Source organism: Saccoglossus kowalevskii, chromosome 5 (assembly GCF_978046115.1).
Source record: "Saccoglossus kowalevskii chromosome 5, keSacKowa6.1, whole genome shotgun sequence".
NCBI lineage: Eukaryota > Metazoa > Hemichordata > Enteropneusta > Harrimaniidae > Saccoglossus > Saccoglossus kowalevskii.
The window spans coordinates 326,381-450,137 of NC_140645.1; the positions used below are offsets into that span (position 1 = coordinate 326,381).

Genomic DNA, 123,757 nt, shown 5'->3' on the forward strand with positions numbered 1-123,757 from the left:
ACTTTGCCACTACTTTGCCGTACTTTTCCACTACTTAGCATTACTTTGCTTCTACTTTGCCACTACTTTGTCACTACTTTGCCACTACTTTGCCACTACATTGCCACTACTTTGCCACTGCTTTGCAGTACTTTGCCACTAATTTGCCGTACTTTGCCACTACTTTCCCGAATTTTGCAACTACTTTTCTGTACTTTGCCACTACTTTGCCATACTTTTCCACTACTTAGCAGTACTTTGCTACTACGTTGCCACTAATTTGCCACTACTTTGTCACTACTTTGCCACTACATTGCCACTACTTTGCCACTAATTTGCCACTACTTTGCCACTACTTTGCCACTACTTTGCCACTAATTCACCTCTACGTTGCCACTAATTTTCCACTACTTTGCCACTACCTTGCCGTTTTTGCCACTACTTTCCCGTACTTTGCCACTACTGTCCCGTACTTTGCCACACTTTACCACTACTTTGCAGTACTTTGCGACTACTTTGCCGTACTTAGCCACTACATTGCGACTACTTTGCCACTATGTTGCCACTGCTGCCGTATTTTACCACTACTTTGCCACTACTTTGCCGTACTTTGCCACTAATTTGCCACTACTTTGCCACTACTTTGCCGTACTTTGCAGTATTTTGCCACTGCTTGGCCACTACTTTGCCACTAATTTGCCGTACTTTGCCACTACTTTGCCATAATTTTCCACTACTTAGCAGTACTTTGCAACTTCATTGCCACTACTTTGCCATACTTTGCCACTATTTTGCCGTACTTCGCCACTACATTGCCACTACTTTGCCGTACTTTGCCACTACTTTGCCACTACTTTGCCACTACTTTGCCACTACCTTGCCACTGCTTTGCCACTACTTTGCCGTACTTTGCAGTATTTTGCCACTGCTTGGCCACTACTTTGCCACTAACTTGCCGTATTTTGCCACTACTTTGCCGTACTTTTCCACTACTTAGCATTACTTTGCTACTACTTTGCCACTACTTTGTCACTACTTTGCCACTACTTTGCCACTACATTGCCACTACTTTGCCGTACTTTGCCACTGCTTTGCAGTACTTTGCCACTAATTTGCCGTACTTTGCCACTACTTTCCCGAATTTTGCAACTACTTTTCTGTACTTTGCCACTACTTTGCCATACTTTGCCACTGCTTTGCCGTACTTTGCCAATACATTGCCTCTACTTTGCCGTACTTTGCCATTATTTTGCCATACTTTGCCACTATTTTGCATGTACTTCGCCACTACATTGCCACTACTTTGCCGTACTTTGCCACTACTTTGCCACTACTTTGCCACTACCTTGCCACTGCTTTGCCACTACTTTGCCGTACTTTGCAGTATTTTGCCACTGCTTGGCCACTACTTTGCCACTAACTTGCCGTATTTTGCCACTACTTTGCCGTACTTTTCCACTACTTAGCATTACTTTGCTACTACTTTGCCACTACTTTGTCACTACTTTGCCACTACTTTGCCACTACATTGCCACTACTTTGCCGTACTTTGCCACTGCTTTGCAGTACTTTGCCACTAATTTGCCGTACTTTGCCACTACTTTCCCGAATTTTGCAACTACTTTTCTGTACTTTGCCACTACTTTGCCATACTTTGCCACTGCTTTGCCGTACTTTGCCAATACATTGCCTCTACTTTGCCGTACTTTGCCATTATTTTGCCATACTTTGCCACTATTTTGCATGTACTTCGCCACTACATTGCCACTACTTTGCCGTACTTTGCCACTACTTTGCCACTACTTTGCCACTACTTTGCCACTACCTTGCCACTGCTTTGCCACTACTTTGCCGTACTTTGCAGTATTTTGCCACTGCTTGGCCACTACTTTGCCACTAACTTGCCGTACTTTGCCTCTACTTTGCCGTACTTTTCCACTACTTAGCATTACTTTGCTAGTACGTTGCCACTAATTTGCCACTACTTTGACACAACTTTGCCACTACATTGCCACTACTTTGCCACTACTTTGCCACTAATTTGCCACTACTTTGCCACTACTTTGCCACTACTTTGCCACTACTTTGCCACTAATTCGCCTCTACTTTGCCACTACTTTGCCACTACTATGCCATTACTTTGCCGTACTTTTACACAACTATGCCACTACTTTGCCACTACTTTGCCACTACTTTGCCACTATCTTGCCACTACTTTGCCACTACTTTGCCGTACTTTGCAGTATTTTGCCACTGCTTGGCCACTACTTTGCCACTAACTTGCCGTACTTTGCCACTACTTTGCCATACTTTTCCACTACTTAGCAGTACTTTGCTATTACGTTGCCACTAATTTGCCACTACTTTGTCACTACTTTGCCACTACATTACCACTACTTTGCCACTAATTTGCCACTACTTTGCCACTACTTTGCCACTACTTTGCCACTAATTCACCTCTACTTTGCCACTACTTTGCCACTACTTTGCCATTTCTATGCCGTACTTTGCCACAACTTTGCCACTACTTTGCCACTACGTTGCCAATACTTTGCCACTACTTTGCCACTACTTTGAAACTACTTTGCCACTAATTTGCCACGATTTTGCCATACTTTGTCACTATTTTGCCGTACTTTGCCATTAATTTGCCGTACTTTGCCACTACTTTGCCATACTTTTCAACTACTTAGCAGTACTTTGCTAATACATTGCCACTACATTGCCACTACTTTGCCACTACTTTGCCACTACTTTGCCACTATCTTGGCATACTTTGCCACTATTTTGCCGTACTTTGCCACTACTTTGCAGTACTTTGCCAGTACTTTGCCGGTACATTGCCAGTACTTCGCCAGTACTTTGCCACTACTTTGTCGTATTTTGCCATTATGTTGCCATACTTTGCCACTATTTTGCCGTACATTGCCACTACATTGCCACTACTTTGCCGTACTTTGCCACTACTTTGCCACTACTTTGCCACTACTTTGCCACTACTTTGCCACTACCTTGCCACTAGTTTGCCACTACTTTGCCGTACTTTTCCACTACTTAGCAGTACTTTGCTACTACATTGCCACTACTTTGCCACCACTTTGTCACTACATTGCCACTACTTTGCCACTACATTGCCACTACTTTTCCATACTTTGCCACTAATTTGCCACTATTTTGGCATACTTTGCCACTATTTTGCCGTACTTTGCCACTAATTTGCCAATACTTTGCCACTGCTTTGAAACAACTTTGCCACTACTTTGCCACTGCTTTACCACTACTTTGCCGTACTTTTCCACTACTTAGCAGTACTTTACCACTACTTTGCCACTACTTAGCCAGTTCTTTGCCAGTATATTGCAATACATTGCCACTACTTTGCTGTATTTTGCCACTACTTTGCCTAATTTTGCAACTACTTTTCTGTACTTTGCCACTACTTTGCCGTACTTTGCCACTGCTTTGCCACTACTTTGCAGTAATTTGCCTCTACTTTGCCAATAGTTTCACACTTTGTGCTACTTTGCCACTACTTTGCCACTACTTTGCCACTACCTTGCCACTAATTTGCCACTACTTTGCCGTACTTTGCAGTATTTTGCCACTGCTTGGCCACTACTTTGCCACTAACTTGCCATACTTTGCCACTACTTTGCCGTACTTTTCCACTACTTAGCAGTACTTTGCTACTACGTTGCCACTAATTTGCCACTGCTTTGTCACAACTTTGCCACTACATTGCCACTACTTTGCCACTACTTTGCCACTAATTTGCCACTACTTTGCCACTACTTTGCCACTACTTTGCCACTACTTTGCCACTAATTCCCCTCTACTTTGCCACTACTTTGCCACTACGTTGCCATTACTATGCCGTACTTTGCCACTACTTTGCCACTACTTTGCCACTAATTCGCCTCTACTTTGCCACTACTTTGCCACAACTTTGCCATTACTATGCCGTACTTTGCCACAACTTTGCCACTACTTTGCCATTACGTTGCCACTACTTTGCCACTACTTTGAAACTACTTTGCCACTAATTTGCCACTATTTTGTCATTCTTTGTCTCTATTTTGCCATACTTTGCCACTACTTTGCCACTACTTTGCCACTACTTTGCCGTACTTAGCCACTACTTTGCGACTACGTTGCCACTAATTGTCCACTACTTTGCCACAACCTTGCCGTTTTTGCCACTACATTCCCGTACTTTGCCACTACATTGCCGTACTTTACCACTACTTTGCAGTAATTTGACACTTCTTTGCTGTATTTTGCAACTACTTTGCCGTACTTTGCCACTACTTTGCCATACTTCGCCACTGCTGCCGTACTTTGCCACTATTTTGCCACTACTTTGCCACTAATTTGCCGTACTTTGCCACTACTTTGCCACTACATTGACACTACTTTGCCGTACTTTTCCACTACTTAGCAGTACTTTGCTTACTACATTGCCACTACTTTGCCACCACTTTGTCACTACATTGCCACTACTTTGCGACTACATTGCCACTACTTTGCCGTACTTTTTTGGCATACTTTGCCACTATTTTGCCGTACTTTGTCACTACATTGCCACTACTTTGCCACTACATTGCCACTACTTTGCCGTACTTTGCCACTAATTTGCCACTATTTTGGCATACTTTGCCACTATTGTGCCGTACTTTGCCACTACTTTGCCAATACTTTGCCACTGCTTTGAAACAACTTTGCCACTACTTTGCCACTGCTTTACCACTACTTTGCCGTACTTTTCCACTACTTAGCAGTACTTAGCAGTACTTTACCACTACTTTTCCACTACTTAGCCAGTTCTTTGCCAGTATATTGCAGTACATTGCCACTACTTTGCCGTACTTTGCCACTACATTGCCTAATTTTGCAACTACTTTTCTGTACTTTGCCACGACTTTGCCGTACTTTGCCACTTCTTTGCCAAACTTTGCCACTACTTTGCAGTAATTTGCTACTACTTTGCCAATAGTTTCACACTTTGTGCTACTTTGCCACTACATTGCCACTACTTTGCCACTACCTTGCCACTACTTTGCCACTACTTTGCCGTACTTTGCAGTATTTTGCCACTGCTTGGCCACTACTTTGCCACTAACTTGCCGTACTTTGCCACTACTTTGCCGTACTTTTCCACTACTTAGCAGTACTTTGCTACTACGTTGCCACTAATTTGCCACTACTTTGTCACAACTTTGCCACTACTTTGCCACTACTTTGCCACTAATTTGCCACCACTTTGCCACTACTTTGCCACTAATTCGCCTCTACTTTGCCACTACTTTGCCACTACTTTGCCATTACTATGCCGTACTTTGCCACAACTTTGCCACTACTTTGCACTACTTTGCCACTACTTTGCCACTAATTCGCCTCTACTTTGCCACTACTATGCCGTACTTTGCCACAACTTTGCCACTACGTTGCCACTACGTTGCCACTACTTTGCCACTACTTTGAAACTCCTTTGCCGTACTTAGCCACTACTTTGCGACTACGTTGCCACTAATTGTCCACTACTTTGCCACAACCTTGCCGTTTTTGCCACTACATTCCCGTACTTTGCCACTACATTCCCGTACTTTGCCGTACTTTACCACTACTTTGCAGTAATTTGACACTTCTTTGCTGTATTTTGCCACTACTTTGCCGTACTTTGCCACTACTTTACCATACTTCGCCACTGCTGCCGTACTTTGCCACTATTTTGCCACTACTTTGCCACTAATTTGCCTTACTTTACCACTAGTTTGCCATACTTTTCCACTACTTAGCAGTACTTTGCTACTACATTGCCACTACATTGCCACTACTTTGCCACTACTTTGCCACTACTTTGCCACTACATTGCCACTACTTTGCCGTACTTTGCCACTATTTTGGCATACTTTGCCACTATTTTGCCGTACTTTGCCACTACTTTGCAGTACTTTGCCAGTACTTTGCCGGTACATTGCCAGTACTTCGCCAGTACTTTGCCACTACTTTGCCACTACTTTGCCAATACATTGCCTCTACTTTGCCGTACGTTGCCATTATTTTGCCATACTTTGCCACTATTTTGCCGTACATCGCCACTACATTGCCACTACTTTGCCGTACTTTGCCACTACTTTGCCACTACTTTGCCACTACCTTGCGACTACTTTGCCACTACTTCGCCATTACTTTGCCGTACTTTGCCACAACTTTGCCACTACTTTGCCACTACTTTGCCACTAGTTTGCCACTACTTTGCTACTAGTTTGCCACTACTTTGCCACTACTTTGCCAATACTTTGCCAATACTTTGTCGGTATTTATCCACTACTTTGCGACTACTTTGCCACTACTTCGCCACTACTTTGCCACTACCTTGCCACTACTTTGCAACTACTTTGCCGTACTTTATAGTATGTTGCCACTGCATGGGCACTACTTTGCCACTACTTTGCCACTACTTCGCCACTACTTTGCCACTACCTTGCCACTACTTTGCAACTACTTTGCCGTACTTTATAGTATGTTGCCACTACTTTGCCACTAATTTGCCACTACTTTGCCACTAATTTGCCACTACTTTGCTACTAGATTGCCACTACTTTGCCAATACTTTCTCGTACTTAGCCACTACTTTGCCACTACTTTGCCACTACTTTGCCACTACCTTGCCGTTTTTGCCACTACTTTCCCGTACTTTGCCACTACTTTGCCGTACTCTGCCGTACTTTACCACTTCTTTGCAGTACTTTGACACTTCTTTGCCGTACTTTGCCACTACTTTGCCGTACTTTGCCACTACTTTGCCGAACTTTTCCACTGCTGCCATACTTTGCCACTACCTTGCCACTACTTTGCCACTACTTTGCCGTACTTTGCGATACTTTTTCACTACTTAGCAGTACTTTGCTACTACATTGCCACTACTTTGCCACCACTTTGTCACTACTTTGCCACTACTTTGCCACTACAATGCCACTATTTTGGCATACTTTGCCACTATTTTGCCGTACTTTGCCACTACTTTGCCACTACTTTGCCACTACTTTGCCACTGCTTTGAAACAACTTTGCCACTACTTTGCCACTGCTTTGCCACTACTTTGCCGTACTTTTCCACTACTTAGCCGTACTTTACCACTACTTTGCCACTACTTAGCCAGTTCTTTCCCTGTACTTTGCATTACTTGCCACTACTTTGCCGTACTTTGCCACTACATTGTCTAATTTTGCCACTACTTTTCTCTACTTTGCCACTGCTTTGCCGTACTTTGCCACTACTTTGCAGTAATTTGCCAGTAATTTGCCACTACTTTGCCAATAGTTTCACACTTTGTGCTACTTTGCCACTACTTTGTTACTAGTTTGTCACTAGTTTCACACTTTGCACGACTTTGCCACTACTGTCACCGTTTTCACCACTATGCCACTACTTTTTCACTAGTTTCAGAGTTTGAACCTTTTGTCATACTTTGCAACTACTTTTCAGTACTTTGCCACTACTTTGCCACTAATTTGCCACTACTTTGCCACTAATTTGCCACTACTTTGCCGTAATTTGCTACTACTTTGCAGAACTTTGCCACTACTTTGCCGCACTTTTCCACTACCTTGCACTACTTTGACACAACTTTGCCGTACTTTGCATTACTTTGCAGTACTTTGCGACTACTTTGCCACTACTTTGCAGTGCTTTGCCACTATTTTGCCGTACTTTGCGACTACTTTGCAGTACTTTTCCATACTTTGCAACTACGTTGCCTTACTTTGCCACAACTCTGCCGTACTTTGCCACTATCTTGCCGTACTTTGCTACTCCTTTGCCGTACTTTGCCACTACTTTGCAACTACTCTGCCACAACTTTGCCGTACTTCGCCACTATTTTGCCGTACTTTGCCACTACTTTGCCACTCCTTTGCAGTACTCCTTCACTAGTTTGCAGTACTTTGCCTCTACTTTGCCGCACTTTGCCACTACTTTGCAGTACTTTGCCACTATTTTCCCGTACTTTCCACTACTTTGCCGTACTTTGCCACTACTTTGCAGTACTTTGCCACTACTTTGCAGTACTTTGCCACTACTTTGACGTACTTTGCAAATACGTTGCCGTACTTTGCAACTACTCTGTCGTACTTTGCTACTACCTTGACGTACTTTGCCACTCTTTTGCCGTACTTTGCCACTACTTTGCAGTACTTTGCCACTACTTTGCCGCACTTTGCCACTACTTTGCAGTACTTTGCCACTATTTTTCCGTACTTTGCAGTACTTTGCGACTACTTTGTCACTACTCTGCATAACTTTGCCTCTACTTTGCCATACTTTGCCACTACTTTCACCGTTTTCACCACTTTGCCACTACTTTGTCACTAGTTTCAGAGTTTGAACCTTTTGTCATACTTTGCCACTACTTTGCAGTACTTTGCCACTACTTTGCCGTACTTTGCTACTATTTGCCACTACTTTGCCACTACTTTGCCACTACCTTGCCGTTTTTGCCACTACTTTCCCGTTCTTTGCCACTACTTTGCCGTACTCTGCCGTACTTTACCACTACTTTGCAGTACTTTGACACTTCTTTGCCGTACTTTTCCACTACTTTGCAGTACTTTGACACTACGTTGCCGTACATTTCCACTGCTGCCGTACTTTGCCACTACCTTGCCACTACTTTGCCACTACTTTGCCGTACTTTGCCACTATTTTGCCACTACTTTGCCACTACTTTGCCGTACTTTGCAGTCTTTTGCCACTGCTTGGCCACTACATTGCCACTAATTTGCCGTACTTTGCGACACTTTTCCACTACTTAGCAGTACTTTGCTACTACATTGCCACTACTTTGCCACCACTTTGTCACTACTTTGCCACTACTTTGCCACTACTTTGCCACTACTTTGCCACTGCTTTGAAACAACTTTGCCACTACTTTGCCACTGCTTTGCCACAACTTTGCCACTACTTTGCCGTACATTTCCACTACTTAGCAGTACTTAGCAGTACTGTACCACTACTTTGCCACAACTTAGCCAGTTCTTTCCCAGTACTTTGCATTACTTGCCACTACTTTGCCGTACTTTGCCACTACATTGTCTAATTTTGCCACTACTTTTCTCTACTTTTCCACTACTTTGCCGTACTTTGCCACTGCTTTGCCGTACTTTGCCACTACTTTGCAGTAATTTGCCAGTAAGTTGCCACTACTTTGCCAATACTTTGCCACTACTTTGCCAATAGTTTCACACTTTGTGCTACTTCGCCACTACTTTGTTACTACTTTGCCACTACTGTCACCGTTTTCACCACTTTGCCACTACTTTGTCACTAGTTTCAGAGTTTGAACCTTTTGTCATACTTTGCAACTACTTTGCAGTACTTTGCCACTACTTTGCCACTATTTGCCACTACTTTGCCACTAATTTGCCACTACTTTGCCGTACTTTGCTACTACTTTGCAGTACTTTGCCACTACTTTGCCACTACATTGCCGCACTTTTCCACTACTTTGACACTACTTTGCCGTACTTTGCATTACTTTGCAGTACTTTGCGACTACTTTGCCACTACTTTGCAGTGCTTTGCCACTACTTTGCAGTACTTTGCCACTACTTTGTAGTACTTTGCCACTACTTTTCCATACTTTGCAACTACGTTGCCTTACTTTGCCACAACTCTGCCGTACTTTGCCACTACTTTGCCGTACTTTGCTACTCCTTTGCCGTACTTTGCCACTACTTTGCAACTACTCTGCCACAACTTTGCCGTACTTCGCCACTATTTTGCCGTACTTGCCACTACTTTGCCGTATTTTGCCACTACCTTGCCACTACTTTGCTGTACTTTGCCACTATTTTGCCGTACTTTGCCACTACTTTGCCACTACTTTGCCGCACTTTGCCACTACTTTGCAGTACTTTGCCACTATTTTCCCGTACTTTCCACTACTTTCCCGTACTTTGCCACTACTTTGCAGTACTTTGCCACTACTTTGCAGTACTTTGCCACTACGTTGCCGTACTTTGCCACTACTCTGCTGTACTTTGCCACTACCTTGACGTACTTTGCCACTCCTTTGCCGTAATTTGCCACTACTTTGCCAATAGTTTCACACTTTGTGCTACTTCGCCACTACTTTGTTACTACTTTGCCACTACTGTCACCGTTTTCACCACTTTGCCACTACTTTGTCACTAGTTTCAGAGTTTGAACCTTTTGTCATACTTTGCAACTACTTTGCAGTACTTTGCCACTACTTTGCCACTATTTGCCACTACTTTGCCACTAATTTGCCACTACTTTGCCGTACTTTGCTACTACTTTGCAGTACTTTGCCACTACTTTGCCACTACATTGCCGCACTTTTCCACTACTTTGACACTACTTTGCCGTACTTTGCATTACTTTGCAGTACTTTGCGACTACTTTGCCACTACTTTGCAGTGCTTTGCCACTACTTTGCAGTACTTTGCCACTACTTTGTAGTACTTTGCCACTACTTTTCCATACTTTGCAACTACGTTGCCTTACTTTGCCACAACTCTGCCGTACTTTGCCACTACTTTGCCGTACTTTGCTACTCCTTTGCCGTACTTTGCCACTACTTTGCAACTACTCTGCCACAACTTTGCCGTACTTCGCCACTATTTTGCCGTACTTGCCACTACTTTGCCGTATTTTGCCACTACCTTGCCACTACTTTGCTGTACTTTGCCACTATTTTGCCGTACTTTGCCACTACTTTGCCACTACTTTGCCGCACTTTGCCACTACTTTGCAGTACTTTGCCACTATTTTCCCGTACTTTCCACTACTTTCCCGTACTTTGCCACTACTTTGCAGTACTTTGCCACTACTTTGCAGTACTTTGCCACTACGTTGCCGTACTTTGCCACTACTTTGCAGTAATTTGCCAGTAAGTTGCCACTACTTTGCCAATACTTTGCCACTACTTTGCCAATAGTTTCACACTTTGTGCTACTTCGCCACTACTTTGTTACTACTTTGCCACTACTGTCACCGTTTTCACCACTTTGCCACTACTTTGTCACTAGTTTCAGAGTTTGAACCTTTTGTCATACTTTGCAACTACTTTGCAGTACTTTGCCACTACTTTGCCACTATTTGCCACTACTTTGCCACTAATTTGCCACTACTTTGCCGTACTTTGCTACTACTTTGCAGTACTTTGCCACTACTTTGCCACTACATTGCCGCACTTTTCCACTACTTTGACACTACTTTGCCGTACTTTGCATTACTTTGCAGTACTTTGCGACTACTTTGCCACTACTTTGCAGTGCTTTGCCACTACTTTGCAGTACTTTGCCACTACTTTGTAGTACTTTGCCACTACTTTTCCATACTTTGCAACTACGTTGCCTTACTTTGCCACAACTCTGCCGTACTTTGCCACTACTTTGCCGTACTTTGCTACTCCTTTGCCGTACTTTGCCACTACTTTGCAACTACTCTGCCACAACTTTGCCGTACTTCGCCACTATTTTGCCGTACTTGCCACTACTTTGCCGTATTTTGCCACTACCTTGCCACTACTTTGCTGTACTTTGCCACTATTTTGCCGTACTTTGCCACTACTTTGCCACTACTTTGCCGCACTTTGCCACTACTTTGCAGTACTTTGCCACTATTTTCCCGTACTTTCCACTACTTTCCCGTACTTTGCCACTACTTTGCAGTACTTTGCCACTACTTTGCAGTACTTTGCCACTACGTTGCCGTACTTTGCCACTACTCTGCTGTACTTTGCCACTACCTTGACGTACTTTGCCACTCCTTTGCCGTAATTTGCCACTACTTTGCAGTACTTTGCCACTACTTTGCCACACTTTGCCACTACTTTGCAGTATTTTGCCACTATTTTCCCGTACTTTGCAGTAGTTTGCGACTACTTTGTCACTACTTTGCATAACTTTGCCTCTACTTTGCCGTACTTTACCACAGCTTTGCGGTACTTTGCCACTACTTTGCTGTACTTTGCCAGTACTTTACCACTACTTTGCCGTACTTTGCCACTTCTTTCACCGTTTTCACCACTTTGCCACTACTTTGTCACTAATTTCAGAGTTTGAACCTTTTGTCATACTTTGCCACTACTTTGCAGTACTTTGCCGCACTTTTCCACTACCTTGCACTACTTTGACACTACTTTGCCGTACTTTGCACTACATTGCGACTGCTTTGCCACTACTTTGCAGTGCTTTGCCACTATTTTGCAGTACTTTGCCACTACTTTGTAGTACTTTGCCACTACTTTTCCATACTTTGCAACTACGTTGCCTTACTTTGCCACAACTCTGCCGTACTTTGCCACTACCTTGCCGTACTTTGCTACTCCTTTTCCGTACTTTGCCTCTACTTTGCAACTACTCTGCCACAACTTTGCCACTATTTTGCCACTACTTTGCCACTACTTTGCCACTCCTTTGCCGTACTTTGCCACTACTTTGCCACTACTTTGCCGCACTTTGCCACTACTTTGCAGTACTTTGCCACTATTTTCCCGTACTTTCCACTACTTTCCCGTACTTTGCCACTACTTTGCAGTACTTTGCCACTACTTTGCAGTACTTTGCCACTACGTTGCCGTACTTTGCCACTACTCTGCTGTACTTTGCCACTACCTTGACGTACTTTGCCACTCCTTTGCCGTAATTTGCCACTACTTTGCAGTACTTTGCCACTACTTTGCCACACTTTGCCACTACTTTGCAGTATTTTGCCACTATTTTCCCGTACTTTGCAGTAGTTTGCGACTACTTTGTCACTACTTTGCATAACTTTGCCTCTACTTTGCCGTACTTTACCACAGCTTTGCGGTACTTTGCCACTACTTTGCTGTACTTTGCCAGTACTTTACCACTACTTTGCCGTACTTTGCCAGTACTTTCACCGTTTTCACCACTTTGCCACTACTTTGTCACTAATTTCAGAGTTTGAACCTTTTGTCATACTTTGCCACTACTTTGCAGTACTTTGCCGCACTTTTCCACTACCTTGCACTACTTTGACACTACTTTGCCGTACTTTGCACTACTTTGCGACTGCTTTGCCACTACTTTGCAGTGCTTTGCCACTACTTTGTAGTACTTTGCCACTACTTTTCCATACTTTGCAACTACGTTGCCTTACTTTGCCACAACTCTGCCGTACTTTGCCACTACCTTGCTGTACTTTGCTACTCCTTTTCCGTACTTTGCCACTACTTTGCAACTACTCTGCCACAACTTTGCCACTATTTTCCCACTACTTTACCACTACTTTGCCACTCCTTTGCAGTACTTTGTCACTAGTTTGCAGTACTTTGCCACTACTTTGCCGCACTTTCCACTACTTTGCCACTACTTTGCAGTACTTTGCGACTACTTTGCAGTACTTTGCCACTACTTTGCCGTACTTTGCAAATACGTTGTCTAATTTTGCCACTACTTTTCTATACTTTGCCACTACTTTGCCGTACTTTGCCACTGCTTTGCCGTACTTTGCCACTACTTTGCAGTAATTTGCCAGTAATTTGCCTCTACTATGCCAATACTTTGCCACTACTTTGCCAATAGTTTCACACTTTGTGCTACTTTGCCACTACTTTGTTACTACTTTCTCACTCGTTTCACGCTTTGCACTACTTTGCCACTACTGTCACCTTTTTCACCACTTTGCCACTACTTTTTCACTAGTTTCAGAGTTTGAACCTTTTGTCATACTTTGCAACTACTTTGCAGTACTTTGCAACTACTTTGCCACTATTTGCCACTACTTTGCCACTAATTTGCCACTACTTTGCCGTACTTTGCTACTACTTTGCAGTACTATGCCACTACTTTGCCACTACTTTGCCGCACTTTTCCACTACCTTGCACTACTTTGACACTACTTTGCCGTACTTTGCATTACTTTGCCGTACTTTACGACTACTTTGCCACTACTTTGCAGTGCTTTGCCACTACTTTGCAGTACATTGCCACTACTTTGCAGTACTTTGCCACTACTTTTCCATACTTTGCAACTACATTGCCTTACTTTGCACAACTCTGCCGTACTTTGCCACTACCTTGCCGTACTTTGCTACTCCTTTGCCGTACTATGCCACTACTTTGCAACTACTCTGCCACAACGTTGCCGTACTTCGCCACTATTTTGCCGGACTTGCCACTACTTTGCCGTATTTTGCCACTACATTGCCTCTACTTTGCCGTACTTTGCCATTACTTTGCCACTACTTTGCCACTACTTTGCCACTACTTTGCCACTATTTTGCCGTACTTTGCCACTACTTTGCCACTCCTTTGCAGTACTTTGTCACTAGTTTGCAGTTCTTTGCCACTACTTTGCCGTACTTTGCCACTACTTTGCCACTCCTTTGCAGTACTTTGTCACTAGTTTGCAGTACTTTGCCACTACTTTGCCGCACTTTGCCTCTACTTTGCAGTACTTTGCCACTATTTTCCCGTACTTTCCACTACTTTCCCGTACTTTGCCACTACTTTGCAGTACTTTGCCACTACTTTGCAGTACTTTGCCACTACGTTGCCGTACTTTGCCACTACTCTGCTGTACTTTGCCACTACCTTGACGTACTTTGCCACTCCTTTGCCGTAATTTGCCACTACTTTGCAGTACTTTGCCACTACTTTGCCACACTTTGCCACTACTTTGCAGTATTTTGCCACTATTTTCCCGTACTTTGCAGTAGTTTGCGACTACTTTGTCACTACTTTGCATAACTTTGCCTCTACTTTGCCGTACTTTACCACAGCTTTGCGGTACTTTGCCACTACTTTGGTGTACTTTGCCAGTACTTTACCACTAATTTGCCGTACTTTGCCACTACTTTCACCGTTTTCACCACTTTGCCACTACTTTGTCACTAGTTTCAGAGTTTGAACCTTTTGTCATACTTTGCCACTACTTTGCAGTACTTTGCCGCACTTTTCCACTACCTTGCACTACTTTGACACTACTTTGCCGTACTTTGCACTACTTTGCGACTGCTTTGCCACTACTTTGCAGTGCTTTGCCATTACTTTGCAGTACTTTGCCACTACTTTGTAGTACTTTGCCACTACTTTTCCATACTTTGCAACTACGTTGCCTTACTTTGCCACAACTCTGCCGTACTTTGCAACTACTCTGCCACAACTTTGCCACTATTTTGCCACTACTTTGCCACTACTTTGCCACTCCTTTGCAGTACTTTGTCACTAGTTTGCAGTACTTTGCCACTACTTTGCCGCACTTTCCACTACTTTGCCACTACTTTGCAGTACTTTGCCACTACTTTGCAGTACTTTGCCACTACTTTGCCGTACTTTGCAAATACGTTGTCTAATTTTGCCACTACTTTTCTATACTTTGCCACTACTTTGCCGTACTTTGCCACTGCTTTGCCGTACTTTGCCACTACTTTGCAGTAATTTGCCAGTAATTTGCCTCTACTATGCCAATACTTTGCCACTACTTTGCCAATAGTTTCACACTTTGTGCTACTTTGCCACTACTTTGTTACTACTTTCTCACTAGTTTCACACTTTGCACTACTTTGCCACTACTGTCACCTTTTTCACCACTTTGCCACTACTTTTTCACTAGTTTCAGAGTTTGAACCTTTTGTCATACTTTGCCACTACTTTGCAGTACTTTGCCACTACTTTGCCACTATTTGCCACTACTTTGCCACTAATTTGCCACTACTTTGCCGTACTTTGCTACTACTTTGCAGTACTATGCCACTACTTTGCCGCACTTTTCCACTACCTTGCACTACTTTGACACTACTTTGCCGTACTTTGCATTACTTTGCCGTACTTTGCGACTACTTTGCGACTACTTTGCAGTGCTTTGCCACTACTTTGCAGTACATTGCCACTACTTTGCAGTACTTTGCCACTACTTTTCCATACTTTGCAACTACATTGCCTTACTTTGCCACAACTCTGCCGTACTTTGCCACTACCTTTCCGTACTTTGCTACTCCTTTGCCGTACTTTGCCACTACTTTGCAACTACTCTGCCACAACTTTGCCGTACTTCGCCACTATTTTGCCGGACTTGCCACTACTTTGCCGTATTTTGCCACTACATTGCCTCTACTTTGCCGTACTTTGCCATTACTTTGCCACTACTTTGCCACTACTTTGCCACTACTTTGCCACTACTTTGCCACTCTTTTGCCGTACTTTGCCACTACTTTGCCACTCCTTTGCAGTGCTTTGTCACTAGTTTGCAGTTCTTTGCCACTACTTTGCCGTACTTTGCCACTACTTTGCCACTCCTTTGCAGTACTTTGTCACTAGTTTGCAGTACTTTGCCACTACTTTGCCGCACTTTGCCACTACTTTGCAGTACTTTGCCACTATTTTCCCGTACTTTCCACTACTTTCCCGTACTTTGCCACTACTTTGCAGTACTTTGCCACTACTTTGCAGTACTTTGCCACTACGTTGCCGTACTTTGCCACTACTCTGCTGTACTTTGCCACTACCTTGACGTACTTTGCCACTCCTTTGCCGTAATTTGCCACTACTTTGCAGTACTTTGCCACTACTTTGCCACACTTTGCCACTACTTTGCAGTATTTTGCCACTATTTTCCCGTACTTTGCAGTAGTTTGCGACTACTTTGTCACTACTTTGCATAACTTTGCCTCTACTTTGCCGTACTTTACCACAGCTTTGCGGTACTTTGCCACTACTTTGCTGTACTTTGCCAGTACTTTACCACTACTTTGCCGTACTTTGCCACTACTTTCACCGTTTTCACCACTTTGCCACTACTTTGTCACTAGTTTCAGAGTTTGAACCTTTTGTCATACTTTGCCACTACTTTGCAGTACTTTGCCGCACTTTTCCACTACCTTGCACTACTTTGACACTACTTTGCCGTACTTTGCACTACTTTGCGACTGCTTTGCCACTACTTTGCAGTGCTTTGCCACTACTTTGCAGTACTTTGCCACTACTTTGTAGTACTTTGCCACTACTTTTCCATACTTTGCAACTACGTTGCCTTACTTTGCCACAACTCTGTCGTACTTTGCCACTACCTTGTTGTACTTTGCTACTCCTTTTCCGTACTTTGCCACTACTTTGCAACTACTCTGCCACAACTTTGCCACTATTTTGCCACTACTTTGCCACTACTTTGCCACTCCTTTGCAGTACTTTGTCACTAGTTTGCAGTACTTTGCCACTACTTTGCCGCACTTTCCACTACTTTGCCACTACTTTGCAGTACTTTGCCACTACTTTGCAGTACTTTGCCGTACTTTGCAAATACGTTGTCTAATTTTGCCACCAGTTTTCTATACTTTGCCACTACTTTGCCGTACTTTGCCACTGCTTTGCCGTACTTTGCCACTACTTTGCAGTAATTTGCCAGTAATTTGCCTATACTATGCCAATACTTTGCCACTACTTTGCCAATAGTTTCACACTTTGTGCTACTTTGTCACTACTTTGTTACTACTTTCTCACTAGTTTCACACTTTGCACTACTTTGCCACTACTGTCACCTTTTTCACCACTTTGCCACTACTTTGTCACTAGTTTCAGAGTTAGAACCTTTTGTCATACTTTGCCACTACTTTGCAGTACTTTGCCGCACTTTTCCACTACCTTGCACTACTTTGACACTACTTTGCCGTACTTTGCACTACTTTGCGACTACTTTGCCACTACTTTGCAGTGCTTTGCCACTACTTTGCAGTACTTTGCCACTACTTTGTAGTAATTTGCCACTACTTTTCCATACTTTGCAACTACGTTGCCTTACTTTGCCACTACTTTGCTGTACTTTCCACTACTTTGCCGAAATTTGCAACTACTTTCACCGTTTTCACGACTTTGTCACTACTTTGTCACTAGTTTCAGAGTTTGAACCTTTTGTCATACTTTGCCCTACTTTGCAGTAGTTTGCCACTACTTTGCCGTACTTTGCTACTATTTGCCACTACTTTACCACTACTTTGCCACTACTTTGCCGTACTTTTCAACTACTTTACAGTACTTTGCCCCTACTTTGCCACTGCTTTGCCGCACTTTTCCACTACCTTGCACTACTTTGACACTACTTTGCCGTACTTTGCCACTACTTTGCAGTGCTTTGCCACTACTTTTTCGTACGTTGCCACTACTTTGCCGCACTTTGCCACTACTTTGCAGTAGTTTGCGACTACTTTGTCACTACTTTGCCTCTACTTTGCTGTACTTTACCACTGCTTTGCGGTACTTTGCCACTACTTTGCTGTACTTTGCCAGTACTTTACCACTACTTTGCCGTACTTTGCCACTACTGTCACCTTTTTCACCACTTTGCCACTACTTTGTCACTAGTTTCAGAGTTAGAACCTTTTGTCATACTTTGCCACTACTTTGCAGTACTTTGCCGCACTTTTCCACTACCTTGCACTACTTTGACACTACTTTGCCGTACTTTGCACTACTTTGCGACTACTTTGCCACTACTTTGCAGTGCTTTGCCACTACTTTGCAGTACTTTGCCACTACTTTGTAGTAATTTGCCACTACTTTTCCATACTTTGCAACTACGTTGCCTTACTTTGCCACTACTTTGCTGTACTTTCCACTACTTTGCCGAAATTTGCAACTACTTTCACCGTTTTCACGACTTTGTCACTACTTTGTCACTAGTTTCAGAGTTTGAACCTTTTGTCATACTTTGCCCTACTTTGCAGTAGTTTGCCACTACTTTGCCGTACTTTGCTACTATTTGCCACTACTTTACCACTACTTTGCCACTACTTTGCCGTACTTTTCTACTACTTTACAGTACTTTGCCCCTACTTTGCCACTGCTTTGCCGCACTTTTCCACTACCTTGCACTACTTTGACACTACTTTGCCGTACTTTGCCACTACTTTGCAGTGCTTTGCCACTACTTTTTCGTACGTTGCCACTACTTTGCCGCACTTTACCACTACTTTGCAGTACTTTGCCACTATTTTCCCGTACTTTGCAGTAGTTTGCGACTACTTTGTCACTACTTTGCCTCTACTTTGCTGTACTTTACCACTGCTTTGCGGTACTTTGCCACTACTTTGCTGTACTTTGCCAGTACTTTACCACTACTTTGCCGTACTTTGCCACTACTTTCACCGTTTTCACCACTTTGCCCTACTTTGTCCCTAGTTTCAGAGTTTGAACCTTTTGTCATACTTTGCCACTACTTTGCAGTACTTTGCCGCACTTTTCCACTACCTTGCACTACTTTGACACTACTTTGCCGTACTTTGCACTACTTTGCGACTACTTTGCCACTACTTTGCAGTGCTTTGCCACTACTTTGCAGTACTTTGCCACTACTTTGTAGTAATTTGCCACTACTTTTCCATACTTTGCAACTACGTTGCCTTACTTTGCCACAACTCTGCCGTACTTTGCCACTACCTTGCCGTACTTTGCTACTCCTTTTCCGTACTTTGCCACTACTTTGCAACTACTCTGCCACAACTTTGCCACTATTTTGCCACTACTTTGCCACTACTTTGCCACTCCTTTGCAGTACTTTGTAACTAGTTTGCAGTACTTTGCCACTACTTTGCCGCACTTTGCCACTACTTTGCAGTACTTTGCCACTATTTTCCCGTACTTTCCACTACTTTGCCACTACTTTGCAGTACTTTGCCACTACTTTGCAGTACTTTGCCACTACTTTGCCGTACTTTGCAAATACGTTGTCTAATTTTGCCACTACTTTTCTATACTTTGCCACTACTTTGCCGTACTTTGCCACTGCTTTGCCGTACTTTGCCACTACTTTGCAGTAATTTGCCAGTAATTTGCCACTACTATGCCAATACTTTGCCACTACTTTGCCAATAGTTTCACTCTTTGTGCTATTTTGCCACTACTTTGTTACTACTTTGTCACTAGTTTCACACTTTGCACTACTTTGCCACTACTATCACCTTTTTCACAACTTTGCCACTACTTTTTCACTAGTTTCAGAGTTTGAACCTTTTGTCATACTTTGCAACTACTTTGCAGTACTATGCCACTACTTTGCCACTACTTTGCCGCACTTTTCCACTACCTTGCACTACTTTGACACTACTTTGCCGTACTTTGCATTACTTTGCAGTACTTTGCGACTACTTTGCCACTACTTTGCAGTGCTTTGCCACTACTTTGCAGTACTTTGCCACTACTTTGCAGTACTTTGCCACTACTTTTCCATACTTTGCAACTACATTGCCTTACTTTGCCACAACTCTGCCGTACTTTGCCACTACCTTGCTGTACTTTGCTACTCCTTTGCCGTACTTTGCCACTACTTTGCAACTACTCCGCCACAACTTTGCCGTACTTCGCCACTATTTTGCCGGACTTGCCACTACTTTGCCGTATTTTGCCACTACATTGCCTCTACTTTGCCGTACTTTGCCATTACTTTGCCACTACTTTGCCACTACTTTGCCACTACTTTGCCACTATTTTGCCGTACTTTGCCACTACTTTGCCACTCCTTTGCAGTACTTTGTCACTAGTTTACAGTACTTTGCCACTACTTTGCAGTACTTTGCCACTACTTTGCAGTACTTTGCCACTACTTTGCCGTACTTTGCAAATACGTTTCCGTACTTTGCCACTACTCTGCTGTACTTTGCCACTACCTTGACGTACTTTGCCACTCCTTTGCCGTACTTTGCCACTACTTTGCAGTACTTTGCCACTACTTTGCCGCAATTTGCCACTACTTTGCAGTACTTTGCCACTATTTTCCCGTACTTTGCAGTACTTTGCGACTACTTTGTCACTACTTTGCATAACTTTGCCACTACTTTGCCGTACTTTACCACTGCTTTGCCGTACTTTGCCACTACTTTGCTGTACTTTGCCACTACTTTGCCACTACTTTGCCGAACTCTGAAACTACTTTCACCGTTTTCACCACTTTGTCACTACTTTGTCACTAGTTTCAGAGTTTGAACCTTTTGTCATACTTTGCCACTACTTTGCAGTACTTTGCCACTACTTTGCCGTACTTTGCTACTATTTGCCACTATTTTGCCACTACTTTGCCGTAATTTGCCACTATTTGCCACTACTTTGCCACTACTTTGCCACTACTTTGCCGTACTTTTCACTATTTGCCACTACTTTGCCACTACTTTGTCGTACTTTGCTACTATTTGCCACTACTTTGCCACTACTTTGCCGTACTTTGCTACTACTTTACAGTACTTTGCCCCTACTTTGCCGCACTTTTCCACTACATTGCACTACTTTGACACTACTTTGCCATACTTTGACACTACTTTGCCACTACTTTGCCGCTACTGTGCCACCGTTTGCCACTACTTTGCCACTACTTTGCCGTACTTTGCTACTACTTTACAGTACTTTGCCCCTACTTTGCCACTACTTTGCCGCACTTTTCCACTACCTTGCACTACTTTGGCACTACTTTGCCGTACTTTGCCACTACTTTGCAGTGCTTTGCCACTACTTTTCCGCACGTTGCCACTACTTTACAGTACTTTGCCACTACTTTGCAGTGCTTTGCCACTACTTTTCCATACTTTGTCACTATTTTGCCGTAATTTGCCACTGCTTGGCCACTACTTTGCCAATAATTTGCGACTACTTTGCCTCTACTTTGCCACTAATTTCCACTACTTTACCACTACCTTGCCGTTTTTGCCACTACTTTCCCGTACTTTGCCACTACTTTGCCGTACTTTGCCGTAATTTACCACTACTTTGCAGTACTTTGCCACTACTTTGCCACAACTTTGCCGTACTTTGCCACTACTTTGCCGTACTTTGCCACTGCTGCCGTACTTTGCCACTACTTTGCCTAATTTTGCAACTACTTTTCTGTACTTTGCCACTACTTTGCCGTACTTTGCCACTATTTTGCCACTACTTTGCCACTACTTTGCCGTACTTTGCCACTACTTTGCAGCACTTTGCCACTACTTTGCCGTACTTTGCCACTACTTTGCCTAATTTGCAAATACTTTTCTGTACTTTGCCACTACTTTGCCGTACTTTGCCACTGCTTTGCCGTACTTTGCCACTACTTTGCAGTACTTTGCCAGTACTTTGCCGGTACTTTGCCAGTACTTCGCCAGTACTTTGCCAGTACTTCGCCAGTACTTCGTCACTAATTTGCCACTACTTTGCCGTACTTTGCTACTACTTTGCAGTACTATGCCACTACTTTGCCACTACTTTGCCGCACTTTTCCACTACCTTGCACTACTTTGACACTACTTTGGCGTACTTTGCATTACTTTGCAGTACTTTGCGACTACTTTGCCACTACTTTGCAGTGCTTTGCCACTACTTTGCAGTACTTTGCCATTACTTTGCAGTACTTTGCCACTGCTTTTCCATACTTTGCAACTTCATTGCCTTACTTTGCCACAACTCTGCCGTACTTTGCCACTACCTTGCCGTACTTTGCTACTCCTTTGCCGTACTTTGCCACTACTTTGCAACTACTCTGCCACAACTTTGCCGTCCTTCGCCACTATTTTGCCGGACTTGCCACTACTTTGCCGTATTTTGCCACTACATTGCCTCTACTTTGCCGTACTTTGCCATTACTTTGCCACTACTTTCCCACTACTTTGCCACTACTTTGCCACTATTTTGCCGTACTTTACCACTACTTTGCCACTCCTTTGCAGTACTTTGTCTCTAGTTTGCAGTACTTTGCCACTCTTTTGCCGTACTTTGCCACTACTTTGCAGTACTTTGCCACTACTTTGCCGCACTTTGCCACTACTTTGCAGTACTTTGCCACTATTTTCCCGTACGTTGCAGTACTTTGCGACTACTTTGTCACTACTTTGCATAACTTTGCCACTACTTTGCCGTACTTTACCACTGCTTTGCCGTACTTTGCCACTACTTTGCTGTACTTTGCCACTACTTTGCCACTACTTTGCAGAACTTTGCAACTACTTTCACCGTTTTTACCACTTTATCACTACTTTGTCACTAGTTTCAGAGTTTGAACCTTTTGTCATACTTTGCCACTACTTTGCAATACTTTGCCACTACTTTGCCGTACTTTGCTACTATTTGCCACTACTTTGCCACTACTTTGCCACTACTTTGCCACATTTTGTCAATACTTTGCTACTACTTTTTAGCACTTTGCCACTAGTTTGCCACTACATTGCAACTAGTTTCACACTTTGCCCCTTTGCTACTACTTTGCCCTTTTTTCCACTACTTTGCTACTATTTTGCCACTAATTTACTCTTTTCAGCACTTTGCCACTACTTTCCCGTACTTTGCCACTATTTTGCCGTACTTTGCCACAACTCTGCCGTACTTTGCCACTACCTTGCCGTACTTTGCTACTCCTTTTCCGTACTTTGCCACTACTTTGCAACTACTCTGCCACAACTTTTTAGCACTTTGCCACTAGTTTGCCACTACATTGCAACTAGTTTCACACTTTGCCCCTTTGCTACTACTTTGCCCCTATTTCGCAACACTTTGCCACTACTTTCCCGTACTTTGCCACTATTTTGCCGTACTTTGCTACTACTTGGCAGTATTTTGCCACCACTTTGCTTTTACTTTGCCACTACTTTGCCGTATTTTGCCACTACTTTGCTGTACTTTGCCACTACTTTAAAACTACTTTGCCACGACTTTGCCGTACTTTGCCACTACTTGGCCACTACTTGGCCGTATTTTGCCACTTTTTTGCCGAACTTTGCCACTACTTTGCCGTATTTTGCCCCCACTTTGCCACTACTTTGCCACTAGTTTCACACTTTGCACTACTTTGCCACTACTTTGCAACTACTTTGCCAATTGTTTCACACTTTGCACTACTTTGCCGCTACTTTGTTACTAGTTTGTCACTAGTTTCACACTTTGTCACTAGTTTCAGACTTTCACCTTTCTGCACTACTTTGCCACTATATTGCCACTACTTTGCCACTAGTTTGCCACTATTTTGCCACTACTTTACCGTACTTTCCCGTACTTTGCCACTACTTTGCCGTATTTTGCCACTACTTTGCAAGACTTTGCCACTACTTTGAAGTACTTTGCCACTACTTTGCCACTACTTTGCAGTACTTTGCCACTACTTTGTCATACTTTGCCACTACTTTGCAGTACTTTACCACTACTTTGCAGTACTTTGCCACTTCTTTGCCGTACTTTACCACTACTTTGCAGTACTTTGCCACTACTTTGCAGTACTTTGCCACTACTTTGCCATTATTTTGCCATACTTTGCCACATCTTTGTCATACTTTGCCACTACTTTGCAGTACTTTGCCACTACTTTGCCACTATTTGCCACTACTTTGCCACTATTTGCCACTACTTTGCCACTACTTTGCCGTACTTTGCCGCACTTTGTCACTACTTTGCACTACTTTGACACTACTTTGCCGTATTTTGCATTACTTTGCAGTACTTTGCGACTACTTTGCCACTACTTTGCAGCACATTGCCGCTACTTTGCAGTGCTTTTCCACAACTTTGCCACTACTTTGCAGTACATTGCCACTACTTTGCAGTACTTTGCCACTACTTTATAGTACATTGCCACTACTTCGAAGTACTTTGCCACTACTTTGCCGTACTTTGCCACTATGTTGCGTTACTTTGCCACTGCGTTGCAACTACTCTGCCACAACTTTGCCGTACTTCGCCACTATTTTGCCGTACTTTGCCACTACTTTGCCGTATTTTGCCAATATATTGCCGTACTTTGCCACTATTTTGCCGTACTTTGCCACTACTTTGCCACTCCTTTGCAGTACTTTGCCACTACTTTCCCACTACTTTGCCGCACTTTGCCACTACTTTGCAGTACTTGGCCACTATTTTCCCGTATTTTGCAGTACTTTGTGACTACTTTTCGACTATTTTGCAGTACTTTGCCAGTACTTTGCCACTATGCAGTACTTTGCCACTACTTTGCCACTACTTTGCAGTACTTTGCCACTACTTTGCAGTACTTTGCCACTACTTTGCCACTATTTGCCACTACTTTGCCACTATTTGCCACGACTTTGCCACTACTTTGCCGTACTTTGCCGCACTTTGTCACTACTTTGCACTACTTTGACACTACTTTGCCGTATTTTGCATTACTTTGCAGTACTTTGCGACTACTTTGCCACTACTTTGCAGCACATTGCCGCTACTTTGCAGTGCTTTTCCACAACTTTGCCACTACTTTGCAGTACATTGCCACTACTTTGCAGTACTTTGCCACTACTTTATAGTACATTGCCACTACTTCGAAGTACTTTGCCACTACTTTGCCGTACTTTGCCACTATGTTACGTTACTTTGCCACTGCGTTGCAACTACTCTGCCACAACTTTGCCGTACTTCGCCACTATTTTGCCGTACTTTGCCACTACTTTGCCGTATTTTGCCAATATATTGCCGTACTTTGCCACTATTTTGCCGTACTTTGCCACTACTTTGCCACTCCTTTGCAGTACTTTGCCACTACTTTACCACTACTTTGCCGCACTTTGCCACTACTTTGCAGTACTTGGCCACTATTTTCCCGTATTTTGCAGTACTTTGCGACTACTTTGCGACTATTTTGCAGTACTTTGCCAGTACTTTGCCACTATGCAGTATTTTGCCACTACTTTGCCACTACTTTGCCGTACTTTGTCACTACTTTGCCGTACTTTGCCACTACGTTGCCGTACTTTGCCACGACTATGCAACTACTCTGCCGTACTTTGCCGTATTTTGCCACTACTTTGCCTCTACTTTGCCGTACTTTGCAACTATTTTGTCGTAATTTGCCACTACTTTGCCACTACTTTGCCAATACTTTGCCGTACTTAGCCACTACTTTGCAGTACTTTGCCACTAATTTGCCGTACTTTTCCACTGATTTGCCACTATTTTGCAGAACTTTGCCACTACTTTGCAGTACTTTGCCACTATTTTGCCTTTATTTTGCGACTACTTTGCAGCATTTTGCCACTAGTTTCACACTTTGCACCCCCACTGCCACTACTTTGCTACTACTTTGCCACTACATTGCCACTAATTTCATATTTTGTCCTACTTTGCCACTACACTGCCGTATATTGCCACTACTTTTCCACTATTGTGCCATACTTTGCCACTACTTTGCCGTACTTTGCCACTACTTTGCCATATTTTCCCAATAATTTGCCATACTTTGCAGTACTTTGCCAATATTTTGCCGTACTTTGCCACTACTTTGTCACTACTTTGCCGTATTTTGCCACTACTTTGCAGTAGTTTGCCACTACTCTGCAGTACTTTGCCACTACTTTTTCACTATTTTGCCACTACTTTGCAGTACTTTGCCACTATTTTGCCGTACTTTGTCACTACTTTGCCATATTTTACCACTAAATTGCCATACTTTGCCACTACTTTGCAGTACTTTGCCACTACTTTGCAGTATTTTGCCACTACTTTGCCGTACTTTGCCACTACTTTGCCACTCCTTTGCTGTACTTTGCTACTCCTTTGCAGTACTTTCCCACTACTTTGCAGTACTTTGCCGCACTTTGCCACTACTTTGCAGTACTTTGCCACTATTTTTCCGGATTTGCGACTACTTTGCATAACTTTGCCACTACTTTGACACTACTTTGCCGTACTTTGCCACTGCTTTGCCGTACCTTGCCACTACTTTGCAGTACTTTGCCACTACTTTGCCATACTTTGCACTACTTTGCAGTACTTTTCCACTACTTAGTAGTACTTCGCCACTACTTTGAAGTACTTTGCCACTACTTTGCCGTACTTTGCCAATATGTTGCAGTACTTTGCCACTACGTTGCAACTACTCTGCCACAACTTTGCCATACTTCGCCACTATTTTGCAGTAATTTGCCACTACTTTGCCGTATTTTTCCACTACGTTGCCGTACTTTGCCACTATTTTGCCGTACTTTGCCACTACATTGCTACTCTTTTGCAGTACTTTGCCACTACTTTGCCGTACATTGCCACTGCTTTGCCGTACTTTGCCACTGCTTTGCCGTACTTTGCCAGGACTTTGCCACTATGCAGTACTTTGCCTCTACTTTGCAGTACTTTGCCACTACTTTGCCACTACTTTGCCGTACTTTGCCACGATGTTGCCGTACTTTGCCACTACTATGCAACTACTCTGCCGTACATTGCCGTATTTTGCCACTACTTCGCCACAACTTTCCCACTATTTTGCCACTACTTTGCAAGATTTTGCCACTACTTTGCAGTAATTTGCCACTACTTTGCCGTACTTTGCCACTACTTTGCAACTACTTTGCAGTACTTTGCCACTACTTTGTCGTACTTTGCCACTACTTTGTGCAGTACTTTGCCACTTCTTTGCCGTACTTTGCCACTACTTTGCAGTACTTTGCCACTACTTTGCAGTACTTTACCACTACTTTGCCGTACTTTGTCAATACTTTGCCGTACTCTGTCACTTCTTTGTCATACTTTGCCACTACCTTGCAGTACTTTGCCACTACGTTGCCATTACTTGCCACTACTTTGCAACCATTTACACACATTGCCCCTTTTGCCACTACTTTGCTACTATTTTGCCACTACTTTGCCACTAGTTTCACACTTTGCAGCACTTTGCCACTAGTTTGCCACTACTTTTCCACTATTTGCCGTACTTTGCCATATTTTGCCACTACTTTGCAGTACTTTGCCACTACTTTGCAGTATTTTGCCACTACTTGCCGTACTTTGCCACTACTTTGCCACTCCTATGCAGTACTTTGCCGCACTTTGCCACTACTTTGCAGTACTTTGCCACTATTTTCCCGTACTTTGCGACTACTTTGCATAACTTTGCCACTACTTTGCCATACTTTGCCACTACTTTGCAGTACTTTGCCACTACTTAGTAGTACTTTGCCACTACTTTGAAGTACTTTGCCACTACTTTGCCAATATGTTGCAGTACTTTGCCACTACGTTGCAACTACTCTGCCACAACTTTGCCATACTTCGCCACTATTTTGCCGTAATTTGCCACTACTTTGCCATATTTTGCCACTGCATTGCAGTACTTTGCCACTATTTTGCCGTACTTTGCCACTACATTGCCAATCCTTTGCCGCGCTTTGCCACTACTTCGCAGTACTTAGCCACTATTTTCCCGTACTTTGCGACTAGTTTGCCTCTACTTTGCATCACTTTGCCACTACTTTGCCGTACTTTGCCACTGCTTTGCCATAGTTTTCCACTACTTTTCCACTACTTTTCCACTACTTTGCCACTACTTTGCCACTACTTTGCATAACTTTGCCACTACTTTGCCGTACTTTGCCACTGCTTTGCCGTACTTTGCCACTACTTTGCAGTACTTTGCCACTACTTTGCCATAGTTTTCCACTACTTTTCCACTACTTTTCCACTACTTTGCCACTACTTTGCCACTACTTTGCATAACTTTGCCACTACTTTGCCGTACTTTGCCACTGCTTTGCCGTACTTTGCCACTACTTTGCAGTACTTTGCCACTACTTTTCCGCGCTTTGCCACTACTTCGCAGTACTTAGCCACTATTTTCCCGTACTTTGTGACTAGTTTGCCTCTACTTTGCATAACTTTGCCACAACTTTGCCGCACTTTGCCACTGCTTTGCCATAGTTTTCCACTACTTTGCCACTACTTTGCCACTACTTTGCCATACTTTGCCACTGCTTTGCCGTACTTTGCCACTGCTTTGCCGTACTTTGCCAGGACTTTGCCACTATGCAGTACTTTGCCTCTACTTTGCAGTACTTTGCCACTACTTTGCAGTACTTTGCCACAACTTTGCCGTACTTTGCCACGATGTTGCCGTACTTTGACACTACTATGCAACTACTCTGCCGTACATTGCCGTATTTTGCCACTACTTCGCCACAACTTTCCCACTATTTTGCCACTACTTTGCAAGATTTTGCCACTACTTTGCAGTACTTTGCCACTACTTTTCCGCGCTTTGCCACTACTTCGCAGTACTTAGCCACTATTTTCCCGTACTTTGCGACTAGTTTGCCTCTACTTTGCATAACTTTGCCACAACTTTGCCGTACTTTGCCACTGCTTTGCCATAGTTTTCCACTACTTTGCCACTACTTTGCCACTACTTTGCCCTACTTTGCCACTGCTTTGCCGTACTTTGCCACTGCTTTGCCGTACCTTGCCAGGACTTTGCCACTATGCAGTACTTTGCCTCTACTTTGCAGTACTTTGCCACTACTTTGCAGTACTTTGCACAACTTTGCCGTACTTTGCCACGATGTTGCCGTACTTTGACACTACTATGCAACTACTCTGCCGTACATTGCCGTATTTTGCCACTACTTCGCCACAACTTTCCCACTATTTTGCCACTACTTTGCAAGATTTTGCCACTACTTTGCAGTAATTTGCCACTACTTTGTCGTACTTTGCCACTACTTTGTGCAGTACTTTGCCACTACTTTGCCACTACTTTGCAGTACTTTGCCACTTATTTGCCGTACTTTGCCACTACTTTGCAGTACTTTGCCACTACTTTGCAGTACTTTACCACTACTTTGCCGTACTTTTCAATACTTTGCCGTACTCTGTCACTTCTTTGTCATACTTTGCCACTACCTTGCAGTACTTTGCCACTACGTTGCCATTACTTGGCACTACTTTGCAACCATTTACACACATTGCCCCTTTTGCCACTACTTTGCTACTATTTTGCCACTACTTTGCCACTAGTTTCACACTTTGCAGCACTTTGCCACTAGTTTGCCACTACTTTTCCACTATTTGCCGTACTTTGCCACTACTTTGCCATACTTTGCCACTACTTTGTCATACTTTGACACTACTTTGCCATATTTTACCACTAATTTGCCATACTTTGCAGTACTTTGCCAATATTTTGTCGTAATTTGCCACTACTTTGCCACTACTTTGCCACTACTTTGCAGTACTTTGCCACTACTCTGCAGTACTTTGCCACTACTTTGCCGTACTTTGCCACTATTTTGCCGTACTTTACCACTACATTGCCGTATTTTGCCACTTCTTTGCCTCTACTTTGCCGTACTTTGCCACTACTTTGCTGTATTTTGCCACTATTTTGCAGTAGTTTGCCACTACTCTGCAGTTCTTTGCCACTACTTTTTCACTATTTTGCCACTACTTTGCAGTAGTTTGCCACTAATTTGCCGTACTTTGTCACTACTTTGCCATATTTTACCACTAATTTGCCATACTTTGCCACTACTTTGCAGTACTTTGCCACTACTTTGCAGTATTTTGCCACTACTTTGCCGTACTTTGCCACTACTTTGCCACTCCTATGCAGTACTTTGCCGCACTTTGCCACTACTTTGCAGTACTTTGCCACTATTTTCCCGTACTTTGCGACTACTTTGCATAACTTTGCCACTACTTTGCCACTACTTTGCCGAACTTTGCCACTGCTTTACCGTACCTTGCCACTACTTTGCAGTACTTTGCCACTACTTTGCCATACTTTGCCACTACTTTGCAGTACTTTGCCACTACTTAGTAGTACTTTGCCACTACTTTGAAGTACTTTGCCACTACTTTGCCAATATGTTGCAGTACTTTGCCACTACGTTGCAACTACTCTGCCACAACTTTGCCATACTTCGCCACTATTTTGCCGTAATTTGCCACTACTTTGCCGTATTTTGCCACTGCATTGCAGTACTTTGCCACTATTTTGCCGTACTTTGCCACTACATTGCCAATCCTTTGCAGTACTTTGCCACTACTTTGCAGTACTTCGCCACTACTTTGTCGCGCTTTGCCACTACTTCGCAGTACTTAGCCACTATTTTCCCGTACTTTGCGACTAGTTTGCCTCTACTTTGCATCACTTTGCCACTACTTTGCCGTACTTTGCCACTGCTTTGCCATAGTTTTCCACTACTTTTCCACTACTTTGCCACTACTTTGCCACTACTTTGCATAACTTTGCCACTACTTTGTCATACTTTGCCACTACCTTGCAGTACTTTGCCACTACGTTGCCATTACTTGCCACTACTTTGCAACCATTTACACACATTGCCCCTTTTGCCACTACTTTGCTACTATTTTGCCACTACTTTGCCACTAGTTTCACACTTTGCAGCACTTTGCCACTAGTTTGCCACTACTTTTCCACTATTTGCCGTACTTTGCCACTACTTTGCCATACTTTGCCACTACTTTGCCGTACTTTGACACTACTTTGCCATATTTTACCACTAATTTGCCATACTTTGCAGTACTTTGCCAATATTTTGTCGTAATTTGCCACTACTTTGCCACTACTTTGCCACTACTTTGCAGTACTTTGCCACTACTCTGCAGTACTTTCCCACTACTTTGCCGTACTTTGCCACTATTTTGCCGTACTCTACCACTACATTGCCGTATTTTGCCACTTCTTTGCCTCTACTTTGCCGTACTTTGCCACTACTTTGCCGTATTTTGCCACTACTTTGCAGTAGTTTGCTACTACTCTGCAGTTCTCTGCCACAACTTTTTCACTATTTTGCCACTACTTTGCAGTACTTTGCCACTAATTTGCCGTACTTTGTCACTACTTTGCCATATTTTACCACTAATTTGCCATACTTTGCCACTACTTTGCAGTACTTTGCCACTACTTTGCCGTATTTTGCCACTACTTTGCCGTACTTTGCCACTACTTTTCCACTCCTATGCAGTACTTTGCCGCACTTTGCCACTACTTTGCCACTATTTTCCCGTACTTTGCGACTACTTTGCATATCTTTGCCACTACTTTGCCACTACTTTGCCGTACTTTGCCACTGCTTTACCGTACCTTGCCACTACTTTGCAGTACTTTGCCACTACTTTGCCATACTTTGCCACTACTTTGCAGTACTTTGCCACTACTTAGTAGTACTTTGCCACTGCTTTGAAGTACTTTGCCACTACTTTGCCAATATGTTGCAGTACTTTGCCACTACGTTGCAACTACTCTGCCACAACTTTGCCATACTTCGCCACTATTTTGCCGTAATTTGCCACTACTTTGCCGTATTTTGCCACTACATTGCCAATCCTTTGCAGTACTTTGCCACTACTTTGCAGTACTTCGCCACTACTTTGCCGCGCTTTGCCACTACTTCGCAGTACTTAGCCACTATTTTCCCGTACCTTGCGACTAGTTTGCCTCTACTTTGCATCACTTTGCCACTACTTTGCCGTACTTTGCCACTGCTTTGCCATAGTTTTCCACTACTTTTCCACTACTTTGCCACTACTTTGCCACTACTTTGAATAACTTTGCCACTACTTTGCCGTACTTTGCCACTGCTTTGCCGTACTTTGCCACCGCTTTGCCGTACTTTGCCACTATGCAGTACTTTGCCACTACTTTGCAGTACTTTGCCACTACTTTGCAGTACTTTGCCACTACTTTGCCATACTTTGCCACGATGTTGCCGTACTTTGCCACTACTATGCAACTACTCTGCCGTACATTGCCGTATTTTGCTACAACTTCGCCACTACTTTGCCTCTACTTTGCCACTATTTTGCCGTACTTTGCCACTAGTTTGCCACTACTTTGTTACTAGTCTGGCACTTTGAACTACTTTGCCACTACGTTGCCACTACTTTGAACTACTTTGTCACTACTGTGCCACTATTTTACAACTAATTTCACACTATGCACTACTTTGCCACTAGTTTCACACTTTGCAGCACTTTGCCACTAGTTTGCCACTACTTTTCCACTATTTTGCCGTACTTTGCAACTACTTTGCCATACTTTGCCGTACTTTGCCACTACTTTGCCATATTTTCCCACTAATTTGTCATATTTTGCCACTACTTTGCAGTACTTTGCCACTACTTTGCAGTATTTTGCCACTACTTTGCAGTACTTTGCCACAACTTTTTCACTATTTTGCCACTACTTTGCAGTACTTTGCCACTAATTTGCCGTACTTTGCCACTAATTTGCCATATTTTACCACTAATTTGTCATATTTTGCCACTACTTTGCAGTACTTTGCCACTACTTTGCAGTATTTTGCCACTACTTTGCCGTACTTTGCCACTCCTTTGCTGTACTTTGCCACTCCTTTGCAGTACTTTCCCACTACTTTGCAGTACTTTTCCACTACTTTGTGCAGTACTTTGCCACTACTTTGCAGTACTTTGCCACTTCTTTGCCGTACTTTGCCACTACTTTGCAGTACTTTGCCACTACTTTGCAGTACTTTACCACTACTTTGCCGTACTTTGTCAATACTTTGCCGTACTCTGTCACTTCTTTGTCATACTTTGCCACTACTTTGCAGTACTTTGCCACTACTTTGCAGTATTTTGCCACTACTTTGCCGTACTTTGCCACTCCTTTGCTGTACTTTGCCACTCCTTTGCAGTACTTTCCCACTACTTTGCAGTACTTTACCGCACTTTGCCACTACTTTGCAGTACTTTGCCACTATTTTCCCGTACTTTGCGACTACTTTGCATAACTTTGCCACTACTTTGCCACTACTTTGCCGTACTTTGCCACTACTTTGCCACTAGTTTCACACTTTGCCACTATTTTGCAACCAGTTTCACACTATGCACTACTTTGTTACTAGTTTGTCACTAGTTTCACACTTTGCACTACTTTGCCACTACTTTCACCGTTTTGACCACTTTGCCACTAGTTTCAGAATTTGAACCTTTTTGCTACTACTTTGCAACTATTTTGCACTACTTTGCCACTGTATTGCCACTAGTTTCCCACTATTTTGCCACTACTTTGCAAGATTTTGCCACTACTTTGCAGTAATTTGCCACTACTTTGCCGTACTTTGCCACTACTTTGCAACTACTTTGCAGTACTTTGCCACTACTTTGTCGTACTTTGCCACTACTTTGTGCAGTACTTTGCCACTACTTTGCAGTACTTTGCCACTTCTTTGCCGTACTTTGCCACTACTTTGCAGTACTTTGCCACTACTTTGCAGTACTTTACCACTACTTTGCCGTACTTTGTCAATACTTTGCCGTACTGTCACTTCTTTGTCATACTTTGCCACTACCTTGCAGTACTTTGCCACTACATTGCCATTACTTGCCACTACTTTGCAACCATTTACACACATTGCCCCTTTTGCCACTATTTGCTACTATTTTGCCACTACTTTTCCACTATTTTGCCGTACTTTGCCACTACTTTGCCATACTTTGCCACTACTTTGCCGTACTTTGACACTACTTTGTCATATTTTACCACTAATTTGCCATACTTTGCAGTACTTTGCCAATATTTTGTCGTAATTTGCCACTACTTTGCCACTACTTTGCCACTACTTTGCAGTACTTTGCCACTACTCTGCAGTACTTTCCCACTACTTTGCCGTACTTTGCCACTATTTTGCCGTACTCTACCACTACATTGCCGTATTTTGCCACTTCTTTGCCTCTACTTTGCCGTACTTTGCCACTACTTTGCCGTATTTTGCCACTACTTTGCAGTAGTTTGCCACTACTCTGCAGTTCTCTGCCACAACTTCTTCACTATTTTGCCACTACTTTGCAGTACTTTGCCACTAATTTGCCGTACTTTGTCACTACTTTGCCATATTTTACCACTAATTTGCCATACTTTGCCACTACTTTGCAGTACTTTGCCACTACTTTGCCGTATTTTGCCACTACTTTGCCGTACTTTGCCACTATTTTCCACTCCTATGCAGTACTTTGCCGCACTTTGCCACTACTTTGCCACTATTTTCCCGTACTTTGCGACTACTTTGCATATCTTTGCCACTACTTTGCCACTACTTTGCCGTACTTTGCCACTGCTTTACCGTACCTTGCCACTACTTTGCAGTACTTTGCCACTACTTTGCCATACTTTGCCACTACTTTGCAGTACTTTGCCACTACTTAGTAGTACTTTGCCACTACTTTGAAGTACTTTGCCACTACTTTGCCAATATGTTGCAGTACTTTGCCACTACGTTGCAACTACTCTGCCACAACTTTGCCATACTTCGCCACTATTTTGCCGTAATTTGCCACTACTTTGCCGTATTTTGCCACTACATTGCCAATCCTTTGCAGTACTTTGCCACTACTTTGCAGTACTTCGCCACTACTTTGCCGCGCTTTGCCACTACTTCGCAGTACTTAGCCACTATTTTCCCGTACTTTGCGACTAGTTTGCCTCTACTTTGCATCACTTTGCCATTACTTTGCCGTACTTTGCCACTGCTTTGCCATAGTTTTCCACTACTTTTCCACTACTTTTCCACTACTTTGCCACTACTTTGAAGAACTTTGCCACTACTTTGCCGTACTTTGCCACTGCTTTGCCGTACTTTGCCACCGCTTTGCCGTACTTTGCCACTATGCAGTACTTTGCCACTACTTTGCAGTACTTTGCCACTACTTTGCAGTACTTTGCCACTACTTTGCCATACTTTGCCACGATGTTGCCGTACTTTGCCACTACTATGCAACTACTCTGCCGTACATTGCCGTATTTTGCTACAACTTCGCCACTACTTTGCCTCTACTTTGCCACTATTTTGCCGTACTTTGCCACTAGTTTGCCACTACTTTGTTACTAGTCTGGCACTTTGAACTACTTTGCCACTACGTTGCCACTACTTTGAACTACTTTGTCACTACTGTGCCACTATTTTACAACTAATTTCACACTATGCACTACTTTGCCACTAGTTTCACACTTTGCAGCACTTTGCCACTAGTTTGCCACTACTTTTCCACTATTTTGCCGTACTTTGCAACTACTTTGCCATACTTTGCCGTACTTTGCCACTACTTTGCCATATTTTCCCACTAATATGCCATACTTTGCAGTACTTTGCCAATATTTTGTCGTACTTTGCCACTACTTTGTCACTACTTTGCCGTATTTTGCCACTACTTTGCAGTACTTTGCCACAACTTTTTCACTATTTTGCCACTACTTTGCAGTACTTTGCCACTAATTTGCCGTACTTTGCCACTACTTTGCCATATTTTACCACTAATTTGTCATATTTTGCCACTACTTTGCAGTACTTTGCCACTACTTTGCAGTATTTTGCCACTACTTTGCCGTACTTTGCCACTCCTTTGCTGTACTTTGCCACTCCTTTGCAGTACTTTCCCACTACTTTGCAGTACTTTTCCACTACTTTGTGCAGTACTTTGCCACTACTTTGCAGTACTTTGCCACTTCTTTGCCGTACTTTGCCACTACTTTGCAGTACTTTGCCACTACTTTGCAGTACTTTACCACTACTTTGCCGTACTTTGTCAATACTTTGCCGTACTCTGTCACTTCTTTGTCATACTTTGCCACTACTTTGCAGTACTTTGCCACTACTTTGCAGTATTTTGCCACTACTTTGCCGTACTTTGCCACTCCTTTGCTGTACTTTGCCACTCCTTTGCAGTACTTTCCCACTACTTTGCAGTACTTTACCGCACTTTGCCACTACTTTGCAGTACTTTGCCACTATTTTCCCGTACTTTGCGACTACTTTGCATAACTTTGCCACTACTTTGCCACTACTTTGCCGTACTTTGCCACTACTTTGCCACTAGTTTCACACTTTGCCACTATTTTGCAACCAGTTTCACACTATGCACTACTTTGTTACTAGTTTGTCACTAGTTTCACACTTTGCACTACTTTGCCACTACTTTCACCGTTTTGACCACTTTGCCACTAGTTTCAGAATTTGAACCTTTTTGCTACTACTTTGCAACTATTTTGCACTACTTTGCCACTGTATTGCCACTAGTTTCCCACTATTTTGCCACTACTTTGCAAGATTTTGCCACTACTTTGCAGTAATTTGCCACTACTTTGCCGTACTTTGCCACTACTTTGCAACTACTTTGCAGTACTTTGCCACTACTTTGTCGTACTTTGCCACTACTTTGTGCAGTACTTTGCCACTACTTTGCAGCACTTTGCCACTTCTTTGCCGTACTTTGCCACTACTTTGCAGTACTTTGCCACTACTTTGCAGTACTTTACCACTACTTTGCCGTACTTTGTCAATACTTTGCCGTACTGTCACTTCTTTGTCATACTTTGCCACTACCTTGCAGTACTTTGCCACTACATTGCCATTACTTGCCACTACTTTGCAACCATTTACACACATTGCCCCTTTTGCCACTATTTGCTACTATTTTGCCACTACTTTTCCACTATTTTGCCGTACTTTGCCACTACTTTGCCATACTTTGCCACTACTTTGCCGTACTTTGACACTACTTTGCCATATTTTACCACTAATTTGCCATACTTTGCAGTACTTTGCCAATATTTTGTCGTAATTTGCCACTACTTTGCCACTACTTTGCAGTACTTTGCCACTACTCTGCAGTACTTTGCCACTACTTTGCCGTACTTTGCCACTATTTTGCCGTACTTTACCACTACATTGCCGTATTTTGCCACTACTTTTCCACTATTTTGCCGTACTTTGCCATACTTTGCCACTACTTTGTCGTACTTTGCCACTACTTTGCCATATTTTCCCACTAATTTGCCATACTTTGCAGTACTTTGCCAATATTTTGTCGTACTTTGCCACTACTTTGTCACTACTTTGCCGTATTTTGCAACTACTTTGCAGTACTTTGCCACTACTTTTTCACTATTTTGCCACTACTTTGCAGTACTTTGCCACTAATTTGCCGTAATTTGCCACTACTTTGCCATATTTTACCACTAATTTGTCATACTTTGCCACTACTTTGCAGTACTTTGCCACTACTTTGCCATATTTTCCCACTAATTTGCCATACTTTGCAGTACTTTGCCACTATTTTCCCGTACTTTGCAACTAGTTTGCCTCTACTTTGCATCACTTTGCCATTAATTTGCCGTACTTTGCCACTGCTTTGCCATAGTTTTCCACTACTTTTCCACTACTTTGCCACTACTTTGCCACTACTTTGAAGAACTTTGCCACTACTTTGCCGTACTTTGCCACTGCTTTGCCGTACTTTGCCACCGCTTTGCCGTACTTTGCCACTATGCAGTACTTTGCCACTACTTTGCAGTACTTTGCCACTACTTTGCAGTACTTTGCCACTACTTTGCCATACTTTGCCACGATGTTGCCGTACTTTGCCACTACTATGCAACTACTCTGCCGTACATTGCCGTATTTTGCTACAACTTCGCCACTTCTTTGCCTCTACTTTGCCACTATTTTGCCGTACTTTGCCACTAGTTTGCCACTACTTTGTTACTAGTCTGGCACTTTGAACTACTTTGCCACTACGTTGCCACTACTTTGAACTACTTTGTCACTACTGTGCCACTATTTTACAACTAATTTCACACTATGCACTACTTTGCCACTAGTTTCACACTTTGCAGCACTTTGCCACTAGTTTGCCACTACTTTTCCACTATTTTGCCGTACTTTGCAACTACTTTGCCATACTTTGCCGTACTTTGCCACTACTTTGCCATATTTTCCCACTAATATGCCATACTTTGCAGTACTTTGCCAATATTTTGTCGTACTTTGCCACTACTTTGTCACTACTTTGCCGTATTTTGCCACTACTTTGCAGTACTTTGCCACAACTTTTTCACTATTTTGCCACTACTTTGCAGTACTTTGCCACTAATTTGCCGTACTTTGCCACTACTTTGCCATATTTTACCACTAATTTGTCATATTTTGCCACTACTTTGCAGTACTTTGCCACTACTTTGCAGTATTTTGCCACTACTTTGCCGTACTTTGCCACTCCTTTGCTGTACTTTGCCACTCCTTTGCAGTACTTTCCCACTACTTTGCAGTACTTTTCCACTACTTTGTGCAGTACTTTGCCACTACTTTGCAGTACTTTGCCACTTCTTTGCCGTACTTTGCCACTACTTTGCAGTACTTTGCCACTACTTTGCAGTACTTTACCACTACTTTGCCGTACTTTGTCAATACTTTGCCGTACTCTGTCACTTCTTTGTCATACTTTGCCACTACTTTGCAGTACTTTGCCACTACTTTGCAGTATTTTGCCACTACTTTGCCGTACTTTGCCACTCCTTTGCTGTACTTTGCCACTCCTTTGCAGTACTTTCCCACTACTTTGCAGTACTTTACCGCACTTTGCCACTACTTTGCAGTACTTTGCCACTATTTTCCCGTACTTTGCGACTACTTTGCATAACTTTGCCACTACTTTGCCACTACTTTGCCGTACTTTGCCACTACTTTGCCACTAGTTTCACACTTTGCCACTATTTTGCAACCAGTTTCACACTATGCACTACTTTGTTACTAGTTTGTCACTAGTTTCACACTTTGCACTACTTTGCCACTACTTTCACCGTTTTGACCACTTTGCCACTAGTTTCAGAATTTGAACCTTTTTGCTACTACTTTGCAACTATTTTGCACTACTTTGCCACTGTATTGCCACTAGTTTCCCACTATTTTGCCACTACTTTGCAAGATTTTGCCACTACTTTGCAGTAATTTGCCACTACTTTGCCGTACTTTGCCACTACTTTGCAACTACTTTGCAGTACTTTGCCACTACTTTGTCGTACTTTGCCACTACTTTGTGCAGTACTTTGCCACTACTTTGCAGCACTTTGCCACTTCTTTGCCGTACTTTGCCACTACTTTGCAGTACTTTGCCACTACTTTGCAGTACTTTACCACTACTTTGCCGTACTTTGTCAATACTTTGCCGTACTGTCACTTCTTTGTCATACTTTGCCACTACCTTGCAGTACTTTGCCACTACATTGCCATTACTTGCCACTACTTTGCAACCATTTACACACATTGCCCCTTTTGCCACTATTTGCTACTATTTTGCCACTACTTTTCCACTATTTTGCCGTACTTTGCCACTACTTTGCCATACTTTGCCACTACTTTGCCGTACTTTGACACTACTTTGCCATATTTTACCACTAATTTGCCATACTTTGCAGTACTTTGCCAATATTTTGTCGTAATTTGCCACTACTTTGCCACTACTTTGCAGTACTTTGCCACTACTCTGCAGTACTTTGCCACTACTTTGCCGTACTTTGCCACTATTTTGCCGTACTTTACCACTACATTGCCGTATTTTGCCACTACTTTTCCACTATTTTGCCGTACTTTGCCATACTTTGCCACTACTTTGTCGTACTTTGCCACTACTTTGCCATATTTTCCCACTAATTTGCCATACTTTGCAGTACTTTGCCAATATTTTGTCGTACTTTGCCACTACTTTGTCACTACTTTGCCGTATTTTGCAACTACTTTGCAGTACTTTGCCACTACTTTTTCACTATTTTGCCACTACTTTGCAGTACTTTGCCACTAATTTGCCGTAATTTGCCACTACTTTGCCATATTTTACCACTAATTTGTCATACTTTGCCACTACTTTGCAGTACTTTGCCACTACTTTGCCATATTTTCCCACTAATTTGCCATACTTTGCAGTACTTTGCCAATATTTTGTCGTACTTTGCCACTACTTTGTCACTACTTTGCCGTATTTTGCAACTACTTTGCAGTACTTTGCCACTACTTTTTCACTATTTTGCCACTACTTTGCAGTACTTTGCCACTAATTTGCCGTAATTTGCCACTACTTTGCCATATTTTACCACTAATTTGTCATACTTTGCCACTACTTTGCAGTACTTTGCCACTACTTTGCAGTATTTTGCCACTACTTTGCCGTACTTTGCCACTACTTTGCCACTCCTTTGCCGCACTTTGCCACTACTTTGCAGTACTTTGCCACTATTTTCCCGTACTTTGCGACTACTTTGCATAACTTTGCCACTACTTTGCCACTACTTTGCCGTACTTTGCCACTACTTTGCCACTAGTTTCAAACTTTGCCACTATTTTGCAACTAGTTTCACACTATGCGCTACTTTGTCACTATTTTGTCACTAGTTTCCCACTTTGCACTACATTGCCACTACTTTGCCACTATGCACTACTTTGCCACCATTTTGACGTACTTTGCCACTACTTTGCAGTACTTTGCCACTACTTTGCCGTGCTTTGCTACTACTTTGCCGTATTTTGCCACTACTTGCCACTACTTTGCAACTATTTTCACACTTTACCCCTTTTTCCACTACTTTGCTACTATTTTGCCACTAGTTTACTCTTTGCAGCACTTTGCCACTACTTTACCACTACTTTGTCACTAGTTTGGCACTTTGCACTACTTTGCCATTACTCTGCCACTCTTTTGCACTACTTTGCCACTACTTTGCCACTATTTTGTCAATACTTTGCCACTACTTTTTAGCACTTTGCCACTAGTTTGCCACTACATTGCAACTAGTTTCACACTTTGCCCCTTTGCTACTACTTTGCCCCTATTTCGCAACACTTTGCCACTACTTTCCCGTACTTTGCCACTATTTTGCCGTACTTTGCTACTACTTTGCAGTATTTTGCCACCACTTTGCTTTTACTTTGCCACTACTTTGCCGTATTTTGCCACTACTTTGCTGTACTTTGCCACTACTTTAAAACTACTTTGCCACGACTTTGCCGTACTTTGCCACTACTTGGCCACTACTTGGCCGTATTTTGCCACTTTTTTGCCGAACTTTGCCACTACTTTGCTGTATTTTGCTCCCACTTTGCCACTACTTTGCCACTAGTTTCACACTTTGCACTACTTTGCCACTACTTTGCAACTACTTTGCCAATTGTTTCACACTTTGCACTACTTTGCCACTACTTTGTTACTAGTTTGTCACTAGTTTCACACTTTGTCACTAGTTTCAGAGTTTCACCTTTTTGCACTACTTTGCCACTATATTGCCACTACTTTGCCACTAGTTTGCCACTATTTTGCCACTACTTTACCGTACTTTCCCGTACTTTGTCACTACTTTGCCATATTTTGCCACTACTTTGCAAGACTTTGCCACTACTTTGAAGTACTTTGCCACTACTTTGCCACTACTTTGCAGTACTTTGCCACTACTTTGTCATACTTTGCCACTACTTTGCAGTACTTTACCACTACTTTGCAGTACTTTGCCACTTCTTTGCCGTACTTTACCACTACTTTGCAGTACTTTGCCACTACTTTGCAGTACTTTGCCACTACTTTGCCACTATTTGCCACTACTTTGCCACTATTTGCCACTACTTTGCCACTACTTTGCCGTACTTTGCCGCACTTTGTCACTACTTTGCACTACTTTGACACTACTTTGCCGTATTTTGCATTACTTTGCAGTACTTTGCGACTACTTTGCCACTACTTTGCAGCACATTGCCGCTACTTTGCAGTGCTTTTCCACAACTTTGCCACTACTTCGAAGTACTTTGCCACTACTTTGCCGTAATTTGCCACTATGTTGCCGTACTTTGCCACTGCGTTGCAACTACTCTGCCACAACTTTGCCATACTTCGCCACTATTTTGCCGTACTTTGCCACTACTTTGCCGTATTTTGCCAATACTTTGCCGCACTTTGCCACTATTTTACCGTACTTTGCCACTACTTTGCCACTCCTTTGCAGTACTTTGCCACTACTTTACCACTACTTTGCCGCACTTTGCCACTACTTTGCAGTACTTGGCCACTATTTTCCCGTATTTTGCAGTACTTTGCGACTACTTTGCGACTATTTTGCAGTGCTTTGCCAGTACTTTGCCACTATGCAGTACTTTGCCACTACTTTGCCACTACTTTGCAGTACTTTGACACAACTTTGCCGTACTTTGCCACTACGTTGCCGTACTTTGCCACGACTATGCAACTACTCTGCCGTACTTTGCCGTATTTTGCCACTACTTTGCCTCTACTTTGCCATACTTTGCGACTATTTTGCCGTACTTTGCCACTACTTTGCAGTATTTTGCCGTACTTTGCCGTATTTTGCCAACACTTTGCCGTACTTAGCCACTACTTTGCAGTACTTTGCCACTAATTTGCCGTACTTTTCCACTGATTTGCCACTATTTTGCAGAACTTTGCCACTACTTTGCAGTACTTTGCCACTATTTTGCCTTTATTTTGCGACTACTTTGCAGCATTTTGCCACTAGTTTCACACTTTGCACCCCCACTGCCACTACTTTGCTACTACTTTGCCACTCCATTGCCACTAATTTCACATTTTGCCCTACTTTGCCACTACACTGCCGTATTTTGCCACTACTTTTCCACTATTGTGCCATACTTTGCCACTACTTTGCCATACTTTGCCACTACTTTGCCGTACTTTGCCACTACTTTTTCACTACTTTGCCACTACTTTGCCGTACTTTGCCACTATTTTGCCGTACTTTACCACTACATTGCCGTATTTTGCCACTACTTTTCCACTATTTTGCCGTACTTTGCCACTACTTTGCCGTACTTTGCCACTACTTTGCCATATTTTCCCACTAATTTGCCATACTTTGCAGTACTTTGCCACTACTTTGAAGTACTTTGCCACTACTTTGCCACTACTTTGCAGTACTTTGCCACTACTTTGTCATACTTTGCCACTACTTTGCAGTACTTTACCACTACTTTGCAGTACTTTGCCACTTCTTTGCCGTACTTTACCACTACTTTGCAGTACTTTGCCACTACTTTGCAGTACTTTGCCACTACTTTGCCACTATTTGCCACTACTTTGCCACTATTTGCCACTACTTTGCCACTACTTTGCCGTACTTTGCCGCACTTTGTCACTACTTTGCACTACTTTGACACTACTTTGCCGTATTTTGCATTACTTTGCAGTACTTTGCGACTACTTTGCCACTACTTTGCAGCACATTGCCGCTACTTTGCAGTGCTTTTCCACAACTTTGCCACTACTTTGCAGTACATTGCCACTACTTTGCAGTACTTTGCCACTACTTTATAGTACATTGCCACTACTTCGAAGTACTTTGCCACTACTTTGCCGTACTTTGCCACTATGTTGCCTTACTTTGCCACTGCGTTGCAACTACTCTGCCACAACTTTGCCATACTTCGCCACTATTTTGCCGTACTTTGCCACTACTTTGCCGTATTTTGCCAATACTTTGCCGTACTTTGCCACTATTTTGCCGTACTTTGCCACTACTTTGCCACTCCTTTGCAGTACTTTGCCACTACTTTACCACTACTTTGCCGCACTTTGCCACTACTTTGCAGTACTTGGCCACTATTTTCCCGTATTTTGCAGTACTTTGCGACTACTTTGCGACTATTTTGCAGTGCTTTGCCAGTACTTTGCCACTATGCAGTACTTTGCCACTACTTTGCCACTACTTTGCAGTACTTTGACACAACTTTGCCGTACTTTGCCACTACGTTGCCGTACTTTGCCACGACTATGCAACTACTCTGCCGTACTTTAATAATAATAATAATAACTCTATTTAATTAAGCGCAACAATTCCAACATATGAAGATCAAAGGCGCTGATACAATAAACAATCAGTCAAATATTAAAAGCACATTTAAATAAGTGCGTTTTCAGTCTGGATTTAAAAATGTCTACTGAAGGACTAGAACGAACAGACAGAGGTAATTCATTAAAAAGTTTAGGACCTAAATTTTCAAAAGCACGGTCTTTGTATAACACCTTGGACTTTTTACTACACATCTGACGAGTTTTAATAAGAAACTTCGATTCAGATCTTAAACTACGACTCGGTACATAAAATTCGATTAATTCACATAGATAATTTGGGGCAAAACCATACAAAGATTTATACACTAGTAAAAGTAATTTGAAATTGATTCTTTGTACAACTGGTAACCAATGAAGTTTAATAAAAATGTCTGTAATGTGGTCATATTTTCGAGCACGAGTGACAAGGCGGGCTGCTGCATTTTGTACACGAATAAGAGGTTTTATCTTAGTTACAGGGAGACCAGACAATAATGAATTACAGCTGTCTAAGCGAGAAGATATGAAAGCATGTACCAACTTTTCAGTATCAGATTGGGATAATGATTTACGAATACGATTAATATTTCTTAGATGGGAATATCCAGATCTACAAATAGTAGAAATGTGTGTTTCCATAGATAGCTGCGAATCAAACAAGACACCTAAGTTTCTAGCACTTGACGAAGCACTAACCAATTCTTCACCAATTGCGATACTAGACAAAGGACACGAGTCTTGTGAGAATCTCCGAGACGACATGCACACAAATTCAGTTTTCGACACATTCAAAAGTAGGAAATTACAAGACATCCAATCGCTAACATCTTGAATACATGTCTGAAGTATCACCCGGGCGCGAATTTGATCATCTTCAGAAACCGATAAATAAATCTGTGTGTCATCGGGGTAAAAATGATATTTTACGCCGTGACGTCGCAATAACTCGCCCAATGGACGCATGTACATTGAGAACAATAATGGCCCTAAGACGGAGCCCTGTGGAACACCGGTTACTAATATAGACGTCATATCAGAAAATACATTTCCAATTTTCACTTTTTGAATGCGGTTACTCAAATACGACTCAAACCATTTGATGATGAGACCATTTAAACCAAAATTTGATCTCAACCTATCGATGAGAATCCTGTGATTCACAGTATCAAAAGCGGCTGAAAGATCCAAAAGTACGAGAGCAACTGAATTCTTAGAATTATCAATACTGCATAGTACATCGTTAGCGACCCGCAAAAGAGCCGTTTCAGTGCTATGTGCGGTCCGATACGATGATTGAAACTCTTCATACAACGAATAATTCTCTAAATGTTGTTTCACTCTGGATGCAACGACACGTTCAAGGACTTTAGATATAAAAGACAAATTAGAAATCGGTCGATAATTTTTCAGCATGTTTGAATCCAACGATGCTTTCTTGAGCAGAGGTTTAATCAGCGCACATTTCATTTTCTCAGGAACACTTCCAGTGCGAAGTGATTCATTTATGATATCTGTTATAGGTGAAAGCAGGATAGAAAGGATCTTTTCATCTTTTAATATATTAGTGGGTAAACAGTCCAAATCGCACGAAGCCGACGACGATTTTTTTATAATTTTAATTATTTCATCCTCCGTGGCTGGTTCAAAACATTTCAATTCATCACCAGAGAACTTGTGCAGTTCGTTAAAACGGTTTCCATTCAATAAATTTAGATTTAGTCCTTGATTGATTTTCTTAATCTTATCCACGAAAAACATGCTAAAACGATTCGCTAAATTTATTTTGTTATCGTGAATCGGCAACGCATTCAAATTATTTGTCGAGCCTAGAAGACCATTTACGATGGAAAACAGTTTTCTTTGGTCACCATTACAATCCGCGATCTTATCAGCGAAATAACTCCTACGTGATACATCAATAAGATCATTAACTTTATTTCGTTTAGATTTGTATATTTGGCGATGGACAGTTAAACCAGTTCGCCGCCACGTCCGTTCAGCTTTACGGCGTTCAGTGCGGGCGTGGTAAATATCAACATTTATCCACGGCTCGGCCACACGAACGTGAACAGTCTTCTCCTTCATGGGGGCATGTTTGTCAAGCGTTTCCGATACAGCAGTGTTGAAAATACGTAACTTAGCTGTAGAATCTACCTACTTTGCCGTATTTTGCCACTACTTTGCCTCTACTTTGCCATACTTTGCGACTATTTTGCCATACTTTGCCACTACTTTGCAGTATTTTGCCGTACTTTGCCGTATTTTGCCAACACTTTGCCGTACTTAGCCACTACTTTGCAGTACTTTGCCACTAATTTGCCGTACTTTTCCACTGATTTGCCACTATTTTGCAGAACTTTGCCACTACTTTGCAGTACTTTGCCACTATTTTGCCTTTATTTTGCGACTACTTTGCAGCATTTTGCCACTAGTTTCACACTTTGCACCCCCACTACCACTACTTTGCTACTACTTTGCCACTACATTGCCACTAATTTCACATTTTGCCCTACTTTGCCACTACACTGCCGTATTTTGCCACTACTTTTCCACTATTGTGCCATACTTTGCCACTACTTTGCCATACTTTGCCACTACTTTGCCGTACTTTGCCACTACTTTTTCACTACTTTGCCACTACTTTGCCGTACTTTGCCACTATTTTGCCGTACTTTACCACTACATTGCCGTATTTTGCCACTACTTTTCCACTATTTTGCCGTACTTTGCCACTACTTTGCCGTACTTTGCCACTACTTTGCCATATTTTCCCACTAATTTGCCATACTTTGCAGTACTTTGCCAATATTTTGCCGTACTTTGCCACTACTTTGTCACTACTTTGCCGTATTTTGCCACTACTTTACAGTAGTTTGCCACTACTCTGCAGTACTTTGCCACTACTTTTTCACTATTTTGCCACTACTTTGCAGTACTTTGCCACAATTTTGACGTACTTTGTCACTACTTTGCCATATTTTACCACTAATTTGCCATACTTTGCCACTACTTTGCGGTACTTTGCCACTACTTTGCAGTATTTTGCCACTACTTTGCCGTACTTTGCCACTACTTTGCCACTCCTTTGCTGTACTTTGCTACTCCTTTGCAGTACTTTCCCACTACTTTGCAGTACTTTGCCGCACTTTGCCACTACTTTGCAGTACTTTGCCACTATTTTTCCGGATTTGCGACTACTTTGCATAACTTTGCCACTACTTTGACACTACTTTGCCGTACTTTGCCACTGCTTTGCCGTACCTTGCCACTACTTTGCAGTACTTTGCCACTACTTTGCCATACTTTGCCACTACTTTGCAGTACTTTGCCACTACTTAGTAGTACTTTGCTACTACTTTGAAGTACTTTGCCACTACTTTGCCGTACTTTGCCAATATGTTGCAGTACTTTGCCACTACGTTGCAACTACTCTGCCACAACTTTGCCATACTTCGCCACTATTTTGCAGTAATTTGCCACTTCTTTGCCGTATTTTGCCACTACGTTGCCGTACTTTGCCACTATTTTGCCGTACTTTGCCACTACATTGCCACTCTTTTGCAGTACTTTGCCACTACTTTGCAGTACTTTGCCACTACTTTTCCGCGCTTTGCCACTACTTCGCAGTACTTAGCCACTATTTTCCCGTACTTTGCGACTAGTTTGCCTCTACTTTGCATAACTTTGCCACAACTTTGCCGTACTTTGCCACTGCTTTGCCATAGTTTTCCACTACTTTGCCACTACTTTGCATAACTTTGCCACTACTTTGCCGTACTTTGCCACTGCTTTGCCGTACTTTGCCACTGCTTTGCCGTACTTTGTCAGGACTTTGCCACTATGCAGTACTTTGCCTCTACTTTGCAGTACTTTGCCACTACTTTGCAGTACTTTGCCACTACTTTGCCGTACTTTGCCACGATGTTGCCGTACTTTGCCACTACTATGCAACTACTCTGCCGTACATTGCCGTATTTTGCCACTACTTCACCACAACTTTGCCACTATTTTGCCGTACTTTGCTACTACGTTGCCACTACTTTGAACTACTTTGTCACTACTTTACAACTAATTTCACACTATGCACTACTTTGTCACTAGTTTGTCACTGGCTTCCCACTTTGCACTACTTTGCCACTACTTTGCCACTATGCACTACTTTGCCGTACTTTGCCACAATTTTGCCGTACTTTGCCACTATTTTGCAGTACTTTGCCACTACTTTGCCGTGCTTTGCCACTACTTCGCCATATTTTACCACTACTTTTCCACTACATTGCCGTACTTTGCCACTACTTTGCCGTACTTTGCCACGACTTTGCCGTACTTTGCCACTATTTAGCAGCACTTTGCCACTAGTTTGCCACTACTTTGCAACTACTTGCCACTACTTTGCAGCACTTTGCCACCAGTTTGCCACTACTGTGCAACTATTTTCACACTTTGCCCCCCTTTGCCACTACTTTGCTACTACTTTGCCACTAGTTTCACACTTTGACACTATTTTGCAACTAGTTTCACACTACGCACTACTTTGTCACTAGTTTGTCACTAGTTTCCCACTTTGCACTACGTTGCCACTATGCACTACTTTGCCGTACTTTGCCACTATTTTGACGTACTTTGCCACTACTTTGCAGTACTTTGCCGTGCTTTGCCACTACTTTGCCGTATTTTGCCACTACTTGCCACTACTTTGCAACTATTTTCACACTTTGCCCCCTTTTCCACTACTTTGCTACTATTTTGCCACTACTTTGCCACTAGTTTACTCTTTGCAGCACTTTGCCACTACTTTACCACTACTTTGTCACTAGTTTGGCACTTTGCACTACTTTGCCATTACTCTGCCACTCTTTTGCACTACTTTGCCACTATTTTGCCACTACTTTGCCACTACTTGTTAGCACTTTGCCACTAGTTTGCCACTACATTGCAACTAGTTTCACATTTTGCCCCCTTTGCTACTACTTTGCCACTATTTTGCAGCACTTTGCCACTACTTTCCCGTATTTTGCCACTATTTTGCCGTATTTTGCCACTACTTTGCAGTATTTTGCCACTACTTTGCTGTACTTTGCCACTACTTTGCCGTATTTTGCCACTACTTTGCCGTACTTTGCCACTACTTTACCACTACTTTGCAGTACTTTGCCACGACTTTGCCGTACTTTGCCACTACTTGGCCGTATTTTGCCACTTTTTTGCCGAACTTTGCCACTACTTTGCCGTATTTTGCCCCCACTTTGCTACTACTTTGCACTACTTTGCCACTACTTTGTTACTAGTTTGTCACTAGTTTCACACTTTGTCACTAGTTTCAGACTTTGCACCTTTTTGCACTACTTTGCCACTATATTGCCACTACTTTGCCACTAGTTTGCCGTACTTTCCCGTACTTTGCCACCACTTTGCCGTATTTTGCCACTACTTTGCAAGACTTTGCCACTACTTTGCAGTACTTTGCCAGTACTTTGCCACTACTTTGTCGTACTTTGCCACTACTTTGCAGTACTTTGCCACTTCTTTGCAGTACTTTGCCACTACGTTGCAGTACTTTGCCACTACTTTGCAGTACTTTGCCACTACTTTGCCAATATTTTGCCGTACTTTGCCACATCTTTGTCATACTTTGCCACTACTTTGCCACTATTTGCCACTACTTTGCCACTACTTTGCCGTACTTTGCCACTACTTTGCAGTATTTTGACACTACTTTGCCGCACTTTGCCACTACTTTGCACTACTTTGACACTACTTTGCCGTACTTTGCATTACTTTGCAGTACTTTGCGACTACTTTGCAACTACTTTGCCATACTTTGCCACTACTTTGCCAATATTTTGCCGTACTTTGCCACATCTTTGTCATACTTTGCCACTACTTTGCAGTACTTTGCCACTATTTGCCACTACTTTGCCGTACTTTGCCACTACTTTGCAGTATTTTGACACTACTTTGGCGCACTTTGCCACTACTTTGCACTACTTTGACACTACTTTGCCGTACTTTGCATTACTTTGCAGTACTTTGCGACTACTTTGGTACTACTTTGCAGTACATTGCCACTACTTTGCAGTGCTTTTCCACAACTTTGCCACTACTTTGCAGTACTTTGCCACTACTTTGCAGTACTTTGCCACTACTTTGTAATACATTGCCACTACTTTGAAGTACTTTGCCACTACTTTGCCGTACTTTGCCACTATGTTGCCATACTTTGCCACTGCGTTGCAACTACTCTGCCACAACTTTGCCGTACTTCGCCACTATTTTGCCGTACTTTGCCAATACTTTGCCACTATTTTGTCGTACTTTGCCACTACTTTGCCACTCCTTTGCAGTACTTTGCCACTACTTTGCCACTACTTTGCCGCACTTTGCCACTACTTTGCAGTACTTGGCCACTATTTTCCCGTACTTTGCGACTACTTTGCGACTACTTTGCAGTATTTTGCCGTACTTTGCCGTATTTTGCCACTACTTTGCCGTACTTAGCCACTACTTTGCACTACTTTGCCACTAATTTGCCGTACTTTTCCACTAATTTGCCACTATTTTGCAGAACTTTGCCACTACTTTGCAGTACTTTGCCACTATTTTGCCTTTATTTTGCGACTACTTTGCAGCATTTTGCCACTAGTTTCACACTTTGCACCCCCACTGCCACTACTTTGCCGTATTTTGCCCCCACTTTGCACTACTTTGCCACTACTTTGTTACTAGTTTGTCACTAGTTTCACACTTTGTCACTAGTTTCAGACTTTGCACCTTTTTGCACTACTTTGCCATTATATTGCCACGAGTTTGCCACTATTTTGCCACTACTTTGCCGTACTTTCCCGTACTTTGCCACTACTTTGCCGTATTTTGCCACTTTGCAAGACTTTGCCACTACTTTGCAGTACTTTGCCACTACTTTGCAGTACTTTGCCACTACTTTGCCGTACTTTGCCACAACTTTGCAGTATTTTGACACTACTTTGCTGCACTTTGCCACTACTTTGCACTACTTTGACACTACTTTGCCGTACTTTGCCACTACTTTGCAGTGCTTTTCCACAACTTTGCCACTACTTTGCAGTACTTTGCCACTACTTTGTAGTACATTGCCACCACTTTGAAGTACTTTGCCACTACTTTGCCACTATGTTGCCGTACTTTGCCACTGCGTTGCAACTACTCTGCCACAACTTTGCCGTACTTCGCCACTACTTTGCAGTACTTTGCCACTATTTGCCACTACTTTGCCGTACTTTGCCACAACTTTGCAGTATTTTGCCGTATTTTGCCACTACTTTGCCGTACTTAGCCACTACTTTGCCACTAATTTGCCGTACTTTTCCACTAATTTGCCACTATTTTGCAGAACTTTGCCACTACTTTACCACTACTTTGCCACTAGTTTCACACTTTGCACCCCCACTGCCACTACTTTGCCACTACATTGCCACTAATTTCACATTTTGCCCTACTTTGCCACTACATTGCCGTATTTTGCCACTACTTTTCCACTATTTTGTCGTACTTTGCCATATTTTCCCACTAATTTGCCATACTTTGCAGTACTTTGCCAATATTTTGCCGTACTTTACCACTACATTGCCGTATTTTGCCACTACTTTGCCATATTTTCCCACTAATTTGCCATACTTTGCAGTACTTTGCCAATATTTTGTCGTACTTTGCCACTACTTTGCAGTACTTTGCAGTACTTTGCCACTACTCTGCCACTACTTTTTCACTATTTTGCCACTACTTTGCCATATTTTGCCACTACTTTGCCATATTTTACCACTTATTTGCCATACTTTGCCACTACTTTGCAGTACTTTGCCACTACTTTGCAGTACTTTGCCACTACTCTGCAGTACTTTGCCACTACTTTACTATTTTCACACTTTGCCACTACTTTACTATTTTCACACTTTGCCTCTACTTTGTCACTAGTTTGGCACTTTGCAACTAGTTTCACACTTTGCCCCTTTGCTACTACTTTGCCGTATTTTCCCCTAATTTGCCACTAGTTTCACACTTTGCCACTATTTACCCACTACTTTGCCACTAGTTTCACACTTTGCACTACTTTGCTACTACTTTGCCACTACTTTGCAACTAGTTTCACACTTTGCCCCCCTTTGTTACTATTTTGCCACTACTTTCACGCTTTGCCACTACTTTCACTGTTTGCACCCCTTTGCTACTACTTTGCAGCACTTTGCCACCAGTTTCACACTTTGCACCCCTTTGCCACTACTTTGCCACTAGTTTCACACTTTGCCACTACTTCGTGCATAGTTTCACACTTTGCACAACGTTTCCACTACTTTGCCCTCTATTCCACCACTTACAATTCTAGTTTTGCAATATGTATCTGTATTCAAACACTGTCCACTTTAGTTCCGCACTTTGCACCTCTATTCACCCACTGGGCTCTCTAGTTACGTACTTTGCACGTTTATTCCATCATTGCCTACTCTAGTTCTGTACTTTGCACGTTTATTCCATCATTGCCTACTCTAGTTCCATACTTTGCACCTCCATTCCACCACTGCCTTCTCTAATTCAGTACATTGCACCACTGTTCAACAACTGTCCACTCTTGTTCTTACTTTGCACCTCCATTCCACCACTACCCACTCTAGTTCGGTAATTTGCACCTCTATTCAACCACTTACTTTGTTTCTTTACTTTTCACCTCTATTCAACCACTGTCCGTACCTCATTTATCCACTATTAGCTCTATTTCCTTACTTTGCAAGTTTATTTCAACACTTATTACACTAGTTTTGCACTTTGCGCTTCTATTCAACTACTTACTAGTCTAGTTTTGCACCTTGCACCTCTATTGAATGCCTGCCCACTCTAGTTCTGTATTTTTCACCAATACCCAACCAATTACTACTCTAATTCAGTACTTTTCACCACTATTCCACCAGTCCACTCATGTTCTGTATTTTACACTTCTATTCAACCATTGTCCACTCTAGCTCCGTACTTTGCACCTAATCAAGGTAGTTGGAATCTATTTCTCATATGACCCTAGATTGGGGTATCACAAAAATATGTCCAATCCTTTTGACTCTTAAAGTTTATTCCCACCATTGTTACCCTTTTATCATAGCAGGTTTTGTGGTTATTCAAAGGTAAAAGTAAGGGAATTGTTTATGTATCACGATTATTCATATGCAATGGCAAGTTTAAAATCTGAGATGATCTTTATCTGCTTGGTTTTACATTGAATCACCTACTATTGTGGTAAGGAAGTTTAAAATGTCATCAGTTTCATAGGGTCTGAACTACCAAATGGCATTATTACAGATGACTAATTTTGCTATCTGAAAAATTGTCACACTAAAATGATTCGTGAATACATAGCTTACAAATTTGTTATGCCTACAAAAGCATACTCTACTTCAAACAATTTTGCAACATTACAGAAGAGGAGTGGAATTGCTATCTGATGCTCTTTCTCATTACATTTGAAAACATGCTCCAAAATTTTCAATGAAAATTATGTCACAATATATTGTATACAAATTACACTCTCAAACAAATCCTTAAATGGCTCAAAGTAATCTAGGCATTTTTGTAAGAATGAGCATGAAATATTACATCACCTACATTTGTACCTGTATATGTGAATGCACACAAACAATTTGGAACATATATATATATATGGGGTACAGTAATAAATTATTAAATTGACAGAAAAGCAAATTTTACTGGACGACAAACATTTTAGTCAATTTAATTGTGAAGGAAACTACAAGTCCAAGCTGAAAGTTATTTTACCATTAATCAATGTAGATAACAGCATTACAATAATAAAACAAATGGAATATGTTATACGAGAGAAAAATAACTGACAGAATATCAAAATAAGTTGAAAGATTTTAATGTTCAAAACCAGTCATTTTTTACAGAATTCCTGAATAAAAAAAATAATGATGAAACTGCAAGAAGAAAATTGTAGGTGAAATTTCACCAATATTTTGAACAATATACATAAAACACATACCAAAATTGAACTTGGCCAGAATTTAAAACTTGTTAATATTTTCCCAAGGTCGAAAGAAATCAGAATAAAAGCTATTTAACATTCTGGCAGGGTAAGATCGGAGTTACATGTACCTGCCTCTGTGTCAACAATTTTGAGAGACTTCAAACACTGGTGATGTTTTCTTGGTGGAGCACTGCTGTATTTCTTTTAAAATCAAAGTACATAAATAATCATGTTATTTAGACATGATTCTTCACATGACAACTTAAAGATTGTCAAAAAGTTGTTGGTTGTATGTGGCTATGAATTCATAGCATTTCAATTATTTAGTGAGATACATCAGAAAATATAAATTTAGTAGCATTACATTAGTGATATTAGAAGTCACATTACCTTCTCCATCAGAAAACGTACAAGTTCCAAATGAATAGTTCTTGTTTTCTAATTTGAGTCTCAAAACAATATCATTCAAATAATTTATGTATATTGACTTGACATAAAGAAAGCATTATCTTAGTCCCAATCTCTCTTTTTCTTTCTGTTTTTTCTTCACCATTTCAATATTTCTGTCCCTCCACGAACTTTTTCGGAGTTTAATTGGTCTGTTACCAACATATTTACCTGACGGAAAGAGAATAAAAAATATAGAGAATAAAAGATGAAAGATGTATATCGGACCTTTTTTTTATTGAAGATGCGCAAATTGGTTGCATGCTGCCCTCTATGTTTTATCAGTGTCCATGCTGTATACTTTCTTTTGCCTATGAATTATAGGAAATACATGGGTCGTATCCCTCAAAAATCAGTCCAGCTATTCAAATGGTTTTCCCACTGATAATGTCTAAGTGTATCAGAAGGCTTTTGTTTGCTGTATAATGGCTGGATATAATTTGAGAGTTAGCTGGAATGCGATATCAAGCAACAACAACTACTACTAGTGATATACCTATGATATTATATTATGATATTATATTATTATATATATATATAAAGTTTTTAAAACTACCGTAATTATCCAGGTAAGAGCCCCAATAATTGTTGATTGCATAAAACGAGGGGTGAACGAGAAATAGCTGTGAAAGCAAAATAGGTAGTTTCGCTCTGCCTTCACGGCCAATGTAATTTTTGAAATACATGTGTATGTTGTGGCCTGAAAAAGGGTCATTTGGCTTGTGCTTCCTTAGAAACTATTGGAAATCTTATAGCATATGGAGAGTCGCAAAGCAAGTGTCGTACTCGGCTTTAGCGTCATCGACAATGAAAGCAATGTTGCAATATAGTAGCAACCCTATTTTCAAGTCCACCACGATATTCATGTAGTGAGGCATTCTAATCGTTGGAACTTGCGTTGAGCAACGTTGCTTGACCTCTATGATGAAACACGAGTAGTGATGTCATTTTTAGCCAATCAGTAAAGCAGATGCTTAAAGGTCAAAGATGATTGACAGACTGTAAACAAAAGCGTTGTGTGACATCGGAGCAGAGCTACCCCATTTTTCTTGGCTCTTTATTGTGACGAGACATGAACTGACAGTGCCAAGTTGGCAGTCAGCAAAATCCGTAGAATATAAATGCTAAGTCCAAATTGTCTGCGACGACATCAACGACTTTCGGGACTAAGCAGTAGAGACTGTGTTCGACGGCGACAGCGACATCCACTTTAACTTTGATGTTTTTGACTTTGATGAAGATGTCAAGGTGACCACCAAATTCAGCCAGATTCTTAGTCGGCCGGTGACTGGTCTCGGCCAGAGCCCGAGCTCGGCCAGCATATATGTTGATGGGTTTGTAAATGGGTGTTAATGGATGTCGATTTCAGTGACACAACAGCGAGTGCTGTGTTTTTTTCCTACAAAGTACATCAGTGTTTTTAATTCTAACTGCCCGAGTTATATCAAGGTAAAAAAATAGCAAGTCATTGAAAATGACAGTTTCCATTCAAACTGTTTAAATTAATCCTCATGTACCAAACTTGGTCTTGACAATATTCAAGAAATATATTTACGTGATGAAATACCAAAACAGTGTACATACTGAGTATGACAAATAAGAAATCAAAAAAAGCTTAGAAAGAACTCCCATGTGCTGAGAGTATTGGAGACACATTAAATATAATTCTAAATTACTTGTACTTGATTGAGATAGTGATGGAAAAGCACAATGTAATAGACCATCTATGTACCAAGTTTTATTGAAATGTGATTGGAGCCAAAAAAAATTATGAATTATTATGCTAATTAGGGAAATAATATAAACAGTATTTAACCCCAAACTAATCATGTTTGTACATTGTTCTAGAGCATCTTTGTACTACGTTTCATTGAAATGGAATAATTAGTACTTTAGATATCAGTGTGATAGCTTAAAAAAGGTTAATTATGCAAATTAGTAATTAATATGTACAGATTTTAACCCACAATTATCCAGGTCTGTCTATTGTCCTACAGCATCCATGTACAAAGTTTCATTGAAATGTGATAATTAGTACTTGAGAAATCAGTGTGAAAGCAGAAAATTAAATAATTATGCAAATTAGGTAATTAATATGCACAATTATTTGCCCTAAAACTAATCAAGTCTCTGGATAGTCCTAAAAGATATATGTACAAAGTCTCATTGAAATGTGATGATTAGTACTTGAGATATCAGTGGAAAAACCGAAAATTTACTAATCATTATGCAAATTAGGTAATTAGTAATTAGGTAATTTTCACCAAAAACTAATCAAAACCTAGCACTAGTTCAGAGCTTCTATATACCAAGTTTTATCAAAATCCAATGAGTGGTTGTTTAGATATCAGTGGAACAGTCATGGAACACACACACACACAGGTGTCCCATGAATTGTGGAGCCACCATTGAATTAATTTTTAATATAGTTGAATTAACTTTTAATATAGTTGCGATATGAACACGATTAAAACACGTTCCTATATAGGGTTGTGTTTTAATTGGAGTTTAATTGAACTCAATTACAATGCAATACAATGGAGAATTACACTTTAACTAAGTTTAATTAAACTAGAGTTGAATATCCCGTGACTGAACATAGAAATGTTTGCGAAGCTTAGGTTTAGTATCGGGGAAAGGTATGGTATAATTATATTAATATAAACTGAACCATACCTTCCCCGATACTAAACCTAAGCTTCGCAAACCTGACTTAAATTCGATTAAATATTAATATAAATTATGAAACATTGTGGAGCCACTTGTTTGGGGCTCCATTTTGTTTGTGTATGTCTGGCACGCACGCACACACACGCACGCACGCACGCACGCACGCACGCACGCACACACACACGCACGCACGCACGCACACACGCACGCACGCACACACACACCCCCACCCACCCACCCACAGTACACTGATCAAGTACAAGTACTTTCAAACCATTTTACAATGCAGTGTCCAATGTCTGAAAAGCAGTGACAAGATCAAATTCAACTTCAGAAAGGCACCCAGAATGATTTGGTTCGAATACATACATACTGAAATAAATATGATATGTCCCATATCTAGTATGTTATCAATAGTCATACTGTTTTTATTATTATTATTTCATCTATTTTTTTCAATATTATTACCAACATATATCAATAGTTTTTTTTGGAATTGTAGTCTGTTGATTTATTTTTTAAACCATTGTTGTGCTTTAGACAGTAATTCTTGTAAAATTTGTATGTTTTTATATACGTGTTTTAGCAGTTAGTGTAACCATTTTAATTCCTTCTGAGGAATTTTAAGTGTTTCAATAAACCTACTGTTAGCACTACTGACATTAGCAGTATCCATAATCATTGAATATACCAAGGTTTTAAGACTGTTTGTCAAACATGTACTGACTCCAGAGGTGATACCTAAATAGTTATGTGAATCTTAATGAGCATAACTTGCAATCACTAATTTATCTTGACCCGTTATTTCACACTTTGAATTAAGACCAGCACTGCCTTCTATATCACCAGTTAGCAACAGAATCATTCTCTTATTGTACAAATAAAGTTGCATAAATCCACACAGAAAAAAAGTTGTTAGTGTTTTTATTACCAACTTCTTTTTGTGTACAGTGAAAAATTGAAAGTCTAAATACATAGTTCTATATACATATTTTTGATAAAATAAAAGTTTCATAAATGAAGAATTTTAATTGAAGTCAGCAAATCTTCTGTAATAGATTTGTGTATATTGCAGAACTATGTGGTATTGTTGCATGATATAAGCCATTAAAATTGTCTTTCAAATCCAGATCCTGTGAAGAAAAAAAACAAAAAAACTTTACAAACAAACAATATACAGTTCACATAATTCCACTGAAACCTAGCAATTTCAGTTCTCCCATACGCACATTTAAACAAATGGATTCAAACAAGTGACCTTGGAAGCAGATGACGCCGTGTCAAGGTGACCTACTATATCCTCAGAGGTGGACATCCAGGCATTTTCATCGCCTGGTAACCCTCGTGGTGAAAACAAAGGCCAAAAACTCGCAGAAAACGGTACTTTGAGGTGATTGTTGAGACTCCTCTGAACAGTGAAACAAGATTAGCCCTACGTGTGTAACATATATAAATTTGCTTGTTCAGCATTGCTTCAAATTTGAGTTTGTGTTGTTTTCTCAAAATTTTCACTGACTCAATCGGCATTCCACAGCAGCGGGCACATAACCCATAGAAATGCATGGTACAGTGGTGCGCGTCTTAGCAACGTGGAAGGACTGTGATGTAGCTCCGCCCGAGGATATTCAAAGATGGCGCCGAGCCGTGTTTGATTGCAAATTATGAAAGATCGTCACAATATTAAAGTAGCTAGTTCACGTCATTTAAAAATTGCAGCTAGATAAACACAGAGTTACGCAAAATTATTATTTTTGTAAATAATAACTGGTTAAAAAATACAAACGAGAGCGCCAGTGATCAAATACAATTGCACTAATACATAGACGGATGTGCAGTCTATTGACCATTGGCTACGGGCATCAAACAAATTACCTTAGTCGATCCGCAACAATACAAATCCCATATCGTTGCTTACAAACATATCATCTTATATTTTAGTCCTGTGTACACGGACTGTATCGGAGGCTTAGTATCATAACACAGACCGACAATCCTCCACTTTACAGTCATTTCGAAAATGGATAGAAAAAATTAACTTTTAGCGTCTTCACAATAAAAAGACTAGAATCAAAATAAACTTCTATTTTTACCATTTAATTGACTATTCCATGTTGTCTCTGGGCTATATTTCATTCACAAATTACAGTCTACACTACTGATGACATAACATTCTGGCTAATCTCTCAAAATGGCGGACGTACCTCCTCAGATAGGGCATTTTGAATAAAGTTATTCAGTGTCTCTCATAACGGCACTTAAAATTGTAATCAAATGATACTGTTGGATCAATATTTTTTTATTGTAATAATCAAACCAGAACGATTATCTTGAATACTTCCAAACAGTCATGTTCCAATGCATAGTCGCTATTTGTGACGATTGATTACAAAACAACCGCGACTGCATGCGTAGGACAGCGTGAAATGGCATTGTCTATTAGTTAGACCCGATCAACACAGCATTATACGTAGGACTACTTATATAACGCAAGAAAATATTTTTTTAGCCAACACAAATTGAAATAGATAACTGTCTTGATAGATAAACAAACAAGCAAAAATATTATTGCAGCATGCATTAATTAAATAACATAAACCCCTGCACTCAGTAAATAAAAAAACAAATTGCTACGCTGTACTTACCAAATAATTTAGTGATCTTCAGTCTTAAATATCGCGAAGTGACAATAGGCATCCGTAAACATGGACCGAACATGAGGTGTGTTACCATTGACCTCACTTAAGCAAATCTCCTCCCAAGATGCAACATTGGAACACATTGCCTGAACAATAAGACAATGTAGGGCAAAGGCAGGGTCCAAGCATGTGGTAAAAATATTGATAATATTTATTGCTATCATTTTCAAATCAAGATATCAAACAAAATACAAATAAAGGTAACATTCTGACAAATCAACATAATTATACAACTTTATTGACATTAATTTAACAACATAAAAATAACTTTGTATTGAATGCATGTAATTTATAGTCCACCTTAATCAGAATCTGCACATTTTGGGGTCTAAAATAGCCGCCAAACTGTCAAAATTGATCTAATCACGAAACAAATTCAAATTCATATATATACCATCATGACATGTATGTGTACCAAATTTGAAAAGAATCCATCAAAGCATGTCTGAAATATGACCACGCACACACTACTTCCCCTTTCGGACTACCGTCGGAGCGGGAACTAAAAAATGCATGGGCAGCAAAGGGTGTAGATAAAAAGTGTCATATCATGACAATATATATAAAACAATATAAAATATATAATAATAATATAAAAATGCATGGGCGTCAATTTCAGTGATGCATCATATCACGCTTCGTTAATTTCTAACAAAATACAGGCTGCCCGAGTCATCTCACAATAAAAAAGGGTTGATGATCTTAGTGATGCTACAGCGAGTGCTGTATTAGAGACAGCCGGAGTCATATCACGGTAAATATAAATCAAAAAAAGCATAGAAAGAACTCCTGTGTGCTTGGGGAATCAAACTACAATGTAATTGCTTCTGTACACGATTTGCAATTTATCTGTGCATGGAGCTCTGAGTTATGAATTTCAATAAGTAGATCAGTTCATGAGATATCAGGTGTAAATTTAGCTAATTATTGTATAAATTATTATGCACAGATTTCTCACACAAAATCTTCTGTGCACCTAGTTTCATATATACCACATATGAAATATATTTAATAGTTCCTTAGATATAAATAAAATAGCTTAATGGGGAGGGGTTTGTCATGTGAGCACTGCGAGTGGCGAGTCTGATCTCAAAATTCAGTAGTTTGTGTGATTGCTTTAACAACTTAGAGTGCACAAAACAAATACCAACATAGAAATAAAACTGAAATATATATTGGATCAGCACATTAAAAATGCAAACAAAAAGAGCATATTTTTTTTTCATAAAGAGTTGAATTCTTTACTTGCTGATTCATTGGAGCTGCTCTTGCAGAATTGTTATTAATGAAAGTTGTGCACCAATGATGGTCGCTCTATATTAACATATGGGTGCAGATTTTCTACACTCATCCAGCGTTGCATGGGGTCAACGAAGGCCTAAGCACATGCTCCCCACTTTAATACTGACAAACAACTGAAAGTACTGCCTTTTGCACTTTTTGCACTGGATTAAAAATTAGATTATATTAAGGGTGTTTTAGTTCATACATGACAATATACTGTATGCAAGGATACAAACAGTTGTGTTTATTAATTGCTTAGACAGGCTTAGAATAGCTTAGATAGGTTCAGATTCAGGCAGACGGTTCTCTGAATCCACCTATTTACATAGTTCATACCCACCATAGTCTCCGGTCAGTCAAAATGATTTTTTTGAACAGCAGGCATTAATCTGCAATTCTGCCAATGACGGAGAGATAAAATCTAGGTCAGGGGAATCCCCATAACCCCAAGATTCTTTTTCCTTACGTCACGGACCACCAGGTTATGTCACGCCACCTCACCTTGACCTTCACTCTGGTTCCTTTCTCTCCGCACTGAGGACCAGACCAATGCTACGAAAAGAGTGGGGTGGTTGGGAGGAACCCGGAGTCTATAGTGGGTATGAACTATGTGTATAGGCGAGTTCGGAGAACCCTCTGTCTAAGTTCACTACGTTCAATTACCAACCATAGACTCCGGTCAGTCAAAATGACTATTTTGAATTATAGTCAGACGCTGGGTTTTCCGAGCAAACAGAAAATGATGAGTCTTTTTTCCCAGTCCGGGATGATACACTCTACAACTACCACTCATCACCTAGCTAAGACGCCAAAAGAGGGTGGTGTCTTACTTTGCCTGTGCTGTCCCCGGAGCAAAAAACCATAAATGCTGCTACGGTGACAGGGTTTGGTGTGCCTGAGAAAGCTAGACCCAAACCAAAATCCAATTCAGGGGGTAGTATGCTTTCGAAGTAAAAACCGAAACAGTTCTGCATGAGGAAACTTCCAAGGAGTGCTGACAGTAGAGAAATTTGTCCGCAAAGATGTTGAGACCGACTTATTGCCTATGCGCAGGAACCCTTGTGGTCGTTCGGGCTGGGTCAGCAACCAGAGTCTGACCCGCTATGACGGGATCCAACCTAACGAAGCCCTCCTCAATTGATTGGGTGTCTCTTAGGTAGTAATTGATAAAGACGTTTGCGTTCTCCAGAAGTCTGCCCTCAGTATATGTTCGAGGAGGTTACTGACACTAGCGCTAGTGAGTTAGCAATCGCACAGACCTCATGCGCTCGTACTTGGTGTCTCTGCAAGCTCTGTGTCAAGGAAGTTATTATATATCTCTAATACAGTCACAGTAATCCACCTGGCGATGGAAGTTGTGCAGGCCGGCCTATCCTGCCTACATGTGCTTGGCACCCCGTCTCGAATCCCTAGTACGGTTTTCATAGCAACTTATTGCTCAAACCGGGCAGAGAAGCAATTCCTCCTGACCATCCGGGTCGACAATATTTGACAGCCGGGGATGATGATCGGCTGAGGATCGGGTACTGGGATTTGGTTCTTTGCAAGAAACCTGATTTGTGTCTTTAGCACAACTTGATTGTTCGGCGGCACACTCGTCCGAGAAGGACAATGCCCCCAGTTGCAACCAATGCCTACCTGAAGCGAGGGCCAATAAGAAGACTGTTTTTCATGTCAAAAATTTGAGTGGTGCTGATCAGGAAGGCTCAAAGGGCGGTCTGCTTAGAGCGGACAACACAACCGACAAATCCCAGTTGGGCGGTTCCCGTGTACAGGGTCTCGGCCTCTTATATGGAAAGCAGTAAATAGTCTCCTAATAATAGGACAATCAGACAAGGCCAACCTGTAGCAACGATCGCTGCATTGGACAAACCCACTTCGTCAAACGGTTGGACGAAGGAGTCTGTGACCTGGCCAATAGAAGGATGGGCATAGATCGATCTACCTTCCGCTGCACCAATCAGTTAATGTTCGCCACCTTAAATTGTAGGCAGCGTTGGTGGGATCCTTGTTTGCCCTGGCCAGGACGTTGGCAGCCCGCTCAGACAAGACTTTCGTCTGCAGTCAGCAGGAGTGTTACTTAAATAGGGAGCTTGGCATTCAGGGGTGTGGCAAACCAGTCTATCTTTGGACCGTCCCACAGCCAAAACAGCCTGGAGGCTACCCATTGCAGTATCTGCCACTCCGTGTTCTGGAGACGAAGCCGCCTTGAAAGGGCATCTGCTAGACTGCCCCCCCCCCTCCTTGTTGAAGGAGACCACCGCTGTGTTGTCTGTGGAGAGCAGGACTCTGTGGTCTTGAACTACGGGTAGAAAGTGTGGTAGTGCTAAGTGCACTGCTTTTAGCTAGAGCCGGTTGATATGGCAGTCCCGAAACTAATGCAGGGGCCATATACCTTGGGTATGTTCGTCCAATAGATGCGCTCTGTTTTTATACTTCACATATGAATACCAAATTAAATTTATATTTCAGTTAAATTTCCTTCCAACAAACTATGACGTTTTTGTGAAGAGTAGAATACGTATTTTGCAAGATTTTGTTTTGTATGTGTATTTTCAGATTGCAGTAGCAAAATAAATTTCCATTCAAGCGCTGGGCAATAGTAAAACTTGTCTATAAAACGAGTTCTAATTTCCTCAAATATAGAACATTGTAATAGAAAGTGGAACTCGTTTTCAATGTGATTACAACCAAGAGGACACAATCTTTGGTCAAGTGGTATTTCCAATGCCCTACCCTTTTCAATCATGAGATCATGAGCAGATATCCTAAAACAAGTGAGAGATTTTCTAAAAACACTTATGGTGATAGAATCCAGATATTTTTTCCCGGCTAATAATTTTTTAAATTTAGAATAAGTGCATAATTTTGAACTATTACCAATCTGATCATGCCACTGTTGCTGGGAAATATCTAGACACCGTTGGTTAAACTGTAGCAGAAAACAATTTGGGTTATTCACATACTGGCTTTCCCATACGTGTGCAAAACCAAAATTACATAACAAATCCTTAACATATGTTACCCAACAATTAAATCCCCTTTCTACCCTATCATATTGATAGCCATAACATTCTTTTACTAAAACAGAGGAATCACCACCTATACATTTTAACCAATACCGAATTATTTCTTTGTTCACATGTGTTCTAATTAAATGTCTTCCCAACTCCCCCCTCACAGCAGAGTTTGTGGCCTTTGGGTGTACCCCTAAAACAAATTTACAAAATTTATGATGAACTGTTTCTATATCGCAAGATTTATGTGTTCCCCATATTGCACTGCCATAAAGCAGGATTGGGAGAATTTTGCAGTCAAAAACACGAAACGCAATAGCTGGTTTGAACCCATCATATTTATAAAGAATACTTTTAATACTGTGCATGGCTTTCGTTGCTTGTTCAGCAATGTGTTTTTGGGCCTGATACCAAATATTTTGAGACTATTTCAATTTCATTCCCATTCCAAAACCACTTTTCAGATTTCTTTAGTCTACCCGATTTGCGAAAAACAACAATTTTTGATTTATTCAAATTTACTGTTAACCTCCATCTTTTACAGTAATTTGCTAATCTATTTAGAAGACGCTGTAGACCAATGGGAGATTTACTAAATAATGTGAGGTCATCAGCATATAATATATACATTAATTTTAAAGTGTTTACATAGATTACAGTTTCAACACCTTGTGTAAGAGCTTCTTCTATATCATTTATATAAAAACAAAAAAATAATGGGGAAATAACTGAACCTTGTTGCAGGTCTGTTCCAATTTTAAACAGATCAGTCACACCATGTGGGGTTTTAACTACTGCCTTAACATGTGTATACATTGAGAACAAAGTTGTTAATAGTCTGCCTCTCATTCCTGCCTTTGTTAATTTATAACATAGTGAAATATGGTGGATCCTATCGAATGCTTTTTCATAATCTATAAAAGCACAATATAATCAACTATTGAGATGAAATACATATTTATCAATAATTTTGCTCAGAATAAACATATATCTAATGTGCTTCGTTCCTTTCTAAAACCACTCTGATTTTCAACAATTCTACTATATTTATCAAACCATACTGTCAAGATATTCATATATATTTTACTAATATTTTACTGAACTGAAATCAGGTCGGGCCGTAATAGCCGTTTTTTTTTTCATTATTTTCGCCTCAAGTATCTACCTTTCTACTGTCGATGGGTCCCGAAACTATTTCATCAATTATTTTGTGGGCGATGGTCCGAAATTGGCCGATTTCACGACGAAAACCGCGTGAAATGGGAAAACTATGACACCTCGTGACGTCACGATAACTTATTCATGATGGCAGCAAACACAGGGATTTCGCTGTAGTTTGCCCTCAAAATAATCGATGAAATAGTTTCGGGACCCATCGGCAGTAGAAAGGTAGACCTTGAGGCGAAAATAATGATTACAGTTCGGTAAAATAGGGTAACTCGCATAGGATGGAACTGTAGCTCCATGGTTTCGCATTAACACAACGACGAACGAAATAACCGACAGCAAAACCAAGTGAGCTACAGAACTGCAGCTATCACCAGGTTAGCAAGAGTTTCTCACGATCATCAAACCCGAGACACAAACGATAATACAAAGTGTATAAATACCATAATAAGCACAGTTTCTTACCTTTGAAAATGGTGAGACAGAATTTTGTCCATAGAAGCGTTGCGCAAATAAAGATACAATTTCGTAATACAATATCCTCACACAAAAATGACTGATTTCCACAGAGACGAGAACTGCGCATGCGTCATCAAAACTCAGATTAAATTCGGGTAATTTTGGGAAAAGTCGGATTTTCCAGCAATTTTGAAGGAAAAATGTTAAAAATCAAAGAAAAACACAGTAAAACTTTGAAGAATTGAAAAAATAACTTGATGTGCCTAATAACACCATCAATTCCTGTCTCTGTACCAACTCTGAACTGAATTGGATCACACATGTGTGAGAAGAAGCTGGTAACGTGAAGCACAAACACGACCCAAATCTAAATTTCATCTTATTTCATCGATTCCAATCGTATTTTCAACACTCGATGCTGTTGAAATGAATATTCGCCATGTTTTGACCTGCAATGGTGTTCTTTGACCTGACAGGTCAAATCGATAATTAACCAATGAACACGATGGATGATGCCAACTTGTTCAAATTACCATAGCTCATTTAAATACGATCTTTTGGCTTGGATTTTGATGGGAAAGCGACATGATTTTTTTTAAATAAAAAAATTAGCTGTTTTCAAAAGATAAACTGAGCATTTGAAGAATAATTTAACATTGTTTACAGTGATAACAGCTCATTGTCGAAACAAAGCTAACCCATTCACGCTAGTCACAATAAACATCAATACTCTTGAATAGGCGTCAATGACTACGGCGAAACTTTTAGGCATCAGAGAAGATTAAAATAACACCTTAAAAAACTGCCAAAAAATCGCCCTGGGCGGTTTCTTGGTCGCATTTTTTTTTTTTTAAATCTGAACTGCCGTTTAACGGCCCTGGGCGAATTTACGGCAGCATCCGGTACTAGTCCAAATAGATACCCTAATACATGTAATCTGAATACCTCCCCAATCCATTGTGGGAACCCCACTTACAATGGGGTTAACAATTTCATTAATTGGGGACACAGACTTTTGTTTTATAATGCTAATTAAATTAGCCGATATTAGTGTGTATAAAAGCATTGATTGCACTTACCATTCATTTCCCGCATAGCTGCTACAAAATCATTTGGATCTCTAAAGCTAACAAAACCAAAACCTTTAGTTTTATTTGTTCTCTTATCTCGAACTACCTGCATGTAAAAATTAAAAAATACTCATTAAATGTCAAACCCATTTTAGATATTTGATGTTAAACACACTTTTTTTATTCATCATTTCAAATACCAAGATATATTTTCTTTGGTTGATGTCTGCAGACACTCATTATTACCACAAGAGTTTTATATCAATCTGAACCAATTGATATTACCGGTACTCAAAACATGTATTGATATAATGTTGTTGCCATGCGCAACTTCTGCAACTGATTTTATTTTTTTTTAAATATTTGATATAATCAACAATGCCTATTTTGTGGTATTTTATCCACACCATAGAATAGGAACAAACCATGTGACCAAGGCCATATGACGGAGCCATTACAGCTGGCTATTCACTCTGGTTCCTATCACTCCGCATCAAGGACTTAGACCAACGCTACAGAAAAAGTGGGGTGGTTGTGGGGGTATGGAGTCTATGATGGTTATAAACTATGTGAATAGACGGGTTTGGAGAACCCTCTGCCTAAATTCACTGCGTTCAATTACCCTAAAACTCTAAAATTTCGGCCCTTCTAAAAATTAGAGCGAGTGATTATTTACCGGGTTTCAGTATTTTATTTACCTCCAGATTTTTGACTCCACTAAATATTGCCAACTTATTCTTATTCGAAAATTGCAACAAGTTTTGGTTTTCCCCCAAACGAAAATCAAAGAAAGCTTAGAAAGATCCTGTGTGCTGAGAGTATTGAAGACACATTAAAAATTAATTCAAAATCACTTGTACTTGTACACGAGATATTGATGGAAAAGCTGAAAACTAATTATGTAAATCAGATAACTAATATGAACAGAACAAAAAAATTATGAATTATTATGCTAATTAGAGAATTAATATGAACAAATTTTTACCCAAAATTAATCAGGCCTGTCTATTGTCCTAGAGCATTTACATGTACCCAAGTATGTACCAAATTTTATTCAAATGTGATAATCAGTAATTGAGATATCAGTGTTAATTAATTATGTTAATTAGGTGATTAATAAGCATAAATATTTACCAAAAACTAATTGGGTCTCTGCATAGTTTCTTTATATATCAGTGGAACATTATGCAAATTAGGTAATTAATATCCAATTAAAACTAATCAGGTCTCTGCATAGTCCTAGAAGATTTATTTAGCAAGTCTCATTGAAATATGATGATTAGTACTTGAGATATCAGGCAAAGAGCTGAAAATTAACTAATTATGTTAATAAGGTAATTAATATGCACAAATATTTACCCCAAAACTAATCAGGGGTCTGCACAGTCCTTAAGTAACTATGTACCAAGTTTCATTAAAATGTGATGATTACTACTTGAAATATCAAAAGCTGAAAATGTATTAATTATGCAAATTAGGTAATTACTATGTACTGATATCAGGTTTGTGCAGTGTCCTATGACATCTATGTACCAAGTTTTATTGAAATGTGATGGTTAGTACTTGAGATATCAGTGGAAAAGTTGAAAATTTATTCATCATTATGCAAATTTGGTAATTAATATTGCATAGATTTTTACCCAAAACTAATCAAATCTGCACATTAGTTTGGAGCATCAAAATCCAATGAGTGGTTCTTTAGATATTAGTGGAACAGTCATGGAACAGCTAAAAAAAATTATCATGCAAATTAGGTAATTAATATGCATGGATTTTTACCAAAACCTAATCAAATCTGCGCATCTTTGCACCAAGTTTCATCAAAAATCAATGTATGGTTCTTGTGATATCAGTGGAACAGACACACACACAGACACACAGACAGACACACTAACACAAACAGGACTTTCCCAGAAGGCGTGAATCCGAATTTCTGATTGAGATTTTATTTTATTGGTAACGAAAGTATATTCTAAATGAAGTTTCAAATAAAAACGAACACAACTGCATTGCGTAGAAGCAAATGATCATGGTTGCAAAATCCAGGCATGCTGCGTTTCACAATTGTTGATTATTACTCAGTAGTGATTATAATAATGTACAAAAAACATTTCATTGAAAATGACACAGTCCTCGTTAAATTTTTGAAAGTTCTCTTTGTGCTCGTCATATTAAAGCGGAGGGGCTGTCGCAAGCGTGTCCTTGAAACTTGAGTTCCAAGTGGCGTATACAAAAAATTGTCTATTTACATCAAAACGCGTGTTCCGTGTAGTAGTAATATGGCCAAAAATAAAAACGGCCGTTATTCGGCCATCTTTGATCTGATTACACATCTTTGACACACTGATATGTATGATGTATGTGCCAAATACAAATGAAAATGGTATATAAATTGTGGAAATATAGTAGTAAGGCCAAAAAGTCAGATGGCTGTCAATCGGCCATTCTTTCCTAGATTTTGAAACAAATTGTCATGAACATGTATCCTAACATGTCTAATCTATGTACCAAGTTTGAATGAAAACTGACAAAGCATGACCAAAATACAACATTTTCAAAAAACAAGATGGCTGCCAGTTGGCCATTTTGAATCGAATTGCTAAACCACTGCATGTGCATATGTCCCACATAAAGTACTAGGTACATGCAAAGAATGAACGGAATCGGTCCAAGGGATTTAGAGATATGACTCTGGACGGACGCACGGATGCATGGAGACAGAATTACCGACAGACTTCGTCCGAATGGGGACTAATAAATTTGTTGAATTGTTATGAAATACAAATAAAAGTCAACTTAGTTTCATCGTAAGCAAATGATTCCGGTCTCATATAAACGCTCAATGATGTAGGATATCCGCCATGTTCTTATAGGTCAAATAGGTCAAATCGCTAATTAACCAATCAAAAATTTAATTATTTAAATATGTTAATGTTATTGAACGCAATGTGGAAAAGATTGATGTTGTAGTATGATCTTTTGGCTTGGATTTTGATGCGAAAACGGCATGATTTTTTTTTAAATCAAAAAATTAGTTGTTTTTAAAAAATAAACTGGGCATTTGAAGAATAATTTAACATTGTTTACAGTGATAACAGCTCATTGTCGAAACGAAGCTTACCCATTCACGCTAGTCACAATAAACATCATACTCTTGAATAGGCGTCAGTGACTACTGTAAAACTTAGACTCTATTTTAGCCGCCAGGAATGATTGAAATGTCCAAAAAATGATGCCAAAATACACCTTAAAAGTCCCATTTTATTTTCTTAAATCCCATTTTATTTTTTAATCCAAGGGCAAATTTACGACAGAATCTGGTTCCTCAAATAAGGGACACGTGAGCTTTGATTCGAACCGGATACATTGAACTGGGTCGGGGAGATACAAATTATCCCAGTTGCTAAACTTCCATGTCTCTTTTGTCCAATGGGTACCTGTACTTCGAACATTCGCAAGTTTTCCTATGTAGTGCGAGACAGCTTTGTCTTTTGACCTATTAGTTTTGTGCTGACCTCTTCTCCGCGTCTTGATGTTTTGTTTTCCTTGTCATAATACTCACTGATTAATGACTTTGTTTTGATTTTGAGTTGTTTAGCCTACAACTCGGCCACTACCTTGCTGAAGTTTACGTCAATTGACGGACATTGCATTTTTTTTAAACTAACGAAGCACACTGTCTATCATCCCCATTTTTTTTCATTTGCTGATTTCTATTCTGAAAAATTTGACCGTCCGAAAAGGCACCTTAATTTTGACTCGAAAAACACGTCACATTTCCAACACAAATTATTTAAAACCGGTCGAAATTTTCGAGTTTTTACAGTATTTAATTTTATTTTTGAGAGAGCGAATTTTTAGAAGTAGTTTTCACAAACAAAAATTTAGGATGGTTAAACGTTGAGTTATGGGCGGTTGCAGTAATGCGTATAGTCATAGTGTAAGTATTTACACGTTTCCAATCGATCCGAAGGTGCGAAATCGGTGGACGAAAGCCATGAAAATAACGAAAAAAGTTTTTTTGCGAACCTGATTATCGCTTTATAGAGACCACTCGTGTTATGTGAAAGGTAGCAGTAATTTTGATAATGACATAAAAACGAAGCATCGAACAAACAGGTAATTAAGCAGCCCTCAGGTTGTTTTCATTTTCGCAGGCTAAAAGTGTCTGAATTGTTCGGTGATTGGTGTTGAATGTTGAATTCATACCTTTGTTGCCTTTACTTGCAGCTTGATCTGCGCAATAATTTATGGAATAAGAATCGGCAATGCAAGCTACCCAGCAACTTTCCCTTCTGACGTCACAGGGGGAATTTCTGTATGCAAATGAGAAGCTAATGAGGAGCCTCTTTTTAAAATACACAACAATAAAGTTGCCGTAGACTGAGTTTAAAACGCATTTTTTCAGTTAAAAAAAATAATTGATGCTTAGAAAATTAATAATATTTATGTATCAATGAATAATTTCAGGTGTGAAAATAGCAGCCATTTCACAGGCACTTTAAGCATCGCATCATGGGCGAAACAAAAGTGACGTGGCTATTTGTCTAAGCGACGCAGACTCGCAGTGCTTGAAAGGCCTGGGGAGAACACTGCCTGGTCCATTCCTCCCTGGGGCGCGCAGCTACTCTTCCCTCCCGTGGAAGGGTATGAGCGCTTGCCTCCTGGCTGACTCTGGCTAACGGACGTCGTCTCACGGCATTGTGTTTTCTGTGATTGGGGCGCCCTCCGTTTACCCTTGGCAGTGGGCAACTAGCTAGCGGATTCGATCTGAACCACCTGGTTCGTTGCACTCCAAAGCTCCGAGACTGCAACCGCCATCTCCCCAACAAAGAGGGAGGAAGATGTACCCATGACTCAGTTTGCTGGCGAAAACACACTCGTCTAAGACCGCGTCTCGTTGCACAGTAGTAGCCCCGGCCAAGAGAGCCAGGTGACACTAGGGGATGTCGCACGTAGATGTGCGGGGGCACACCAGTAAATGTGACGCCTGGGATACGCGGTTTGGGCATTTTGTCTCATCCCACACTTTGGGGTCTGATCCTGAAACCACACTGACCGGATAGCATTTGGTCCAGCGGAAAATGTTGCATAAGATTTACCCCACCCACCCCCTTAAGCATTACCTCCTCCGCTATTGACCAACGTCTACCCATCAACACCGTCTGCGCCCCACTCAGCACTCGGCCGGACATAGGAAGACGTGTTGACGAGGTTGCTTTGGATCCCGACACCTGTGATCCCATAAGCGATGAAGCAACAGTAAGTTGAAGCAACAGTAAGTGGTTGCCTTAGGATCAAGGGTGGGGTATATACATCGTATCACTAAGATCAATGATACTCCACATCACCACAACGGCATGGCTCACCGAGTCGTTACAGATGGAAGACCACCCGAGGTACAAGCTGTATCCGGCGCGAGCGAACTGTCTCCTTTCAACATAAATATGTGAAATATTTCATGACAGCGTTGGTTTCCTTTGGGGACGCCTGTGGGTCGGTAAGAAGGGAGCCAAATCCAACAGTGGAGCCTGGACCCAAGGGTAAATTCCTGAGTCCGGTCCCATGCGACAAACTCTGGCTGGCTGAAAGTAAGGGGGGAGGCGCAACGTGTGCCCTGACCCGAAAGCCCTGCCCTGAAATCGAAGGCTCGGCTGCCAGCATCCCCGTTGGCATTTAGTGCCCGAGGTCCCAGAGGAGACCAGGTGCAACTAGCCTGAGCCTCGGCCTCACCCAAATCAGCTGGAGAGTCACGACTGGGAGTGGGGGGGTTCCCCGGAAGAGACATGTTTTGAATGCGAGCGATGCTTTTTCTTCATGCTCGCCGACCGAGGGGCCGCAGTGGAGACAGCTCGCTCCGACTGCATCTGATCTACCCTGCTTGCCAGGGACGCAATTTGCCCCGACTGTCCTTCGACTGAAGCCCTCAATTCAGAGGCAAACCCTACGTCGTGAGAGGACGGATCTACAAAGGGACCAGCAACGGGCCCCATAGAAGGAAAGACCTCCAGGGGCACAGTCTCGCTGTAGCCAGTAAAATCAGGTAAATTATTGCCTGAAAACACAGACTGTGAGAATGCCCTCCGATCAGCGGGGAGAGGTCGAAAAATATCGGTACCTCAACCATCGGGCCTCCTACTCGACGTCTCAGTACACGAAGTACCGGAAGCCGAGTGTGAGGACTTTCCACTCATGCCAACAGGCAACTCACTTTAACTGATTTTTACTGGACGCGCTACCTTGCTGTGAAAATACGAGCGACACGATCAGTCTCAGCGATTTTGCATGGCTCTGAAAAACATCCCAGGCCTCCAGTGAAAAACAATCACCTTCAAGACAAAAACCTTGAACCCCACATGCAGCCAAAGCAAAAATAGCATTTCGGATGCGGGTCCTATGCTGTTAATTCTGATTATAAACACTGCATGTCATGGGGCTTCCCCTGACCTAGATTATGTATCTCTCCGTCATTGGAAGAATCGCTGATTAATGCCTACAGTTCAAAATAGTCATTTTGACTGACCGGAGTCTATGGTGGGTAATTGAACGTAGTGAATTTGACTTTCAAAGAGACAACAGTTGCTTGATGTTGAAAAATCAGATTACAAAATAATATAACATGCATATGTTATGTACCCATGACTAGAGAAATAAATTCAAAAGATTTGAGAGCCCCTTACCCAATTCTAGAGTACCATACTACATCACACACAAGCTCATTTCAGACTGGCTTACCTTTGCTTTTAAAAATGAAGGGTATTTACCAAAAACTCTGGTCAATAGTTCATCGGTTACTTCATTTCCCAAATCACCACAGAATATTCTAAAATCATCTTTTAAAAAAAAAACAGAAAAGTTAACACATGATATTTACTGATACTCAATACTCATACTTAGTTTGTGGTCAAACCAAGCATGTAGTAAATAAGATTGAAGTCACCATGAAAAAAATGTGAGTTAGTTTTAAAATGTGTCTAGGCACAGCGGACATAGCAGGATAGACAAATGATAATATGTGAAATGTGAATTACACCATTGTCAATACCATGTAATCACTACATGTACATATCTAAACTTCTAAATGAGTGTAATACATGTAGATAGGTTGCATTTGTAATCAAATAAAGAAAATCAAAGAAAGCTTAGAAAGAACTCCTGTGTGCTGAGGGAATAGGGATCATGATGTAATATTCGGGAATATTTGAAAATGATAAACAAATTATGAATAAACTATTATTAAGGAGCCACCAGTAATCATCTACACACATAGACATCGTATACCTACAATAAGCCTACTTAAAAATATGCATAAAAAGTCTACACAAAATTGAAACATTAAAAAGAAAACTGAAATAATTCATAAAACATTGGGGAAAATGAAACGCAACGAAAAGAGTAAACAAATAAATGCCCAAAATAAACTTATAGGGCATTTAAAAATATTTTAGAAATTTAGTTAACACGGAAAACGTAAAGTAGCAAGAACTACTATGTAAATTTCTGACAAACAATCACAAACTAAATGTCTAAAATTCAAACCACTATCTTAATATCAATATATGTGTCAATAAATATTTATTTATTTTCAGTTACGTATATTAATAAGGAAGGCATCACAATCTTTTGGATTGGTTCGTATATCCCGGAAATCGACATGGTAAAATTACAACCATCGTACAGCTCAGTACCATAACAAATATTAATAATTTACGGCAGACGTACTTCTCGGTACATAAAATTCAAAGTAATCCTCAATGCGTCTCATTTGTTACTGCGTATAAATTGACACTATCTGGGACATGTCGCACGCGATGAGTACCAACCAAAAATACACACAGGACATTTTAAGTGGCTCGAAACAAAACCTATTCGCTAATTTTCGTTTCGAAAACATCTACGATGGCTTAAAACCCTGCAGCCCGTAAAAAAAAAAATAATAAAAAAATACATAAAAAATGCTAAATTTTAATTAAAATGTAAAATACAACAATGAATTGCAGCAGCCAATCATTAGTAACATTCTTACCAAGTTACATAAAAATCGTTTTAATGCTTCTTGAGATATAACTGAAATAGCTTAAAATTCACACATTATTATGCAGATGAGCTCATTAATATGCATGGCTGTCAACCAAAAACTAATCAAATCTGCGCATTGCCCCAGACAAGCTATATACCAAGTTTCATTGAAATCCGAACATTGGTTCTTGAGATATCGATGGAACAGACACACTAACTGCAAAGACTCCCTTTTTGTGCTTCGCACACAGGAGTCAAAAATATTATTAATAACAAAGAATTGCATTACATACAGTGGGCAAGTCACATAGCTCCTTACATTTTTCACTTCATTGTCGCATTTGAACAGTATTGTTTTCACATTTGCATGGTATATGCTTTGCATCAATTCCGCATCATTATAGAATAAAATAGCCGCATATCAAATCAAAGAAAGCTTAGAAAGAACTCCCATGTGCTGAGAGTATTGGAGACACATTAAATATAATTCGAAATTACTTAGCTGAAAACTAATTATGCAAATCAGAAAATTAATATGACCAGATTTGAGTGTAAAACTAATGAGGTCTGCGCAATGTAACAGAAAATCTATGTCTCCAAGTTTAATTGAAATGTGATTAGAACCAAAAAATTATGAATTATTATGCTTATTAGGGAATTAATATGAACAGATTTTTACCCCAAACTAATTAGGTTTGTACATTGTCCTAGAGCATCTTTATACTAAGTTTCATTGAAATGGAATAATTAGCACCGTGAAAACTCCAAAATTTCGACCCCTCTAAAAATTCGATCGCCTATTTATTTGCCGGGTTTCGGTGTTTTATTTACCTCCAAATTTTCGATTCCAATAAAAATTGCCGACTCATTCTTATTCGAAAATTGCGACCAGTTTTAGTTTTCCCACAAACGAAAAAAAAAACGATGTGAGCGTTCAAACGGGACCTTCCTCGAAGGCATGAATCCGGGTTTCTGATTGACTGAGAGATTTTTATTTTATTGGTAACGAAAATATATTCTAAATAAACGAAGTTTGAAATAAAAACGAACACAAAAATCTCGGCATGCTGCGTTTCTGAATTGTTGATTATTACTGTACTCAGTAGTGATTATAATAATGTACACAAAATAAATTTGTTGAATGGTTATGAAATACAAATAAAAGTCAACTTAGTTTCATCATAAGCGAATGATTCCGGTCTCGTATAAACGTTTGATGCTGTAGGATATCCGCCATGTTCTCTTAGGTCAAATAGGTCAAATCGCTAATTAACCAATCAAAAAGCTGGATGATGCCAACGTGTTCAAATTACCATAGCTTATTTAAATATGTTAATGTTATTGAACGCAATGCGGAAGAGATTGGTGTTGTAGTACGATGTTTTGGCTTGGATTTTGATGCGAAAACGGCATGATTTTTTTTAAATAAAAAAATTAGTTGTTTTTAAAAAATAAACTGGTCATCTGAAGAATAATTTAACATTGTTCACAGTGATAACAGCTCATTCTCGAAAGGAAGCTTACCCGCTCACGCTAGTCACGATAAAAATCATACACGTGTACTCTTGAATAGACAAACGTCAATGACTACGGTAAAACTTAGACTCTATTTTAGCCGGCAGGATTGATTGAAATGTCAGAAAAATGACGCCAAAATACACCTTAAAAGTCCCATTTTATTTTCTTAAATCCCATTTTATTTTTTAATCCAAGGGCAAATTTACGGCAGAATTTGGTCCCTCAAATAAGGGACACGTGAGCTTTGATTCTAACCGGATACATTGCACTGGGTCGGGGAGATAGTTTGCTAAACTTCCATGCATCTTTTGTCCAATGGGTACCTGTACTTCGAACATTCGCAAGTTTTTCTAGGTAGTGCGAGACAGCTTTGTCTTTTGACCTATTAGTTTTATGCTGACCTCTTCTCCGCGTCTTGATGTTTTGTTTTGCTTGTCATAATACTCACTGATTGATGACTTTGTTTAGATTTTGAGTTACAACTCGGCCACGACCTTTGCTTTTACCGTGAAACATGAGGAAGTTTACGTCAATTGACGGACATTGCATTTTTTAAAAACTAATGAAGCACACTGTCTATCATCCCCATTTTTTCATTTGCTGATTTCTATTCTGAAAAATTCGACCGTCCGAAAATGCACCTTAATTTTGACTCTAAAAACACGTCACATATCTAACACCAATTATTTAAAACCGGTCGAAATTTTGAAGTTTTTACGGTTCTTTAGATATCAGTGTGAAAGCTTAAAATTGGTTAATTATGCAAATTAGGTAATTAATATGTACAGATTTTAACCCACAATTATTCAGGTCTGTCTATTGTCCTACAGCATCCATGTACATTCATTGATATGTGATGTATAGTACCTGAGATATCAGTGTGAAAGTTGGTTAATTATGCAAATTAGGTGATTAATATGCACAAATATTTACCGGAAACTAATTGGGTCTGCATAATTCTAGATTCATTGAAATGTGATGATTAGTACTTTAGATATCAGTAGAAAAGCTGAAAATTAATTATGCAAATTAGGTAATTAATATGCACAATTATTTACCCTAAAACTAATCAGGTCTCTGCATAGTCCTAAAGGATCTATGTACCAAGTTTCATTGAAATGCGATGATTAGTACTTAAGATACCCGTGGAAAAGCTGAAAATTAACTAATTATGCAAATTAGGTGATTAATATGCACAAATATTTATCGAAAACAATCAATCTCTGCATAGTCCTTGAGTATGTAAGTACCAAGTTTCATTGAAATGTAATGCTAACTACTTATATCAAATGCTGAAAATTAATTAATTATGCAAATTAGGTAATTAATATGTACTGATATTACCATAAAAACTATCAGGTCTGTGCAGTGTCGTATGACATCTATGTACCAAGTTTCATTGAAATGTGATGATTAGTACTTGAGATATCAGTGGAAAAACCGAAAATTGACTAATCATTATGCAAATTAGGTAATTAGTATCCACGGATTATTACCAAAAACTAATCAAAACCTAGCATTAGTTCAGAGCATCTATGTACCAAGTTTCATCAAAATCCAATGAGTGGTTGTTTAGATATCAGTGGAACAGTCATGGAACCACTAAAAAATAGCTAATTATCATGCAAATTAGGTAATTAATATGCACGGATTTTTACCAAAAATTAATCAAATCTGCGCATATGTTCAGAGCATCTATGTACCAAGTTTCATCAAAATCCAATGAGTGGTTCTTTAGATATCAGTGGAACAGTCATAGAACAGCTAAAAATTAGCTAATTATCATGCAAATTAGGTAATTAACTAGCATGGATTTTTACCAAAACCTAATCAAATCTGCGCATTGGCCCAGAGCATCTATGCACCAAGTTTCATCAAAAAACGATGTATGGTTCTTGAGATAGCAGTGGAACAGTCGGACACACATACACACACACACACATACACACATACACACATACATACAGACACACTAACTGCAAAGACTCCCATTTTGTGCTTCGCACATGGGAGTCAAAAATATTTACTTACAATTGTTGTTACTAATAATTTATTGCAAATGTCTGAAAGATTGTGTGTGTACATTATTTCGCTATATAAATCTTGAATTTTTCAAAAATGCGATCAGGACAAACTGAATGAACGATCATAATGTCAAGCAGGTGAACAACGGTAAAATAGTTTGAACCTAAGAACTTTAAACTGATTGTGAAACAGATATTTATCCCTGAATTTGGATGGTTTGTATGTTCTGTTTTCAACTGTGGATGCATGCATTTTTGGACATGTGGATTTCAGCGTTGATTCATGAAATCACTAGCATTGCATTGCAGTGCAGCTCACATGTTTTAACTCTAGCAATAGATTGATAGCTTATTATGCCATGTACATGCCAATTGGTAAAGCTGGAGTCTGCTACCAATACGAGGGGTGATCAATAAGTTCCCGGCCTTCCTCATATACGTTACAGAAGGAAGATTTTTCTTACACTATTTTTCAACATAGTCCCCTCTAAGTTCAATGCACTTTGTCCATCGATGTTCCAGTTTTCCAATTCCCTGCTGGAAGAAGGTTTCTTCTTGATCCGTTTGATAGGCCTCTACAGCTTCGATGATGTCATCATCAGTCTCATAACGGTGACCATGCAAGTGGGACTTCAGTTTAGGAAACAGGTAGAAGTTTAACGGTGCCATGTCAGGCCACATTCGGTTGCTGCTGTCACTGCCACCTGTGCTGTGTGGACAGGTGCATTGTCCTGGATGCAACAGCACACCAGCTAGAAGCTTTCCTCTAGTTTTCTCCTTGATTGCTGCTCTTAACTGTGGCAGTTTTGAAGCATAGTACTCTCCAATGATTGTTTGATCCTTTTGCAAGTAGTCAATCTGTATAATATCCCAGTTTACAAAAAAGGCCCAGTTGATGACCCAGGGAATTTTCACCTCTATTTTGAACCGTCGACTCTGCTATTGGTTGGAGGTTCTTGGCAAAATAAATGAAGCACAGGCAGGTTTTAGGGACGGGTACTCAACTTTTGATAATATCTTTATTCTACACTCTTTGGTACAAAAATACATCACACGTAAAAGAGGGAAATTCTATTGTGTTTTTGGAGATTTTTCCATGGCCTTTGACATGGTAGAGAGACAGCGACTATGGTATATTTTGATAAAGGGTGGGGTGACAGGACAAATGTACCGTATACTTGCTAGTATTTACTCCAATGTTAGATCGTGTATTAGAACATCAAATCAGTATACGGAATATTTTGACTGTCCAATTGGTGTCCGCTAAGGTTGTATGTTGAGTCCCTTCCTATTTTCCTTCTTCATTAATGAACTAGCTGAACTACAACTTACAGTTCCCTCACTATGGTACCGTATTCAACTTTCACCTGACCTCATTGAACTCTTTTGTTTATTATTTGCTGACGACATTGCGATGTATTCGGATACTTTCATTAGCCTACAAAGATTAATTTGTAAGCTTGAGGGGTATTGTGATAAATGGAAAATGACAAGTGAACTTGGACAAAACAAAAGTAATCGTTTTCAAAGCGAGGGGGTCACCTAGCCAAATCTGAAAAGTGGTATTTAAAAAAAAAAAAGCTGGGGGTAGTTTCACATTACAAATATTTGGGAATGTTATTATCATGTCGGTTACAGTGGACAGCTGCAGTCTTTAGCACAACAAGCTAAAACATAGTTGAACTCTGGTGACCTTGCCCTTTATGCATAAGCACATGGCTAATTATATATTGTGGAAACCATATCCTGATTACCAAACCAGTTAAATACATGGAACCAACTGCATTTCGACTTCATGGTACTGATCATTCAAAATAACCAATTGTGTATCATTTGCCTTCATTAATTGTGAAACAGAATCCTGTGAGCTTGGGCCCCTCTGATGCCGCTTGCGGCTTTAATTTTAATGTCTTATTGGCATTTCTTTTGGCAAGATTGTCAACTGTATGTTTCAAGTCACAGTGAAGGTAAAATCTATACTAGTGTATGCCACATGTCAAGCCAACAAACCAACATGTGAATCACCATTTATTGATTCAGAACTGTTTTTACAAGTATGTGGCAGGACACACTCCAATATTATGCACTACTGTGCCACCTTCCACAGTGCACTGATGTGTCTCTTGCTACAGTGCACTACTGTACCACTCCCAAACTGCATACCTTCCATTATAACACATCACTCGTTAATACTGTACTATAATTAGTCAAAACAGGATCACCTGCTATTTCACGAGGCCGCAGAAATAGCAGGGTTTTTTTGGTACCCCACAACCCCAAGGGGAAATAGACGTATACTAGCACTAGCCCTCATGGCCATGCAATATGTGCTTAATAGTGCCCAACTGTACCCCTCCCAGTGACTATTGTGCCCCTTCCCAATGCACTACTGTTCTCTGCACTGCCACTCTACTAATAAATCACCAAAAGAGGAAAAAGTTCAACTTACTTGGATCCCAGTCAACTAGACTCTCATCTTCCCATACAGTGCCTGCCGCTGTCCTAACAAATTTCTTTTTTCTTTTTTCAGGTTTATCTTTTGTTTTGTCATCTTTAATATTGTCAGTAGTCTGTACAGGCATGGGTAGGTAAGGGCCTTGTAAAGACTGGCTGCTCTCATTGGTAGCTACATCAGTATTAATCTGAAATGTATCTTGGGACAAAATCGGAGAATCTGACCTTGTTGTGTTCTCTAGATGCTCTGTTGTCTGTAAAAACATTAGGCGATTAAACAACAAATCTAAATATAATGTAATGTGCGTCACATTTAGTAAACTGATAAAATACAAACAAATTTACCATTAAACAGTAAAACAATAGCCACCAGACATCCACTTTTAGTAACTAAGAACCAGTAAAGAGTAACACCTCCTAGGAATAGGATCTCATAGTGTACAAAATTGTATAATACACACACGTGTGATGTTCAAATGAGTTAAAACATTTTTGTCAAGTAGTTAAGGACACATGTTGAGGCTTAACTAATAATTAGTAATAATAATATGGTTACCTTGGTAAATCTGACAGGGGGTGCGGAGTATACTGTGGGTGGTTTTGAAATGACAGCTGATACTTGTTGAACTGGTTGTGGCAGTGGTGGCATTTGTGATAAGGTCATTGGCAGACCAGGTACACCAGGAGGTGACATCATATGTGGCAGACCAGGAGGCATGGGAAGTGGAGGGACTGCTGTAGACGGGTTATTACGCATTTGTAATTGGTGTGGTATAAATGATGGTCTTGTACCCATAGTCATCATAGGGCTGCCAACTGTATTCAAATAACAAGATTATACAGTTTCACAAAATGTCTAAACTGTACATAGCCAAGACAGGAGACTCATAACAATGTCACAAATGAAATGCCAAAATGGATTTTGGCAAATGTCATCAAATAAAATCACATGTGCATTGACGATGAAATAATATGTACAACAATCAATGGAACTAACAATATAACCTAGTTCTAACGCTGAATCAACTCTTCAGTGAAAATAGCACAAATAATAGACAAGTACATGTATCTGAGGGGATTACCCAAATTGCATATTATACATGTATATAGGTATATGTAGGGCATTTGGGTGTATAAGCTACTTATCAGATCACTAATTACTGCTTACCAATGATTACATTTTAAGTGGAAAGAAAAATTAGAACTACGACCATCAAGATATATTTTGAATGCACTAATAACATTGTTAAAATTAGTTATATTATAATGAGATAGTAAATCTTTAGCTGATTTTCAACTTTTTGTTTGATCTACGCAAGATAAAGGTTTTAAAATAACTAGACCAAAAATAAATAAAAATCAAAGAGAGCTTAGAATAAACTCCTGTGTGCAGAGAGTATTGGAGACACATTAAAAATTAAATCAAAATTACTTGAACTTGAGATATTGATGGAAAAGCTTATGCAAATAAGGTAAGTAATATGAACAGATTTAAGTGTAAAACTAATAAGGTCATTAAAATGTGATAAGAACCAAAAAATTATTAATATGAACAGATTTTAACCCAAAATTAATCAGGCTGTCTATTGTCCTAGAGCATTTATGTACAAAATTGTATTCAAATGTGATGATCAGTACTTGAGATACCAGTATTAATTAATTATGTTAATTAGGTGATTAAGAAGCATAAATATTTACCAAAAACTAATATGGTGTATAGTCCTAGGTTCATTGAAATGTGATGACGAGTACTCTTTAAAAGTGTCATCAAAATCCAATGAGGATTCTTTAGACATCAGTGCAACAGCCATGGAATAGCAAAAAATTAACTAATTATGCAAATTAGGTAATTAATATGCACAATTATTTATCCCAAAATTAATCAGGTCTCTGCATATTCTTAGAAGATCTATGTCGCAAGTCTCATTGAAATGTGATGATTAGTACATGTACATGAGATATCAGGTGAAAAGCTAAAAATTAACTAATTATTAACTAATAAGGTGATTAATATGCACAAATATCTACCCAAAAACTAATTAGGTCTCTGCAAAGTCCTCAAGTAACTATGTACCAGGTTTCATTGAAATGTGATCATTACTACTTGAAATATCAAAAGCTGAAAATTAATTAATTATGCAAATTAGGTGATTAATATGTACTGATATTACCCTAAACACGATCAGGTCTGTGAAGTGTCATATGACATCTATGTACCAAATTGTATTGAAATGTTATGATTAGTACTTGAGATATCAGTGGAAAAGCCGAAAATTGATTAATCATTATGCTAATTAGGTAATTAATTTAAAAAGATTTTTACCCAAAACTAATCAAATCTACACATTAGTTCAGAGCATGAATGTGCCAAGTTTCATCAAAATCCAATGATGGTTCTCCAAATATCAGTGGAACAGTCATGGAAAAGCTAAAAATCAGTTAATTATCATGCAAATTAGATAATGAATATTCATTGATTTTACCCAAAACAAATCAAATCTGCGCATTAGTTCAAAGCATCCATGTGCCAAGTTTCATCAAAATTCAATGAGTGGTTCTTCAAATATCAGTGAAACAGCTAAAAATCATACATACATACATACATACATACAGACAGACAGACAGACAGACAGACAGACAGGGTAGCTGCAAAGACTCCCTTTTGTGCTTCGCACATGGGAGTCAAATATCCACAAGACCCAATTTTTCGTAATAATTGAAAAAAATAATGAAGGACAAAAAAACAAGCAGTCTGTCGGCTGAGATAGCTCCGCTGTTAACAACAGAACTTGAACTGGATGACTAAGACAGTTTATGTTGAAGTTAAAAGTTCCACCACAGAATTGGCAAACATGCTGTGCAACTGCTGTACTCCACTGGCGGGATGACTTTCGTCAACAGCGGTCATCGCTTGTGATGTTGCTTGCTGATTGTGGATTGAATGAGTCTTTGTTACCGGTTGAAACGTTCACGCTCTACAAGGCTTATAAAACTCACTTTCCAGGTGGTCAACATGCATTAAGTTCTCCCAATCAGGGTATTCCATGTGATGTACACCTGACATGCCAAAAATGTTGTTGAACGATTTGAACTGGATAAAAATAGCAGATGAAAATGCGTTTACAAAATAAAAATAGTTCGGTAGCCAATGGAAATACGATGTTCATTTGCATATCGACCGTGAAATATCGAAAACATTATTGCATGGGTGATATGCAAATTAGTTTTAGTCTAAGTGACTGCCTAAAAGTACCATTACTGTACATATACACCAAGTATCAAAGCATTCAGGCTTATAGTTTTCATAAAGAAGTCGAAAACACAGACGACGAACAATGAATCATATGTGTGACAGAGGTGTGTGGGTTTGGCGGTTCCACATCAAGGGTCATCTGTCCTCCGCCGACGTGAGACCCTGCGAGGTCTGTAGAAGTCGATAGGTTCCGACTCTGCCTCCCACCAAACATATGCCCGTCCCCCTCGTCACAAACGGAAGCATCAAACCTGCTTCCCCTGCGAGCTGGGTAGGCAACCCTCGGGGAAAAGATATACAGAAGATAATATTTGGTAATCGTAGTCCTAAATAACTATTAAAAATAGCTAGACGTTTCGAACAATGGCTCTTTATAGAGGAAGAGGGGGGAGACCACCACCTGCTCCCTTCTTTCTGGGGGGTGCGTTGCAACTCTTTACTCCCCGGAAAGGCCGGTACGCTTGCCTCCTGGCTACTTCTGGCCAGTGAATGCCGACTTTGGTCGTTATGTTTCTCAGCTTGGGGTCCTTACCACTTGCCCTTGGCAGAAGCCAAACAGGCTTGCGGGTCTCACCTGTACCAACTGGTCAGTGGGATCCTGAAGCACCAAGACTGCTCCTTCTCAAAAAAAAGAGGGTGGGAAGGTCCAGCCTGCGTAACTCAGGCAGTGGTGCGCAAAGTGAAAACAGCCAAAACCACATTCCGCTGTACAGAGGCAGCCCCTGCCACGAGAGCCAGATCAAACTGCACGATATCCCACATAGCCGTGTGGTGTCCCACCAATGGCTGTGTCTACTAGTCTAGGAGACTGGTGCGTTTGGCCTTAGAGACTTCAGAGTGCTGGCCGCGCAAAACAATGCATTCCAGAGGGCTGGCCACAACTTGAAGGTTGAGGGTCGCCACTCTGCTCTGCTCCACTCTGTGTTGATTGTTTCCTACTAACTGGTCAAAATATTCCATGAATGCTGCCACCCCCTTTGCCCGTCCCACCAAACCAAAAGATTAGTGATACTGGGGTCAGGGGAGGAATCCAAAAATCCGATCGGGTGTAAGTTTTGATTCCATAATCTGCTGGCTCAGGTTATCAACACTGCTCGATTGGGTAGCGCTTGGTCCAGCGGAAAAGGTTGAGCATAAAATTGCCCTACCCTAAGGACTTAGGCCTCTATCTTGCAGGGGACCAAGGTCCGCCCATCAACACCGTCTGTGTTCCCCGCTACGTCCAGCACTCGGCTAGACCAGGAGAGATCTGCAGTTGGTATTGCTTTGGATCCCGCCGTCTGGATCCCGGAAGTGACAGTCCTATCAAGAGTGACTGTTTCAGGATCAAGGGTGGGGGGGTGCTGAACATCGGGTCATTAGGATCAATTGCTGGTATGATCGAGCAAACCGCCGCCTGCAGGAGCAGACTGCGATGAAGCCCTCCGATCAGCAGGGGGGCGAGAAATCTACAGTTAAAAAGTTTCTTTCTTTCTTGTAAAGCAGTGCACACAAAAAGGCGATAGTGGGGTAAAAAATCAGAAAGACTTATCCTAGCCACCGAGTCGGCTGTAACGCAGGTGACAGCTAGTCAGACCAAAAACTTGGGAGAGGAAAAAATCTGATGAGCTGATCGCACCAAGACTGATAGGTGAGCCAATATGGCGCCGCCTCATTGCCTTGGTCATATGGTTCATGATGTAAGGGGAAATCTTGAAGTAAATCCTGTGTTAGCCTTACTTGCTTGGCTAATAATCCCTTGTTAGAGTTATGTAATAACCGGTTGTCTAGATATGGATTGATGTGTACTGACGTTTGGTGAAGCAGCAGCACCACCTGTTCCATCTATTCTGGTGGAACGTAGAGGGCTGTGCATAACCCAAAGGGGGGTGCACCCGAGATTCGAATACAACTGGGAGACGCGAAGAAGATGGCAACTCGCCGGGTGCATAGGTATGTAAGTAGGCCTGGCTTAAGTCGAGTGAGACTAGCCAGTCGAAACGATTGATGGATAGAAGAATGGTGTATGGCATCGCTATGCGGAACCAATCAAGGTGCACGTACATGTACTGATTCAGTCTGCCGAGGCCCAGAACTGGACGCGCGCCACCTGTAGATTTGGTACTACAAACACATTTGAGTAGAAGCCTGGACTTATTCCGGCTGATCTACTTTGTGTATGGCTCTCTTTTCCAGCAAACTGTCTACTTCCTGTCTGATTGCTTCCGCCTTGCGGGAACCCCCTGGCCGTGCTCTCAATGGGGGAGACACTTACGATGGAGATGGAGACTTCAGCAGTATCTTGTAACCGTGTGTCACCACTTGGAAAGTCCAGGAATCGGTCACCCACTTCCTCCAAACCGGACTACACCAGTGCAATCTGTGCGCGACAGGGATATGTGGCCATGGGTTCGGCAGTTGCGAGGTGTGGGTGCTCTCTTCTCTCATGTGGTTAGTTTCCCCATCGTCTGAAGCAGTCACTAAATTGTGACCTGGCCACTTGCCGAATGCATGCCTATCCCCCCCCCCTCCCGGTCCCAGAGGTAAGTGTCAAACATGCTTCTCCTGCTGCTAGGGTGGACGACCGATCGCCTGAAGAGGATGAGAAGCCTTCCTCCCTGAGGGCGTGCCGCTACTCTTCCCTCCCACGGAAGGATATGAGCGCTTGCCTCCTGGCAAACGTCGTCTTAGGGCGTTGTGTTTTCTGTGCTTGGACGCCCTCAGTTTACCCTTGGCAGTGGCCAACTGGCTAGCGGATTCATTTTGAACCATCTGGTTCGTTGCACTCGGAAGTTCCGAGACTGCACCCGCCATCTCCCCATCAAAGAGGGTAGAAGATGTCCAGTCTGCGTAACTGAGGCGGTGACGTACTCCCTGACTCAGTTCGCCGGCGAAAAGACACACGTCTAAGACCGCATTTTGTTCCACAGTAGTAGCCCCGGACAGGAGAGCCAGGTGACACTGGAGGATGTCGCACGTAGCTGTGCAGTGGCCAACCAGTAAATGTGTGGCCTGGTCTAGGAGGCTGGTGTGTTCTGCCTCCGAGATCTCAGAGTGCGCACAATAATGCGCTCCAGCAACTCTGCCCTCAGGGCTTGATGGATCGCCTCAGACTGAGCTGGCGAGAACACTCATGGAACGCGGTCGTCCCTCTTTGCTCGGTTTGCAAAACAAAAATTCAAGGTACCGGGGTCTGGGGAAGGAGCCTTGGGATACAGTTTGGGCATTTTGTTTAATCCCTCACTTTGGGGTCTGATCCTGAAACCACACCGACCGGGTAGCGTTTGGTCCAGCAGAAAGTGTTGCATAAGATTTACCCCACCTGGGGCCTTAGGCATTAACTCCTCTGCCACTGACTAACGTCCGCCCATCAACATCGTCTGCGCACCCTGCGTCCCACTCAGCACTCGGCCGGACATGCCGAAGGGGTTGCTTTGGATTCCAGCGTCTATGATCCCATAAGTGCTGAAGCAACAATAAGTAGTTGCCATAGGATTGAGGGTGGGGGTATATACATCGTATATATATATCACTAGAATCGATGATACTCAACATCACCCCCAATAGCGTGGCTCACCAAGTTGGAAGACTATGAGGGACTGCCCGAGGTACCGGCTGTATCTAATGGGCCATTCCAGTTTATATCTGCACCCCCCTGTTGATGAGCTTGTGTGTTTACTTCATACAGGGTATAATTTCCATGGGTGTATAAGTAATACAAAGTTTTATTTCCAAATCACCATACAGTAATGGAAATCCAAAACTATAGTTCCTACTTATGGTGTTGATGAGTTCCATTGTGCCACCATACAGAGTAGGATTTCCAAATATAACTCTCATCATATGCTAATTTACCAAGTTCAAAATTTTGTATTTCATAATGGAAATCCAAACTAGTCCTGATTCACGGTATTGATGAGCTCATTCGTGCCACCATCCTTATCTAATTTCAGTAATAACTATTTCATACTGGCCCAATTTTTTTACCATATACAGTCAGAATTCCAAGTTTTTTTAGTCATACTGTTGGAAATCCAGCCTCATCAACCGGTATGTGGCGAGATAAACTAGGCCATATTTTATTTAGTAGCCATAACTGCCTGGATTTCCAGGAATTTTTTTTCCATACTCATCTGGATTTCCAGATTCTGTTTCTCCATATACAGTTGGAATTCCGGGGTATTTTCCCCATCATACAGTGCTGGAAATCCGACCACATCAACAGGGGGGGGTGCAGATATAAACTGGAATGGCCCAATGCGGGCAAACTACCTCCATTCAACTTAAATATGTGAGCGAGAGCATGTTCGAGTGTGAGTCGTATGACAGGATCAGTTCCCTCTGGGGGCGCCCGTGGGTCGGCAAGAAGGGAGTCAAAACCCACAGCGAAGCCCGGACTCAAGGGAAATTCCTGAGTGCGGTACCGCGCGACGAACCCTGGCTGGCTGAAAATAGGGGGAGGCGCAACATGTGCCCTGACCCAAAAGCCCTGCCCCGAAATCGGAGGCTTGGCTGCCAGCATCCCCATTGGCATTCAGTGCCCGAGGTCCCAGAGGAGATCTGGTGCAACTAGCTTGAGCCTTAGCCTCACCCAAATCAGTGGGAGAGTCGTGGCTGGGAACAGGGGGTTTCCAGGAAGAGAGCATTTTGAATGCGAGCAATGCTTTTTGTGTTTCTTCCTGCTTGCCAACCGAGGATTTTGCCACTACTTTGCAGTACTTTGCCACTACTTTTCCGCGCTTTGCCACTACTTCGCAGTACTTAGCCACTATTTTCCCGTACTTTGCGACTAGTTTGCCTCTACTTTGCATAACTTTGCCACAACTTTGCCGTACTTTGCCACTGCTTTGCCATAGTTTTCCACTACTTTGCCACTACTTTGCCACTACTTTGCCCTACTTTGCCACTGCTTTGCCGTACTTTGCCACTGCTTTGCCGTACCTTGCCAGGACTTTGCCACTATGCAGTACTTTGCCTCTACTTTGCAGTACTTTGCCACTACTTTGCAGTACTTTGCACAACTTTGCCGTACTTTGCCACGATGTTGCCGTACTTTGACACTACTATGCAACTACTCTGCCGTACATTGCCGTATTTTGCCACTACTTCGCCACAACTTTCCCACTATTTTGCCACTACTTTGCAAGATTTTGCCACTACTTTGCAGTAATTTGCCACTACTTTGTCGTACTTTGCCACTACTTTGTGCAGTACTTTGCCACTACTTTGCCACTACTTTGCAGTACTTTGCCACTTATTTGCCGTACTTTGCCACTACTTTGCAGTACTTTGCCACTACTTTGCAGTACTTTACCACTACTTTGCCGTACTTTTCAATACTTTGCCGTACTCTGTCACTTCTTTGTCATACTTTGCCACTACCTTGCAGTACTTTGCCACTACGTTGCCATTACTTGGCACTACTTTGCAACCATTTACACACATTGCCCCTTTTGCCACTACTTTGCTACTATTTTGCCACTACTTTGCCACTAGTTTCACACTTTGCAGCACTTTGCCACTAGTTTGCCACTACTTTTCCACTATTTGCCGTACTTTGCCACTACTTTGCCATACTTTGCCATATTTTACCACTAATTTGCCATACTTTGCAGTACTTTGCCAATATTTTGTCGTAATTTGCCACTACTTTGCCACTACTTTGCCACTACTTTGCAGTACTTTGCCACTACTTTGCAGTACTTCGCCACTACTTTGTCGCGCTTTGCCACTACTTCGCAGTACTTAGCCACTATTTTCCCGTACTTTGCGACTAGTTTGCCTCTACTTTGCATCATTTTGCCACTACTTTGCCGTACTTTGCCACTGCTTTGCCATAGTTTTCCACTACTTTTCCACTACTTTGCCACTACTTTGCCACTACTTTGCATAACTTTGCCACTACTTTGTCATACTTTGCCACTACCTTGCAGTACTTTGCCACTACGTTGCCATTACTTGCCACTACTTTGCAACCATTTACACACATTGCCCCTTTTGCCACTACTTTGCTACTATTTTGCCACTACTTTGCCACTAGTTTCACACTTTGCAGCACTTTGCCACTAGTTTGCCACTACTTTTCCACTATTTGCCGTACTTTGCCACTACTTTGCCATACTTTGCCACTACTTTGCCGTACTTTGACACTACTTTGCCATATTTTACCACTAATTTGCCATACTTTGCAGTACTTTGCCAATATTTTGTCGTAATTTGCCACTACTTTGCCACTACTTTGCCACTACTTTGCAGTACTTTGCCACTACTCTGCAGTACTTTCCCACTACTTTGCCGTACTTTGCCACTATTTTGCCGTACTCTACCACTACATTGCCATATTTTGCCACTTCTTTGCCTCTACTTTGCCACTTCTTTGCCACTACTTTGCTGTATTTTGCCACTATTTTGCAGTAGTTTGCCACTACTCTGCAGTTCTTTGCCACTACTTTTTCACTATTTTGCCACTACTTTGCAGTAGTTTGCCACTAATTTGCCGTACTTTGTCACTACTTTGCCATATTTTACCACTAATTTGCCATACTTTGCCACTACTTTGCAGTACTTTGCCACTACTTTGCAGTATTTTGCCACTACTTTGCCGTACTTTGCCACTACTTTGCCACTCCTATGCAGTACTTTGCCGCACTTTGCCACTACTTTGCAGTACTTTGCCACTATTTTCCCGTACTTTGCGACTACTTTGCATAACTTTGCCACTACTTTGCCACTACTTTGCCGAACTTTGCCACTGCTTTACCGTACCTTGCCACTACTTTGCAGTACTTTGCCACTACTTTGCCATACTTTGCCACTACTTTGCAGTACTTTGCCACTACTTAGTAGTACTTTGCCACTACTTTGAAGTACTTTGCCACTACTTTGCCAATATGTTGCAGTACTTTGCCACTACGTTGCAACTACTCTGCCACAACTTTGCCATACTTCGCCACTATTTTGCCGTAATTTGCCACTACTTTGCCGTATTTTGCCACTGCATTGCAGTACTTTGCCACTATTTTGCCGTACTTTGCCACTACATTGCCAATCCTTTGCAGTACTTTGCCACTACTTTGCAGTACTTCGCCACTACTTTGTCGCGCTTTGCCACTACTTCGCAGTACTTAGCCACTATTTTCCCGTACTTTGCGACTAGTTTGCCTCTACTTTGCATCACTTTGCCACTACTTTGCCGTACTTTGCCACTGCTTTGCCATAGTTTTCCACTACTTTGCCACTACTTTGCATAACTTTGCCACTACTTTGTCATACTTTGCCACTACCTTGCAGTACTTTGCCACTACGTTGCCATTACTTGCCACTACTTTGCAACCATTTACACACATTGCCCCTTTTGCCACTACTTTGCTACTATTTTGCCACTACTTTGCCACTAGTTTCACACTTTGCAGCACTTTGCCACTAGTTTGCCACTACTTTTCCACTATTTGCCGTACTTTGCCACTACTTTGCCATACTTTGCCACTACTTTGCCGTACTTTGACACTACTTTGCCATATTTTACCACTAATTTGCCATACTTTGCAGTACTTTGCCAATATTTTGTCGTAATTTGCCACTACTTTGCCACTACTTTGCAGTACTTTGCCACTACTCTGCAGTACTTTCCCACTACTTTGCCGTACTTTGCCACTATTTTGCCGTACTCTACCACTACATTGCCGTATTTTGCCACTTCTTTGCCTCTACTTTGCCGTACTTTGCCACTACTTTGCCGTATTTTGCCACTACTTTGCAGTAGTTTGCTACTACTCTGCAGTTCTCTGCCACAACTTTTTCACTATTTTGCCACTACTTTGCAGTACTTTGCCACTAATTTGCCGTACTTTGTCACTACTTTGCCATATTTTACCACTAATTTGCCATACTTTGCCACTACTTTGCAGTACTTTGCCACTACTTTGCCGTATTTTGCCACTACTTTGCCGTACTTTGCCACTACTTTTCCACTCCTATGCAGTACTTTGCCGCACTTTGCCACTACTTTGCCACTATTTTCCCGTACTTTGCGACTACTTTGCATATCTTTGCCACTACTTTGCCACTACTTTGCCGTACTTTGCCACTGCTTTACCGTACCTTGCCACTACTTTGCAGTACTTTGCCACTACTTTGCCATACTTTGCCACTACTTTGCAGTACTTTGCCACTACTTAGTAGTACTTTGCCACTGCTTTGAAGTACTTTGCCACTACTTTGCCAATATGTTGCAGTACTTTGCCACTACGTTGCAACTACTCTGCCACAACTTTGCCATACTTCGCCACTATTTTGCCGTAATTTGCCACTACTTTGCCGTATTTTGCCACTACATTGCCAATCCTTTGCAGTACTTTGCCACTACTTTGCAGTACTTCGCCACTACTTTGCCGCGCTTTGCCACTACTTCGCAGTACTTAGCCACTATTTTCCCGTACCTTGCGACTAGTTTGCCTCTACTTTGCATCACTTTGCCACTACTTTGCCGTACTTTGCCACTGCTTTGCCATAGTTTTCCACTACTTTTCCACTACTTTGCCACTACTTTGCCACTACTTTGAAGAACTTTGCCACTACTTTGCCGTACTTTGCCACTGCTTTGCCGTACTTTGCCACCGCTTTGCCGTACTTTGCCACTATGCAGTACTTTGCCACTACTTTGCAGTACTTTGCCACTACTTTGCAGTACTTTGCCACTACTTTGCCATACTTTGCCACGATGTTGCCGTACTTTGCCACTACTATGCAACTACTCTGCCGTACATTGCCGTATTTTGCTACAACTTCGCCACTACTTTGCCTCTACTTTGCCACTATTTTGCCGTACTTTGCCACTAGTTTGCCACTACTTTGTTACTAGTCTGGCACTTTGAACTACTTTGCCACTACGTTGCCACTACTTTGAACTACTTTGTCACTACTGTGCCACTATTTTACAACTAATTTCACACTATGCACTACTTTGCCACTAGTTTCACACTTTGCAGCACTTTGCCACTAGTTTGCCACTACTTTTCCACTATTTTGCCGTACTTTGCAACTACTTTGCCATACTTTGCCGTACTTTGCCACTACTTTGCCATATTTTCCCACTAATTTGTCATATTTTGCCACTACTTTGCAGTACTTTGCCACTACTTTGCAGTATTTTGCCACTACTTTGCAGTACTTTGCCACAACTTTTTCACTATTTTGCCACTACTTTGCAGTACTTTGCCACTAATTTGCCGTACTTTGCCACTAATTTGCCATATTTTACCACTAATTTGTCATATTTTGCCACTACTTTGCAGTACTTTGCCACTACTTTGCAGTATTTTGCCACTACTTTGCCGTACTTTGCCACTCCTTTGCTGTACTTTGCCACTCCTTTGCAGTACTTTCCCACTACTTTGCAGTACTTTTCCACTACTTTGTGCAGTACTTTGCCACTACTTTGCAGTACTTTGCCACTTCTTTGCCGTACTTTGCCACTACTTTGCAGTACTTTGCCACTACTTTGCAGTACTTTACCACTACTTTGCCGTACTTTGTCAATACTTTGCCGTACTCTGTCACTTCTTTGTCATACTTTGCCACTACTTTGCAGTACTTTGCCACTACTTTGCAGTATTTTGCCACTACTTTGCCGTACTTTGCCACTCCTTTGCTGTACTTTGCCACTCCTTTGCAGTACTTTCCCACTACTTTGCAGTACTTTACCGCACTTTGCCACTACTTTGCAGTACTTTGCCACTATTTTCCCGTACTTTGCGACTACTTTGCATAACTTTGCCACTACTTTGCCACTACTTTGCCGTACTTTGCCACTACTTTGCCACTAGTTTCACACTTTGCCACTATTTTGCAACCAGTTTCACACTATGCACTACTTTGTTACTAGTTTGTCACTAGTTTCACACTTTGCACTACTTTGCCACTACTTTCACCGTTTTGACCACTTTGCCACTAGTTTCAGAATTTGAACCTTTTTGCTACTACTTTGCAACTATTTTGCACTACTTTGCCACTGTATTGCCACTAGTTTCCCACTATTTTGCCACTACTTTGCAAGATTTTGCCACTACTTTGCAGTAATTTGCCACTACTTTGCCGTACTTTGCCACTACTTTGCAACTACTTTGCAGTACTTTGCCACTACTTTGTCGTACTTTGCCACTACTTTGTGCAGTACTTTGCCACTACTTTGCAGTACTTTGCCACTTCTTTGCCGTACTTTGCCACTACTTTGCAGTACTTTGCCACTACTTTGCAGTACTTTACCACTACTTTGCCGTACTTTGTCAATACTTTGCCGTACTGTCACTTCTTTGTCATACTTTGCCACTACCTTGCAGTACTTTGCCACTACATTGCCATTACTTGCCACTACTTTGCAACCATTTACACACATTGCCCCTTTTGCCACTATTTGCTACTATTTTGCCACTACTTTTCCACTATTTTGCCGTACTTTGCCACTACTTTGCCATACTTTGCCACTACTTTGCCGTACTTTGACACTACTTTGTCATATTTTACCACTAATTTGCCATACTTTGCAGTACTTTGCCAATATTTTGTCGTAATTTGCCACTACTTTGCCACTACTTTGCCACTACTTTGCAGTACTTTGCCACTACTCTGCAGTACTTTCCCACTACTTTGCCGTACTTTGCCACTATTTTGCCGTACTCTACCACTACATTGCCGTATTTTGCCACTTCTTTGCCTCTACTTTGCCGTACTTTGCCACTACTTTGCCGTATTTTGCCACTACTTTGCAGTAGTTTGCCACTACTCTGCAGTTCTCTGCCACAACTTCTTCACTATTTTGCCACTACTTTGCAGTACTTTGCCACTAATTTGCCGTACTTTGTCACTACTTTGCCATATTTTACCACTAATTTGCCATACTTTGCCACTACTTTGCAGTACTTTGCCACTACTTTGCCGTATTTTGCCACTACTTTGCCGTACTTTGCCACTATTTTCCACTCCTATGCAGTACTTTGCCGCACTTTGCCACTACTTTGCCACTATTTTCCCGTACTTTGCGACTACTTTGCATATCTTTGCCACTACTTTGCCGTACTTTGCCACTGCTTTACCGTACCTTGCCACTACTTTGCAGTACTTTGCCACTACTTTGCCATACTTTGCCACTACTTTGCAGTACTTTGCCACTACTTAGTAGTACTTTGCCACTACTTTGAAGTACTTTGCCACTACTTTGCCAATATGTTGCAGTACTTTGCCACTACGTTGCAACTACTCTGCCACAACTTTGCCATACTTCGCCACTATTTTGCCGTAATTTGCCACTACTTTGCCGTATTTTGCCACTACATTGCCAATCCTTTGCAGTACTTTGCCACTACTTTGCAGTACTTCGCCACTACTTTGCCGCGCTTTGCCACTACTTCGCAGTACTTAGCCACTATTTTCCCGTACTTTGCGACTAGTTTGCCTCTACTTTGCATCACTTTGCCATTACTTTGCCGTACTTTGCCACTGCTTTGCCATAGTTTTCCACTACTTTTCCACTACTTTGCCACTACTTTGCCACTACTTTGAAGAACTTTGCCACTACTTTGCCGTACTTTGCCACTGCTTTGCCGTACTTTGCCACCGCTTTGCCGTACTTTGCCACTATGCAGTACTTTGCCACTACTTTGCAGTACTTTGCCACTACTTTGCAGTACTTTGCCACTACTTTGCCATACTTTGCCACGATGTTGCCGTACTTTGCCACTACTATGCAACTACTCTGCCGTACATTGCCGTATTTTGCTACAACTTCGCCACTACTTTGCCTCTACTTTGCCACTATTTTGCCGTACTTTGCCACTAGTTTGCCACTACTTTGTTACTAGTCTGGCACTTTGAACTACTTTGCCACTACGTTGCCACTACTTTGAACTACTTTGTCACTACTGTGCCACTATTTTACAACTAATTTCACACTATGCACTACTTTGCCACTAGTTTCACACTTTGCAGCACTTTGCCACTAGTTTGCCACTACTTTTCCACTATTTTGCCGTACTTTGCAACTACTTTGCCATACTTTGCCGTACTTTGCCACTACTTTGCCATATTTTCCCACTAATATGCCATACTTTGCAGTACTTTGCCAATATTTTGTCGTACTTTGCCACTACTTTGTCACTACTTTGCCGTATTTTGCCACTACTTTGCAGTACTTTGCCACAACTTTTTCACTATTTTGCCACTACTTTGCAGTACTTTGCCACTAATTTGCCGTACTTTGCCACTACTTTGCCATATTTTACCACTAATTTGTCATATTTTGCCACTACTTTGCCACTACTTTGCAGTATTTTGCCACTACTTTGCCGTACTTTGCCACTCCTTTGCTGTACTTTGCCACTCCTTTGCAGTACTTTCCCACTACTTTGCAGTACTTTTCCACTACTTTGTGCAGTACTTTGCCACTACTTTGCAGTACTTTGCCACTTCTTTGCCGTACTTTGCCACTACTTTGCAGTACTTTGCCACTACTTTGCAGTACTTTACCACTACTTTGCCGTACTTTGTCAATACTTTGCCGTACTCTGTCACTTCTTTGTCATACTTTGCCACTACTTTGCAGTACTTTGCCACTACTTTGCAGTATTTTGCCACTACTTTGCCGTACTTTGCCACTCCTTTGCTGTACTTTGCCACTCCTTTGCAGTACTTTCCCACTACTTTGCAGTACTTTACCGCACTTTGCCACTACTTTGCAGTACTTTGCCACTATTTTCCCGTACTTTGCGACTACTTTGCATAACTTTGCCACTACTTTGCCACTACTTTGCCGTACTTTGCCACTACTTTGCCACTAGTTTCACACTTTGCCACTATTTTGCAACCAGTTTCACACTATGCACTACTTTGTTACTAGTTTGTCACTAGTTTCACACTTTGCACTACTTTGCCACTACTTTCACCGTTTTGACCACTTTGCCACTAGTTTCAGAATTTGAACCTTTTTGCTACTACTTTGCAACTATTTTGCACTACTTTGCCACTGTATTGCCACTAGTTTCCCACTATTTTGCCACTACTTTGCAAGATTTTGCCACTACTTTGCAGTAATTTGCCACTACTTTGCCGTACTTTGCCACTACTTTGCAACTACTTTGCAGTACTTTGCCACTACTTTGTCGTACTTTGCCACTACTTTGTACAGTACTTTGCCACTACTTTGCAGCACTTTGCCACTTCTTTGCCGTACTTTGCCACTACTTTGCAGTACTTTGCCACTACTTTGCAGTACTTCGCCACTACTTTGCCGCGCTTTGCCACTACTTCGCAGTACTTAGCCACTATTTTCCCGTACTTTGCAACTAGTTTGCCTCTACTTTGCATCACTTTGCCATTAATTTGCCGTACTTTGCCACTGCTTTGCCATAGTTTTCCACTACTTTTCCACTACTTTGCCACTACTTTGAAGAACTTTGCCACTACTTTGCCGTACTTTGCCACTGCTTTGCCGTACTTTGCCACCGCTTTGCCGTACTTTGCCACTATGCAGTACTTTGCCACTACTTTGCAGTACTTTGCCACTACTTTGCAGTACTTTGCCACTACTTTGCCATACTTTGCCACGATGTTGCCGTACTTTGCCACTACTATGCAACTACTCTGCCGTACATTGCCGTATTTTGCTACAACTTCGCCACTACTTTGCCTCTACTTTGCCACTATTTTGCCGTACTTTGCCACTAGTTTGCCACTACTTTGTTACTAGTCTGGCACTTTGAACTACTTTGCCACTACGTTGCCACTACTTTGAACTACTTTGTCACTACTGTGCCACTATTTTACAACTAATTTCACACTATGCACTACTTTGCCACTAGTTTCACACTTTGCAGCACTTTGCCACTAGTTTGCCACTACTTTTCCACTATTTTGCCGTACTTTGCAACTACTTTGCCATACTTTGCCGTACTTTGCCACTACTTTGCCATATTTTCCCACTAATATGCCATACTTTGCAGTACTTTGCCAATATTTTGTCGTACTTTGCCACTACTTTGTCACTACTTTGCCGTATTTTGCCACTACTTTGCAGTACTTTGCCACAACTTTTTCACTATTTTGCCACTACTTTGCAGTACTTTGCCACTAATTTGCCGTACTTTGCCACTACTTTGCCATATTTTACCACTAATTTGTCATATTTTGCCACTACTTTGCAGTACTTTGCCACTACTTTGCAGTATTTTGCCACTACTTTGCCGTACTTTGCCACTCCTTTGCTGTACTTTGCCACTCCTTTGCAGTACTTTCCCACTACTTTGCAGTACTTTTCCACTACTTTGTGCAGTACTTTGCCACTACTTTGCAGTACTTTGCCACTTCTTTGCCGTACTTTGCCACTACTTTGCAGTACTTTGCCACTACTTTGCAGTACTTTACCACTACTTTGCCGTACTTTGTCAATACTTTGCCGTACTCTGTCACTTCTTTGTCATACTTTGCCACTACTTTGCAGTACTTTGCCACTACTTTGCAGTATTTTGCCACTACTTTGCCGTACTTTGCCACTCCTTTGCTGTACTTTGCCACTCCTTTGCAGTACTTTCCCACTACTTTGCAGTACTTTACCGCACTTTGCCACTACTTTGCAGTACTTTGCCACTATTTTCCCGTACTTTGCGACTACTTTGCATAACTTTGCCACTACTTTGCCACTACTTTGCCGTACTTTGCCACTACTTTGCCACTAGTTTCACACTTTGCCACTATTTTGCAACCAGTTTCACACTATGCACTACTTTGTTACTAGTTTGTCACTAGTTTCACACTTTGCACTACTTTGCCACTACTTTCACCGTTTTGACCACTTTGCCACTAGTTTCAGAATTTGAACCTTTTTGCTACTACTTTGCAACTATTTTGCACTACTTTGCCACTGTATTGCCACTAGTTTCCCACTATTTTGCCACTACTTTGCAAGATTTTGCCACTACTTTGCAGTAATTTGCCACTACTTTGCCGTACTTTGCCACTACTTTGCAACTACTTTGCAGTACTTTGCCACTACTTTGTCGTACTTTGCCACTACTTTGTGCAGTACTTTGCCACTACTTTGCAGCACTTTGCCACTTCTTTGCCGTACTTTGCCACTACTTTGCAGTACTTTGCCACTACTTTGCAGTACTTTACCACTACTTTGCCGTACTTTGTCAATACTTTGCCGTACTGTCACTTCTTTGTCATACTTTGCCACTACCTTGCAGTACTTTGCCACTACATTGCCATTACTTGCCACTACTTTGCAACCATTTACACACATTGCCCCTTTTGCCACTATTTGCTACTATTTTGCCACTACTTTTCCACTATTTTGCCGTACTTTGCCACTACTTTGCCATACTTTGCCACTACTTTGCCGTACTTTGACACTACTTTGCCATATTTTACCACTAATTTGCCATACTTTGCAGTACTTTGCCAATATTTTGTCGTAATTTGCCACTACTTTGCCACTACTTTGCAGTACTTTGCCACTACTCTGCAGTACTTTGCCACTACTTTGCCGTACTTTGCCACTATTTTGCCGTACTTTACCACTACATTGCCGTATTTTGCCACTACTTTTCCACTATTTTGCCGTACTTTGCCATACTTTGCCACTACTTTGTCGTACTTTGCCACTACTTTGCCATATTTTCCCACTAATTTGCCATACTTTGCAGTACTTTGCCAATATTTTGTCGTACTTTGCCACTACTTTGTCACTACTTTGCCGTATTTTGCAACTACTTTGCAGTACTTTGCCACTACTTTTTCACTATTTTGCCACTACTTTGCAGTACTTTGCCACTAATTTGCCGTAATTTGCCACTACTTTGCCATATTTTACCACTAATTTGTCATACTTTGCCACTACTTTGCAGTACTTTGCCACTACTTTGCCATATTTTCCCACTAATTTGCCATACTTTGCAGTACTTTGCCAATATTTTGTCGTACTTTGCCACTACTTTGTCACTACTTTGCCGTATTTTGCAACTACTTTGCAGTACTTTGCCACTACTTTTTCACTATTTTGCCACTACTTTGCAGTACTTTGCCACTAATTTGCCGTAATTTGCCACTACTTTGCCATATTTTACCACTAATTTGTCATATTTTGCCACTACTTTGCAGTACTTTGCCACTACTTTGCAGTATTTTGCCACTACTTTGCCGTACTTTGCCACTACTTTGCCACTCCTTTGCCGCACTTTGCCACTACTTTGCAGTACTTTGCCACTATTTTCCCGTACTTTGCGACTACTTTGCATAACTTTGCCACTACTTTGCCACTACTTTGCCGTACTTTGCCACTACTTTGCCACTAGTTTCAAACTTTGCCACTATTTTGCAACTAGTTTCACACTATGCGCTACTTTGTCACTATTTTGTCACTAGTTTCCCACTTTGCACTACATTGCCACTACTTTGCCACTATGCACTACTTTGCCACCATTTTGACGTACTTTGCCACTACTTTGCAGTACTTTGCCACTACTTTGCCGTGCTTTGCTACTACTTTGCCGTATTTTGCCACTACTTGCCACTACTTTGCAACTATTTTCACACTTTACCCCTTTTTCCACTACTTTGCTACTATTTTGCCACTAGTTTACTCTTTGCAGCACTTTGCCACTACTTTACCACTACTTTGTCACTAGTTTGGCACTTTGCACTACTTTGCCATTACTCTGCCACTCTTTTGCACTACTTTGCCACTACTTTGCCACTATTTTGTCAATACTTTGCCACTACTTTTTAGCACTTTGCCACTAGTTTGCCACTACATTGCAACTAGTTTCACACTTTGCCCCTTTGCTACTACTTTGCCCCTATTTCGCAACACTTTGCCACTACTTTCCCGTACTTTGCCACTATTTTGCCGTACTTTGCTACTACTTTGCAGTATTTTGCCACCACTTTGCTTTTACTTTGCCACTACTTTGCCGTATTTTGCCACTACTTTGCTGTACTTTGCCACTACTTTAAAACTACTTTGCCATACTTTGCCGTACTTTGCCACTACTTTGCCATATTTTCCCACTAATATGCCATACTTTGCAGTACTTTGCCAATATTTTGTCGTACTTTGCCACTACTTTGTCACTACTTTGCCGTATTTTGCCACTACTTTGCAGTACTTTGCCACAACTTTTTCACTATTTTGCCACTACTTTGCAGTACTTTGCCACTAATTTGCCGTACTTTGCCACTACTTTGCCATATTTTACCACTAATTTGTCATATTTTGCCACTACTTTGCAGTACTTTGCCACTACTTTGCAGTATTTTGCCACTACTTTGCCGTACTTTGCCACTCCTTTGCTGTACTTTGCCACTCCTTTGCAGTACTTTCCCACTACTTTGCAGTACTTTTCCACTACTTTGTGCAGTACTTTGCCACTACTTTGCAGTACTTTGCCACTTCTTTGCCGTACTTTGCCACTACTTTGCAGTACTTTGCCACTACTTTGCAGTACTTTACCACTACTTTGCCGTACCTACTTTGCAGTATTTTGCCACTACTTTGCCGTACTTTGCCACTCCTTTGCTGTACTTTGCCACTCCTTTGCAGTACTTTCCCACTACTTTGCAGTACTTTACCGCACTTTGCCACTACTTTGCAGTACTTTGCCACTATTTTCCCGTACTTTGCGACTACTTTGCATAACTTTGCCACTACTTTGCCACTACTTTGCCGTACTTTGCCACTACTTTGCCACTAGTTTCACACTTTGCCACTATTTTGCAACCAGTTTCACACTATGCACTACTTTGTTACTAGTTTGTCACTAGTTTCACACTTTGCACTACTTTGCCACTACTTTCACCGTTTTGACCACTTTGCCACTAGTTTCAGAATTTGAACCTTTTTGCTACTACTTTGCAACTATTTTGCACTACTTTGCCACTGTATTGCCACTAGTTTCCCACTATTTTGCCACTACTTTGCAAGATTTTGCCACTACTTTGCAGTAATTTGCCACTTCTTTGCCGTACTTTGCCACTACTTTGCAGTACTTTGCCACTACTTTGCAGTACTTTACCACTACTTTGCCGTACTTTGTCAATACTTTGCCGTACTGTCACTTCTTTGTCATACTTTGCCACTACCTTGCAGTACTTTGCCACTACATTGCCATTACTTGCCACTACTTTGCAACCATTTACACACATTGCCCCTTTTGCCACTATTTGCTACTATTTTGCCACTACTTTTCCACTATTTTGCCGTACTTTGCCACTACTTTGCCATACTTTGCCACTACTTTGCCGTACTTTGACACTACTTTGCCATATTTTACCACTAATTTGCCATACTTTGCAGTACTTTGCCAATATTTTGTCGTAATTTGCCACTACTTTGCCACTACTTTGCAGTACTTTGCCACTACTCTGCAGTACTTTGCCACTACTTTGCCGTACTTTGCCACTATTTTGCCGTACTTTACCACTACATTGCCGTATTTTGCCACTACTTTTCCACTATTTTGCCGTACTTTGCCACTACTTTGTCGTACTTTGCCACTACTTTGCCATATTTTCCCACTAATTTGCCATACTTTGCAGTACTTTGCCAATATTTTGTCGTACTTTGCCACTACTTTGTCACTACTTTGCCGTATTTTGCAACTACTTTGCAGTACTTTGCCACTACTTTTTCACTATTTTGCCACTACTTTGCAGTACTTTGCCACTAATTTGCCGTAATTTGCCACTACTTTGCCATATTTTACCACTAATTTGTCATACTTTGCCACTACTTTGCAGTACTTTGCCACTACTTTGCCATATTTTCCCACTAATTTGCCATACTTTGCAGTACTTTGCCAATATTTTGTCGTACTTTGCCACTACTTTGTCACTACTTTGCCGTATTTTGCAACTACTTTGCAGTACTTTGCCACTACTTTTTCACTATTTTGCCACTACTTTGCAGTACTTTGCCACTAATTTGCCGTAATTTGCCACTACTTTGCCATATTTTACCACTAATTTGTCATATTTTGCCACTACTTTGCAGTACACTACGTGAAATTGTGAAAATACAGATTGTATTCATCAGTAGATTAGCCTGTATTATCAGAAAATCAATGAGAATACAGGGAAATGTAACATTTTATTCATGTAAATACAGTGTGAATACAGCCTGTCTTCACGTGTATTTGCACTCATTTAATACAGGGATAATACACTTCCTTTATTGACCTGCATTCACAGTAAATGCATTTCTGTATTTACCTGCATCAGTGTTGTATTTTCTGTGAATAAATGTTGATACAGGAAGTCTATTATTCATGTATTAATTTAGCGTATAGATACAGATTAATACAGGGACTTATCTTCCTGGATTCATACCTGAGCAGCTTAATACATGGAATGCATTCACACTGATTTGTATAAATACAACCCGATTCGAGATCTGTATTTTCATGCATTTATACAAAACCAGCTTAATTCAAACACTGTATTTTCGTGGACTCACAAAAATACATGGAATGCATTCACATTGATATGTATAAATACAACCCAATTCAAGATCTGTATTTTCATGCATTTATACAAAACCAGCTTAATTCAAACACTGTATTTTCGTGGAATCACAAAAATACATGGAATGCATTCACATTGATTTGTATAAATACAACCAAATTCAAGATCTGTATTTTCGTGAAATTACAAAAATACAGGGAAGCATTTATACTGTAAAATGACTAATTTTCACTGGGTTTAAATTTCACTGATTTACCATTTCAGGCATATTCAGTGGGTATTAAATTCACGGTTTCGTCATTAAGATAATGTGTTCTATGCTAAATTTTACATATTCACTGTGTTTTAATTTAGCGCATTTTTCCAGTCAGCGAAATAAGCTAAATTTAAACCCAGTGAATAATTACCCCCTTTACAGTATAAAATATTGGTTGATGTAGTAATGGTAGATGCTGTATCACTTTTATAGAGGGCTACTTCATTCATGGTTTCTGGGAAAAGATATTTGAACCATGGGCGTATTCCACAGTTTAGTTTTTACACAAAGAATTCTGTGAAAGGTATTCATATGCCCACATGATTGGCGCATGCATTCTGAAGTAAGAATGGCGAGGACATTGTTATCTTCTTTAGAGAACTTTATGAAGAAAACAAAATCCAGATACAGTCATTTAAAATTATTAGCTGGAGCAATGACAGTGGGGTTATTCCTTGTAACTCATGGGAACAGTGGCCAGCAGTCTCATACATAGATACATACATTCAGCATACACACACAAATCTATATATACCTTAATATAGAAAATACATTATGATTTATTAGTACTCATCACAAAACAATGAAAACGTGTAAACACATAAATGTTTGAAACCTTTGCAAAAAATACTCCATAAATGTTAATAAATAAGACCCCACCCCTCAAAAAATAACAATAAATGTGAAAGAATTTCTTAAAACTTGTAAATAATAACATACAATCCTCCCACACATGTAAATACAATAAGAAATAAAAAAACTCGACCCCCTTCCCTATGTAAAAATTAAATGTGAAAAATTACCCCCCCCCCCGTAAATATGAAAAATCCTTTAAACTTGTAAATGATAGCATAACACGTCCCTCGAATGTAAATACTATAAAATAATGCCCCCCCCCCAACGAAAATAATAAATAAATGTGAAACATCCATTAAAACTTGTAAATGGTAACATGTCAGTGTCTCAAATGTAAAAAAAAATGAAAACACTCCCCCACATATAGTTAAAAAGCGACACTATCAAAATTAAACACATGAGGAAACCCCATTCCTCAAAAAAAAAATTATCACACACAGCTGGTTGGATATTTTTTTCCTGGTTTTTGCCTTTCTGTAAACACTTTTGAGCGGAGTCTTTTTTTAACCAATCTTTTCATTATGCCTTTGTCATGAAGACGACGATCTAGTGAAGAGATGAGCTCATTTTTTTGGAGCAGCTCTCCATCTTGGTGATTTGAGGAGAGAGCCATCCTCCTGGTCCTCTTCACTGGACATCAATTCAGGGTCCACTTCTTTCCACATGGCTCTCTCCTCTTCATTCTCTAAGACTCGTGCGTCTCTGCATTGTCTGTAAGAAAACATTCGATGACATAAATACTAATGTAACAATTACAACTTATAGTAAAGTGTCAAGTAGTCAACAAAAATACAATTGTAATTGTATTACCGATAATCAGCAAAATGTTATTATTACATGAAAACAAATATATAACTGCTGATTATGGTGAAATAGTTAAATCACAATAAATTAATGTGATAAATTATTGAGTGTTGGAGAACACAAATTTATTGTATATTCTAACAATATATTTATAATTTATCACAACATACCTGCCAGCGTAGTGTGTTTAGACGCTTCGCCATCTTATTTTTGTTTTTTAATGCTGGGTTTTGTCCTTCTCTAGCATGTATCCTCTTATTTTCATAAGCTTTTCGTATAGCGACTAGAAAGAAATTGATAAAGCAACAGTACTACAATGCAACTAATATAGAATGAGTTGAATAGTATTCTTCAATAGTAATATATTCAAGTTACTTCATAACTCATTAAAATTCATCAAAAATTCAAACAAGTCATGTCTCTTTGATAGCACATTGAAACACATGAAATTGTGGTTGGGTATCACAATAGAAGACAGGATTTGCATGAAACAGTCAAGGTTGTGTTAGTTTGCCATAGGGATACATGTAATTTCAAAGAAATACAACAGTACTGTGACTCAAAGTGAAGATTAAACGTATCAATAACGAATAATTAATATGAATAAAGTGTTCCCGATAGGAATCAACTATTGGAACATCAATGAAAACCACAAAGCAATAACCATATGGTTCACTTCTTGAGTTACAGGTATAATTGTCAACAATAAGCAAAGCAGTAACAGATAATTACATTTTTACTTACATTGATACTCATTATCTGAATATTTGTCGTCAAACTTTAATCTTAATTGGTCCATAATCTTTTCTCTTATCTGTATTGTGTTCAGCATTCCAACTATTAACAAAAAACAAAAACTGAATAAACTAATGCTGATAAAAAAGATAAAATTACCTAACGATGACAAACCATAGACCCTATAATAATCTATTATAAAGTACATGGACGAACATAATATGATACACATGAACCTGTTGAGTCATCTTGTCAACTTCTTTAATTGCACATGTATGCAAAATTATCGATCAAACAGTATTGCTACAAAGTTTTACATAAAAAAAAATTAATATTTCTTAATTTGGTTGCCCTTTTGGGGTTTTAATCACACACAGTGGTTCACAACTGTTTCTTTTCAGTTTGTGTTTATATGTATGGCATGTTACAGACTAAATATTATGTTTGTGAACTCACCCAGCAATAGCATCAAATGCCAAACTCTGATTATGTGCACATAATTGCTTGATTCTCATCTATAAAAAAACACAGAAAACAAGATCAATTACAGCAGTTGGTTATACCATAGATCCTCTAAAAGGGTCTATGGTTATACTAAATCTTAAAGGTAAATGAAATTGACAAATCAGTGTCATGCAGAGCTTAAATAAATATTCATTTTAATTTCTAAATTTGTTTCACAAACCCCAATTCTCCCCACGTCTTTCATTAAACTGCACATATTTGCAAAATAATTCAATACAGCATCGGATTGGTTTGTAGCATGTGTAAATGTTTAAGCAACACTTACCGAAAGCCCTGATGGTGTTCTAATTTTTTGTTTTTTTGTTGACTGTGTCTGACATTGTTGTTGCCGTTGCTGCCGTTGTTGTAGTATAGAATCTTCAACTTTTTTTTCCAGATTTTTTAATCTAGACAATATGCAGTCTTTCAAATCTTCTTGCTGTGATGACATGTTGCTGCAAGTTTCCTGGAGAGAATTAAAATTCTCATATATAAATTGAAAGTCTGTAAAGAAGCACATATGCAAATTTGTTAATGTGTGTTAAAGTTCTAAACAAAAGAGAGAGTACATCCTGTGAAGAAGCCTATTGTTTGAAACTATTGTGTACTTGACTTTTAATCAGGATCCACAACATATGGTACACAGGATATGCTGACAAAACAATGCTTTGAGTGTCTATGCCCATACATAAACGAAATATAGGAAAGGCTACTAACATAGCAAATATATCAGATAAATACACCAACACTGTAGGAAAAATTAAACGTTATATATTTAATCTTAGATCCAGGATCGGCGCCACAAATAACTAGAAAGGTGCAAATGCGATTGATCGAAATTAACTCGCATATAAAACTGAACAATTACCTGCAGTCTGACTATCTTGTGCATACCCCACAGTATTTGAATTCTGTTGTTGAAGTGGCTGTCTTGGCGTTGACCATCTTGGTGGCTGGGTTGTCTGTGCATTTAGGTCGAATAAAGTGGATGGTGAGGGTGGCTGTCTTGGCGTTGACCATCTTGGTGGCTGGGTTGTCTGTGCATCTAGGTATAGAGTGGATGTTGAGCATGAGGCTCCAGAGGCTGAACCATGATGGCTGAACTCAACTAGCCGGGTAAAACGGAGTACTACTATTGAAATCAGATTCGGCAAAACTTGATGAAGCGTTTTCTTCCATAATGTTGTTGAATGCTTCATTAGCATTTAGACGTCTTCTTGAATTCATGTTAGGATGTTGAACTTCGGGTGTAAAGTTGAAGAAGACTGTTCACGTCAGCACGGATGCAATGACAAACATAGACTGTAGTTTGTGTACACGAAAGGTTGTCGTATGGTGGCGCTGTTGTGACTACCTAGCTGTATCATTAAAACGTATGCCTAATTCTTTTTTTTTAAGTGTTTGTAAATCCACAATATGCAAATATCGCATATAAAAATTAATTTTCAATCCTTGATGTGCATTTGTTTCAATAACAGCTGAAGACATCAAGTTTACCTCGACTTAAGTAAGAATACAGGCCGGTCTAGAGGGCCTTTCTATGCCAGTGAGGTCAACAATGTGTCTTGTCACACTTGACACGATTATTGTCCCATAAAATATACCATACTGTATTTGAATCACTTTTCCGTTGTCTGCGAAGTTTCAAGCATTATTATAATTTAGTTAGTATTGCTGAAGCACGTCGAAATTAGCATGTCAGAACTACTGTCAAAACAACGCTTATATGAATGCGGCCACTGTTTTAGATGGATGGGAAAGTCCTCGTTTTACAACCACAAGCGTACTTATTTCGAACCTTACGGTTACTGGGATGATGATGATGGAAAAAAAGATTGAAGTCGAAACAGGTAAGCATGCTTTTGCACTGTTATGTTTTCCATCAGGAACACCAGTATGATATGCAAGATTTAAATGTCTACACAGACAGAAATTATAAAGTTCTCAGCAGACGGTGTTAGTAGGCAATTGGCATTGTATTGCTTTACAATATTTTTTTTTCTTTGTGGGAGGAAGGGGGGGGGGGGGGTGGCAATACCACACCAACAATGTCTATGTGGCTGATAATAACAATGTCTTATAGAAAAACACAAAGTGGGATATGATCATATGGCACTGTCATCTTCAAGATACACAAAACTTACAAATAAAAAAAATTTTGCTAATAAATTTGCTTGATTTTAAGTTTAAAGGCTGCACAACACTAATACAACCTAAAATTTGTCCAAATCTCAGTATTTTGTTCACTGAGTCAGTGTTTATTTATTTCTGTGCAGAAGACGTGGGTTAACCATACAGTTTCAAAAGAAAAACTAGGGTATAAAATAGCACTGATAGTGTTTTAGAACTTTTTACCAATGGTTCTTATAGCGAAGATTTGTCTTTGTATCACAAATCTTTGCTGGTGACATAGGGGTAATAAAAATATAATATTGTGGCTCATGAGCACTTTTTGTTGTCTGAATTTATTTTGAAAATCTAGATTGTGCATATATATTTAAAATGAAATCAAACATGTTCTATGGGCATGTTTTGAGTGTCGCAAGGTGGCGAAAGTTTTGTCATTAACATGCAGTGTTTTTTGACAAATGGGACACATTTCTGGGCTGTAAATGCGATATCGATAAAAACAAGGAGTAGAATACCACTTTAAAGCTGGATGTGTACTGACATTAGAATTTCAGCTAAAATATTGATGTGAACAAAATGAATCTGTTTGTGGTAAAAATTATTAGGTCAAAAAAAAAATAGATCTGTTTCTGGTCCGAAGTTTCTTAAAAAACAATGCGGTGATACGTTTTTTTTCCCCCTTTTTTTTTAAATTGAGTTTTAGAAACAAAACTGGATGAAACTGACTTGTCATACGCTAACACAGACACTATAGAGAGAAATCAAGAAATTTAATCTGCACATGCGTGAACAAGATACAGTGCCATCAACGACAAGCATACTTCACTTGTTTTTCTTTTTTTCAAATTAAAAAAAAAAAACTTTCGAGAGCGGCCTTTTGAACTGACGACCAGAAACAGATCTATTTTTTTGTTCTTAGTCAAATATAAAAAGAAAATAAGTCATTGTATTCCATATTATTTTGAAGTAATCACATGCTATACACTGTTGTCCCATTGAACACATTAAAACAGAATTACAAATAAAAATAATTTATTTTAATGATATGTAAACAGGATTATCATGATAAAGTTAAATCACAAAATTTAGTATAAATTAATTGAATGTTTCTTTTATTCAACTCATAATTCTTAGTTTTTTGCAATAAGTTTAGTATTTTATTTAGTTGCAGCTTTACATGAAGTTGAAGTACATCCAGTTCATGTGCCTGATGGCAGTGATGCTGTTGCTGTCCAAATTTTACCAAAAGATGCCCATAACCAGTCATTACAGGAATCAGATGAACAATGTTAGGAACAATGGTGAGATGATTTAACTTATTGATAAAAATTCAGTCCCAAATAAAGGCTCTACAGTATAGAATTTCAGTATGGAGGTCATTAGGCCTGTATGGTTAAACAGGAAGTCTGTCATGCTAAAGGCACTCAAACTATCTTTTGTGTCTATGGCATTGTATTTTTGCACTCTTTGACACTGTGCTGCTGTAAGTATTTGGTGTATGACAAAATTGTTTTACAGTCTGAAAAGTTGTTACATGTTGAATGTATGGAGGAAATTCAGTCTGGCCTCCAATATGGATGTCATATGATACTAAAATTTATGTGAAATGGGGCAAGTGAAAGACATGTATTGATCAATGTTTCATCAAATAAAATAATCCTTATAGATATTGTACTCATTTATATTTTATGGCATCATTTCCAGTTTAATCACCGATGTTGAGGAAGATCACAGTGAATTTGATGTATATTCTAGCTCTGAAGAAAAGAAAGATAGCAATGAAGTAAGTCTATGATTATTGAGGTGTGGCTACATCTTGCAGCACAGGGTAGATGGTTTCCTGGCCTTTGTTTAGTATTTAAGTGATTGTCACTGTTCAGTCATGTAAGCTTTTCTACTGTGACATTTGCAAACCGTTACACCAGTTTTTCCCACAACAAAATTGTGATATACGTATGCAATTACTATTCATAATTATCATGTTTAATCATGGTATTTATATTCAAAGCCATTCATGTCAACATTTTCCATGATTGAGTAACCCAAATGCTCCCCAAAACACAATGACAGAACTTTACCAGTCTGAGAGCTGTTTACAACTGCAAATAAAATGGCACACTGCCTAGGTGGGTGAAATAAATGGCACACAGTCATACTTTTAAAAACGCAAGTTCAATCAGTTAAACTTTATTTATGAAATCAAAGATTTTGATCATTATTAGATCAATATAATTTATTGATAAGGGACACGTTTTGAATTTTTTCTTTTTATTTTCTATTTACTTCTCAAGTTTTCCTATGACATGGACAATCATACCAAGCTATGTTTTTTTGTTTTGTTTTTTTGAAAAATGAAAGTGTGCCAACTACTAATCCTCCATTGGTTAGGTGTCATTTTATACCCAATGTTGAAAAAGTACACAATAAAAAAGTAAGAAAGCGTCTCAGGTCATTAAATACAGAACAGAAGAGCACAGGGACTGTGCATTGTAAACGCTTGTCCACTTAACCAATAGATTTGTTGACATGATCACAGCTTGTTGAAAAGTGTATACTTCTCCCCAATGCTCATTAACAGTGTAATTTTATTTTATAGAGATCAAGTAATTATGATAGATGTCAGTCATCAGGAATTGGGCCATCAATCAATAAAGAAAATGTACAAGAGGTCTGGGTAGATGAGGCTGACATCAAGGAAGCCATGCAGTTCAACAACGATGTGCCTGACAATCAACATGCTGATACAACACAAACGGATCATTCTCATTTGATGACTGCAATATTATTGTTTATTCTTTCATGGCAAAAAACCTATGTTGTTTCTGATAGAGGTATTCAGTGCCTTGTGGCATTCATCAAACATCTGCTACTGACAATAGCTACGATCTTTAACATTGATGCGCTGACAAAGTTTGTAAAAATTTTACCAGGCACATTGTTCACTATTAGGAAATTTCTGGGACTTGACAGAGATGCATTCAAGCAATATGTGGTATGTGCTAAATGCCATAGTGTTTATTTATTTGAGGATTGTTTTAAAACCAAGTTTAACGGAAAGCAAGTTTCATTAAAGTGCCAGCATGTTGCCTTTCCACAACATCAACATCGGTCACGTCAAAAGCAATGTGGTGAAGTGTTACTCAAAAAGGTAAAAGGACAAAATGGTCGAGAGTACAGTACTTGTATCCCAAGAAAGTTTATTGTTATAGAAGTCTAGTTACATCCCTGGAAATGTTTGTTAGAAGACCCGGATTTACAACTGCATGCAACAAGTGGAGAGCAAGACAACCAGGAAAAAAACATTTTGAATGACATCTATGACGGGAAAGCGTGGAAAGATTTTTTCAATGAAGGATATTTTAAAAGTAAATTTCACTTGTGTCTTACATTGAATGTGGACTGGTTACTGTACCATCAGCCCCTGTATTTCAGTAATAAAATGTGTAAAAATTGCAGATGTTTGTGTCACAAAAGAAAAGTTACTGTATGTGGCGTCATAAAATGCATTATAGGGCATAGTATTTCAGTATCTTGGATTTTCTTTGATAACAGCTGTGAGAGAGCGAATACACTTTTCAGATTTTGTATATAATTGTTTATTATTTTATTATTTTATATGCTGGTCTACTCTACATAATCATACTTGTTTACTCAGAATGTGATTTTTAAAAGTTTACCTTGGACTATAATCACCCATGCCAGCAGTCTCACTGAAATTATTTACATATGCTTCTATTGGTAATACGCTTCTAATATGCAAATTTTCTGTTCATGTGCTTTAAAATGTGTTCTTAATAAATCAGTTTGTTTTGCAAAACAGAGTACCATGTTTCAGGTGTTATTTTTTGATATACACTTCCCATTTGATTGAATAAGGTACTGCATGTGCTTTATTGCTATGGTAAACCTGCCAGTCTGTATTTTTATTAATATTTGGCGAAATGTTTGAGGTCCACCTTTACCAGAGATGTAACTTTTTAAATAATTATGATGTATTCTGTGTTTCAAAATAATTTTTTTAAATGAAAATTTTGTGAATTTGTGTTGATTTTAAGTGTTTGCATTGTACACGTATACAGCACTGGTCAATATGCATCTTGAACTTCAACACAAAAGATTCTACCAACCATTGAGTTTGTGCCAAAAAACTTGATTTGGTTCATTTTAACTTGAAATTAATGTTTTCTGCTGCACAATGCCCCCCCCCCCCCCCATTCCATTCATGAAAGTATCTTACAATGCAATTTTTGTTAGAAGCATTCATGACAAAGTAGACTGGCCCAGCTGTGATGACTTTTTTTCATTTAAATGATAATAATAAAAAAAAAATTGGAAAAAATAATTTTGCAAAATTTCGCGGTTAAAGGTGATTTTGCGGTAACACCTCCATTTCGCTATTTTTTTTTCTTAATTTTAAATTAAAAAAAAAAATTATTCGCCCAGACTGTGCCAGTCTAATAACAAAGCAATGTTACATCCCCTAAACATGGCTGTCAGTATACATACTAGTTTTGCACAATTATAGTTACCATAAATGATTTAATGTCCAATTCCCAATCAAGTATGGCAAAACTTGCAGGAAAGCAAAACAAGGTTTGGACTACATATACAGTGAAACTAATTGCCCAGGAGTAAATGACAACCTGTCAAATTTGTACTTTGTTATCAAGCAATAATGCATTGCATGGGCGAGTTTGAATTGGGGGTGTTGTGTCGTTTTGAATAAGGAAATTGTTATTTCTTGGTATACCCAAGGGGTCATACTGGTAACAACATATAAATACCCGAGGTGAGATGTGTACTTATAGTTTTTCAGTATAGTTCAAAACATGTCTTCAAATTTCTCAGCATGTACAGAAACAGATAGCCTCGTTAAGATCAATTCCATATGTCGACGATGTATCTGCACCCCCCCCCCTGTGTAAACCCACCAGTCCGTCAAATCAAATCAAATCCCCTCACCAGTAGAATTATGTGCCAGTATGTATCAGTATATTTAATTAGATGCATATGTATTTACTTGTATTTGGCTAATACAAGTAAATACACACCGTAGAAATAAATGGTAAATACATCAGAAATAAACAATGTATTTATAGTAAGTATTTACCTGTATTCACAATGTAATCACCATGTATTTACAAGAGTGCAATTACAGGTGAATAAAGGTATGAATACAGGAAATGTATTTCCATTTCCTTTTTTCATGTGTATCACCCTGTATCTACCTGTATTTACCAAAAATACAGGCTTTAATAAATGTCTGTACTTAACAATATTTTCGCTATTTCACGTAGTGGTACTTTGCCACTACTTTGCAGTATTTTGCCACTACTTTGCCGTACTTTGCCACTACTTTGCCACTCCTTTGCCGCACTTTGCCACTACTTTGCAGTACTTTGCCACTATTTTCCCGTACTTTGCGACTACTTTGCATAACTTTGCCACTACTTTGCCACTACTTTGCCGTACTTTGCCACTACATTGCCACTAGTTTCAAACTTTGCCACTATTTTGCAACTAGTTTCACACTATGCGCTACTTTGTCACTATTTTGTCACTAGTTTCCCACTTTGCACTACATTGCCACTACTTTGCCACTATGCACTACTTTGCCACCATTTTGACGTACTTTGCCACTACTTTGCAGTACTTTGCCACTACTTTGCCGTGCTTTGCTACTACTTTGCCGTATTTTGCCACTACTTGCCACTACTTTGCAACTATTTTCACACTTTACCCCTTTTTCCACTACTTTGCTACTATTTTGCCACTAGTTTACTCTTTGCAGCACTTTGCCACTACTTTACCACTACTTTGTCACTAGTTTGGCACTTTGCACTACTTTGCCATTACTCTGCCACTCTTTTGCACTACTTTGCCACTACTTTGCCACTATTTTGTCAATACTTTGCCACTACTTTTTAGCACTTTGCCACTAGTTTGCCACTACATTGCAACTAGTTTCACACTTTGCCCCTTTGCTACTACTTTGCCCCTATTTCGCAACACTTTGCCACTACTTTCCCGTACTTTGCCACTATTTTGCCGTACTTTGCTACTACTTTGCAGTATTTTGCCACCACTTTGCTTTTACTTTGCCACTACTTTGCCGTATTTTGCCACTACTTTGCTGTACTTTGCCACTACTTTAAAACTACTTTGCCACGACTTTGCCGTACTTTGCCACTACTTGGCCACTACTTGGCCGTATTTTGCCACTTTTTTGCCGAACTTTGCCACTACTTTGCTGTATTTTGCTCCCACTTTGCCACTACTTTGCCACTAGTTTCACACTTTGCACTACTTTGCCACTACTTTGCAACTACTTTGCCAATTGTTTCACACTTTGCACTACTTTGCCACTACTTTGTTACTAGTTTGTCACTAGTTTCACACTTTGTCACTAGTTTCAGAGTTTCACCTTTTTGCACTACTTTGCCACTATATTGCCACTACTTTGCCACTAGTTTGCCACTATTTTGCCACTACTTTACCGTACTTTCCCGTACTTTGTCACTACTTTGCCATATTTTGCCACTACTTTGCAAGACTTTGCCACTACTTTGAAGTACTTTGCCACTACTTTGCCACTACTTTGCAGTACTTTGCCACTACTTTGTCATACTTTGCCACTACTTTGCAGTACTTTACCACTACTTTGCAGTACTTTGCCACTTCTTTGCCGTACTTTACCACTACTTTGCAGTACTTTGCCACTACTTTGCAGTACTTTGCCACTACTTTGCCACTATTTGCCACTACTTTGCCACTATTTGCCACTACTTTGCCACTACTTTGCCGTACTTTGTCACTACTTTGCACTACTTTGACACTACTTTGCCGTATTTTGCATTACTTTGCAGTACTTTGCGACTACTTTGCCACTACTTTGCAGCACATTGCCGCTACTTTGCAGTGCTTTTCCACAACTTTGCCACTACTTTGCAGTACATTGCCACTACTTTGCAGTACTTTGCCACTACTTTATAGTACATTGCCACTACTTCGAAGTACTTTGCCACTACTTTGCCGTACTTTGCCACTATGTTGCCGTACTTTGCCACTGCGTTGCAACTACTCTGCCACAACTTTGCCATACTTCGCCACTATTTTGCCGTACTTTGCCACTACTTTGCCGTATTTTGCCAATAATTTGCCGCACTTTGCCACTATTTTACCGTACTTTGCCACTACTTTGCCACTCCTTTGCAGTACTTTGCCACTACTTTACCACTACTTTGCCGCACTTTGCCACTACTTTGCAGTACTTGGCCACTATTTTTCCCGTATTTTGCAGTACTTTGCGACTACTTTGCGACTATTTTGCAGTGCTTTGCCAGTACTTTGCCACTATGCAGTACTTTGCCACTACTTTGCCACTACTTTGCAGTACTTTGACACAACTTTGCCGTACTTTGCCACTACGTTGCCGTACTTTGCCACGACTATGCAACTACTCTGCCGTACTTTGCCGTATTTTGCCACTACTTTGCCTCTACTTTGCCATACTTTGCGACTATTTTGCCGTACTATGCCACTACTTTGCAGTATTTTGCCGTACTTTGCCGTATTTTGCCAACACTTTGCCGTACTTAGCCACTACTTTGCAGTACTTTGCCACTAATTTGCCGTACTTTTCCACTGATTTGCCACTATTTTGCAGAACTTTGCCACTACTTTGCAGTACTTTGCCACTATTTTGCCTTTATTTTGCGACTACTTTGCAGCATTTTGCCACTAGTTTCACACTTTGCACCCCCACTGCCACTACTTTGCTACTACTTTGCCACTCCATTGCCACTAATTTCACATTTTGCCCTACTTTGCCACTACACTGCCGTATTTTGCCACTACTTTTCCACTATTGTGCCATACTTTGCCACTACTTTGCCATACTTTGCCACTACTTTGCCGTACTTTGCCACTACTTTTTCACTACTTTGCCACTACTTTGCCGTACTTTGCCACTATTTTGCCGTACTTTACCACTACATTGCCGTATTTTGCCACTACTTTTCCACTATTTTGCCGTACTTTGCCACTACTTTGCCGTACTTTGCCACTACTTTGCCATATTTTCCCACTAATTTGCCATACTTTGCAGTACTTTGCCACTACTTTGAAGTACTTTGCCACTACTTTGCCACTACTTTGCAGTACTTTGCCACTACTTTGCCGTACTGTGCCATACTTTGCCGTATTTTGCATTACTTTGCAGTACTTTGCGACTACTTTGCCACTACTTTGCAGCACATTGCCGCTACTTTGCAGTGCTTTTCCACAACTTTGCCACTACTTTGCAGTACATTGCCACTACTTTGCAGTACTTTGCCACTACTTTATAGTACATTGCCACTACTTCGAAGTACTTTGCCACTACTTTGCCGTACTTTGCCACTATGTTGCCTTACTTTGCCACTGCGTTGCAACTACTCTGCCACAACTTTGCCATACTTCGCCACTATTTTGCCGTACTTTGCCACTACTTTGCCGTATTTTGCCAATACTTTGCCGTACTTTGCCACTATTTTGCCGTACTTTGCCACTACTTTGCCACTCCTTTGCAGTACTTTGCCACTACTTTACCACTACTTTGCCGCACTTTGCCACTACTTTGCAGTACTTGGCCACTATTTTCCCGTATTTTGCAGTACTTTGCGACTACTTTGCGACTATTTTGCAGTGCTTTGCCAGTACTTTGCCACTATGCAGTACTTTGCCACTACTTTGCCACTACTTTGCAGTACTTTGACACAACTTTGCCGTACTTTGCCACTACGTTGCCGTACTTTGCCACGACTATGCAACTACTCTGCCGTACTTTAATAATAATAATAATAACTCTATTTAATTAAGCGCAACAATTCCAACATATGAAGATCAAAGGCGCTGATACAATAAACAATCAGTCAAATATTAAAAGCACATTTAAATAAGTGCGTTTTCAGTCTGGATTTAAAAATGTCTACTGAAGGACTAGAACGAACAGACAGAGGTAATTCATTAAAAAGTTTAGGACCTAAATTTTCAAAAGCACGGTCTTTGTATAACACCTTGGACTTTTTACTACACATCTGACGAGTTTTAATAAGAAACTTCGATTCAGATCTTAAACTACGACTCGGTACATAAAATTCGATTAATTCACATAGATAATTTGGGGCAAAACCATACAAAGATTTATACACTAGTAAAAGTAATTTGAAATTGATTCTTTGTACAACTGGTAACCAATGAAGTTTAATAAAAATGTCTGTAATGTGGTCATATTTTCGAGCACGAGTGACAAGGCGGGCTGCTGCATTTTGTACACGAATAAGAGGTTTTATCTTAGTTACAGGGAGACCAGACAATAATGAATTACAGCTGTCTAAGCGAGAAGATATGAAAGCATGTACCAACTTTTCAGTATCAGATTGGGATAATGATTTACGAATACGATTAATATTTCTTAGATGGGAATATCCAGATCTACAAATAGTAGAAATGTGTGTTTCCATAGATAGCTGCGAATCAAACAAGACACCTAAGTTTCTAGCACTTGACGAAGCACTAACCAATTCTTCACCAATTGCGATACTAGACAAAGGACACGAGTCTTGTGAGAATCTCCGAGACGACATGCACACAAATTCAGTTTTCGACACATTCAAAAGTAGGAAATTACAAGACATCCAATCGCTAACATCTTGAGTACATGTCTGAAGTATCACCCGGGCGCGAATTTGATCATCTTCAGAAACCGATAAATAAATCTGTGTGTCATCGGCGTAAAAATGATATTTTACGCCGTGACGTCGCAATAACTCGCCCAATGGACGCATGTACATTGAGAACAATAATGGCCCTAAGACGGAGCCCTGTGGAACACCGGTTACTAATATAGACGTCATATCAGAAAATACATTTCCAATTTTCACTTTTTGAATGCGGTTACTCAAATACGACTCAAACCATTTGATGATGAGACCATTTAAACCAAAATTTGATCTCAACCTATCGATGAGAATCCTGTGATTCACAGTATCAAAAGCGGCTGAAAGATCCAAAAGTACGAGAGCAACTGAATTCTTAGAATTATCAATACTGCATAGTACATCGTTAGCGACCCGCAAAAGAGCCGTTTCAGTGCTATGTGCGGTCCGATACGCTGATTGAAACTCTTCATACAACGAATAATTCTCTAAATGTTGTTTCACTCTGGATGCAACGACACGTTCAAGGACTTTAGATATAAAAGACAAATTAGAAATCGGTCGATAATTTTTCAGCATGTTTGAATCCAACGATGCTTTCTTGAGCAGAGGTTTAATCAGCGCACATTTCATTTTCTCAGGAACACTTCCAGTGCGAAGTGATTCATTTATGATATCTGTTATAGGTGAAAGCAGGATAGAAAGGATCTTTTCATCTTTTAATATATTAGTGGGTAAACAGTCCAAATCGCACGAAGCCGACGACGATTTTTTTATAATTTTAATTATTTCATCCTCCGTGGCTGGTTCAAAACATTTCAATTCATCACCAGAGAACTTGTGCAGTTCGTTAAAACGGTTTCCATTCAATAAATTTAGATTTAGTCCTTGATTGATTTTCTTAATCTTATCCACGAAAAACATGCTAAAACGATTCGCTAAATTTATTTTGTTATCGTGAATCGGCAACGCATTCAAATTATTTGTCGAGCCTAGAAGACCATTTACGATGGAAAACAGTTTTCTTTGGTCACCATTACAATCCGCGATCTTATCAGCGAAATAACTCCTACGTGATACATCAATAAGATCATTAACTTTATTTCGTTTAGATTTGTATATTTGGCGATGGACAGTTAAACCAGTTCGCCGCCACGTCCGTTCAGCTTTACGGCGTTCAGTGCGGGCGTGGTAAATATCAACATTTATCCACGGCTCGGCCACACGAACGTGAACAGTCTTCTCCTTCATGGGGGCATGTTTGTCAAGCGTTTCCGATACAGCAGTGTTGAAAATACGTAACTTAGCTGTAGAATCTACCTACTTTGCCGTATTTTGCCACTACTTTGCCTCTACTTTGCCATACTTTGCGACTATTTTGCCGTACTTTGCCACTACTTTGCAGTATTTTGCCGTACTTTGCCGTATTTTGCCAACACTTTGCCGTACTTAGCCACTACTTTGCAGTACTTTGCCACTAATTTGCCGTACTTTTCCACTGATTTGCCACTATTTTGCAGAACTTTGCCACTACTTTGCAGTACTTTGCCACTATTTTGCCTTTATTTTGCGACTACTTTGCAGCATTTTGCCACTAGTTTCACACTTTGCACCCCCACTACCACTACTTTGCTACTACTTTGCCACTACATTGCCACTAATTTCACATTTTGCCCTACTTTGCCACTACACTGCCGTATTTTGCCACTACTTTTCCACTATTGTGCCATACTTTGCCACTACTTTGCCATACTTTGCCACTACTTTGCCGTACTTTGCCACTACTTTTTCACTACTTTGCCACTACTTTGCCGTACTTTGCCACTATTTTGCCGTACTTTACCACTACATTGCCGTATTTTGCCACTACTTTTCCACTATTTTGCCGTACTTTGCCACTACTTTGCCGTACTTTGCCACTACTTTGCCATATTTTCCCACTAATTTGCCATACTTTGCAGTACTTTGCCAATATTTTGCCGTACTTTGCCACTACTTTGTCACTACTTTGCCGTATTTTGCCACTACTTTACAGTAGTTTGCCACTACTCTGCAGTACTTTGCCACTACTTTTTCACTATTTTGCCACTACTTTGCAGTACTTTGCCACAATTTTGACGTACTTTGTCACTACTTTGCCATATTTTACCACTAATTTGCCATACTTTGCCACTACTTTGCGGTACTTTGCCACTACTTTGCAGTATTTTGCCACTACTTTGCCGTACTTTGCCACTACTTTGCCACTCCTTTGCTGTACTTTGCTACTCCTTTGCAGTACTTTCCCACCACTTTGCAGTACTTTGCCGCACTTTGCCACTACTTTGCAGTACTTTGCCACTATTTTTCCGGATTTGCGACTACTTTGCATAACTTTGCCACTACTTTGACACTACTTTGCCGTACTTTGCCACTGCTTTGCCGTACCTTGCCACTACTTTGCAGTACTTTGCCACTACTTTGCCATACTTTGCCACTACTTTGCAGTACTTTGCCACTACTTAGTAGTACTTTGCTACTACTTTGAAGTACTTTGCCACTACTTTGCCGTACTTTGCCAATATGTTGCAGTACTTTGCCACTACGTTGCAACTACTCTGCCACAACTTTGCCATACTTCGCCACTATTTTGCAGTAATTTGCCACTTCTTTGCCGTATTTTGCCACTACGTTGCCGTACTTTGCCACTATTTTGCCGTACTTTGCCACTACATTGCCACTCTTTTGCAGTACTTTGCCACTACTTTGCAGTACTTTGCCACTACTTTTCCGCGCTTTGCCACTACTTCGCAGTACTTAGCCACTATTTTCCCGTACTTTGCGACTAGTTTGCCTCTACTTTGCATAACTTTGCCACAACTTTGCCGTACTTTGCCACTGCTTTGCCATAGTTTTCCACTACTTTGCCACTACTTTGCATAACTTTGCCACTACTTTGCCGTACTTTGCCACTGCTTTGCCGTACTTTGCCACTGCTTTGCCGTACTTTGTCAGGACTTTGCCACTATGCAGTACTTTGCCTCTACTTTGCAGTACTTTGCCACTACTTTGCAGTACTTTGCCACTACTTTGCCGTACTTTGCCACGATGTTGCCGTACTTTGCCACTACTATGCAACTACTCTGCCGTACATTGCCGTATTTTGCCACTACTTCACCACAACTTTGCCACTATTTTGCCGTACTTTGCTACTACGTTGCCACTACTTTGAACTACTTTGTCACTACTTTACAACTAATTTCACACTATGCACTACTTTGTCACTAGTTTGTCACTGGCTTCCCACTTTGCACTACTTTGCCACTACTTTGCCACTATGCACTACTTTGCCGTACTTTGCCACAATTTTGCCGTACTTTGCCACTATTTTGCAGTACTTTGCCACTACTTTGCCGTGCTTTGCCACTACTTCGCCATATTTTACCACTACTTTTCCACTACATTGCCGTACTTTGCCACTACTTTGCCGTACTTTGCCACGACTTTGCCGTACTTTGCCACTATTTAGCAGCACTTTGCCACTAGTTTGCCACTACTTTGCAACTACTTGCCACTACTTTGCAGCACTTTGCCACCAGTTTGCCACTACTGTGCAACTATTTTCACACTTTGCCCCCCTTTGCCACTACTTTGCTACTACTTTGCCACTAGTTTCACACTTTGACACTATTTTGCAACTAGTTTCACACTACGCACTACTTTGTCACTAGTTTCCCACTTTGCACTACGTTGCCACTATGCACTACTTTGCCGTACTTTGCCACTATTTTGACGTACTTTGCCACTACTTTGCAGTACTTTGCCGTGCTTTGCCACTACTTTGCCGTATTTTGCCACTACTTGCCACTACTTTGCAACTATTTTCACACTTTGCCCCCTTTTCCACTACTTTGCTACTATTTTGCCACTACTTTGCCACTAGTTTACTCTTTGCAGCACTTTGCCACTACTTTACCACTACTTTGTCACTAGTTTGGCACTTTGCACTACTTTGCCATTACTCTGCCACTCTTTTGCACTACTTTGCCACTATTTTGCCACTACTTTGCCACTACTTTTTAGCACTTTGCCACTAGTTTGCCACTACATTGCAACTAGTTTCACATTTTGCCCCCTTTGCTACTACTTTGCCACTATTTTGCAGCACTTTGCCACTACTTTCCCGTATTTTGCCACTATTTTGCCGTATTTTGCCACTACTTTGCAGTATTTTGCCACTACTTTGCTGTACTTTGCCACTACTTTGCCGTATTTTGCCACTACTTTGCCGTACTTTGCCACTACTTTACCACTACTTTGCAGTACTTTGCCACGACTTTGCCGTACTTTGCCACTACTTGGCCGTATTTTGCCACTTTTTTGCCGAACTTTGCCACTACTTTGCCGTATTTTGCCCCCACTTTGCTACTACTTTGCACTACTTTGCCACTACTTTGTTACTAGTTTGTCACTAGTTTCACACTTTGTCACTAGTTTCAGACTTTGCACCTTTTTGCACTACTTTGCCACTATATTGCCACTAGTTTGCCGTACTTTCCCGTACTTTGCCACCACTTTGCCGTATTTTGCCACTACTTTGCAAGACTTTGCCACTACTTTGCAGTACTTTGCCAGTACTTTGCCACTACTTTGTCGTACTTTGCCACTACTTTGCAGTACTTTGCCACTTCTTTGCAGTACTTTGCCACTACGTTGCAGTACTTTGCCACTACTTTGCAGTACTTTGCCACTACTTTGCCAATATTTTGCCGTACTTTGCCACATCTTTGTCATACTTTGCCACTACTTTGCAGTACTTTGCCACTACTTTGCCACTATTTGCCACTACTTTGCCACTACTTTGCCGTACTTTGCCACTACTTTGCAGTATTTTGACACTACTTTGCCGCACTTTGCCACTACTTTGACACTACTTTGCCGTACTTTGCATTACTTTGCAGTACTTTGCGACTACTTTGCAACTACTTTGCCATACTTTGCCACTACTTTGCCAATATTTTGCCGTACTTTGCCACATCTTTGTCATACTTTGCCACTACTTTGCAGTACTTTGCCACTATTTGCCACTACTTTGCCG

At 40.5% G+C, this 123,757-nt stretch overlaps 4 protein-coding genes and 1 long non-coding RNA gene across 6 annotated transcripts; 1 reads left to right on the forward strand and 4 right to left on the reverse strand.

Moving 5' to 3' along the window:
• Window positions 1–54,227: 54,227 nt before the first annotated feature.
• On the reverse strand, window positions 54,228–87,222 carry LOC146742791 (RNA-binding protein 42-like). The gene is made up of 6 exons (XM_085499466.1): window positions 87,078–87,222; window positions 81,733–81,992; window positions 81,172–81,430; window positions 73,897–73,994; window positions 67,171–67,267; window positions 54,228–54,969 (listed from the first exon to the last, which is right to left on the reverse strand). Exons 1-6 carry the CDS (start codon window positions 87,220–87,222, stop codon window positions 54,857–54,859), a joined length of 972 nt encoding a protein of 323 aa, XP_085355592.1. The 3' UTR covers window positions 54,228–54,856.
• Window positions 58,376–60,723, reverse strand: LOC146742792 (uncharacterized). The gene is made up of 2 exons (XR_014929456.1): window positions 60,111–60,723; window positions 58,376–58,601 (listed from the first exon to the last, which is right to left on the reverse strand). It is a non-coding gene; the product is annotated as an uncharacterized LOC146742792 (long non-coding RNA).
• Window positions 87,223–105,578: 18,356 nt separating the features above from the next.
• On the reverse strand, window positions 105,579–108,178 carry LOC144344887 (uncharacterized). Of its 2 annotated transcripts, none has more exons than XM_085499029.1 (5): window positions 107,721–107,967; window positions 107,139–107,318; window positions 106,805–106,863; window positions 106,358–106,450; window positions 105,579–105,896 (listed from the first exon to the last, which is right to left on the reverse strand). In XM_085499029.1, exons 1-4 carry the CDS (start codon window positions 107,820–107,822, stop codon window positions 106,387–106,389), a joined length of 405 nt encoding a protein of 134 aa, XP_085355155.1. In that variant the 5' UTR covers window positions 107,823–107,967; the 3' UTR covers window positions 105,579–105,896; window positions 106,358–106,386. The 2 variants fall into 2 exon arrangements, with proteins under 2 accessions (XP_085355155.1, XP_085355154.1); XM_085499028.1 differs by having other exon boundaries at window positions 105,589–105,896; window positions 107,139–107,356; window positions 107,721–108,178.
• Window positions 108,179–108,578: 400 nt separating this feature from the next.
• On the forward strand, window positions 108,579–112,803 carry LOC144352934 (uncharacterized). The gene is made up of 4 exons (XM_085499467.1): window positions 108,579–108,702; window positions 110,154–110,244; window positions 110,687–110,765; window positions 111,579–112,803. Exons 1-4 carry the CDS (start codon window positions 108,579–108,581, stop codon window positions 112,197–112,199), a joined length of 915 nt encoding a protein of 304 aa, XP_085355593.1. The 3' UTR covers window positions 112,200–112,803.
• LOC146742793 (uncharacterized) lies at window positions 112,366–119,931 on the reverse strand. The gene is made up of 2 exons (XM_085499468.1): window positions 119,073–119,931; window positions 112,366–112,403 (listed from the first exon to the last, which is right to left on the reverse strand). The coding sequence occupies exons 1-2, from the start codon at window positions 119,929–119,931 to the stop codon at window positions 112,366–112,368; spliced, it is 897 nt and encodes a 298-aa protein (XP_085355594.1).
• Between the last annotated feature and the right edge of the window lie 3,826 nt (window positions 119,932–123,757).

Excerpts from the sequence above, each read along its gene's own strand:
- LOC146742791 (XM_085499466.1), bottom strand. The coding sequence starts at position 87,222 with ATGGCGGGTGCAGTCTCGGAACTTCCGAGTGCAACGAACCAGATGGTT. Across the intron at positions 81,431-81,732 it reads CCCCTGTCAGATTTACCAAG|ACAACAGAGCATCTAGAGAA; the intron begins GTAACCATATTA and ends ATGTTTTTACAG. Across the intron at positions 54,970-67,170 it reads AGCTATGCGGGAAATGAATG|GTAAATATGTTGGTAACAGA; the intron begins GTAAGTGCAATC and ends TCTTTCCGTCAG.
- LOC144344887 (XM_085499028.1), bottom strand. The coding sequence starts at position 108,057 with ATGCTAATGAAGCATTCAACAACATTATGGAAGAAAACGCTTCATCAA. Across the intron at positions 106,864-107,138 it reads GAACACCATCAGGGCTTTCG|ATGAGAATCAAGCAATTATG; the intron begins GTAAGTGTTGCT and ends GTTTTTTTATAG. Across the intron at positions 106,451-106,804 it reads GCATTTGATGCTATTGCTGG|TTGGAATGCTGAACACAATA; the intron begins GTGAGTTCACAA and ends TTTTGTTAATAG.
- LOC144352934 (XM_085499467.1), top strand. The coding sequence starts at position 108,579 with ATGAATGCGGCCACTGTTTTAGATGGATGGGAAAGTCCTCGTTTTACA. Across the intron at positions 110,245-110,686 it reads CCAAAAGATGCCCATAACCA|TTTAATCACCGATGTTGAGG; the intron begins GTCATTACAGGA and ends CATCATTTCCAG. Across the intron at positions 110,766-111,578 it reads AAAAGAAAGATAGCAATGAA|AGATCAAGTAATTATGATAG; the intron begins GTAAGTCTATGA and ends TTTATTTTATAG.
- LOC146742793 (XM_085499468.1), bottom strand. The coding sequence starts at position 119,931 with ATGAAGGAGAAGACTGTTCACGTTCGTGTGGCCGAGCCGTGGATAAAT. Across the intron at positions 112,404-119,072 it reads CGCTAACGATGTACTATGCA|GGGCTGATGGTACAGTAACC; the intron begins GTATTGATAATT and ends ACTGAAATACAG.